At 41.5% G+C, this 144,179-nt stretch overlaps 1 protein-coding gene and 1 non-coding gene across 3 annotated transcripts; both read right to left on the reverse strand.

Moving 5' to 3' along the window:
• Positions 1–431: 431 nt before the first annotated feature.
• Positions 432–73,738, reverse strand: EP300 (E1A binding protein p300). 2 transcript variants are annotated; one of them, XM_063074705.1, is made up of 31 exons: positions 72,534–73,738; positions 56,839–57,476; positions 47,848–48,024; positions 45,369–45,630; positions 44,654–44,767; positions 43,379–43,624; positions 36,766–36,859; positions 35,729–35,866; positions 33,922–34,039; positions 33,060–33,234; positions 29,063–29,140; positions 28,184–28,293; positions 25,991–26,128; positions 24,156–24,593; positions 22,893–23,072; positions 22,523–22,667; positions 20,409–20,527; positions 19,166–19,405; positions 18,532–18,620; positions 16,553–16,633; positions 14,240–14,296; positions 13,478–13,555; positions 11,354–11,421; positions 10,363–10,513; positions 10,092–10,238; positions 9,281–9,394; positions 8,334–8,499; positions 7,675–7,839; positions 6,402–6,563; positions 3,976–4,257; positions 432–3,767 (listed from the first exon to the last, which is right to left on the reverse strand). In XM_063074705.1, the coding sequence occupies exons 1-31, from the start codon at positions 72,625–72,627 to the stop codon at positions 1,569–1,571; spliced, it is 7,263 nt and encodes a 2,420-aa protein (XP_062930775.1). In that variant the 5' UTR covers positions 72,628–73,738; the 3' UTR covers positions 432–1,568. The 2 variants fall into 2 exon arrangements, with proteins under 2 accessions (XP_062930775.1, XP_062930776.1); XM_063074706.1 differs by lacking the exon at positions 25,991–26,128.
• On the reverse strand, positions 10,659–10,761 carry LOC134361376 (U6 spliceosomal RNA). Its single transcript, XR_010021406.1, has one exon. It is a non-coding gene; the product is annotated as a U6 spliceosomal RNA (small nuclear RNA).
• Positions 73,739–144,179: the final 70,441 nt, after the last annotated feature.

Consider the following 144,179-nt stretch of genomic DNA (forward strand, 5'->3'; position numbering starts at 1 on the left):
GGGTGGTATTATTCTAATCCCTACTAAACAGATGAGGAAAGTGAGGCACAGAGACTTAGAAACATAATTAGAGGGCCCACACTCATGCAAATAATGGCCAGTGTGGGTAATAGGAAAATTCATTGCTGCTCCTTTTCATAACACCCTTTTGCAAAGTGATGAAATCGCTTAATGATGCATTTCTCAGAACCCATCCCCATCATGAAGCGTGACGCATGACGCATGACACTTCACGTGTCAGCACCTGGAATACTGCTAGCCCCCACACCTAGCTGGACACTTGTGGCTCCTTTGATCTCTTCCCAACTTTTCACTGTGAACATTTAAAAATACACAGGAACGCTGAAATCACCTTGTATTCCTTAATCTGGATTAAGCTGGTGTGTTCTAAAACAAAGATGACATCAAGAAGTGGAACAAAGTCAGGGTGTCTGTCTCACACAGTTTATTTAACAATAGGTAATAAGAAATCAAATTTAACAGTCTATACAGTGATCCAAAGTTCATATTTATAAGTAATCAACTTTAATTGCATGATTTACAACTGTTGAGGGTTTTTGCTTTCTATTTTCAAGTTTTACAGAAAGTGTATGTGTGTATGTGTGTGTGTGTGTGTATGTGTGAATGTGTGTGTGGGCAGGATAAGGAGGAAGAAAGCAAGCAAAGAAACCCCAGGGACACTTTGTGTGTTAAAATCATCCCACCGGAATCGTTTCTTACCCTCTTTTTAATTTTTTCCTGTGTTAGATGTAAAAATAACGAAAAAAATTCTTTCAAGAAACAGAAACCACAATATATAATACATCAATTTGGCAGCTGCCCCTGTATATTTTGAAAAAGTCATTTTTCTCTCTACATGTACAAATTATTTTAATACTTGAAGTTTTACGCTCAGACTTACGGAATAGAAAATTTTCTGGAGCACAAAAGTTGACTTGAGGGGAGGAAAGTTTTTTTTTTTTTTTTTTTTAAACATTTTTAAAAGAATGAACATCTTCGCACCCAGAGAAAAAAAATTGGTATTTTAATATATATTTATATATATTTATATATATATATATATATATATAGAATGTAATTTTAAAGTAACATTAACCCCTTTTATCCTCTGGTTTTAGAAATTTTTTTTTTTTTTAACTCTTCCATAAAGTGAGGAAAATAGGGAAAAATGTCAACCATCTGCACCAGTAAATAATAACTATTAATATTACATATTTTCATTAATTTAAAAAAAATAATAAAACCTATTGGAGGTGCAAGGCAGGAGCATATGGTTGGCTTCACAGACCTCAGCCTCCTCCCAGTGCACACTTGAACCACACACACAAGGGGGAAAAAAAAGGCTGGTGGTAACCAGCCATAACAAAAATATATTCTTTGTATTCTATCATCCCTCAGGTTCATCTTGCATGTTTGCTTGAAACCACAAACGGCTACTGCACAGTTCTTATGTGTTCCAAGGAAAATTGTCTTTTAGGCTAAGAAAGATTCAAAAAAATTGTTTTCAGTACAAAAAGTCTTGTTAAGAGAAAATAATTTTTTTGCTCCCAAAATACTACAAGGTGTCTCTAGTGTATGTCTAGTGTACTCTGTGAGAGGTTCGAATTCAAGTCTGAGTTGTCGGTGCTGAGTCCCAGGTCCGTGGCGCTTGCACCATGGAGGTTTGCCATGCCTGGATTGCTAGCAAGCTGAGAAAGCATTGAATTCTGGTCCGGGCTGGCAAAATGCCCTTGTTCCATGGGGTTGGCCTGGGCAGCTACCAGTCCAGGATGTGGGGAACTGGTCTGTGGGGAAACGTGGTGTGGAGAAGGCTGAGGTTGCATCCTTGGGGAAGGGCTGGAGTGGGGAGGCTGGGACTGTGGCCGTGGAGAAGGGACAGGCTGGGGCGAGCGCACTTGATTGGAGAGAGAATTCGGGATCTGCTGGCCTTGTAGGTGTGGGGACTGGGCCTGACTTGGAAGCATATGCTGTTGGGGGCTCATAGGGTTGGGCTGAGCAGGGGACCCCATCTGTTGCTGAAGGAGTCGCTGCTGATAGGCCTGCAGACTGGCTCCTGCCTCTGCTCCTAAGGCCTGGGGGAGTTGGCCCATCTGTCCCATATTCCCTTGCATCTGTTGCATGTGATGCTGCATCCGCTGTTGCTGCTGCTGCTGCTGCTGTTGGGGGTAGCCAACTCCTTGGGGTTGCTGGAACTGGTTATGGTTGGCCATTCCAGGACCTATTCCTGGTCCTGCTCCCTGCTGCTGCTGCTGCTGCATCATCTGCTGTCGTCTCAAGATGTCTCGGAACTGTGAAGGCATGGTGTTGTGATTCATGTTCATCTGCTGAGCTTGGGGGCTCATCCCTCCCATTGGTGGCTGGAGCTGCTGCTGTGGTTGCTGCTGGGGCAGGCCAGCCCTCTGGACACCTGCCTGCATGGGATTCATGTTCTGCATGGCTGGATTGGAGTGGACCCCTTGCTGACCTGGCATGGTAGGTGGCTGCAGCCCTGGCTGCCCCTGGGGCATGCCGGACTGCCCTGGGAGGGATTGTGGATTAGAGTTGGCATACTTGGCAGCCCGCTGCTTGATGAATGCAGCCAACAGCTGGGGGTTGGCGTGAAGGATACTGAGCACCTGTTGCTGCTGTAGGGGAGAGCTGGGAGACCTGAGAGTCCGCAGAAGGTTTTGTAAGGCTTGTTGAGACACAGTGCCTGGTTTGAGTGGGCTCACACCTACCTGGCCCAATCCTGGTTGTGGAGCCATGTTCAAGGGCTGACCATGCTGGGCCACTGACATCATGGCTGGCCTTGGCATCCCAGACTGTAGTTGTTGGGGCTGAGGCAATCCTCCTTGTGCCCAGGGTGGCTGTTGCTGCATCCCTGTGGGCCCCATTCCTGGTTCCAAATGCCCACTGGGACCTCTGGCCATGGGAGGTGGGTTCAGACCCATGGGGGCCATGGGAGTCATCTGGGGCATCTGGTGCTGGATTGGCCTTTGAAAAATTTGCACATGGGCCATCTGGCGTTGTGTCTCGGCTGCCCTCTGAATCTGCATTGCCATTTCCACTGCAGCAGGTGGGGGCCCTGGAAGGGGTGGCTGAACAGTCTGAGGGGGAGTTGGAGGGGTCACCTGACCTGCTGCCTTACCCTGGGACACAGGGCCAGCAGCTTGAGTCCTAGGCAAGTAGGGTGGCATGCTGTTGGGAGGGGTGGGCTGGGGCTGAGAGGTGGGCTGGGGTTGGGGCGTTTGTGGGGTGGTTGGCTGTTGGCCAGTTGGCGTGGTTGGAGTGGCAGGAGTTGGGGAGGGCAGGCCCTGCTGCTGCCCCACCACACCAGTTCGCTGCATGCTGGCCATTCTCCTGCGGAGCATCTGGGCCTGCTGTAGCCGGTGTTGCAGCTGCTGTTGCCGGAGCTTTTGCTTGATGTTTAGGCAGAATGGCACAGGGCACTTGTTCTCCTGGCAGTGCTTGGCATGGTAGCAGCAGAGGGCAATGAGCTGCTTGCAGATGGGGCATCCACCATTAGTTTTCCGTTTGCAACCCTTGGTATGCTGCACAACCCGCTTCATCTTCTGGCAAGAGGGCAGGGAGCAATTGGCATTCCGGCACTGGCAGGCGTGGACCAGAGACTGGATACAGCGCTGGATGCTCAGGCGGCGAGAGTCTCCTGGGCTCTGGGTGGCTGCAGCCTGCTGGTTGTTGCTCTCGTCATCCAAGCCGAGACCTAGTTTCTCCATTTTGTGGTCATGGTTTTTAGTGTTATAACAGGTGATACATAAGTCATAATCCTGGGGGGAAAAAACAGGAGGTGCAGGTAAACTCTCCAAGATTTAAGTCATTCAAAAATATTTTATATTTTCTGCTTAGGTTAGAAAGGCCCCTTTTTGTAGCTTCTTCAGCTCTGCCATTCAAACATGAGGCCAGGCCCCTTCTGCTCCTCTGACAATGGGAACCCTGCAGAGCCCACTCCTCCTTCCCCCTTCCCCTGGTGCCTACCTCACAGACAGTGCAGTGCCAGCGTGTCTCCACGTGGTGCTTGCACTCATTGCAGGTATAGACAAAGCGGTCCTGGCTCTGCGTGTGCAGCTCCACCAGCATGCACATGGTGGACCACTGGGCCCTTCGGAGTGAAGAGAACTCCAGGTGCTTGTCCCTTGCAAGGGTGAGAAACGCATCCCGACCATCCATTAGATCACAGGGAATGAGAGGGTCAGGATCAACGATGGGAGGCAGAGAGTTGGCAGCAGGGCCAGCAATGAGGCGGATCACAAAGAAAACCTGCAAATAAACAATTTTATTGTGACTCTGGAACTAGGGCACCACCTTAGCAGACAGGTGAGTCAGGCTGGACACCAGCAAGACTATGAATGCTGAGTTAAGTTTCACAACCATGTCCCTTCTCCTGCTTCACATATCTCTGGTCTCTTCTTTGAGACTGACTTTGATGAAACTAAAATTCATATCCTGTTATCTTTTCTACCCCACTCAACAATTCTTTCAAAATAAGAATGGTCTAGTTTAGGTACAAAAAACATGTACAGTGGACATTTTGCTTTAAGACGACTGTCTACTTTAAGGTGTAATCCATGGTTTCACCTGAATCCAATTACAAGAAACCAAATCCAAATACACATTCTGCAAGGAAACTGGCCTGGGCTTGTCAACAAAATGCCCTTATCATGAAAGAAAATGAGGCTGGGGACTGTTCAAAATGGAAGACGACTAAGGAGACTCAGCAACTCAACATGACCCATAATCTATGATTGGAATATAAGGACCAGACATTAGATGGTGGCACTGGGTTAAGTTTCCTGAGTACAAAACCGTAGTGTGGTTACACAGAGGATGTCTTCTTTCTTAGAAGGTACTTGCTAAAATGTAGTAAGTGGTGGTACTGGTGTTTCTGTGCAGCTTTCCTGTAGGTTTGAAATTTTAAAATAAAAAGATAGCAGGGTGGCAGGGATAAAAGCAAAACTCTCCTTAGTCCTTGTTGAAGAAGCAGAAAGATTTTTATCACTCATAACCACCATCAATTCCCACAACTATTAGTATAAAGGCTGCAGCAAGAAGCTGGTATTATAAATGTATATGAAATGAATTAGAATTATAAACTTTATTAAACTGAAGAAAATACATTTGAGGTCTACTTGGGCAGCAATGCTTGCTGCTTTTGTCACATTAGAACTAAGCCAATATGTGAATTTATAACCCAAATCAACCTCAGATTCTAACTCCTAATAGGTAACTACTACCTCTCTCTTTTTCAGATTAAACAAAGTCATGGAGTGTGTCCACAGTATATTCTTATATACTTACAATATATTCTAAGGGCCTTTCCCAATTGCTCTATTATGCTAGAATTTAGTGGCATTAAATATTGCTTGAAATACCTAATAATTATTACCTAAGTGAGATACCCACTAGAATTCAGAAATCCTTCCACTTCACAAACATGGCTGAGGTAATGGTATTAGGCCTATTATTACTTTAAAGCTGTCATGTTGACCTTATTAGGTCCTCAAGCCAAAACAAAAAAAGGGGTGAGAAGGGTAGGGAAGTGGAATATGGGCAAAGATGCTCTGAAGCACCATTATAATCAACACCTCTCTAAAAAGGGATTCTCTGTATTTCTTAAAGACACTGCTTAACCAATCTGGTTGAAATTCCACGCCTAAAATCAAGGCTTCAGTTCCTTCTCCCATGTAATTGCCACTTCCTATATGAAGAACTTGCTAATGACATATTTGAGAACAAAGAGTCAGACTGACATGAATGACTCTTTGAGTCTCCTGGCTTTCCTTATTTCACTGATTATAATGTTGAAGGTAAAAAAAACTCACACCCAAACTACTTACAACAGATAAACAATGTAAGCAACAAGATAACTCAAAATTTTCATTGAGAAGGGGTTTTAAGTACAAACACGAAAGTTTAACTTTTCTCTAGTTGTACTTCTTAATTCACTTTCAGAAAAGCTAACAATCAACATTTTTCTTTCTTTTTCCAAAGTGCCATTACAGACAAATTGGAATGGCCAATGGAATTCTAAGTAGCTTGGTTAAACAATAAAAACAATAAAAATATTCAATAAGCTATCCTGAAAAAAATGGACAAATGTTACAAACCTAAGAAGATTACAAACGATAGGGTTAGAAATTAGAAAAACTATGATTATACCTTTCTAAGTAACACACAATCCAAACCATTCAGATTTAAACACAGCTGCACAGCTGAAGAAAACTGAACATTTCCTACTTTACCATCTATTCTAACCACCCTCTTTTCTTCCTAATTATCCCTCAAATGATTTCTTCTTTCTGAATTTTGAATGGTCTGGTGCTCACATCATAAATGCCAATTGGGGTGGGCAGTTTAGAAACCTTGCCCTGTTTTTCCTTCAACTCGTGGTGGCTGCATCTTACCTCTTTGTGCTTCTCCATGGTGGCATACAGTTTCTGTGAAAGATCATTGGATACATTGGGCATGCCAGGCTTCTTCTTGTTGCCCCTACTTAGGCTGCTCTTGTTTTTGCTGGTTTTCTTGTTATTCTTCTTTTTAGCATTTTTGCTGTCTCCCTTTGTCACCTATAGGGTAGCACAAAAGAGAAAAGAAAGTTTTAAGTTTTTGTTAAAAGTGGCTTAGAGGTAACACTGAGGGTAAAAACACTCCTCCTTCTTTGAAACTAGAGATCATATTTCACTAGTTGCACTCTGCACTTCTCTCTCCTTTTTAAGCTGTAGTTTATAGTAAACTAATGTTTACTAATATATTTGCCCTAATTTTCTCCTGGTGAAGAAGATCCCTCGTTAATGACAGCCTTAGCTTTTCGCCTAGAAGAGCCCCAGAGTTTGTAGACCCCACTGATGGAAAATATTCCAGACGTGGTGAAAGGGAACAAGGAGTGAGTGGCAGTGTGGGGTAGTGAAGGGAGGGGAGTCAGAGACCTTGGTTTCATCTCCTTCCACTCATATTTTAGAATTTTATGAGCCTACCAAAAAAAAAAAAACAACAACCAAACAAACAAAAAAACCCCAGAACAAAAACAGAACCACCCTAAAAACCATTCAATCAATAAGTTTAGATGAGGGTATAAAGAGTTCTTTAACAGATTATTTAGGGGAGACTTCTAGATATGCTATGAGGAAATAACTGACCAGGTTTTATATGTCCTATATGGGTGACAGGAAAACTGTGGCCCAGGCTTGCTTTGTATAGCTAAGAATGATTTTTTTTAAATTTAAAAGCGTTTTTTTTTTTTTTTTTTTTTTTTGGAGGCTGGCTGGTATGGGGATCCAAACCCTTGACCCTGGTGTTACAACACAGTGCTCTAAAAGTGGTTATATTAAAAAAAAAAAAAAAAAAAAAAAAGGAATATATGCCAGAGGAGATATGTGACCCACAAGGCCTACGATATCCATAATCTTTTACCAGCTTACATTACTCAAAGTCCGAGATACCATTTTAAAAGGGGGTCGGACTGCTAAAAAGGTTGAAAATCACTGAAACAGAACCTCAGTAACCTTTCTAAGCCAACATTTCTTGCCCAATTTAAAGAGCTCCTGCACACCTGAGAGGTTTTCTTTTTCTTTTAAATGCCTGATGGCTTTTAAACCAAGTTGAAAGTTTAAGCTCTCCTCTGGATTATTAGTATCAAGGTCGAGGTTTAGATTAAAGAAGAAAACTCCTTGCCCTTACGTCTGTGCTTTCGTTGCTGGTGTTTTCTTCTCGCTTTCTCTCTTCTTCCTCCTGTTCCAGTTCCTTAATGCTCTCTTCCAGAACATTGGGCCAGAAATCACCCTCAAAGTAAGGCAATTCTTTTGCACTTGTTAGTCGATCTTCAGTAGCTTGTTTAAAAATATCCTGTAAAAATACCCATGTACAAATTTGTTTTTTTCCAAGGCAAATGATCCTGCTAAGATCAACTGTACTTAACCATTTACCACTCCTGCACTCATTCTTGGAATTTCAGCTGCTTTAAGTGAGAGCTATGTTCAAAAACCCCAAACTACAAATAGTGAAAACTATTTGCTGTAGAATGATTTGCTGGGCTGCGTGGGAAAATATCCAGTTGATGTTTTCAATTGAGTAGTTCAAGTTCATATCATGAGATAATCTATATTCATGAATACTTAAAATAAGTTATTAAGAATACATTTTTAATTCGTCACATATTTAAAACAGGGATTTCTTAATCTACAACTCATTTCAAATATACGAAATAAAAATACTTTACAAATTACACGGAAGAGGTAGAGAACAAACAGAAGACTTTTGTTATAAAATGACAGAATAAAGGCAGCAAGATTAGTACATTTCCAGATCTATCATTTCTTTCCCACCAAGCTCCAACTGACCTTGTAGTCATGGACAATACGCTCTGACACAGCCTTGTCAAGCATCTTTTTGTACCATTCCTGCAGTCGCTTGGGCTTGGGTATCTTTTGGTCAGGAGGATGGCAATGAAAGATATAGTCATCTCCCTCACTTGGTGGACATGCCCAAATATGCCCTGTTGTGTACCTAACATAAAGAGAAGGAACATTCAACAGAAAAGATCATCCATTCTAGATAGAATGCTATGTTTTAAATCACAAGATAGAGTCAATACAGAAACCAGTGATTTCTCCCAAGATAACATAAAAGCGTACAAGCCAGCATCAGATCAAAATTCTTAGGCCAGAACTAGGCATAACGCACAGCACTAATAATGGATCTCACATTGCCTACTTCTTTTTGGAAGCCATAGAGGAGTTGTGAATTTCACTTGTAGAGGGGATGGCTTGGCCCTGGATTTAAAAATCCCAAACTTACATTTTAAGACCAAATAAAGATTACAATGTAAAGGAAAATTGACCCATTTTAACAAGAGAGCTAAATGAAAAACAAATTGTTGGGTAATGACTTGCAAGATGGAGTATTTTCAGAGACATATCTGCTTAAAGGTAAGGAGTATCTCCAGATCTTTGTTTCTGGTCTTGACACCCAGGTACAAAACGATCATATAGAGTTTAACATTCTACCCGCAGCTGAGTAACAAGCCAACCTTCAAACCAAATTGTACCCAACAGCTTAACTAAACAAAATAAAACTAATGTGGGATGGGTTGAATAGAGCCAAAATATTCATTTCTTTCCTACGGACAACAATGACTTCAAAGGGGTTCCAACAAAGTTGGGATTATATTTCTGCTAGATGAGAACCAGGATGAGAAAAATAAAAAGGCAAAAAGATATATATGTTCCCTGTCTTACCACAATACTGCACTATTTTAAAAAATAATATTCATTTTCAATATGCTTACCCTAATTTCTTGACATATTCCAAATATCCAATTAGAATTTCATGATAGACTGCAGTCCTCAAGCATTTAGGACGAAAGAAATGAACACTATCAAGGTAAGATATGTATACTCTCCTATACCAAATGGGGAGAAAAAAACAAGTCACATAATGAGTTCTTACTTGGTGCTTTCTGGGTGGGGGTCAGGGGTGGGGGGTGGTCTGAACCCTTGACCTTGGTGTTATAACATGACACACTAACCCACTGAACTAACTGGCCAGCCTGAGTTCTTACTTCATGTGGCTAAAAACACCTCTCATCTCTCCTATGCTCTTTGCTTGTACTGTCATTTGTAACGCTCACACAGTTAGGTAAATGACTAGACTGTAAACCTTTAGGGAAGTTTAGTGAGCCTATGGATTCATTATATTTTTAGTTCCTAGCAAGCAGTGCCTGGCACATACTAAATCAGTATTTGTTGATCCCAGTATATTCTGGTAGCATTATTTATCCTAGCTTTTATACTACTTTTGGACACCAGAAATTCTAAACCCATTTGTATGATAGTCTTTCACATAACACTCAGAGAGATATTTAACCATCTAGATTTAAGCCTGTCTACCCATTCATATCCTTTTCCTTCATACTACTACCAAAGAAGAGCAGTAATGAGCAGTTATTTTCTGTTTGGGTTGTTTGTAAAACTGTTTCACTTTAATACTAACTGGACACTTGAGATTTTTGCATTTCCAAACCAAGCACGCCAAACACTTTCTTGCCCCTTATGGTTTCCCACCTAAATTAGAAGCTAGGTATAGTGAGTGAGTCATACCTCTGGTTGGGTGGAGGGCAGTCAGAGCCATACTCTTGAACATGCATACCAAAGAAGCACAAGTCAACACCATCAATCTCTTCAAAGGCAAAGAGGGCTTTGGTTCGATATGGAAAGGATTCTGCCATCTCTCCACTATCTACAAACCTACAAAATTCAGATTGAGGATCAAAACCGCAACATATGTCATTCAGATTGGAATCACCAAAAGTAAACCACATATGAACAACACAGGATCTATAAGGGAAGAAAAGGGAAAATTACTAGATACCTTGCTTTCATGCCTGGTTTGACTTCCACAGTTTTGTCAGAAGCATGAACTACCCTAACAGTGACCTCTCCTGACTCAGGGTGACTTTGTCGCCTCAAAAATTCATTCACACGATTCTCCAGAAAAGTGCCAAGCCTGGTAGATGGCAACCCTAGGAATGTAAGAGTTAAAAGTTATCACAGTGCAAATTTATTACTGTCTTAAGGTTCAATTTTAAATCTCATTTGTGTTTTTCAATACAAATAGGGTAACTTGCTGGATTTTTAAAAACTCAGCAAGGCAGTCAATACTTTTTTAAAAATATGGAACATTTTTCAAATTTACGTACCATAATAGTACAGGGGCCATGCTAATCTTCTCTGTATTGTGCCAATTTTAGTGTATGTGCTGATAAAGCAAGCATGGTACGCGATAATTTCTAAATATATTTCCCCCAGTTTTATATTTTGAAAATTTTCCAATTTCGGAAGAGTTAAAAATATAGAATAAACATACATACATAAGTACCTTGCCTTAATTGCAATATTTAAAAATAACAATGGTTGAACACTTTGAGAAACATTAAGTCTGTAGGTCAACAAAACACTACAAAACTCACTTACGGGATGGCAATTCTGGCCAATCATTTCCACATCTGCCCCCCACTGTGAAATGCCCCAAATACAAAGAAATATAGGAACAAGAGCAACACATATCTTGTACATTTTACAAATCTTTTTTCTTAGATATTTTTCTTTTTCTTACATCTAATGAATGTCACACCAAAAGTATATTATAGTTCACCTTCACATAGATTACAGAATTATTTTATTTTTACTCTAATTAAATAATTTTAAATAAGGTTAAAACACATTAACTTATTTTGGATGGTTTCTTCCTAATTAGGCTTCAGAAGATTTGCCAAAAAAAAGAAAAAAAAAAAGAAAAGTTTTGCCAAGATTTACCTGTAAGAATAAGTTTTTTTTAGCATAGCTGTAAAAATGAAACTTACTTTTAGCAGAAAACTTATTTTCTTTCCTAGTTCGTGCAGTTTTCTTTAAACAGCCATCACAGACAAATCTAAAATTTAAACCAAGACGTTGCTTACACAACTTATGAGAAGCATTTAAAGTAGTGTACATAACAAAATCTATTGTCTGAATAAAAAGTTAAAATTCGAAACACAACCTGGTAGAGATATTTATAAATATATAACAAAGAGTTAATATAATAATGAATATACAAAGAGCTTTCAGAAATCAATTAAAAAAAAAAGGATAAATAACCTAACCGACAAACAGGCAATAGGCATGAAGAAATGAAAAGGGCATATAAGTTGGTTTACGTATGAAAAGATGAAGAAGGTTTTGGGGGCCGGACCGTGGCTCACTCAGGAAAGTGTGGTGCTGATAACACCAAGGCCACGGGTTTGGATCCCATATAGGGTTGGCCGGTTGCTCACTGGGTGAGCGTGGTGCTGACAACACCAAGTCAAGGGTTAAGATCCGCTTACTGGTCATCTTTTTTTAAAAAAAAAAGAGAGAGAAGATGACAAAGGTTTACAAATTAAGACAGGAATTTTTTATTTTTGGCCAATCACTTGGCAAAAGTTAAGTGCTGACACTCCCTGTATGCTACTGGTGGGAATGTACAATGTACATTTGACAGGAGAACTAATAGACTTAAAACAAATTCTTTGCTCCTGCAATTGCATGGGATGTGTGCACATATGTACAGTTTTTCTTATTAAAACTTAAGACAATGTAAATATTCATCAACAAAGTAAATAAATGGATTATTAGTACATTATACAATACTATGCATCCATTAAAAATGCAGCAGACATAACCTAAAACAAGATGGAAAAATTAAAAATAATATATATAAATCAATAAAATGTATGTTTATTCATAGAAACAGGTGTGGAAAAAATCCTTCTAAACTGATGGCTACGGTTATTCCTGTGGTGAGGAACTTGGGTGGGAGGGGAGAAAGTGAAACTTGCTTTTTACCTTATCAACTTTCATACGATTCAAATTTTATAATAAAAAAATTATATCCGATTAGGAAAAAGCAAACTTAATATAGTGATAACAGAGATTTTCTCCACCCAGCTGACTAGTGGTAAATTGCAAGAGTCATAAGTCTCAATCATTTTTATGAAGTCTGTGATTAAGCACTAAAAAGGCACACTTAAAGCCAAGTCACACTGAAGATAAAAAGGTAGCCACTTAACATTACCTATTTCAATTTTTCTGAGTTTTATTTTCTGGATATATATATATATATATTTTTTGAGGGGGACGGGGGGTTGCTGGCCAGTAAGGGAATCCGAACCCATATCCTTTGTGTTACAAGGCTGCACTCTAGCTAACTGGCCAGCCCCTGGATATTTGTTAATTAGCCTCCCCTTTCCTGTAACCTCCAAACCAGCATCAACAATCAGTCTAAGAACAGTGTGGAGATCCCATCATCCTAATGAGAGGCACTTGATATCACAGATCTCCTCCTCCTCTGGAACAGAGCTGGGATCAGCCCCATTCTTAGAGTGACAGGTGGCCTCCCTGCCTCTGATTGGACAATTATACTTTGACTACAGATATGTACCTTATTGTCCCTACACTGACAAAAAGATGTTTAAATCAAACCCTGACCAGGTTTACTGATTAGTATACCATTAACAGCATGATGTTTTCAAGGTAGACATAGAAGTGCTCCCTTGCCTCCCTCCATAGATCTATTTTCTGATTTTTCTACTGCAGTATAACATCTAAAATCTGCCAAATTTATTACATCTAACATTTGCTTGCTAGTTTCCAGGTGCCTTATCAACAGGGTTCACTTTTGATGTGTAATAACTACAATACAATTTTAATAAAAAACCCAGCAGAATAAAATATATGTATATGGGTTAAAATAAAAAAATGCATGCAAATAAGAGAAAGATGTATTTTTATTTTTGGATCCCAGGTTATTTAACGTTTTGAATCTGGATTGTAATTATTCCGAATCCAAAGAAAGAGACTTTGAAGACAGTAACTTTGAAGACATAATATAGTCACTGGAAAGAAGGAAAAAACTTGTTAATATTTATGATGAAGAAAAATTCCAGAGAAAATATTGATATAAGCCTTACCCAGCTGGCCAGATGATCTCATGATGAAGGACACAGATCTGATGCATTTTCCTGCCACACTCTGTACATTCAACAAACCTGAAAATGCAAAGCCAATTCCAAGATTAATTCCCAAACTTTATTCCATTATTTCCCATGATTTCTGACAATTCAAAAGATAGTCAAGGTAATATACAAAGAATTAGAAAAAGTTTTAACAACATTTTTTATTTTTTAAAAGCTTTTTAGTTATAGGTAGAGCGAATTTCAAAAACAAGTAAGTTCAGTTATTAAATGTGAAAATTTTAAATGTGACTGTGGAAAGATGAAAAAAAAGAGAAAGATCACTGCTGTTGAAACTTCCAAATTGTCTGACACCATTTTGCCTATTTTGAACACCTAGAAAATGTACACTTCAACGCCTGATGCTATGAAAGGCCTCTCTACAAACCTGGGGATTATGAGTTATGCATTAAAAATGCGGAGGACAATAGGGATGGAATACATAGCATCGAGCAAAGGTAACTTGGTGCCTCACCTGGGCCTATAAAACACCAAAACATTGGGTTGATTTAGTGAAATGTAAATGAATATTAACTGTACTGTAGACTAATAGCCTTCATACTTGAATGTTTTCCACATTTCTATTACCTATGTTAGATGATTGTTACATAGATTTAGCCCAAGAATACAGAATCATCTGATTGGCCATGCAAATCAAGAGAATGAAAAGAAGTCATTGTGTACTGACTATTCAAGAGAATTTCAAGGGGAATTACTTACAGTTCAGGATCCAGTGTGTCATTTTTTCTCTTGGAAAATTGTTCTTTATTTATTGTACTAAGGAGAGAAGAGTGACACAATGAGAAAAATCAATAAAGACAAACAACTGATGTTCTAGTTCTAATCAAAGGGAACAAATCTCACACTATAAATGATTTAGATTCTCTAAGAATGTACATTTAATAGGTGCATTCTTGGTTCACACAAAACGCACATTTCAGTAAAGGAACATTCTATAGGACTTTATAGTAAATACATTTCCCCTAATGAGAAACAGAGAACTAGAAGCCCGGGAAGACCTAGAAACATTAGTTCTGTCTTCTTCTCAACTTTTAAAATCTTGCCTACTACTCTTAGTGTTAGGTATTTATACCTTTTTATAGTTTAATGCTCCTAGACTGAGTTACAAAAGATGTTATGTATAGTGCAAAATAATTCACTATTTAAGAACAGTCTTTTTTAGGAGAGTCTTGTCAAATAACTTTTTATATCAACAGAAAATGTCAATCAACATTAAGGATACATGTTTCAGATTCTTATTCTTCAAAATAAGGGTAATTGTGAAGGACAGAAATCCAGTATTCATTGTATTTATTAAAAAAATTTCAGGGGCCGGCCCCTGGCTCACTTGGGAAAGCGTGGTGCTGACAATACCAAGTCAAGGGTTAAGATCCCCTTACCGGTCATCTTAAAAAAAAAAAAATTCACACGGCTTCCCAGCCCGAAATCTATCATACTGCAATGCTCAGCGCCTCACTACATACAGAAGCTAATAGTCTTACCAATCTCTATCTAGAATCAACTTTAGGGGACCCAACTTTGACTACTGTGATTGCTCCTAACAAAAATGAGAGCAACATATTTAAAACTGTTTCCTACACCAGGTATATCCTACAGATTCATTCATCTCTGTTAATGACATTTTCCTGAATGGCTAAGGCCTTGCCACTCAAAGTACACTATGAAGACCAGCAGCACCAGAAGGACCTGGGAGCCCACTGCAGACCTGCAGAATTGGGAGGGGGTTTCTATATTCTTCACTGTTAGAGATGTACTGCCCTAAGATTTTGAACACTTGGTAGGCCATTCTAGAGTTCAAAACGGTAAGGCTGATGTCCCTTCCTGCATCAGGGAAACCTACACTAGAGCTAACCTCCCTGAATGTTGCCCTAAGGGTCAAGGGTTCCCAGTATGTATCTGTTCTAGACCAGCTCTAACATCCTACTATATTGGATTTTAATAGCGAGTGAATGCTAAAAAAGTGCAACTTTACGACCCAATTTGGGAAAATTAATGAGGTTTTCTCAGAAGTCCCGTTTTCATTAGTAATGAGTTCCATATTTTTGTGGAATATTCTGAACAGTTTCTGTTTACTATAGGTAAATATGAACCTGCAAGAATACTACAATCATGGGCCGGCCTGTGGCTCACTCGGGAGAGTGCGGTGCTGATAACACCAAGGCCATGGGTTCGGATCCTATATAGGATGGCCGGTTGGCTCACTGGCTGAGCGTGGTGCTGACAACATCAAGCCAAGGGTTAAGATCCCCTTACCGGTCATCTTAAAAAAATAAAATAAAATACTACGATCACAACGAATAGTTCTTCCATTTTAATTAAGAAGTCCAAGTTTGAAATATACCATTCAAGTTTGAAACACAGCATCTAACTAAATCTTAGAGATCTACTATTAGGCAGTTTAGGCTTTGTGTTTGAAAATTTTTCTTGGCATTTACCCCAAATGATAAGAGCTTGTGGGACTACAAAGCCCAACCGAGTCTCTTAAACCTTACATGTTGTTAAATTCTGTTCACTATTATACTGACTTAGGTATCCTGTTAACTTACATGAGAAGGGTATAAGGTGGTTACTAGTTCAATCCCCCTCAAACTCAAAACAGTTAAGAATGATGTTCTCTTTCACTAATATTTCAGTTTTTAGAAGAGAAACTGATTTTCTCCTTACAGAAGAAATACTTTTACTACATCTAAGATGACTAGCCACTGCTGATATATTCCCTAGATCAGTGCTAATAGAACTTCCTGTGATGGATATGTTACCTATCTGTGCTAACCAATAATGGTAGCCACTAGCACAGGCAGCTTGGCTGCTGAGCACATGAAAAGTGGGTATAGTAAAACTGAGAAATAATTTTTTAACTTTATTTACTTTTAATTAATTTGTATTTAAATAGCCATCTGATGGCTACCATACTGGACAGCACAGGACCCCTTAGAAAGAAATCTGAGAATAATCACCTGACAACAAACTAAGACATAAGATAGCACTTTTCAAAATAACGCAGTTACTTACGTTTGGGGTTGGGAAGGGTCATCCCCCAAAGAAACGCTCTCCCCTTGGATTTCATTGAAACACTTCTCACAGAAATGATACCTGTCGGCAAGAAGGCCATACTGGGGTGAACTGTTCCGTTCACACAACACAGCCCAAGCCAAGCAACGAAGCCACCAATCACAGCAGGCCAAGGAGGGGGACGGGAGCAGAGAGCAGGTCATCAACGGCGACAAGGACATTCAATGATGCAGATTTATGGGCCCCACAGTTTGGTTTTTTTTTTTTTTTTTTTTTGTATTTTTGTATTTTGCAATCAAAGCCAAGTGCAGACAACGAAAAGCATGAGGGAGAAAAAAAAAAACAAACGAAGAAATGAGGGATTGCAGGACAACAAAAAACATAAAAGCAAGACAGGACAACACAAAGCAGAAAGCCAAGGCAAAGCACATATTAGCATTGAATATCTCAAATGGGATCACAAGTAGCAAATGATTACAGCAAATAAAAACAAAAAAGTTTCACTTACACAGACCCATACCCTTTCATTTCAGTAATTAATGCTACTTGATATAAATAATCAAAAGGAGGAAGAAGGATAAATATACCAGGGAAAGAACTGCTACTCTGACCATTTCCTAAACATAGTAATCACACACTTTCTCCCACTTCCAAAAGAAGAACAAAAACCCCACTATGGGATACAGTGTAGAAGGAAATAATCATCTGGGGATTGAAAAACACAAAATCTCTTTTTGATTCCAAGGAAGCCATAATAAAAAAAAAATTGTTTTTCAATGCAATGTCTGCACAAGCAGTAAAATATTGATTACAGCCATCCAGGGACACACTCCAAAAGGCAAAAATGCAGTGGTGTGTGCAGGTACATGATTAAACGTGCCTTGTTACAAAGATGAACAAACACTGCACATAGCTGTTAAAAACCCAAAAATGGTATAAACATCAAGAATGTAACATGAGAAAAGTTTCATGCCAGTTGTTACTTGCTTTTTTGAACATAAAGTGCTTATAACAACTTGAGCCTCACTTTTCCTAGGTTTCAATGGGTAAAAAACTGGATTCTAATGCCTACAAAGCATGAGGAGTGCTCTTAACTTTTTGTAAATAAAACAAAAAGTTTAAGTGACTTTTCAAAGCTAGAAATGCATCTGTAGCACACAAGTTCAGCAAAAACCAACACAATGGGCTTGGTAGTATTAACCAAGGTATTAACTGCCAGCCTTGCTATTATTTTATCAGAGCCCCAAATAAGCACCCTATGCCATCTATATTATGGGCTGATAACTGAAAATAGGAGCCAAATCATGGTTAAGATAGATTAGTAAATGCAATTTATGTGATGACAGCCATTCATTGGGCAGGAGAAATAAGGCAGAAGGTGCCTAGTTTACTAGAATCCCATCATCCTCTGCCACATGAAAGCCTCCTTTGTAGGGAAAAATCAGGTACAGAATTTTTTTGGAGGTTTTCCTTTTAATTTACTTAATAGAGGCAAAACAAATACTCTGGAATCCTGTTTTCATACATTCCTAGAACTACTTAGGGATAGGCCACACATAAAAACGAAACATTTCCAAAAAGCTGTCTAACAACAAAGTTTAGTTAAAAGTTTTCTGGGGAGTTTGAAAATCTGTTTTGCCTCAGGGTGTGGTGATCAATAAAAGCACAGCAGAAAGAGAAGTGGGGGGGCCTGGGACATAGCCCCATCTATGCCACAAATCACAAAACTGCTTAACTTCCCAAGGCCTTGGGTTCCTTCTTTATCAAAATAAGGGCCCAAACAACTAATGCAAGGCTATGTTTTGCTAGAAAATTTTATAATTTTTCAAAAAGCTGAAAGCAGAGAACAGAACTTGTGCTATACAGCTGTTTTCAAGCAAGTTACACATGAGTCATGACTGTATGTGTGCTGATCCATCCACATGCACTCCCTAGACATTCGGACACATGGATCATGGTCCACACATGGTTGAGCTTACCTGTTCTGGTAACTGTAGTAAGTGGCATCGCGAGGGATTGTGCATAACTGTTTGCCATAGCAACACAGTGTCTGTGGAGAGAACTCCAACTGCAAAAGGAACGATTTGTTAAGAGTACAGGAGCCTGAAGGACAAGCTAAAACAGTTACAATGGCAAATTGGAAACAAAAGCCAGTGACATCTTAGTTCTCATTAATGTTAATCATAATGGCCTATTTCAGTTTTTTAAAATTTTACTTCAGTTTCCAAAAACCATTCTAAACTTACTATTTCACCACTCAGAGGTAGGCTTAGCAATCATTGCCTTCCACTTTGCCACTTGCAGCTCAATGTGACTTGGTATGCACAGGAAAACCAGTACACTGTGCAATGTGAACCCACAGGTGAACATGATAAAGCCCTACCCCAGATGAGCTTACAGTCTGATGATTCAATATCATACGAGTCACATCTGTACAAAGACTGTCTTTACAGAAAGCCCATTCTATATAAACATGTACAAGTAAATATAAACAATGCATTAAGAGAAAGGCCCTATCAAAGCCAGTAGAAGCAAGATATCTCTTATCCCAGTCATCACTATATTCTAGGTATCCTGGAAAAGTTAAAGGCAGATCTGAAAGCCATTTCTTACCTTTCTGCCACAACAATATCCAAGGCTCTGCATGACTGGGTCAATTTCTTGTTCAAAGACCTCAGACAACTTGGAGCAGTACTTGTATACCCGGGATGTTTTCCGGTTATATAACCAGGCATTGTTGAACATAAGCCAAATGTCATCCACATATTGCCAGGGTTCCTGATACTGTCCTGTGTCTAACTTCCTCTTGATGGTAGAAAGATCCATGGGGCTCTTTACAATATCAAAGTAATCCTAGAAAGACAAGTGACACCAAACAACATTACCCAAGAGTCTCAGCATATTTAGGGCAGATGGAATATCTTCCTATTATCATCATTAATTTTCCAGGTAATGTTGAGTCTATATTCCCCAAAAGTTGGGTGATGCCCATTATTTCTTTAAATTATTAGTTTTCACAGATATGAAGCTGCTTAGAAGGCAGAGAAAATAAGAGGTATTTTGGACTTTCCAGACAGCAGGCTGATGATCTACAGAAACAACTCCAGATGCATCCCTAATCCAAAAATCAGAAATCCAAAATGCTACAAAATCTGAAACTTTTTGAGTGCCAACATGACACTCAAAGGAAATGCTCATTCGAGCATTTTGGGTTTTCAGATTAGGAATGCTCAACTGGTATATATTCTACAAATATTCCAAAATTAGAAAAAATCTGAAATCCGAAACACTTTGGTCCCAAAAACTATGAATAAGGAATATTCAACTTGTACACAAATGTTCATAGCAGCACTATCCTCAATAGCACAAAAGTGTAAACAACCCAAATGTCTATCAACTAATGAACATGTAAAGAAAATGTAGTACAGACATATAGTGGAATATAACTGGGCCATAAAAAGGAATGAAGTCCTGATTTGTGCTACAACATGGATGAATTTCAAAAACATGTTAAGTGAAAGAAGCCAGTCACAAAAAACCATGTATTGTTTCCATTTAATGAAATGTCTAAAACATACAAATCGAGAGACAAAAGGTAGACTGGTGTCTGCCTAGGTTTGGGGGGTGGGGTACTGGGGGAGGAAATGAAGAGTGACCATTAATGGATATGGGGTTTCTTTTGTGGGATGATAAAAATAAAACTGTGGTGATGGTTGTACAACTCTTATGAATATACTAAAAACCACTGAATTACACATTTTAAATAGGTGACTTGTATGGTATATGAATTATATCTCAACAAAGCCGTTACCAGATTTAAAAAAAAAAAAAATCAGAAGTACCACCACATACTTACAGGGATTCCTAGAAGCTGAGGGTCCACAGGTTGACGAAAGGGAAGGGATTCCGGATCCTGACGGTAAAGTGCCTCTAGTGTTGGCATCAGTGCCTGTCGTAATTCTTCTGGCTTGAAAACTTTAAGAAGAGTACATTTGAAATTAGTTATCCATTAAGCAAAAGAATTTAAATAAAGTTCAAATTGAAGCTGCAAAATCATCTCAAGAATCACAAAACACAAAATCGACTACATTGTGCATGAAGCTGTAACTAAGGCCTCACTTCCTCATTCTAACTCCTTTCTGTTCTGCTTCAGGCAACACCTACGAAACAGCATGTCTTGTCGTCTTTAAACTCTTTCAAGGCTCAGCTAATTTTCCAGTGACAAATTCAGTTAAAATGGAGTTTTGGCCAAGTAGAAACAGAACCCAAAGCCTTCTAAAAATTTACGAAGAGCCTTCTCAATATGACAATTAAAAAGATACTGGCAGTAAGAGGGTGGTGGTATCAAGTAATACAGTCTTCCTTCATGACATCAGTATTTAACAAGTCAAATTAGAACTGGTATGACTGTCTTAGCACTAAAGGAGTCAGAAGCATTCAAGGGGAGAAAATCTCAATAAAATGATATTTTAGAGTTGAGGAAGAACAGATGTTTACTATTTTAATGGCAAATGTTAGGGTTAAGTCTCAAAAAAAGAGTAAACTAAATTACTGCTAGAACAGTGGACTGAGTTGATCAAATTAAGTTCAAATGTGTTCTCATTAATGTTTTCCAAAAGTCAAGAAATATTTGCTGAAATGTCCCAAATGGAATTAAACTATTGCTGAAGCAGCTAGTGACTAACCAGACAGCCCAAGGGTCCAATTTTGAGCTTTTAAAGTCTGAGCAAGGGTCTTATTATTTTTTGATTTGCAAATTAATTTAACTTGAGGGCCGGCCCGTGGCTCACTTGGGAGTGTGTGGTGCTGACAACACCAAGCCAAGGGTTAAGATCCCCTTATTGGTCATCTTTAAAAAAAAAAAAAAAAGTAATAATTTAACTTTAGGAAGGTATATCTTTTTATCTGTTTAGATACTTTTCACCTCAAGGTGGGGAGGTGCTATGAAAAAAATCAGACTACACAGGAATGGGTTGTCTCTCATACCTGGATATGTGCAAAACAGAACTTGAGTAAACTTGTGATTAGATGTTTTAAAGAGTGATTCCTTAAGACTGTGTTTATTTCAGCCTATATTAAAATAACACCTCAATATATACAAACCCTATTTTTAAATGAAAATAATTTTTTAAACCCAACATTTTTATAGCATGTTGTATTAATGGAACATTTCTAATCATCTCCAAGAGCAGCAGACTCACCCTTGCAATAAGTCCACCTAAGCCAACTGCAGCATCACTAGAGCCACAAGTTCTAGTCCTAAATTAAATTAATTTCTGTGGGAATTGTTTGAGTCCAATACATCAGTGCTGCTTGCCCAATTTGACCCATTCATTTTCAGCAGAGACTGCCTCAGCCTGACTGGGTTTGCATCCTGGCCCAGGAACTGACCAGCTGAGTAACCTGGGGTAAGTTACTTAATCTTGTTAAGCCCCAGCTTTCCTGCCTGTAGAAGCAGGTATCAATAACCTCACAGAGTTGTTGTGAAGTTATTAAATGAGACAATGCAGGTGCCTGGTATACAGGATGTGAAAGATGTTGCTATTATTACTGCTGTCCTTTCCTGCATTTTTGTCAAGAATATTATTTTACAATTTCTTTTCTTTTTTTTTTTTTTGACAGCTGTCTGGCATGCAGATCCAAACCCTTGACCTTGGTGTTATAAAACTACACTCTAACCGACAGAGCTAACCAGTCAGCCTATTTAACAATTTCTTGCTTCTGAAAAAGAGGTTATTTTTAGAGAGTGCTAACCACGTACCATGCCCTGAAAAATGAGGAATATGACTGACCCAATGGTTATACCAAGTGAATATACCTAAAGGAAAGAAAAATTCTTTTCCAATATTAGTAACAACAAAGAGACTAGGCCCAGGGAGTCACACTTGATGAAATCACATTAACGTCAATTTCTGACACCAGTGTACCCTGGGTCTTTGCCCCCAGGAACAGACAGCCTAAGAGACTTACTCTTTTTCTTTGACTGTCCTGGAGCTGGAGATGACTGGGTAGCTGAAGTACTTGGCTGGTCTTCCTCCTCTTTTATTTCAGTTTTTAATTCGGTGCCTCTCTCTTCCGTTTCTGTAGGCTCCACCTTACAGTTTTCTGCTTTAGTCTAAAAGACAAGGTAGGAATTTTTAGTATTGCAAACATATCCAATTGGGAAGCAATACGATCATTATCATTACATTTACTCTTCCCCTGAATACTCTTTCTCACATGAAAATCAACCCAATAAGACCTAATTATCAGATTACTTTCCTGCAACACTGAGTTTTAAAAATTGGGTTCCTAGACTAAGGTCTTGACCAAATCATAGCAGTAACTGCCCTACTCTCACCTCTGGAATATCCTCTGGCTGAGTATCTGCCGGTTCTGGATGATCCACTTCCATTTTTGCCTCCATTTTCACTTCCTGTGAGGGCTGCTTCTCAGGAATGGTCTGAGAATTCACTTCTGTGCTACTAGTAGATGGAGGATTTGATACCTGTCCTTCAATGCTTACAGCTGGCTGGGAAAGCTGGGCAGAGAGAGGGGGAAAAACAAAAAAAATGTGCCAATCACACAATCAGAACTTAAGCTACACAACAGGATCGTAGGATTAACCACATATTTTTTGTCTAGGATCACTATATCCATTTACGGTGCTTTCACTTAAGTGCCCATCTCACCACCTTCAATTAAGCTAAAGAACAAAAGTTTGAGGACTTGAAAATACTAGTTTGCTGGATGTACATAAAACAGGCAGCAACTGTCATTCTCTGGCAGTGTGTGATTGGTGGAGGTTTCAAAGATGACTGCTTCCCTAAGTCTTCCAGTAAAAAAAAACCACCTCATAATGAGAAGTTATTATTTTCTAGAACTATCCCATAAAAAATAAAATCAAACAGATGCACACATTCCTTTCTGCATCCTGCCCTTCCTGCCTGTCAAAGTCCACGATGAAACAGTTATTGATGAACAGTATTTTATGAAGTGGAGGTGGCTTGTGGGACTTCTCAGTTCATCAACATGACTGAAAAATAAAATATATCAACAATCAAGGCAGAAAGTTCTAAGCCTTATCACACAGAATTCTATTAGTAAGGATTTAACTGTTAGACAAAAATTTAGGTTTTTGCTACATACATAACCAACCTCTCACAAGTAAGCTATAGGTTGTTCTGGGTTCATAATTCTCTCATCTTAGACCATGATTTTTAAATTTTGGTTAGGGCCAAAGGGACTCATAAATCTATAATTTTTTCATTTGATCTCTGAGTACTATAGTTCAAACCATTTGAAAACAAATCTTTAAATATATGTAAAATTCATGTGGTGCACTAAAAGATATACTAAATAAGTAGGAGAGGGACTACATGTCTTCAGGCCTCAGAACACAACATGAAACATAATGGTCAAAGTCAGACCTAAAGTCAGTACCTCCCTATGCTAGGTACTATGAGAGGAAGAAAAAACAAGAAAAGTCAGTCCCTAATGAAAAAGAGATCCATTCTGTCTGTGGAGACAATAAGAGATGAAACACAAGAAAACAGAGATGGCACAGAAGTAATGTAATAATACAGTGCAACTGAAATGATTCCACCTAATTTCAAATGCTTACCGGAGTTGCAGGCTGTGGAGGTAGCAGCGGTGCTGTTGGGGTAGGAACAGAGGCTGCTGTACTCTGTTGTGAGCGAGGCTGCTGCTGGGGCTGGTCAGCTGAAGGAACAGCAGGAAGTGAAGGCTGCACTTGAGGAGGAAGTTGTGTTGTTGGTGGTGTAGGTGTCTGCCTTGTAGGCAGATGGAGAGCCTGGGACTGTGGCCCAGGTGGCATGGCAGGAGGTGTAGGAACAGGGGCTGGAATTGCTGTTGCTGGTGGTTGCTGAGCCCCTATGCTTGGGGGAGTGTGGTGAGGTGTGGGGGTACGACTAGGAACAGGAGAGGGTGAATTCTGATGCAGAGCTGTTTGAGGCAGAGGCGGACAGTGAATGTGGCTCCCTTGAGACCCTGGAGGCATTATAGGAGAGTTCACTGGGCAGGAAGAACTAGACATTTGTGCCTGTTAAAATGAAACACATAACAAGATGGCAGTTCAGAATATAATAAAAGAAATAATCACACAGTTAAGTTATATGCATTTAAGACACGAACTGATTAAACAAAAGCAACAATGCCTCTATTTCAAAAAATGTAAAAAATCCTATTACTTTGGATAACAAAATCAATAGAGAACTTGATTAAAGAGACAAAACCATTTAGCGGAATGGCCCCAGCCCCAGCAGGAGCATGGGAGTAGTGAGTGCACAGTGCTCTGGGGCCTCCCTATGCTCTCTTCAGCCAGAGTTCCTCCTCCTACATGGTAGTTCTCACTATGACTTTATTATTTAAAGTGTTTACTACTCAAAAAAAATTGAAAAAAGAAAAGTTAAAACCATCAATTTAAATTATTTCCAGTTCAGGAGTCCGATCAAGATGGTGGAGTAGACAGTACCCAGCATCACCCTCACTCACAATCATCCAATTTACAACTATTAAAAAGCAATGACAGCCAAGCTGAGGCTGCCAGAACTCAGTGGAAGAGGAGAGACCTAAGGAGTTCATGAAGGCAGGAGAAGCCATGATGAGAGGAAGAAAGGACCACTTTGACTATTTTGAGCCTCAACCACTTCTAGCCTGGTCCTGGTGAACACATGGAGCAAGAGCTGGCAAAAGCCACAGCTGTGCCCTTCACATGAAGTTTCATGGTGGCTGCAGGGGAGAAGAGGGCCTTGGTGGCACCCAGGCCAGCAAGACCACTAACAGGGTTCCTGTGGACAAACATAGAAGTGAAGGGCAACTGAAAAAAGGAGCTACTCAGAGGCCGGTGAGTCATCACAATGGACCGGCACATGGGAAGTGTTTGGAATATGGGGGGGTGGCCCATTGGAGGAATATTGGGGCACATCATGGACAGCTGGCAGAAGTGCCCCGGGGTTCTGAGTGGGGTGGTGGTGGGGCCGAGGACCTCAACCATGTCCCCGGACATCCACATGCCCCCTGGGCTCCACTGCCAGAATGAGGGGGGTGCCACAGGCCTTGATCGCACCCCTCTCTCCCACCTCCCCTTTAACCTTTCCCCCAGCCCCCAAACTGCTTTGCAACATCTTAGAATGTAAATAAATAAATAAATTTTAAAATAAATAAAAAAGTACGTAAATTATTTCCAGTTTGGACCCCCATACTGGCCAGCTGCCAAAAAATAAAAATAAAATATAATTTTCTAGTTTGTAACAATTAGCACCATTGCTCTGTCAAAGAATAATCTCTTCATGTTCAGAATACTGTAAGTGGAAAATTGTTTTTAGAAAGTCATCTGTCTTTACCCACTATTTGCTGCCGCCCTTCCCTGTAAAAACCTAGATCAAGAGAAGTTTCAAGAATCACAAAAATGAGAAAAAAATTCACCGTGAGACATACTTGAGACACTGGTGCTTGACCACTGGATGGAGCCAAAGGCATATTTGTTACATTCATTCCCTGTGATGAGAACTGAGTCTGGGGAAGGAACTGGCTCTGGCTGGAAGGCTGCTGCATGCGAGGCCCATAGCCCATAGGCTGCAAAAAAACCACAGAGCGCCAAACTGTTTTATTACAGTTATTCTACCACAACTGGAATCATCAACTGCTTCAGGCCTGCTGTCAGCCTTACTGAGTAGAGGAGAGGAAAAGGCAGGAAAACAGGTGAAGGTGAAACGGGGGGAGGGAGGAGAAAAGAAGAAAACTGCTAAGGTAAGGGGGAATAGCCTCCAGCTTATCTAACCCTACTTTCAAGAAATAAGAAGTATGGACAAATGCACATTCTCTTGGTGCACAAATACATGCAGAACTCTGACAAGGAAAAGAGCTTAAGTGTTTCTTTGCATATTCTGTTAAGTGAGGAGAGTGAATCACAATTTCATGAGCTTTTTGCTCATGTCACTAGTCTTCTAACAGCACAAACTCCATAATGGGTAAAAACAAGTAAATCTTACAAGTTGTGGCTGAATCTGGTAGCAATCATGGTCCACAAATGCTCTAGGATTGTTACATATATTTTTAAAAATTACCCTACACAAATACAGGCCTTTAATAAAGGAAAGAAATCTGGAATACCAAAGGCCCAAAACTTCATAAGCTAAGAAAAGCATTTGGTTTATGGATTAAAATGAAGAACAGGCTCCTTGCTACACATGGCATATTTGTGAATAGTAGTAGTAACGGTAGAGAATTCCAAAAAGGTTCAAGAATTGGAAGCACCAGCTAATAGGATGAGGGTCGGAGCCAATGCAGAGGGCTGGATGGCTGGTTAAGAGTTTGCATAAAGTGCAGCAAGGTGCTCAGTCTCTCTTGCCCAGCCTCTAGAACCAAGCAATTGCTCCTCCATCACCATTGCATAGGACAGAAATTTCCCTGCATGGAGTGGGAAGACAGGCATTAGGGAATAGATATAACTGAAAAAATATGCAGGGTACTAAATATTGTGACCCCAGGGACAGGGAACTGGCTTATCAGCTTTCTAGTACTATGATTTTCTAAATTATGAACAGTACAGGTTAGGTATCCCTTATTTGAAATGCTTGGGACCAGAAGTGTTTTGGATTTCAGATTTTTTTTGGATTATGTAACATTTGCATTATACATACCAGTTGAGCATGGCTTACCAAAAATCTGAAATCTGAAATGTTCTAATGAGCATTTCCGTTGAGTATGACCTTTGAGCATCACATAGGCATTCAAAAAGTTCTGGATTTTGGAGAATTCTGAATTTCAAATATTTGGAACAGGAATGCTCAACCTGTACTTGCTTGGATGTAAATCTTTTAGTACTTGCTTGGATGAAAATCTTTTAGTGTTTATTTCATATAGATTAATAAATATATTAAATGTTTATAATCAAAAGTGTTCAAATTATATTGGATCATATAACATATATATACTTTAAAAGCGTTCTTTTTCCATTTAGTTATAAACAACTTTTATGCCATTATCCAAGTTTTGAAATTATTGCTTACACAGCATTTCAATTTACAGATTTATCTTAATTCAATCATAAGAAATTTCTTTTTTTTTTTTGTCCTTTTTCGTGACCGCGCTCAGCCAGTGAGCGAACCGGCCATCCCTATATAGGATCCAAACCCGCGGTTGGAGCGCTGCTGCGCTCCCAGCGCTGCACTCTCCTGAGTGAGCCACGGGGTCGGCCCATAACAAATTTCTTAACGTAATTTTATAATACAGCATTTTTCAAAACAGAACACATAATACAACATCCTTAACATAAATTTTCTTCAAATTATATTATTGTAGTGCCTTATAGTAATTATTTCTGTAGGATAAATTTCTAAAAACTATCTCTAGGTAGAAGAGATAAGCAAAAATTAAGGATTTTCATATTCACTGTCTAATTGTGGTATATAATTTAGTTTTTGCCACTCCACTTTCTAAAGTAACTATTTATTCTCATCTCTTTGAAACACGTGGGGCTAAATACAACAGAATTGCAATATAAGAACAAGGTCTTCTGGTTTGTTTAAACAAGAGTGAGAATTTTTCCTTATGAGGTATAAACAAAGGAAAGGATTTTTAACGTATCATGTAAAGGCCAAACACATTACTCAAAGGAGTCAAACTAACCGGGTTGAGAGCTCCAGGCTGAGCCAACTGTCCGTGGTGCTGAAGAGGAGAAGTTTGCCGGGGTCCAATAGGGGGCTGGGGCATATTTATCTGGCCGAATTGATTCAAACCTGTGAATATATGCAAAATATTAGATCTGAACATCTCTATGGAACTGGAGAATGAATGAGTTCTTCTGCACGAGACAAGCTGGCAGGGAGCATCTGGTGGCTCCTACATGAACGTGAATGTGCACAAAGGAAATAACCTTCCACTGGCACTCAGTGCCTTCAGAGCCAGGTCAGTGGACTCAAGACAGTCTACAGAGACCCACTGAGGAAAGTGAAGTCCAATGCCCAGCAAGTGGGTGGTAATCAGAGAGGAAAGAGAGCTAATTTGTGGAAAGGGAAGATAGAAAAGAGTCCCCTCTCCTCCCATGCAGAAAATACAAAAACAAAACAAAACAAAACAAAACAAAAAGAGAGTTCTTACAGCTGATTTTATGTCGTTTTATCAGGTCTAATAAAGGAATGTGCTTTCAACCTTTTAACTATAAATGAATCTATTTCATTCACAGCAGATGTAGATGGGCATTATTAACTAACCTATGGTTTCTGAACTAAATTTTACAATCTGCAGCAAATTCAATCTCGCCCACTTGTCTTTAAATAGATGCTTAATCTTTTAATATCATCTGCCCCTTGAGCTGCCAGCCAACCTGCTCTTCATTCCCACTTGCTCCATGGGCTCCAACTCCAAGAAGTTTTCTAATTTCCCAACCGGGTAATTATGATACTTGCTGCTGGCCTAAAGCAGGAATCAAGGTAGCAAGTAGTATAATACTGTAGTATGCCAGGGACTCTGTTAAAAATAATCACAGGGATTTCTTTCACAATTTACCAGGTTGTGGAGTTATCCGAGGCATCATCTGGTTTGGCACACTGCCACGGATCATAGTTGGGTCAGGTAGAGGACCGTCTAAATTGGAAAAGAGAAATGGTTAAAGAAGTATCTTTGCATCAGGTGCCCGTAAGCTTAAACAAAACCCCCCACAAAATATCGTTAGTAATATTTTGAAGAATTCACCCTGAATCTCAAAGAATAAAGCTCTGAACTACAGAGGAGCCTTGTATTTTTGGAATACAAGAAAATGCCTCCAAATGGTTTTGGACTTACTCCTTTATGAACCAGGGTGCTTTCAAAGTTGACAGAAAAATAATGTAAAAACTAAACAAAACAAAACAACCCCCCCCCCAAAACCCCATGAAGCTACTATAGCATTTAATATGCTATTGTTTAAGCAAGTCTGATTCTTTGCTTGGTGTGCAACAGAATATCTCCACAGATAATAACTATGAATTTTGTCCAGTGTTGACTAAATTTGATTGTGTAACCCAATAATACATGTTTTTATGTACACAAGCCTACTATGAACACTGACTTTTAAATAATATACACATTATACTGCATTATAGATAATGTAAATCCTGAACAAACACAAAATTAGAACTATGCAATGAAATTAAAATGTAAATCTATAAATTCTATAGTACAAGCTATAGTACAGCACTTCCAACATGGTACACAGGGTAAATAATATTTCTATAGTAACCCAGCTGCACCCTGGTCACCCTCTCCCAAGTGCTATGCACTCAAGCCTCAGGCACACCTGCGGGAGATCCTGCTCTAAGGAGATGCCAACCACTTAAGACAATTCTTAATTTTTAGTATATAAGCAAAAGTGACAGAGGAAATTCTGCACATTTATTCATATAACTATCTACAACTGCGCAAGATTTATAAAATTACATGTGTAATCCATGTTCATTATATAAAAATTAGAAAACATTAAAAAAAATGAAAAATGAATCATGATCCAATGACTGACTCAGAGATAAGCCTCTAAAGCCTCTACTGACAGTTTAAATCTTCCACCACACACATATACTATTCACATACAGTTTCAATAAAACAGTGTTTTCACCTAATGTATGAGTAAAATTTTTTCCTATCAATAATATGGTTAGGTGTTGCAAACTAAATGGGAGCAAGGGCCATTTAGCCCAGTAAAGAAATTGCTTTCACTGTGAAAGTGTACCGGGTACCCAAAATAATGGGGAATGTTCAGGACTGTGGTGAAGTGGAAAAAGCACAACACAAACTCTTCTAAAGAGTAAGCCGCCATACTTCAGCTAGAGACAGTGGTGTCCCTGTGGGAGGGAGGGAGCCAAATCTCTTAAGTAAGACAGAAATCTAGATTTTTATGCAAAATCTTTTGATTTTTAAGTATTTGAGACTAACAAATAAAAGTCAAAATAAAAACGTTACCCTATTGCCCACATCTGCCCCAAGCACTTTCATTTACAACTACGATGCAGACTGCATGGTATGAATGTATCATAGTATCTATTTTTGGTCCATGAGGCAGCTCTTAACTTTTTATTATCATAAGGATAATCTGACGAACGTTTGAAGGACATTTTGATAACAATTAAGATAAATATTTAGAGATAAAGAAAAAATATATATACATATATAAAATCATTATTTAAAATGTCCATCATTAATATTTAAATAAATACTCCCTTAATGTAAACTACAGGCACAGATCCAAAAATCAAAAACCCTTTAACACACAACATAAAGCTTCCAGAAATCCTACCACTCCCATAAGAAAGAAATATTAACAGATTAGTATTTATTTCTTCCAGAACATTTTTCTGGGCATATGCCATACTTCAAAACAATCAGATTGTAATGCACATACTTGCCTGTGATCAGGTTTTCCTTAAAGTTAATGTTTGTAAAAAAAAAAAAATTAAGAGCCAGCCCTTCTACCCCATTAACAATTGGATTTATCTTTTTCAGACTGCACATATATGTTACTTATATTCACTTATTACGGGCATCTTTCTAGGCCAATATGGAGACTTACCATAGCCACTCTGATTATATTATAAATGCATGCTCTTTGCCCATAGCCCCAAAAATAAAAAAATAAAACTTTACAGAAGTCTAAAGATGAGGAAGTTCAATTCTTCTATTATCCTTTATCTACCCATAATATTTTTCTTATGCAAATATAAAATAAAACCCCTAAATATGAATAAGTTCACACTGAACTTAATACATCACAGATATTTAACAATACAATACTAGGACATTTTTAGGATTTTCTGTAAAACTGTAGCACTATGTTTGGAATCAAAGTCCCAAGAACAAAATGATCAGATATAAGCGAATGAACTAACATCTACATTCTTCTCAACAGTATATTCTGGAGTCATATTCCTGCAGTCACTAACACGCATTTCAACCTTTATAGACCCCAAACATTTTCTACAGTTTTGGTTACTTGTTCCCTCATGTTCTTTTCCCATAATTATTCTCATGTTTCATCTCTCCCTGCCTTAAGTCTTATATTAAGACAATTAGTACTTTTAATATTGAAAATACTTTCTTTGGTTTGTCCATTAATTATGTTTATGGTCCCTTCTGTTGTCTTTTTTTTTCTTTAAAGCTTCTAGGTAGAGTCTAGTTTGTGGTCTTTGTCAATTCATTCTGTATTTTCTTTAATATTCTGTGTTGTACTTTTAATTTTTTAAAGTTTAAAGCCTTTTTATTCTTCTATAATTAATTTCTGTGTATGAGAAAAGGTAAAGATCTCATTCTACAAAACGTCAGATTCAGTATGAGTTAAAGGTCAACAAACACTTAGGGCTATTTAGTTCCACTATTTATTCTTGCCTCCAACACTATCATACTGTTTTTACTCTGACAGACTACAATTTAATATCTCAGACTTTAGAGCTGGCTCAAATTTCACCCAGAATGCGAATAAATTCTACCACATCCAAGTATCTCAAATATGTCTACTTGTCTCCATATCCCTAGTTATGATCTTAGTTCAAATCATGTACTGAAGCAGTTTCCCCAACTCTAATCTTGACTTTCTCATTCCTGAATATTTGCTCTTCTACCTACTCAAAAAGTATACGTGTTTTCTTTCCCATGATACTGGGCCTCCACAGATACTATTCCCTCTGCCAGAAATGTTGCTCTTCCCAATTCTGTTCATATCATGGCCCAATAAATAGGTACCTGGCACACTGCAGTTAGCAAATGATGCTTCTAAAGTCCAGTGGCAACCAATGGTTCTCCACTTTACTACTATAAGGACTGAGGGCGATGAATTTCTCAGCTCACCTGTAACCCAGTAATGGCATAAGAGTTGTTTAAAACTGAACAACAACAACAACAAAGAGTTGCTACCTGTGGCTCAGCTAGTACTTCCTATAAGTAGTAACCTTTCTCACAGTATTTAAACAGCTTGTGTTCTTCCTCACTACTGTGTGCCCACTCCACATTTCACTGCTTGGAATCTAGTAATAAGTCAATGAATGAATAAGGCAATCTATAACAATCCTGGCTATATGGTTAATTCATCAGGTTGAGGATGATGCTATAACCAGAAAGTGAAGCTATCAAGGAGAAAATGTGACAATGTGAGATGGTAGTATATGTGTTTAGGAAGTATGTAAGTCTCTGTGGGGCCTTGAAGCTGGTTGGCTGCCTATTACATCCAAGTCAGTGAGTGCTGGAGAAAACCAGTGAAAATTCATGGACTGTCATTTTCTAGGTATCACTCTTAGATAAGGCTTTCCTAGGCTCTAAAAATGATGCCAGATTATCAAGATATGTTAAGTATCATGCCAAGAAATCTTAAATATACAGTTCAACTACTGTTTTTGCTAGTGGATGAATTATTTTCTTTGCAAAGGCAAAAGGCCATTTGAAAACTAGAATAGTTACACAAGCTTATATAAATTAATGGCTTTAGTTAGAAACCATGTGTTATCAATTTCCCCCCAACATAAATATAACAAAAAGCACTTACTAGAAGTCATTCCTGGTTGTGGCTGTCCCATGTTAGGCCCTGGATTCATGGAAACTGGTACCATGCCTGCAGCATTTGGTAGCATATTCTGTTTCTGCAGTCTAGTCCTTCGTTTTTCTTCTAGTTCTTTCTGGATCTTATAGATCTTCTCGGCTAGAAGGTGGTAGTATTCCGCCTTTTTGAATTTTTGAAGTAAAATAAGAGAGATGAGGAAAAAAGAGGAACTACCACTGGGTAACACCACAAAGAACTAAGAGATATATGCTTCAATAAAAGAGTAGGCAGATACTAAAAAAGGGGGGAGAATCTAATCACTCCAAATGTGAGCTCACATTTGGAATGAATGTGTGACCAGCAGTTTTTATTATTAACCTACAGAGTAAAAATGTGACCTTTCTCAAAGGAGTTTATGAAATATGTGCTGGCAACATACAGGACATGGAAAAAATATGCTACATTTGAAGAAGTGCCAACCTAGAAAAGAAAGTTCAACTGATGTAGAGAAACTGAACTACTACTTGAGTTGAAAATGCCAAGCAGCTGATCCAATATATTCTAGCGAAAACAGAACAGAGCTGGTAACAGCTCAGCCACTTTTTCAGTTGACAGAAGGACAACCCAAATAAAGTGTCACATGAGTGCACTGTATTATGTGGAGAAACGTAAAATTCCTGATGACACACACTTAAGAAAGTGCTTTATCTTGACTATGCTCAGTGAACAGTAAGACGGGATAGTTGAAACGGTGTCCTGGGAAGCACAGTATTGCTTATATATGTTATAGAAGAGTAAATAAAATAAACGAGAATAGGTTCATTCCTGACATTTTCTTTTCTATTGAAAACAAAAAACAGATGCTCACTCGATTATTTGCAGATTCATACATGTCCCCTTCGACTTTCCGGGCATATGCAACTAAGTTTTCCATTCGTCTGTCTTTTAAAGCGGCAGGATCCGGAGTAGGAAATATGGCTTGAACACTAGGAACAGAAAATCCTGCCACTGTAATATCATGCCAGCTTTTCATTCATGTCATGGTTATATATGATACTTTAAATTTTTTCCTGATTATTATTTTCCCATTTTTATACACTGTACACACACTGCATAAAAGAAAAAACAATGGGTGGGTGAGATGTGTTCAAATATTAAAAAAATACTGAAATGAAATTGTCTTTTTGTGATAAAGGCTTTTCCTGATCATAATAAGAAATGACTCCATAAAAATACTCTCCAGTCCCTGTCACTCTAAATGTAGAGCAAAAAATTTTACCGTGCTACATAAAGTGAGGAGACCTGACCGTTGTCGTAAGATCAAGTAGCAACAGCCTTCAGATTCTTCTACTCTCCAAAATCTATTCAGCTTATTAAAATAATACCTAACAACCACGCCAAAACCTTAAAAGATCAAAAACTTGAAGTGGAAGGAGAAAAAACACATAATGATTCTCCTACATTCAAAGTTTTTCACTCTCTAGCAATTCCCTACAAAATGTTTGGCAGTGGTATTTCATAAAATAGACAAATGTGATTTTTAGACATTAATTTTATTATTTGGACCCCTCACGTTCAGTTGTATAGTACCCGAAGAAACAAGATTAAGAAATAAATAGAAGTTTAAAAGAATACTTGAGTTGGCAGAAAACCAGCAAGCATATAATATAAATTTTAATGTCAAGTTAGATGATCAATCCCAAATAATCTATCATCTCCATCCATGCAATAAAATTTCCTAAACATTTTATTACAAAATAACAATCTGGGTATTCTTTATTAATTAATCACATTAAAATTGTGGAGCTCTCTCCTTGTCAAACTGCATTTCTAGCACTATCATTTTAGAATTCCTAAATGAAACTCAGGTGTAAATGGAGGACTAACGTAACATAAAAATAAATCAAGAGAGTATAAGACAGATCATGTTTCAAAGTCAACCAAAAAAATATGGATGGAACAGAGGGGACCATACTATTAGGTGGAGTTGAAACAAGAATGCTTTCTCCAAGGAAGAATACTCCATTTTGTTTGAAGGGTAAACTCTCTCATAAGCAAGGTTCAAGCCCTACGTTTATGATCTTGGGCACATTACATTTTATCACTCTATATGTCTCCTCCTCCTTTATCTAACAAGAATTCTTTTAGATTAACTAGAAGTTTGTGAGGGGGAGTACCTGGCATATATCAACTTCACAACAAATAGTGCAGAAGGAATTTCACAAACTGCTATCTATACATTTGATGGACCAGAAAAACACACACAGACCACCCTAGCAGATTCAACCTGTCAATATAATAAAAGCTTTGCCAAGAATAACAGAAAAAGATGTTGCCACTGCCACATTTTAATGAGCTAAGGTCTAGTTTTTCTTATGAAATATGAGTTTTGCAAAGGCAATGACACTAAAATAAATGATTTTTAATATATTAATTACTGGCACTAGGCAGAATAGTGCACACAATGTTAAAGCTGAAAGATTCCTACAAATGAAGGTGAGAAGAAAGGAAGTAAGAAGCAGCAGCAAGAATGCCACAGAGCAGAAGTATCAACATTAACAGCTAGGCTACAGAAAAATCAATAATATTCCTCTGGTAGTTATATGTCCAGTAGATTGGAAGCACATTGACATGACAACTCTTTATGAGTAAGACACACCCACAACTTGGCTTACAGTTTGTGGACAAGATGATTTCGAAGATCCTGAGTAATATCTTCATGCCACTGTTTCCGAATTCCAGTACTGGATGGTTGAGCTGCTGTTGGCATAGGACCCAGAGAGGCCACACTGGCATTTTCACTCATCATTGGGCTTTAAAAAGGAGTCATAAAATAGTTTTAGTGAGGAACGGTAAGAGAAAGAAGACTTCATTCAATTAGAGCTGACAGTGATTAATGCAATGGGCCCAATATGCTGACAGGTCTATTTGCATAAAGGTGTGTGGGGTTTGGGGAAGAAGCATATGACCAAATCTCTTTCTAAATTTGTATGTTTGTACCTGTGTGAGGGAAAAGAGTTACATTTCTTTGTATAGAGAGGAGGATAAAATCTGGTGTTTAGAAGTCTTGCGTAAGGCCAACCCGTGGCTCACTCGGGAGACTGTGATGCTGATAACACCAAGGCCATGGGTTCAGATCCTATATAGGGATGGCTGGTTTGGTCACTGGCTGAGTGTGGTGCTGACGATACCAAGCCAAGGGTTAAGATCCCCTTACTGGTCATCTTTATTAAAAAAAAAAAAAAAAAAGTCTCATGTTCTCCGGGCTGGCAGGTTAGTTTAGTTGGTTAGAGCGTGGTGTTGTAATACCAAAGTAAAGGGTTTGGATCCCCATACCAGACAACCACCGGAAAAAAAAAAAAAAAAAAAAAAAAGCCTTGTGATATTACAATAAGCTGTCATTTTGACACAGCCAGCTTATCTCATGGAACCCCATGGGTAATGGAATAATTCTTAACACTGGAATACAGCAAATTCATTTTTTATACCTACAACTTCCTACTGTATTTGGGAAGGTGTAAGTCACCCCACATAATTGACAGCATTTCAGACAAGGTTATAGAAAGATGAAGGAATGGACTTCAAATATCCTGTTTGTCTTCACTGATCAGAGGTATCTTTGAATAAAGGAAACTAAATTAAAAACTCAAATAAGGAATTCTTAGCAAGTATATGAAATGTGATGCAGGCCACAAACCAAGAAAAAACTTACTTTTGAGAACTTATGGCTGAATGCAACATCGAGTCAGAAAGAAGATTCGGAGTTTGAACCCCTACACCGCCATTTACTCCCATAGGACTAGCACCTAAGTCAAAACAAAACAATGAAAGACAGAAATAAATAAAATAGCCAATAGCCATCATACAATAAATACCATAAGCAAAGAGACCAATGACAAATAAAAAAATAAGCAGCACATACAATAAGTAATTATTAGCAATATAATTAGTAAGACACACACAAAGGCTAATACATTAAGTATCCTTACAAACCAGTAAATAAGACAAATATAATAGGAAAGAAACAGGTAACTCACAGAAAAAGTAATACATCTTTAAAAAAAAAAAAAAAAAAAAAAAGCAAATATACTCAACTATACTTAAAGTAATAATTAAAACAATGTATTTTTCATGTATGAAATTGTCAAAACTTTAAAAAGTTGGAATTCTAAAACCAAGTGTTGAGAAGGGTTTGGGAAAAGAAACATTTTCAACCAAAATGCATAGATGTGCAAACTGACAAACTCTTGGCAGGGCTGTTTCAGCAAATGCTAACACATAAAAACATTCATGCACATATTCTTTGACTTAGAATTTCCACTTCTGATAATTTGTTTTACAGTTACATATGTACACGTGTACAATTATGTTAACATGAGCAAGAAACTAGAATTAGGGAATTAAATTATATATGCACATGCTTTCATAAGTACAGAAAATTTATGTAAGGATTCGGGAGCCTAAGTATGGTGACCTCTAAGGAGAGGTGGTGGTGTGAAGCAGTGTTTGGGTTAAAGGAAATCATTTTTTATTGGATATTCCTTCAAAATGTCTTGAATAGTTCTATGTGCATATATCACTTCTCCAATTAACAATCTTAATGAATATTTTATGTCTTTGAAAACTAAAAACAACCAACAGCAACACACACTAAAACAGACTGTCATGTGGTTAAAAACAACAACAACAACAACAACAACTACTTTGGGCTGGCCAGTTAGCTCAGTTGGTTGTTAGAGCACAGCCTTATAACACCAAGGTCACGGGTTTGGATCCCTGTACTGGCCAGCTGCCAAAAACAAAAAAACCCTTCTTTGGTACACAGTTCTATTAATATGCCCCCACAAGTTATTTTAGTTAACAAACAAACAAAAATCCCCACTAAAACACAAATAATTGGCTAGATTTGTAAATAATGTTTAATGAAGAAAAATTCTGTTGCCTTCTTTCACCTTGCTCCCTAAATGCTTAGGCAGAACTTTCCTTCGGTTCTCATCAGGCTGGCTTCCTGAAATGTAGATGCTGGAAGTCTTTTTGAAACAAATTGTGTTGACCACAATTTTATATTTGTCACTGTAAATACTCCATGTGTCAATAATACCTTTATAGAAAAATTATGTACACTTAGTATAGATTTTATTGATGGCAAAAACAACAGCACCATCAAGTAAAGGAAAAGTGTGTATTATACCATGTATGAATTTGCTTATCTTACTGCCTTCTGACGGCACATGACAGCACAGCAAAACATTCTCTTCAAAGTCTCCAGGTCCATTTAATTCTGGTTTTAAGTAATGGCTCAACAAACATAACTTGAAAAGAAAGTCCCTTACACATCAGCTAGTATTTAAGCCCCTGAAAGTAAGCACTCACTTGAGAATACAAGAATGTAGGCAGTGAGACATTACTGGCACTGCCAGAGAATCAGAAAAAAAAAAAAAAAAAAGATGAAAAAAAGAATTTATGGCACCTGAAAATCAGTGTGAATATATTTTTGTTTTCTAAGCTCTAAGAAGGATTCCCATCCCAATAAAAACTTTATAGAGTAACTGAATTCAATAGCAATTAGAAGATTAAGAATGTGGTACAATATGGCCACTATGGGCTTATAGTAAAAAATTCTAATTTTGTAACTAAAATATATCTAAAAAAAAAAATTCCAGGCTCTCTTCCCCTCCTTGCTACATGATCTCTATAACCTGACCTATATGAGAAATCCTGTAGTTCTGTCTACTTAATCATTAGCCTGCCCCTCAGACTAGAGATGTTTCAAAGTAGTGACCATGCCCCTTTAGTATGTTTTCCCCCCATCATATGGAACACCTGAATTAATGCTGCTTATCATTTGTTCTACTGCCCTTGTCCATTACAGGTATGTAAAATTTATAACTCTGAGAATATTCCAGCACTATAGCCAGTTATGCCACAGTGTGAGACAAAGCTGTTATCCTAAGCTGGAATTGTGAACAAATTTTCCATATGAAAGCATTTACATGTTTGCTCAGGCTCTACATTCTACCCAGTACTATATACTTCAGGTAAAGACAGTATAACATAGACCTATACTACTATTTTTTTTTTCAGAGATCTCACAGTCTTGGGAACATAAATGAGAGATAATAACTACCAAAATCTTTGAAAAAGAATAAAACACAAAACTGAGAAGCAAATTTTTGGTAACCAATTCCAGATATGGTTAACCCATAATTGAAAGGTTCGCAATAAAATGAGAGAGCAGGGATGTTATAAGGAAAAACTAGTTGACGGCAAATGCGAGTCCCAAGAAATGTTTATAATGACATTTTAAAAATTTGATCAGATACACATCACTATGACATATTCATCCCAAAAATGTTTAGCCTGGATCCAATTATAAGGAAACAGAAATATCCATATTGTCAAAGAATTTATAGGACTCACTGAAAGTCAATGTGTGATGAACAAAGAAAGAAAGGTGAGATGACTTCTAGATTAAAAGAGAAAAGGCAGATAGATGATAACAAAATGTAAAAACCTTAATTGAGCTTGGGAGACAAGTGGAGAAATTTAAATATAGACTGTACATTAAATGACATTATTATTACTATTATTATTACTTTCTTTTTTTGGTGGCTCGCTGGTACAGAGATTGAACCCTAGACCTTGGTGTTATCAGGACCACACTCTAGCCAACTGAGCTAACCGGTCAGCCCCAGATAACATTCTTGAACAAATATTAGATTTATTACGTGATTAACAGTACTGTATTTACGGAGAAAAACATCCTTGTTAGCAGGAGATATATGGTGAAATAGTGGTTAAGAGTCAAGATATCTTAAGTCTAAAAACAAAGCAAATGTGAAAAATTAGTGAATCTAGGTTAAAGGTATATATATATATATATATAGTCTTTGCTAGACTACTTCAAAATTTAGGTAGGTTTGAAAAACCCAAATTAAAATACAGGAGAAAAAATTTATTCATATATAAGAAACATGAGGAAAGAACTTACCAAAACACAGATTCAAGGTAAAGATAGTGTTTATTACAGATCTAAAAGATTTTAAATTATTGACAGGTAGATACACACACATTTTTCAAGGCCTCAATTTTAAGAGAAAGTTTTTTTCTAGATTTCTAATTACATAAATACTTCAGGGTTAAAATGACAAGAGAGAGACCTGACAGTACTAACATTTGGGATCCAATCTTGGAAAAACATCAAAGACAAACATTTTAGGTTGCTGAGTAAATGGAAATATACTCAAGTAAACTGCTTCTGTTTATAAATGGGGTAAATATCTTACCACAACAGGGTCCCTTTCATGAATTTAGCCTAGTAGATCAGGCCTGAACATGAAGTACCATCTTAAAATAAAGATTGTTGGTGCAAGACAACAGAAGTGATAAAAGCTCAGTATAGCATCTCAAAATTATAAAAGATGGCAAAAGGGTTTAAAAAAAAAAAAAGATTTACCAATGAAGAAAATAATTTATTAATTCTTTACTCTTTTTGATAATATGCTAAAGCAAAGTTGCAACTCCTGGGTCATGTTTCTGACCATCATCAACTAAAATAGTACAAAATTATTCTATTACTAGTAAAATCCATCATAAAATTAAAGAATCACTTTAAGCACCTAAAAAAGCCACTTAGAGTCTAAAACCCCTGGTCCAAACAGCAGCCAAAGTATAAAGTTCTGCTTAAAATTAATAAATTACCTAAGATTTTGGTGTGAAATGAAAAAATCTATCAGTCACTTATTCATAATATGAAATAAATACTTTCTTAAAACCCCCATAAAGGCTGTTGGAAAATTATATGGAGTCATGGTGACACCATTTTGATATTCATTTCCTTTATTCATTATACAGGCTTTAGCGAACTCATAAAATAAAAATACAATGGATGCCCTCCATATAACATAAATACATAGGATTAATTATTTTAAAAAGAGTTTGGTATAAAAGGAAACATACTTCATAAGCAGGCCTTGCTTATTTGGGTTGTGTCTGATGAACAGCAACAAAGAGGATGTTATAGGCTAAAAAGCAGAGAGTACAGTTTCATTTTAGATTTCGAAACTGGACATCAAGATGGGATCTAATATAACAAAAGAAATAAATGAGGTATTCTAGCTGTTTTGGCTCACAATAATTATTACTATAGAGGCACCATTAACTGAAGAACAACTAGAAACCTGATTAATCTCAAATCTCATCCTAAAATAAAGACACAGAGAAATGTGAAAAAAGAAATCCCAAGAAACTAACATTTAAATAACTTTGTGGCTATACACAAAAGTACATACACAGATGATATAAGGAAAGAAAAAGAGCTGTATTAGGAGCTACACACAGAAATTTGAAAAATGAATGGGAAGTACCCAATTACAAACATGAAATTCCAGGCCAGGGGCAGATAAACTCATTGGGTCAACATCCTAAAACTCAAGGAGAGAGGCAAGGTGTACTCCACCTAACATGGAACAGGAGAGAATTAATTAATTAAAGCAATGTTAATTCCAAAACAAAACAGAAGAGGAAGAGGGGGAAATAGTCCGAATTTCCAGGTCCATCTTCCTATTACTAATCCTTTTTCATGTACTTTCAATAGAAGATATGAAAACAAGCCTGAAAAGGCAGGATCGCTCCTCATCCTGATTCCCGGTTCAATTTTAAAACAAAACAAAAACTGGTCACTCAATAATTATCTAATCTACTTATATGCCATGAGTTAGCACTGCTTGTCATGAAATAGTGAAAAATATAGACAAGCTGATTTATAGCTATCCAAAAGAGATTTATCTAAGTCTCTGATTAGGTAAATCAAGAAAAAATTCTTTTTTTTTTTTGGCAGCTGGCCAGTCCAGAGATCCAAACCCTTGACACCTTGGTGTTAACAACATCGTGATCTAATCACCTGAGCTAACCGGCTAACCCTAAAGTATATTAAAGTAGAAATGTTCTGGTATTGAGCATTATCACTACTATCTAAAATAGTCATAGCAAGTGACTGCAAAATCTGACTTTCAAACCTGAATGCATGAATAAGAAGCTCCATGTCACTACCCAGCATTTTAGATCTCAAATTATTAAACATCAAAATCAAAATTGATGGGACTCAAAATTATTGCATTTCACTCTTACAACTTTCACTTTCAGAGAACAAAGTTGTTAAACACTGCTTATGAAAAGAGTATTAGGAAAAAAAATAGTTATTAAAAATTTACAGCACTGTGGCTCAGGATATGCTTAAAAATAAGTCATTGGCTTTAAAATAATTTTATCAGTAAACAAAAAAGGAGGAGGAGGAGAATGTCTTGAAGATCAATTCAAGTAAAAATGGGAGCAACAGAACATACCAGTGAAAAAGAGTAGGAAGACAGTAAAAAAGTAAAATAGCAATACTAAAAAAAAACCCTTAATACCTAAGGCCTGCAAGTATTAATACACAAAAATGAATTTCATAGGGAAAAACATGGTAGATTATTCAGAATCAGACTGCTTTCTGGCTATAGAAGACCTTCATCACCAAGAACAATTTCAGAATAAAAGGCGAGGTATTAAAAGCCATGGACTTTTATAGAACTATTTAAAAAAAATGGCTTAGATGATTAGCTGCCTGACAGCAAAGCGACAGTCAAAGGGCAAAGCTACTTTATCATATACAATTAGAGAAACAAATATACCCAAAATTAGGATATCAGAACACCTCTTATTCTTCCACTTTCCTCTCAGTCATATCATAATAAGAGGTTAGACAAACAACTGCATTCAAAAAACAATTTCAGGAGGCACACTATTCCTACCAGACATATGGAAATCTACATTAACAATAACCACACTTATTTCCATACATTTCAAACCAAAATAATACCCTCAAGCCAAAACACAATAATTTCTGTTGTGTGGTTTAAATCAGCAAAATAACTAGAAACCTAAATATCCATCTGTAAGAGACTGTTATATATAATGAAATACTATACAACCACTTAAAAGGATACATTGGATACTGAATATTAAAGATGTCCATACAATGTTAAAGAAAGTTTGCTATGGAATAATACACAGAATCCTATTTCTCCAAACTTAAACTCACACATGCAAAACACGATCAATATTGATATAAACCAGTGGCAGTTACCTCTGGTAAAGGGGTTATAAGGGGCCTTTTTCCACTATAGTTTTAAAAATTACTTAAAAAAATCAATCGTGTAGCAAACAAACAAACAAACAAACAAACAAAAAAAACGTAGAACAAGTTAAGGAGATAACCCTGCATTTAGAGACATCATTTACACATGCAATTAATATCACCTGTTACTAGAAGGACACAAACTTACTCATGTTGCTCATGGGCCGCAAGCCTTGGGGAGACTGCCCAGACTGCTGATTCTGCGGGTTCTTTGCTTGTACCTGGGGTTGTGTCGGCATCTGATTTACTTGATAGGGTAGTCCAAGAGCTGCATAGGCTCTTTCTATAGAACTGGGATCAATCTGACTAACAGTGCTTAGGCTGGGAGTAGACTGTTGACCCACCCCTAAAGAGCTAGGATTTCCAAGTCCAACGGGTGCTCCAGTCAAAATTGCTAGAGAAGACAAAAGATATGGTATGTCAATATTTATGTTAGTGAGAAAAAAAAGACTAATGTTTGAGTGAATTTAAAAGCACATGAAATTACTGTTGATTATGAAGCATCTCAGTGTATCTTTCCTACCACTATTTCCTTGAAAAATTTCTAAATGCAGAACTGACTGGTCAAAGGGGATTAGTGGTAAGAAAGGCTTTTGATCCAGAATACCAAACAGCCTTGCCACACAAGCTGTATCAATGTTCCCACCAACAGTGCTACAAACACCCTAGACCCATACAATTGTCAACTCCGGGCAGCGTTGTTTCTGCTAATGTAGCTGGACAGAAACAGTACCTTATTACATTCTAAATAGTAAACTTTGTTGGGTTTACCCCCCTCTATAGTGAATTATCTATTTTCTATTCCCAATTTTCTTCTGAGTTATTATTTCTTCATTAATTTATGGAATTTAATTCCATTTTCACATGCCTCACATGTACTTCCAAAGTTGTCTTTCAACCCTAAATGCTTAATGTTTTGTTCCTAGAGAGGAAATGTGGTAGCCAAACTTTTAAAATGTAATCTTTTTACTTATGACTTGTCTTTTCTCTAAGAAAAGCTATTCTCCATCACCAGATTGTAAAAATAATTTCAAAAAAATTTTTGTTTAAATAATTTCAAATTATCTGAATATTTAGATCACAGGTGTAAGAGATGCCAAAGCAATTATTTTTAATTTTTTGTGTTTAAAATGGAGCATAAATTCACCTATTGCTGTTTTTATAAAGAATGAATATTGAGAGTTCCTGGATTTTATTTTTAGCTATTTAGCAGTTCAGTTCTAAGCACTAATAGGAGGTTAATGGGAAGCAGAAAAAGTAAAAGGTAAAAAAAAAAAAAAGCATTTCTTTAACACAGTATGACAGCACCAGATACTCACAGGAACATCACATAATCAAGAAGTACTTTTAATCCTATCAAACTGCACTTGTGAGATTCTAAGAATATTTTTGATATAAGTCTTCAAAAGACTTCATCACTTACACTGTTGATTTCTCTTATCTCCAGCATTTTTGAGGGGGAGACACACAGGACAATCATGCCTCGTACAATTCTTCCAGTGTGAAATGATTTGTCGAGAAGATGCACAGTGTGCCACTAAAGAGAAGAAAGCATTTTTTTCAAGAGCAGGGTATATTTTTACATTAATTATAGCTAACTTAGTGATCACTTAACAAGCGATCCATGTATACTTTAAAGTATGCTACGCCGGGGCAAATCAAAGTCAATGAGGATCACCACAAAAGGGAAGACCTTTAAAACTTCCTCTTCTACCATATCCATAGATACTTGCTCACAAAAATGATACTGAATTTTTATCACTTCCTAATATAGAGTAAGACACTACGGTAAAGGAGTCTCAAAATAGATTTTGTTTATACAGCTGTATTCATAATTGTCAAAACCTAGATGCAGACAGATGTCCATCACCAGGTAAATGGACAAACTGTGGTACATCCAGACAATGGGGTACTTTTTAAAAGGTTTATTGAAGTATAAATGATATATAAAAAAACTGCATACATTTAATGTATATATTTTGATAAGTTTGGACATAGGTGTATACCCATAATACCATTACTGTAACCAAGATACTAAACATATTCATCCCCTCAAAGTAGATTTAATCACATTTTCTCTCTTGTCCCTGGTTGTAAATATTAATTGCCAAGCCCAGTAACCCTGTGGGCTCACTCACCTTGACAGGACTTGCCTGACTGGCAGTGTGTCATGTGGTTTAGGACATTCTTCATCGTGCGACAGTGGGGAAGGTTGCATTGCCTTACTTCCCCATTAGCCTGCTCCCGCCGCTGGCACTTGTGAGCATGCAAAAGGAGAACTAGCTGCTGCTGGATGAGCTTGCGCTTCTCTGGGTCAGCCGTGTGTGCTCCAGAACCCATCCCTTGGGCAACCGGAGTCACCAGGCCTGGCTGCTGGACCTGTGGGGCTGGTTGTTGGCCCTGGGGATATAACAATAAACGTATGTTTAATGGCAGGTGTCATAGTGTGCTACCTTGTAATAAACAGGAACCTGGACATTTTCAATTAAAATACGGCTGGTCTACTATATGTCATACTCCATTTTTTTTTTTTTTTTTTGTCTTTTTTTTTTGTGACCGGCCGCACCGCGCTCAGCCAGTGAGCACACTGGCCATCCCTATATAGGATCCGAACCCGCGGCGGGAGCGCCGCTGCGCTCCCAGCGCCGCATTCTCCCGAGTGCGCCAAGGGGTCGGCCCATACTCCATTTTTTTTGACACAGGGGATTCAAATATAAATAAATAATGCTCTTACCATCAAGAAGCTCAATTTACTAAGAAAACAAATTATAACATTATCAAGTAATATAACCAAAGTATATATAATATACAGAAAGCAAAAGCAAAGGACATAGTAAACTCCAGTGGGAGAGGAAAACAAGGGGGAATCTGTTGCAAAGAACATGTCCAAGTTACGTTTTAAAGAACAATGAGGAGGGCCGGCCCGTGGCTCACTCGGGAGAGTGTGGTGCTGATAACACCAAGACCACAGGTTCGGATCCCATATAGGGATGGCCGGTTGCTCACTGGCTGAGCGTGGTGCTGACAACACCAAGTCAAGGGTTAAGATCCCCTTACCGGTCATCTTTAAAAAAAAAAAAAAAAAAAAGAACAATGAGGAGCTTCTTCATAGACAAAGTAAAGGTCTTTCAGGTGGGTGAATAATTAGTTTTTATAAATTCTGAAATATAGTTTTTCCAATAAAAAAGTAACCATTTCTGAGGACAGAGACTCAAAGTTTTATTCACCCTTTTTATTTATTTATTTATTTATCTTTTTTTTTTTTTTTTTTTTTTAAATTTTATTTTGTCGATATACATTGTGGCTGATTATTGCTCCCCATCACCAAAACCTCCCTCCCTTCTCCCTCCCGCCCCCCCCAACAATGTCCTTTCTGTTTGCTTGTCGTATCAACTTCAAGTAATTGTGGTTGTTATATCTTTGTGGTTGTTATATCTTCTTCCCCCTCCCCCGGTTTTTGTGTGTGTGTGTGTGTGTGTGTGTGAATTTATATATTTTTAGCTACCACCAATAAGTGAGAACATGTGGTATTTCTCTTTCTGTGCCTGACTTGTTTCACTTAATATAATTCTCTCAAGGTCCATCCATGTTGTTGCAAATGGCAGTATTTCATTCGTTTTTATAGCTGAGTAGTATTCCATTGTGTAGATGTACCACATTTTCCGTATCCACTCATCTGATGATGGACATTTGGGCTGGTTCCAACTCTTGGCTATTGTAAAGAGTGCTGCGATGAACATTGGGGAACAGGTTTTTTTATTTATTTTTGAAAGATGACTGGTAAGGGTATCTTAACCCTTGACTTGGTGTTATCAGCACCATGCTGCTCTCACAAGTGAGCTAACTGGCCATCCCTATATAGGGATCTGAACCCGTGGCCTTGGTGTTATCAGCACCACACTTTCCCGAGTGAGCCACGGGCCGGCCCCTTTTATTCACCTTTTTATCTCTAGCATTTAGCAAAGTACCTGAAATGAAACGCAGGCATTCATTGAATATATGACACAAAGTTAAAAACATCTAAAAGAACAGGACAAGGGCTGGCTGGTTAGCTCAGCTGGTTAGAGTGAGGTGTTGATAAAAGAATAGGACAATTTTTTCCAAAGTTAAATGTGACCACTCAACACATTTATAACTAGAAATTAGTTTTACTTTAGAAAAATACCAACGTTATATGCTTCTGAAAATTTTCTATAATAAAAATTACTGTTTAAAACAAAATCTAAGTTTTGAGAAGGAAGTTACTTTTGTGTAGCAGTATCAAATAAAATCAGTACACGTGGTCATTGACAGTTGGGACCTTTTGCCAGAGTCCTTCTCCCAAGAGGAGAAAGGTTTCACTTTCCTATCCTACAGAAATGCTCAAAGACCAAAGCTGCAGAACGACAGGCCCCTAAAACATCTTTGCAGCAGCCTATCTGCTCCTGTTATAATCACAAGGAATAAAATACCATGTGAAATGGAAAGAAGGCACAAGCCTCCTTGTTCACAGGGGTCATTCATTACACATCTATTTAGGCTCTTAGTGCGAACATATCCTAGTGTGTATAGTAAAAGGTATGAAAGTTTCACACAGTTCTTTTGTTAAAATGCCAGTTTGAAGCAATTAGTACTCACCATGTTGGGCATTCCCCCACCAGGAACTGCCTTTTTGTCCATTGAAAATGGAGATAAGCTATTTGGGAGTACAGTCTTTGTCTGAATCTGGAGACCAAGGCCACTGGCTCCAATCTGCTGTCCAGAATTCTGAGTATATGGCGAACCATAAGGATTGGGGTTGCTCATCATTCCCATCTAAGAGTAAGGAACAAAAGAAAAATTAAATTTTCTTCTCTATTAGGACATAACTATTCCCTCTTCTGTTTTACTTCCTAATTTACAAAGGCAATTTTAAAGAAAACTCTGTTTATATTAGAAAACACACTTTAAAAAGTACATTTATAAAACACTTTTTTTTTTTTTTTTAAAGATGACCGGTAAGGGGATCTCAACCCTTGACTTGGTGTTGTCAGCACCACGCTCAGCCAGTGAGCAAATCGGCCATCCCTATATAGGATCCGAACCCGTGGCCTTGGTGTTATCAGCACCGCACTCTCCCAAGTGAGCCACAGGCCGGCCCTTATAAAACACATTTTCAAGATTAAGCTCAAGATTAAGATTTTGGGGTGTCAGGTACAGTAAATTTACAGAGCTATTTTCTGTAAATATTTGAGATAAAAAAAAGATAAAGTACCCTGGCTGGTTAGCTCAACTGGCTAGAGCATGGTGCTAATAACACCAAGGTCCTGGGTTCAATCCCTGTACCTCGCCAGCTGCCAATCAATCAATTTATCTTTGAGATAAAGGTGTTAGAAATATCTATAAAGGTTGGGATCCCTGTACCAGCCAGCTGCCAAAAAACAAAATACAAAAAAACCACAAAACATTTATAAGCATCTCCATTTAACTCTATCTACTATACAAAGTTTGCCCTTCATCTCTATTAAAAAAATCACATGACACTATGTTTATGCACTTTCATTTAAGGGTACAAACTATGGCTGATTCATTCAACTTAATAACCCATCTAATCCCCAAATATATTTTAGAGTTTAACATGTCAAAGCATTTGAATGCTTATTGTAGGATTTTCTTTATATAAAATAGATAGGAAACTGGTGGTTTGGGGTATGTGTCTTTTTTTTATTTAGCAACACTGATAATTGTGTTTTAAAAAGCTTTTGATTCTGAATCCTTCAGATAGAGCATTTAAAACTCCAGACTTTATACCAATCGATGCTATCTTAACTCTAGCTGCTCTATTAAGTTATCTGCTTCTCCCTTAGAGTAATTTGATTTTGCAATCCTTCTGTACTTTAAAAACTAGATTCTTTTCTTTGCAAGGGGACTTTAAAAAGTTCGTGGATGAGGACATCAAGGTCAAGGGGTGGATCCCCTTACCAGCCAGCCACAAAACAAAAACAAAAAGATTGTGAATAAACAGAACTAAATAAAAGGTAATACAAATCTTTCCATGAACTTTTTGATGTACTCCAGTATTTATGTTAAGTTTATCTGGAGTCATCATTCTATATGATTAAAACAACAGGGTATTAACTACTCAAAAGCCAGAAGTTTTACTAATTATGATGATGAAACTTTTTGGTTATAAAAATGAATTTTCAGGCAGGCCCATGGCTCACTTGGGAGTGTGTGGTGCTGATCACACCAAGTCAAAAGTTAAGATCCCCTTACCGATCCCAATTCTGTTCTTCCACATAGGATCCCAATCATCACCTACTAGAATCCTACAGCAAGCATTCAGAATGGGTAACTCTGGATGTTATACTTACTGCCCAGTCAAAAAGGAGTCATACCAGATTTCTATCCATCTGCCATATCCAATACTATCTATCCTTCAATTCAACCTCTAAACATACACACTAAAATCCTTCCTCATCCACTGTCACTGTCTTAATTCAAACCCTCATAACTGCTTGTGTACTTGTATAGACTGTGCCCAATAGGTTTGTTTGCCTTCTGTCTTCACTTTCTCTATTAAGAAAAAGGGAGGGAAAACCCATGGTATATCAAGGCCTTCAAGAGGCCTACCTAACTCTCCATGGTATCTTACTGTTTCCCATTCCCATTACTTGTAAATCTGAAAGCATCAGGCTTCTTGAGCCTCCAGCATTTGCCTTAAGCTTTTCTTTTTCCCTACAACTGAGCAGTAGCACACCTCCTGTCCTATTTGACTCCTTGTCCTTGATGCTAACCTGTAAAGGAAATAAATATTAAGTTAACAAAGAAACAAATTTAATTTTCATTTACTGTCACTTACTTAGGTTGTTAATGATAAAGAAGAACCTGCAGATCCCACTTTAATTTTAAAGGTTACTACCTCTGTGAAACATCTATTCTCTTAGACAGTTATAGAGCTCTTTCTCTACCCTGCTTCATTGTTCGCTCGTTTATTCATACTACAACATAGGTAATAAAATAATCTGTTAAATTGTATGCTGCTTCTATCCGCAGACAATGCACAAAAGGAAAAAAACCTCAGTTCATTTATCTTTTTAGCCCTAAAAAGATACCTAGATACCCTTAACCTATCAACATCACAGCTTGTTAATTTAGGAAAACAAATTATAAAAGCCGTAAAATAAATTATATGAACCTCTGTAAATAAAATTCAATTCTTTAAATCATATATAGTATCTATATTCTGCAAATCTATATGAATACGACATCCTTATCAGTTCAAAGTTTGGTAAGTGGTGGAAAGGCAAAAAAAAAGTTAATGAACATTTACCATTTTCCAGATGAGTTTGGAGGTAAGTAACTTGCCTGATGCTCTAATGATGACGGGGGAATGAGAATGAGAGAAGTGGCATAGTTTGGATGAAAGCATAAAAGAATGGGGAGGCCTGAATGGGAAGTAAAAACTTATAGATTTAGTCTCCTATAATTGGAATTTTTAAAGTAAATCTGGTAGGCTGGCCAGTTAGCTCAGCTGGTTAGAGCATGGTATTATAACACAAAGGTGGAGGGTTCAGGTCCCTGTTACCGGCCAGCTGGCAAAAAAGAAAAGAATCCATTATTTGAGTAAACAAAAAGCTGGTATTTGTAGGCTGCCTTGATATTTCTTGTTAATAAGCATAATCTCTTTATTCAAGTATATACCAATACAATCTGGTTATTCACGATTATTTGCAGGAACATTGCCTGGCCGGCCTAGACCAACTGAATTTCAACCAGTTCCTGACATTACTTGTTAGCTCAATCATGCTGCATTACCTAGGAACTCCAAGTTCACTCTATAGCAGACTATGGTATCAAATATACAGACTGTACTGACTGTTGATCAGCCAGCAGTAATTTATTCCTGACACTTTTGGTCAATCTGACCAACAAAGAATCTCCAACTTTTGTTTCTCTGTCTTACCCTGCTGGAGTTAGAAAATAAAATACAAGGGGTTATTTCAAAAAGTTCATGGAAAGATTCACATTATCTTTTAATGCTATTTCTCCATGAATTTTTTGAAGTGCTCTTGTATAGCCAACCTCCCCATCACTACCCCACTTCAGCTCCTAAACCCCTTTTCTCTACCCCCCCCCACCAAATATAACAGGAAGGGAATATACTGTACTTCATTTCTACTACACTGTAGTTATTTGATCTTGTTTCCTTCTCTATAGCTAATGTGCTCCAGATATCCAACTATCCACCACCATACAGATATCCACCGAAGCTGAAAAAGCAGAAGACAAGGAAGCCACGATAGTTCTAGGCAGCTAAAAGAAAAAGGGTTCAGAGAGGAGTATTTTTTCCTTCTTTTTAAAATAAAATCTGACTCTACAGGTTGCTTCCAAGTGTCCAATGTTTGAAAGCAAAAAGTTAAGAACATAGGAATACAAAAAAAACCCCCCACATAATAGGGACAAACATTGACAAATAAATTGGAAAAATAAAAAATAGAGCCCAAAACATAAAGAATGTAACAGTTTAGAAACATTTAAGACAGGGACAAAAATTCTTACAGGTCTTAATAAGACCTGCAGGTACCACAGTAACACAAGTCAATAATGTATGTGTGACTTAAGATTGAACAAATAATAAACACAAAATTAAACTACATTCGGATATTTCCTCCTACCCACTGGATTCAACCAATGCCCATGTTATGTATCCATATTCATGTTATACACCAGGCACTGTGTTAAAGCACTGGGTAATGGATGGTAAATAAAAAAGACCAGGGATCCCTTGAACCAACACCAAATCCTAAACTTTTTTTTTTTTTTTTCAGACTCATTCCCATTACTCCTTTACCCTTGTCTTAGTTTAGGGCCTTATCACCTTATTAAGGCCCATTTCTCTTAAATCGATTCTCCACACCTAAAACCACATCTATCTCGATTGTAAATTTGAGCACGAGACCCTCCTACTTAAAATCCATTCAAATATGGCATATAGGACCTCTCTCCCTCTACACATGGATTCTTCCCTCTTGTCTTACACCTAATGGCCCCCAACTGATCTTTCCTACCTGCTTCGCTCCAAGGCCACCCGAGTTCTAAAACAGAGATGCAAGAGATCATAGTTCTTATTTTAAAACTTTACATGTGAAACACTCTTTAACATTGCATGGCAAAGGCCATCAAAAACTGTTAATTTTAAGAGAAGAGCTCTAAAACTGACAACATTAAAACTCCTATAAGAGAGAGACAGTACCAGAGAAAAGAAAAAAGGGAATTACTCCTAAGGCCAACGCTCATTTGAATGAATAAAGCTTAGAATAAGTAAAAAAAAAAAAAAAAAAAAAATTTAATCAATCATAAAGTGCATAAAATTTGGATAGATACTGTCTGGATACCAGGTAACATATGCATGGAAAGGGGGGGTTAGGATTTCTTTTTCCCCAAATCTAGGACTACAGAGTAAGAAGAACTGAAAAGTAACACACAAAGGTGCTTCAGAATTGTGTCTGTGAAAGGGCCAGGGATCACTAAGACAGGATTATGGAAAGGATGACAGAAAACTGGCATGGCTCCTGTTCTTACAGGTGTCACTCTAATAACAATCATTCCTATATAGAGTTAGAAGTAAGTCAGGAGGTGAATTCTGCTGCAGCAAACATGAAAACCTTGTGTTTTTTGGGGGTCTTTTTATGGTGGCTGGCTGGTATGGGGATCTGAACCCTTCACTTCGGTGTTACAAGGCAACACTCTAACCAAAAAACCTTTTTTTTTTTTTTGGGTGACTGGTAAGGGGATCGTAACCCTTGGCTTGGTGTCGCCGGCACCGCGCTCAGCCAGTGAGCGCACCGGCCATCCCTATATAGGATCCGAACCTGCAGCCTCGGCGCTACCAGCGGCGCTGTGCACCCAGCACCACACTTACCCGAGTGAGCCACGGGGTTGGCCCCCCAAAAAACCCTGTGTTTTTAGCTGTGTATGTTTTATAATATATGAATTGTAACAATAGAGTGGTATTAAACTGTAGTGATTAACATGAACTTTTAATTCACAAGGACAAGAATACTCTGTAGCCCCCTGAGACTGTTTCCTCACCTGTATAAGAGGAGTAAAACTATTCATAGGGTTTTTAAGATTAGTGGCCCTGACACATATTAAATAGCTATTAATATGCAGGCACTTCTTAGCATTTAGAACTTAACACTAACTTAGGTACAATTATACTGTCTGCTACTGTTTCTAATAATATTCTGAATCTTGTCTCCTTAATCATAACAAGTTCTCATTGAATAGATTTAAAAATTTTTTCTTATAAAAAACATATTTATAAAAAAGTGTTCATAAATATCCAGAATAAATAATGAACGCTTCTTGTATAAAAAAATCCTTAGTTCCAAAGAAGGTAAAACCTTCCATCGAATTTATACAACACTAATCCAAGTGAAGTCTCTACTAGCAGCATCCCCGTATCCTACAGCCAACTGCTGTTCATATGGTTATGTTTTGATCTCCTCCCAATACAGCTGACAGCTATGCCTCTAGAAGATTCCAGCTTAACTACATCATGTAGGTTTGTCTCCCTCTTCTCCTATAAAAATATTTTAAAGTCATCACAAAATGGGAACTATAATGGTACTAAGCATCTGATACTACTACTACTCTTACAAGTGCTTACTACATGCCACCCACTAAGAGCTTATGTGTACTAACTCATAAACAAGCCTATGAAGTTAGGTTACAACACTCTTGCTATTCCCATTCTATAGATGGGAAAACTGAGGTACAGCAAGCAACTTGGCAAGTGTTAACATAGCTACTACTTAAGTGAGTCCATACTGAACAAAGACAGTATAGCTCCATAGCCCATACTATTAACTATGATGTTTTTATTATCTAATTTCATACCTTCACAAAGAAGGCAATTAAGAGAAAGGGATTTTCAAAAATTTTCTACTTCTTTTGTCACCAACATTTTTTAGGGGGCAAGCATACTGCCTTGTGAAGTTATCTGAGAGTGAAATGATTTACTAAGAAATTTTACAATATGCAGCTAAAGAGAGGGAAGACTGGTACAGTCTTCTAGATACAACTCAGGGAGTATGGTTCAAAAACTGGGCACTATTCTGCTTTTCATAGCATCCTCCTGAGATAATCAGTCAGAAGAAACTTTAAGGCATAAAACATTTTTGTCTTTGATTATTTTATGCTGATGCTAAAACTAATGATTAGGTTTAAGGCAGCATGATACAAGTTTCTCCCTATAAACAACCATTAGACTTTAAGAAGACTGTTAAAGTGCTAATGTAACAACCTGCCAGCACCATAGATTCGTCCATAAAAAGAATTTTATATAAAAGCTGATGTCATTTGCCAATAGGGTTCAAGTTATCAAATCTCACTGGAAATTTCCTTATCTTAATGCCTGATTTTTAAATAAAACCAGAACTCTTAAAAGGAGTTCTGGAAGGAATGTAACAAATATAATTCTACAACATAATTTTAGGACCTGGTACAGTGGAAAGGCAACCATGGGTATCATCTCATCCTAAACCCCTATGACTTAAAAACTTTTTTTATTTATTAAACATTTAGATCTCTGGGGCTGGCCTGTGGCTCACTCGGGAGAGTGCGGTGCTGATAACACCAAGGCCCCGGGTTCGGATCCCATATAGGGATGGCTGGTTTGCCCACTGGGTGAGCGTGGTGCTGACAACACCAAGTCAAGGGTTAAGATCCCCTTACCGGTCATCTTTAAAAAAAAAAATAAATAAATAAACATTTAGATCTCTTCTTATGTTATCAGGCACTACTGTAAATACTTTCCAAGTATCAACATAGGTGGGGCTCATTTACAATAAGAAAATATCACTTAATAATAAAATTTTTATATTTGAATTTCCCCGTCCCATCGAAATATAAGCTCCACAAGGACAGAGATTTTTGTTTGCCTTGTTCACTGCTAAATACTGAAGTCCCTGAAACAATGTCGGTACAAAAAATTTGTGATTTAGATTATAACTAGAACCATGTCCCACCCCCAACCTAGGCATTCTCCCAGTGAGCCTTTCCTTACGTTATTTTCCTTCATAGCACTTACCTGGCATACTATAAATTTATATTTCATGTGTGCAATAGAAAATAAGTTCATTCACTACTCTATCTGCAGCACCAAAGCTAGGACTCAGTAAATATTTTATCAGTCACTGAAGGTTTATTGTCTGTCATCCCTTTACTCCCCACTAGAATATAAAAATTGGAGGGCAAGGACTTTATATCTTCACAGCTATGTTCTCAGAGCCTAAAACAGGTACATAATAAATAAATATTTTACCTTGTTACTGGTTCTCACTTCAAATATTCTAAGTAAACCACACTGACACAACGAAATAAAGTGACAGAAAGAGATAATCTACAGCACAGGGAGGCTAAATAGAATCCTTTCCTAAACTGAGCTGTCAATATTCTTTACTATGTAGCAAAAAAATATTTAAGGGCTTTCCTATAGCTACATGTGACCTTAGTCGCCCCACTCAATTTGTCCCTATGTCTTAAATATATACTTGCAAGAACACAGAAGTCCTAATACCTGGCCAAATTATCCCTCTTACAGAGAAAGCTTGCTCCTGGGGCCGGCCCATGGCTCACTCGAGAGTATGTGGTGCTGATAACACCAAGGCCATGGGTTCGGATCCCTATATAGGGATGGCCGGTTGGCTCACTGGGTGAGTGTGGTGCTGACAACACCAAGTCAAGGGTTAAGATCCCCTTACCAGTCATCTTAAAAAAAAAAAAAGCTTGCTCCTGACTCTGAAAATTTTACCCATCTCCAATATCATCTTACAAGTGAAACCATCTCTCATTCAACAAGTAATTAAATGCCAGGCACAGGCAACTACAGTGTCATCCCTTTATAAGAAAAAGGGGATAAAATATGCTAAGGAAAACATGGAAGAATAAGCACCAAAGAATGTGTGCTTATAATGTATTAATCATGTATACAGAGTACACATTTAAAAGGTTTTAAAAAATACATTTAACATTCTCTACTTGATAAAGCTAAGAAAGTGGGCTTTTTAAAAAGGAAAAGCCTTTCAAACAATGGCCAAAATCTGGCTAACTGAAACACGTGGAATGTTAGTTTAGGTTTCACAGTACCTTAATTTCCATCACCTAATAAAGAAAAATAACATGTGATAAACTTCTTAGAATAGATAAATTTATCCCTTAAAAATCAGGGACATTCCGAGCAGTGGAAACAAAGTCTCTAACTGAAGACAGTGTAATGCTGGCTATCTCAAAATTATATATAAGGTGGCTACAAGGCTAAACTGGGCTTGGAAACGAGATGAAAATATTCCAATACTTGTGCCAGAAAGAACAGTAATTAGCTGGCAGTCATTTGGAACAAACTATGAAGGTATAGAATACCAGTCAGTTGTAAAATAAATGTTTTACTTAAATTTAAGAGGTTCTTACAATTTGTGAAAACACAGTAGATCCTTGGCATATAACACACAGGAAATGCTATACAATATAAGATGATTAAACAAAAACAGTAAAGAATAAATGAATAACTGACCTCAAGCCCTCCCTCCATCACTCCAATACTCAAACGTACAGATTGTGCACAAAACCCAAAACTGCACTTACCTTAAGAGGCTGGGGGCCTCTCAATCCTGTTTGTCCTCCCATCTGAGGAGAGCCCTGCTGCAGTGGTTCAGTCAGTAAGTTGCCTGCGTTTCCCATGCCTGGGTTTGGATACTGCATATTTGGTCGCCCCCGGCCTGCTCCAATTGAACCGTTCATGACTTGATTAGGCATTATCCCCTGTCCATTTCCTGCAGCCAACATTCCAGGATTCATGCCCGCATTCATCCCTGTGTTCATTCCCATGGCAGGCTGATTTACTGGACTGTTCATCATGCCTGTTGTGGACTGTGTGGGACCTTGATTTGGCCCACTAGTGCCCATCCCCATGTTGGGAGAAGTCAAGCCTGCTTGTGCCATTGGGCTTTTGACCATGCTATTTATCAAACCTAATCCAGGACTGTTCTGTTGGGCCTGGCTGGCCATGACTTGGCCTGGGCCACCAACTCCCATATTGAGGTTCGGGGAACTACCAGACCGTAGCAACTCTGACAGCTGTTTATGTTTAGAAGCTGCATCTTGTACTATGCCAAGACTTGTCTGAAGCTGACTAATATCACCACCATTGGTTAGTCCTAATTCTGTAGAGTTGATTAATTCATCTGGTAAGTCGTGCTCCAAGTCAAATAGAGAGCCAAAATCTAAAAGCAAAGAGGAAAGATAAAGGTTAAAGTCTGACAGAACCAAAATCAGAAACTGTTCTATATTTTGTTCTTGATAAGCATTAAATATCACTTCCAAAGCCCACTCCATGGACTACTACCTGTTATTTGTACTGCAGTTTTTCATGTTACACTAAAAAAAAAATATATGTATATTATACGTAAAAAAAAAATTGGGGGGATATTTGGTTATACCAACAGGTTTAAACACTTAAGAACTGGACCTAAAATAAGACCAAGGAAAAAAGGGTTAAGTGTTAATACAACACACATTACGTGAGTTGCTTAAAGTTATACTGACAGTCATGAAAAAAAGATATGCAATGAAGTTGTACTGATATTCCAGAATTTCTTAGAAGTTAAAATAACTTATCTATATACCAAATGAATTCAGGATGAAAACAAAGATTTAAAATATTATAATACATAAAGAAAGACAACTATTAAAAAAGATCTGCCATTTGTAGAACATCCACTCACTGTGCGCTCCAGATAACAGGGGCTGTCCACTATACTCTACCAAGTTCCTATCACAGTGTCTGCCACAAAGTAGGTCCTTAATTGGCTGAGTGAATTTGCTTTCACATAGTTTTCCTTAACCAAAATCTAGCTATAATAGGGTACAAAACCATGCCTTTGGCTCCTTCAACACAAAAACCATCCCCACCCCACCCTTGCCAAAAAGGGGGTGGAAATTACAGATTAATACAGAGTTTCTTAACCTTGTCACTTAACATTTTAGGCTGGATAATTCTTTGTTGTGGGGGAAGAGGATTGTCCTGTGTGTTGTAAGATACTCAGCTGATTTCTGACTTCTCCACTTTATGCCAATAGCACCTGTATCCCAAGTGTGACAATCAAAAATGTCTCCAGACATCACCAAAGGTACCCTAGAGGGGCAAAATTGCTCCTGGTTGACCTGTCGACAGTATTAACCTATTATATAAACTGAGCTTTCTTTCCTTTTAATTCTCCAAGTAATTTTCACATTTAGAAGGCATTACTGGGTATTTAATAATTATACATAGATGAATCTATAGCTGATTATTCTATCAAAAAATAGTCCATCCCTTGAAGAAAAGATATCGCTTTAATGATCTGCTTGATCCAATTCACCTTGGTTCCTAAACAATAACTCTTCCTCTGTGTGTCCTTCCTATTCTTATAGCATTCTATCCTGTCACTGACATTATCTGTGTCTGCCTCCCTCTCCTTAAAGGTTTATGTTAGAAAATAAGGCTAACAATGAGTTAAGCATCCATGTTATTATATTAGAAAGAGAATAGTGAAAGAAAATGATCACAGATAAAAACAATTATAAATGAAAGAGAAAATGGAGATACAACCAAGAGGGTATAACAAAGCTAGAAGCTGGTTCTTTGAAAAGAGTAATAAAAAATAAACTTCTGGGAAGGTTAAGAAAAAAAGAAAGATAAAGCAATACTATTAATCAACTTTATGAAAAAAATGGCAACAGACAAAAATGGATAAATTCCTGAGAAAATAAACCTTAATCAAAAAGAAATTATACAAATATAGGATGTCCCAGTTTCTTCAACAAATTAATGCTATAAAAGGGAGGAAAAAAGGAGAATGGGAGTGACGGTTATAAAAATTTTTTTAAAAAAGATTCAACTTTTTTTTTAAAAATAGATGACCGGTAAAAGGGGATCTTATCCCTCGACTTGGTGTTGTCAGCACCACGCTCACCCAGTGAGCGAACCGGCCATCCCTATATGGGATCCGAACCCGTGGCCTTGGTGTTATCAGCACCACACACTCCCGAGTGAGCCACGGGCTGGCTCTGAGATTCAACTCTTTTTTGAACTCAATTTAAAGAGATTTGATCATACACATGTACTGTATAGACCATTTGGATGCTGATTAAACAAACCAACTTTTGTAAAAAACACATTTTGAAATGAGAATCAGGAAACATATACATCAACTGAGTAGTGGGTGATATTAAATTAATTCAGTTGAGTGTGATAATGACATAGTAACAATTTTAAAATAAATCCTTTTTACTGAGAGATACATACTGAAGTATTTCTGGTGAAATGATATGGCCAGGATTTGCTTTAAAATATCCTAGGCTGGCTGGTTAGCTCTCACTTGGTTAAAGCATGGTGTTGATAACACCAAGGTCAAGGGTTTGGATTCCTGTACAGCCAGCTGCATAAAAACAAAAAGAAAACCAAAAAAACTCCAGCAGAAAAAGAGGGGTTCCCTCTACAATGTGCACTGTAATAAAAAAGGGGGTGGGGTGGTAGTAGTGCAAAATACTAGTAACTTGGAGCTAGGAAATAGGAACATGGGAGTTCTTTATACTATTCTATTAAACTGAAATTTCCCATTTACAAAGGTTTAAAAAGAGACATAAAAAGCCTGACTAATCCTATTACTATTAGAGAAAATGAATTCTTGGTTAATCTTTCCATAAAGAAAGCACCATATTTCAGATCCCCATACAGGCCAGCCACGGGAGCGGTGGGGGGGGGGGGGGGGGGAGCACCATATCTAAATTGCTTTACAGGCATATCCTACACCAAACTTTTGAGGAAAGGCAATTCAACCTTACACACAAACTCTTCTAGAAAACAAAGAATATTCTAAAAATTACACATGGCCAATACAAGGAAAAAAAAAAAACCACAGGCCAATCTTCATGAACACAAAAGAAGGAATCCTTAAAAGAACAAACCAAATTCATAAGTCTCTTAAAAAATGTAATATTATAATCAAAGGGATAATTCTAGGAACCCAGGGGACATTAGAACATCTATAAATGTCATTCCCCATAAAATCAAAGGATAAAGAAAATATAAGATTCATCTCAGTGACCGCAAGAAAAGCATTGGCTAAAATTCAGTACCCAATGACAATATAAAAACAAAACACTACGGCAATCCAGAAACCGGAGATTTTTTTTTCTTTTTTGAAATTTTATTTTCTAAGCCAACATTGGGAATTTCTTCATATGATAAAAAGTTTCTTCCAAAACCAAAAAACTGACAGAAAATACTCATAATGGACCAACATCAAAATTAGTCTCTTCAGTATCAGAACAAGACAGACTCTCACAACCACTTCTGTTCAACAATGTACTGGAGTTTCTAGCCAGAGTAATAATACAAAAAAAATAATACAAGTTAAAAAATGGAAAAGAAGAAACAAAACTTACTCTTTTCAGATGATATACCTGTTGACATAGAAAACCCAAAGCAAATATAACAAAACATCATATTGGGGCTGGCTGGTTAGCTCAGTTGGTTAGAGTGCCATTTTACAACACCAAGGTCAAGGGTTCAGATCCCTGTACCAGCCAGCCACCAAAAAAATAAAAATTAAAGACAAACAATAACAAAAAATCACACTGAATCCCATAAATATATACAATTATTATTTGCCCCCCAAAACGAAAGCAAATTAGAAATAATGAGAGGTTAACAAGGTGACTGGATATACAACATAAACAAATCAAACTACATTTCTGTACACGAGAAACAAATGGTTAGAATGATTTTTAAATACGTTTATAGCAACATAGGGAAAAATTTAGGAAAATACCCGACAATGTATAAAATATGTGTAAATTACAAAAAAAAAAAAAAAAAAAAAAAAAGACTGCCTAAATAAATAGAATGATATCCCCCCTCCCAAAAAGAAAGATATCCCAAACACCTGGATAGAAATCCTCTGTATTAAAGACATCAATTCTTCCCCAATAGTGATCTATAGAATCAATGCATTGTCAATCAAAATCCTAACAGTTTTTTTTTTAGGGGCTGACCTGTGGCTCACTCGGGAGAGTGTGGTGCTGATAACACCAAGGCCACGGGTTCGGATCCCATATAGGGATGGCCGGTTAGCTTACTTGGGAGAGCGTGGTGCTGACAACACCAAGTCAAGGGTTAAGATCCCCTTACGAGTCATCTTTAAAAAAAAAAAAAAAATCCTAACAGTTTTCAGAGAACCACACAAGATGATTCTAAAATACACACAATATAGGGCTGGCTGGTTAGCTCACTTGGGAGAGCATGATGCTGGTAACACCAAGGAAACGGGTTTGGATCCCTATACTGGCCAGCTGCAAAAAATAAAATAAAAAATAAAAAATAATAATAATAATAATTAAATAAATAACATACAATATAACCTAGTTTCTATCTCTGAATAACAGAACCTATTTCATAGGCTATTTGTGAGGATTAGATGAGTTAATATATGTAAAGTGCTTGGAACAGTGCCTGGTACATACTAAACACTATAAACATGTTACTATTATTATTACTATTCAACAGACTCATTACCCTATCATGAGAAAGGCTGCCTAATAAAAATGAGAGCAAACATTTATCAGGCACTTTTAATGTGTCAGGCATTGTTCTTTGGACCCCACATGCATTATCCTCATTAATCTTTTCAACAATCTCAGAAGTAAATAGTAGACATATGCACAAGTTCATGGAGGAGTAATCAGCTTCGTTATACAAATCTTACTTAAGGCCATACAGTGAGGATTTTTTTTTGGTCTTTTTCGTGACCGGCACTCAGCCAGTGAGTGCACCGGCCATTCCTATATAGGATCCGAACCCGCTGGGGGAGCATCGCTGCACTCTCCTGAGTGCGCCACGGGCTCGGCCCTACAGTGAGGATTTTAATTTAACCTGTACTACAGCCAGATCTACTGTACTTGGTTGTTCTCGTGTTTATGCAAACACTTCACATTATGTCATAGAGTTAGGCTCTACTCTGAAGCAAAGGACGGTTTACAGTGGTAGGCCTTAGGGTGGTTCTTTTTTCTTTAACGGCAATCCTGAGCTGAATTTCAATAGACCTAACAGGAGATACCATTGCAAGGGATCCACACTCAGGTTTCAACTCAAAGATTTATCCCAATACTCCTGTTTTCCAAGATGGCTCACACTTTGTTACAACCTCAACTATGCACATCGTATCTTTTTTTTTTTTTTTAATATGTGGGTTTGTCTCTTTATAACTCTAAAAACTTTCATTTTCAACTATTATGTACATTAAATTTGGAAAACTATAAAAAATATATACTTTGAACCGTGATCAAACAGACCCTATTATTTCATCTGATATCGCTGACTATCAAGTTAGAGTCCTACTTTTATTACTCCTAAGCTATTCTGATTGTGCCTCAAAGTTCTGGACATTAATGATTCCCAAATGTCCTCAGCAATATCTAACTTGGCAATCAATGCTCATGGAGTCTACAGACCTGAATTCAAAACCAACTCTATATCGACTAAAACAAAAAACTCCCAAATCCCAAAAAACCCAATTCTACAAGCTGTGTTGACCTCACTGTAAATGCCACTTTCCAACTGTGAGCTTAAGTTACCTCTTCAATCATAAGTTACTAAAACTTATTCTACTTCCCTCAGAGTTGTTTTAAGAACCAATGAGATGGTTCTTAAAGATTCTAAAGCAATATATACGTGTAAATTTATTATTAACTCTCTTTTTAAAAGTTATATACCATACGGGGCAAAGCAAAGTCTTCTTAAGGATCATCCAGTACCATTTGTTTCCATGTTTACTTGAAGGCACAGACATAACAAAAAGCATAACACGGCTGGTTGAAGAAGAACTGGGGGAATGGGGATACATCCTACTCAGGCCTCTTACAACTCTGCCTCTCCTACAGAGTACTTAAGTTTGAAAACTACCAATTCCCTTATTTTATAGATACAGTAGCTGATGCAAAAACTCTGGCTTCCCTAAAATAATACTAATTTGTTACTGATTATGGAATTTATTAAAATCCCCTGGATCCCAGTCCAATATTCTTATATTCTTATAGGAAGGGAGTTAATAGAAAATAAAAAGACAAGGATGACTCCTAACTTTCTGATTGGACAAGCAAAGAGTATACAGTAGTGGTAAGTTATCCAGCTAGGCAATCAGAGAATACATGGCTATGTGAGAGAAGAATGTGGAACTTAAGTCACTGCTTAATACTTCTGTAGAGTACTTATATAGGGATGTCCAGTAAGCACCTAATTAATAGCCCTACAACATCAAGAGGTCTGTATGAAGGAGTCATGGGCCCTAGATAGAGTAAGGTTTATCAAACAGCATTTATGAGGCGAAAAGGAAAGGGCCACCAAGGAGACCATCAGCAACACTAGTATTTATGGGTCAATAACCTACAATGATGTTAACCAACAAAGGATGCTAAAATCTAATATTCCTCAGCCCATTCTACCAGGAATACTATCCTGCAAACTGAGTTCCAAGGAGAAAATGGTAGTGGTGTGTCATGCTCCAAAGAGAACTCACTGAATGTAGATAACAGGAGATAACTTGTAATCTAGGTAAAAGCAGTTTCAGTTGAGTTGTTAGAGCAAAAGCCAGACCGCAGTGATTTGAGAAGTAGGAAGTAAGAAAGTAAAAGACAGCAAGTTTTTTTCTCTAGATAATAAGGTGAGCTCTTAGATATCTAATCTGTTTAATTTTGCCCCTTTTCTGTTTGATTAGAAATTTATAAATCTGAAATTTATTCCATTACTTTTAACAACTCTATAGCAAATATTACAAAACAATATCACAAATGACTGTTGAAATGAATGAACTCACTATCTCCAGTAAGACATTTCCTGTTTACTAAAGTATCAGCCAATCAACATGAGCAGGCTACTTCTACCAAATGGTTTGTTGACAAGTTCCCTTACCCTTTTAATGATGCTCAAATACTAAATGACTTTGAGTAAAATGTTTCTTCATCTGAGCATACATTCAGCTCAAACAGTGATGTAAAATGTGACCAAAAGGATGGATTTATATCTGGTTCAAAAAGTCGAGAGTAATACATGGTTTACCCAACAGACCATGTATTAGAAATGTGACAATTTGGGCCGGCCCATGGCTCACTCGGGAGAGTGTGGTGCTGAGAACACCAAGGCCCCGGGTTCGGATCCCATATACGGATGGCCGGTTCGCTCACTGGCTGAGCGTGGTGCTCACAACACCAAGTCAAGGGTTAAGATCCCCTTACCGGTCATCTTTAAAAAAAAAAAAAAAAAAAAAAAAAAAGAAATGTGACAATTTAAATGAAAACGAGTTTGGATTAAACACGAGGGAAACTAGTGTTGAGTCAAAATATCCTTTCATTATTACATACTGATTCTGTAGGTCACCCTTGGTGTCTTCTATGTTGTTTGTGGTCCTCACAAATTTAACAATATAATCCTTCGTAAAATAAACTCAGCTCACTTAGCTTTTACAAAAATCAAAAGATCAAGACAATTCCATAATATATGAGAAATTAGACAAAATATTACCTACCGTGAAATACACAAATAACGAAGCACAACCTTCAAAATTAGGATTAGCAATATGATCCCAAACACTGCACTACCTGAGCATAAATCAGAAAATGTTTTAGGATGGGGGCCATCTCGTGGCTCATTTGGGAGAGTGTGGTGCTGATAACACCAAGGCCACGGGTTTGGATCCCTATATAGGGATGGCCGGTTGGCTCAATTTGGAGAGCGTGGTGCTGACAACACCAAGTCAAGGGTTAAGATTCCCTTACCGGTCATCTTTAAAAAAAAAAAAAAAAAAGAAAGAAAATGTTTTAGGATGCAAAATCTAACTTAAAATTGAAATAGTTCTTCTACATTAGTACTTCTTCCACTTACACATTTTTTCCACTTAGAAAGCTCATACATTATTTGTTGAATAAACATGCTTATTTTGAACTTTAGGTGAGCTGAAGTCAAATCAACTCAATTCTGCTCTTAAACTGTTCATTAGCAAAATACCCATATTAATAATACTAGAACTAGTCAATTCTCAAGTACTTAGAAGAGAGAATCTATCCATTGCCTCTCCTTCCCTCAGCTAGTTTTCTCTGTGGCATTAAAAAGCTTTTTAAAAGAATGGACATTCCAGATCTCAAAACCTTTATTTCTTTCATCTAACCTAGTGGTGAGGTCAAAAGATGAGCAGGAGATAGAAGAAGAATGGAAAGAGAACAAGATTAGGGGGTGAAGCACTCAGCCAGTTCAGCAACTGAAAGAAAAAGTAGGGAGAGCAAAGTGAGTGATGAGGTGGGCAGAGATCAGTACATTCAGAGCTCCTAGTCCAGGTTAGGGATTTGGGATTTCAAAACAAAACAAGAATAGGGCTGAAAGTCAAATCTACATATTGGTGTTAATTCTGATAACAACTTGGCTAAACATTGAAACTACCAATTTCACAAAGATCTCTTGTTCTTATTGGCTTGGGGCTCTCCTGCTCTTACAGTGGATGCTTAAAAAGCATGAAACTTTAAAACACTGTAACACAAATGAGGCAATTCTGCAAACTTCACAAAGCTGTCAGGCTAAAATAACTTTTCTAACCTCCATTTCATTGTTTTATTTAAAAAATAGTATACTGGGGCCAGTTCGTGGCTCACTCGGGAGAATGTGGTGCGGATAACACCAAGGCCAGAGGTTCAGATTCCTATATAGGGATGGCCGGTTAGCTTACTTGGGAGAGCGTGGTGCTGACAACACCAAGTCAAGGGTTAAAATCCCCTTACCGGTCATCTTAAAAATAAAAAATAAAAAATAAACAAATAAAACAATAGTATATTAATCTAATGTAAACAATCCACCTGTCAAGGAAGGAAGGACGTACAAACACTTCAAACTACGTAATTTGAAGGAACACTATGAAAATTAAAATGAGATATTCATGCTGGAAAGACAAGTTAAGACTTCTAAAACAATTAGAAAAACCTGTGAGTTTATACAAATTTGGATCGAAGGTAATAATCAATTATAAAGGATCACATAGCTAGCTATTCATGCTGGCAGCTGATGAATTCTGAAATCCAATAGAGTCAAAAGGTGAAAGTGCAAGCAAATTTCAAAACATGCACTCTTAGCATTGTCCTGCAGCCATGACATCAAAAGATGTGCCTACGTTTTGGGAAGTGATTAATCTGAAGTTTAGTCTTAAACCCTGACACATTTAAGTCTCAAAATTTAAAGAGATGGAGTGCTATTATAACTAACTGATCAAGGTCAACTATCTGCCTGGCTGTTTACTAATTTATCAATATAGTGACACTTCTTGCTGTGAAAATAACTACAAAATGAAGACACTATTATTTATTAAAATCGCAACAATAATCAACTCAATGACATGTTTATAATAAACCTAAACTGCATGCTAACTTAACTATCACTAAATATTTCTTGATTTTGAGCAAACCTTGAGGTTTGCTCCTAGGGAATGCCTACAGGGGATCCTAGACAGAGAAGCTATCATTTCCACCAATACTCCAAATCCACCCTTGTCAGTAATAATCCCTATCCTCTACCTTCATCCAAAACATTTAAAAAATTTATCTGAGCATAACTTATGGGAAAATTGTGTGTACATGTATACCAACCCCACAAGATCCCTAAAGGCTTTGAGAACAGAAACCACCTTAATTCATCTTTACATTCCAAATGCCTAACAGTTGGTAGGTATTCAAAATCTGTTGGCTAAAATGAGATATAGGCACACCAAGTTAAAACTTTTCTTTTTCCTCCTTCATAAGAAAATCTTCTTTAAAGACCCAGGTAAGCAAATGAAAAACAGTGCTTTATCACACAATCCTTCAGCAAAAAGCCATTCTTATTCTTGAGCATTTCCAGTGAGAACAATCTGCTTCTCAATTTCTCATTATGCCCTAAATATTGCTGGATTTTCATATGAATTACTTATATAAACAAGACATTCTGGGCTGTCAGGTTAGCTCAGCTGGTTAGAGCATGGTGTTAGAACACCAATGTCAAGGATTCAGATCCCTGTACTGGCCAGCTTGGCGCCCCCCACCCCCCAAAACCCTAAGACATTCTGTGTGATAGCATATAGGGTACTTTTTATTCTTATTTTAATCTTCGCTCCCATATTCTTATACTCCTAAAAAAAAAATCACTGGGTGGATGATGTATAAACTAACTGCGCCATAAAGATTACTTAAGACTATTCTCCGAACTCTATGAATTCTACTATATATCTGTTAAAACAAAACAAAAAACCCTACAAAACTGCTTTCCTTTTGGTATATTTAGCAGTAAAGTTAAAAAGTTAACAATGAGCACATACTATGTAGCAGCAAGCACTGTCCTCAGCATTTCATAAATTATCATTTATTCTTCACCACAACCCTATAAGGTAGGTACTACAGGTGAGGAAGCTGAGACACAGGTTAAGTAACTGGCTCACAGTTAATAAATGCAAGTTGGGGATCTGTACCTTAGTAGTCTGACTCCAAAATCCATTTTCTTAATCAGTTTTTTTTTTTTTTTTTTCAGTAGTGTTACTATCTCTCTCTCACTCAACAAAATTACTCCTAACTGCCCTTTGGGGCACTTATAAAAAAGAAGCTAAGTCTAAAACCAAATTACATCCAAATTGCTCAGAAGAGTCTTTAACACCTCAATCAGTATTTATATTCAAACGTTTTTAATCCCATTAAAATTTCAGGACACTACTATACTTCATGTGAAAAAAATTACCTGCGAAATTCAATGTTAAATTCAACTTCAGAAATCCTCAAAGGAGGAAACCCTAAAAAATTTGGACACATGCAAAAAAAGCATGTCTTACTTTTCCATTAATTATTGGTTGTATGAATTGGCAGAATAACTCCTGAACTGTTTTCATAAATATAGCAGGAAGAAATATTTTACACTCCCACTTGTTTCTGCAACATTCTTCCTACTCTTTTTCCCTTTCCTATTTTACCACTTAATGTGCCTACAAACACCACTATGCACTAATTTTCAATTGTTTCAATTTTTTCCTTTTTATGAATGCTGGACATACCCATACATTTCCTACCTCTGCAACGGAATGTGAACTCCTGCTGGAAAAGGGCACCTATACTGTAACACACAATATTTGCAACTTAACAAAAAAAAGTTACTGTATCTCACTATCAAGCACAGACAACCTTCTTTAAGTCCTAAAAAATGAATTTACAAGGCCCTGAGAATAAGTAATTGCCAGAGAGGTTTAAAGCACTTGATAAAATATTTTGCAACTTAACACCTCACTAGACCAAGGAGCTGCATCTGAAGGACTGAAAAAGCAGAACTCTAAGGTAAACATTCACACTTAAAAAATAAAATTAACTGGGCCGGCCCGTGGCTCACTCGGGAGAGTGCAGTGCTCAGAACACCAAGGCCTCGGGTTCGGATCCCATATACGGATGGCCGGTTCGCTCACTGGCTGAGCGTGGTGCTGACAACACCAAGTCAAAGGTTAAGATCCCCTTACCGGTCATCTTAAAAAAAAATAAATAAATAAATAAAAATAAAATTAACACATAATATCATACGTTTAAGAGCTGAAAAAGGAATGACCTCCATGAAAATGTTGTGGTTAGGATGACAAATCACTAACATACACAATGATATTTTAAGAAAGTAAAGGTGACATTTAAAAAATCCTTACCACTTCTCTACCGTGTACGTTAATTTAGTGGTCAAAATGCAGGTATACTTTATACACTATCTCTCTGTGTCTCTGAAAAACCAACAAAAAAAGGCATAAAACCCAAGCCAATCCTGACACACACTGACCCTACTGGGTCACAAAACTGTACCAAGACCAGAAGGATCTTTACCCTACTTAATTATGCCAGATCCTAAACCTGCCACCACCCATCTTTCCAGAGTCTGTTCTTTAAGTGCATATAGCATTAAGTGTTTACAAAGCAATGACAGACCATGTTCACTGAGAGATGAAGGCAACATATCATCCTTATTTCCATCTCTCAGATAATCAAAAACAGGTTCAAGAAATATTTTCAGGACTTAACCTGTTATGAACTTTTCTGGTCTCCTGGTCAACAATTTTACCAATACATTTTTACTAATGGCTTTTATGATCTTTTTTGGAGGGAGAAGCGGTAAGACAAAAAGTCATTTCATTTGTCAAATGTTGTTTTGAGGGGCAGGACCATGGCGCACTTGGGAGAGTGTGGTGCCGATAACACCAAAGCCACGGGTTCGGATCCCTATATAGGAATGGCCGGTTCGCTCACTTGGGAGAGTGTGGTGCTGACTACACCAAGGCAAGGGATAAGATCCCCTTACTGGTCATCTTTAAAGAAAAACAAACAAAAAAACCCAATGTTGTTCTGCCCTAACCATACCAAACTATGTAAAATTTTCAATGGCTCAAATGCAAATATTGAAAAAAGAACATAAAGGTGCAAAGGCAAAAAATATATCGTTTCCTCCCTCATTCCAACACATAAAAAGAACTTAATTCAAGTGATTTGAATCAACCTGGAAATTTTTAAGAAGAATATCTGAGTATTAAATAAATGAGCCATTTTTACTCTGCATCAGAGCCTAACCTTAGAAATTCAGAAGCTGGGGATGGCTGGAGCATGGTGCTGAAAACACCAAGATCCAGGGTTCGATCCCTGTACCGGCCAGCTGCCAAAAAAAAAAAAAAAAAAAGATTAAAAAAAATTTTTTTTCAGAAGTTGGGATTTAAATACTCGTTTGTTTTGTAATGCTTTAGCATGTCAACCCACTGGATTACAGTTTTCTTTCATACAAAGCTGACACACTCAAACACTCTTGGGACACATACTTACAAAGTCTGCAAGCCTAAATCACTTAAAAGTTTCGGGGGTCTAAAATGTTTGGCTCATTTTGACCAGTTCTAGATAAAAATCATAAACAAATACAAAGGAATAACTTGTACATTTGCAAAATATCCAAGTGACAACTCTAAATCAAGCTGTAGAAGTTAAGTGACTCCATTAAAAGTTGCCTGTAAACTTAATATTAAAGTGTAATGGTGCCTAAATGGAAGTAAGTTCAGAGGGACAGTATTTTCTTTATACTCACTTCTCCCCCCACAAAGTGCAAACTTGTTACAACTAAAAACTGTATACCAGAAAATTCCTAGAGTAGAATCTTGATGAGATATTGGGGCGGGGGAGGGGGAGAATCAACCCTCACAACAAAATTTAGAGAAAAATAACCAAGATAAACTCTACTTCTATAAATTAATGAATTAATCTCAATGTTGAGGATTTTTTAATTATAAAAACCCTCCTGATACATTTAGGATTCATAGTTATTCAAAGATATCTCAAGCAGCAAAACAGTTTTCATGTATTAAACAGTTGAGATACTAGTAAAATAAGTTAGCCAAAGTTACATAAGTTAGTCAAGTACACAGATCAGATACAGAAAATGCAGTAGTGCACCTGAACAGAAGTGTTTGAACAACAGAGCTCCAAGATTAAGGTGCTCAAATCAGGACTCATCAAGATAAAGTATATAAAAAAAGTTTTCCCTACAATATTCCAAGTCACTGGCTAACTCAAATGTAAATCCATTACCACAATATACAAAAACTTAAAAAAAGCTCAAAAATCTACAGGGGAATATGAGTCTAAAGATGATCTAAAAAATCCTTTTGAATGACACTTTAGTAATGCAAAGGAATACAATAACGTGTGTGCATGTGCATGAATTTTGAAGAAAAAGCTAAAATAAATCTCTGAAGACTACAGAAACTTCAAGGAATAGGAACAGTTCAAAGTTCAGGCACAGCCAATGTTACAAGTCTTTGGTAGAGTAACTGCAAGATTCCTACTTAATTTTTGCAGGTTAATCGAAACTCATGATACATCTTTTTTATAACAGCAAAGAACTCAAAGCATTACTATATCCTCCCATCTTCACCCTCTGAAATGAGGCCTACTTAGAAACATGCTGTAGAAGTTCTCTACAAACTCAAATGGTACATTTAACTCCATTATTCACTCTCACTGGCAGATGGAGGGATGACGTTGAGCTTGCTCTCAGGGAGTTAAAGAGATGCTCCTTAGGAAGGGGAAACATCTTGTGGACTGTCAGATGGCCAGCCATTCTTCCTCTTCATTATCCTGGAATCTCAAACAACTAAGACAGCAGAAGAGAAGGTCGGTGGCCATCAGGGTAACACCAATTAACTAACTGTACGAAGGGAAAGAAAAGAATGGAGAAGTCCCCCTGAATTTCTCCTGACAAAGGGGCTAGTCCACAAGTGCGTGAAGTAAAAGAATTCGTAGAGCTTTTAAACTGAAATCTTGATCTCCTAATACGTTTAAAGTGTAAAAAGACAAACACACACACAAACACAAAACATAATGTACATTTTAAACTTCTGTACAATTGGTTTGCGTTTGCAGTCCATGACTGGGACTCTTTCAACTTCTCACCTTGATTTCCAGGTACATAACTCCACAAAATCGTTTATCTTTTTTCTTTCCCCCAGATGAGAAAGTGACTACAAACTGCAAAGAAAATGCCTCTGCTCTTCCAACCTGAAAACTCAGAGTTTCAGACATTTTGGTCTCACACCAAACTAGGAGATGTAAAATGAACTGCGCTCCATATTGATTCTTAAAGCAAATAAAGGAAAAAAAAAGCTAAGAACGGTAGGTAAGTTAAAATAATGTGGTTAAACTTCACGTGAAACCTGAAACCCGGGATCTCACACATACAAATAAAACCAAGATTTTTTACACTCTATTCATCAACAGAAAATCTTGTGCAAGGGAGAGTAAACCTTGAAAAGGAAGAGTGAAAAGTAGAGGAAACAAAATAAGTGCAATTAAGAGAAAAGATTCGCAATTCCCCATTTACCAAAGCAACAAAAAATTGAAACTAAAATTGCATAAAAGCCCTTACACAAAAATGCATTGGCATTTCCAAAATTAAACTGCATGGGAACAATAATAAAGGCCATTTCTATACAGCACCCACTTACAAGCTATAATTCCAGAACACACATTGATGTGACAGTGTTGCAACAAATGTTATCAGAAGGCAAAGAAAATGGTTGGGCTATTGGACGTCTTCGATCAGCTCATTCAAACACCTTTAAATTTAATTAAGGAGCAGGGAGCTAGGAAGAGAAAAGAAAAAAATATGGAAGAATAAAGGTGCACCGAGCAGGAAAGATTAAGGGGAACGTGGAAGGCCGGGGGCTCCGGAGACTAACCTGTGCCATCGCTGGCCGACGCCGAGAGGGCCGGAGATGAGAGTTTAGGCCGCTTGGCTGAAGGCGGCCCCGGTTCCACCACATTCTCGGCCATTTTTAATTCTTTCGGAGATACAGGCGAAGAAAACGAGAATCCGCAGAATATTTCTTCTTCGGCCCGGGGTCCCCGCCCCGCTCCCGGAGGTGGGCTTGGGGGCTCCGCCGGCCCCCGAGGGGGTGGGGGAAGTTCCTTTTTCTCTTGGCCGGGCCGCTGTGGCTGGAGAGGGATGCGGACTCGATAGGAAAGGTAGGGGCAAGTGCGAGGGGCCGGGCCTGGGCCCAGGAGCACGAACCCGCCGAGCGCGTCCGCTGCGGCGAATTCCCGAGAACTCGCGGCTCTAGAGGCGCCGTCCCCGGCCCGCCACGGCCGGCCCCTTCCCAGCCGAGGTCTTTCGAAGCTCCGCCGCCATCAGCCTCTTCCTCCTCGGCGCTGTCCTCCTCCTTCTCATCGCCACAAGGAGGCGGGGGCGAAAATGGGGGAGAGGAGGAGGCGACGAGAGACACTCACCTCCTCCCGGTGCCCCCTCCCGGGCCTGCGCCCCCACCCTCCGAACCCTCCTCCTGCCGCCGCGCTCCGCGCTGCCGCCGCCGAACCGGCCCCTAATGGCCGCGGAGAGCTCACCCGAGCCGAGAGCCAGGCTGCCGCCGCCGCCTCACATCGCACGGCGGCCGGCCCCGAGGGCCGAGGGGGCCGGGCCGAACAGCACCGCCCGCCCGCGCCGACGCCGAGCCCACCGACGAGGCCCCGCTCCGACGGCGGCGCAGGCGGCCTCCTCTCGCGCCGCGATCTCCTCCTTCGCCCTCCTCTCCCGCAGAAAATAAATAAATACAGCCGCCGCTACGGCCCCCACCCCCGGCGGCCAGGTGCCGGCAGCGCCCGCCCCCCGGGGCTCCGCTCGGGGCCGCCCTCGGCGGCGGGCGAAGGCGTCGCGGGGCGCGGGGTTATGTAATGGTCCCCCCCAGGCGTCGACGCCGGCTCGGCTCCCGGGCCGCGGTGGGGGTGTGTGCGGGCAGGAGGGGGCTAGGGGTCGCCTTAGCCCGTGCGCCCCGGGCCCCCTGCCACTGTCTCGGCCCTGCCGCCTCTCTCCGGCCCGACTCCCTTCCGCACTCTCCCGCTCCCGCAGTTCGCACTCAGCCCGGCGTCCCGCTCGCCCACTCGCGCCCGCTCCCTCTCGCCCTCTCTCCCCCCCAGCCTAGCACACAAACAAGATGGCGGCTGTTGTTTCTTCCCTCTGCCGAATCCTCCTTACAGGCTAGCGGTAGCAGCGGCAGCCGGAAATGAGCCAAGGGGGGGTGAAAGGGGGCGGGGCTAGGCCTCCGGAGGGAGGGGACGAGGGGCGGGGCCTAGGCCCAGGCCGCTCACACAATGGGGGAAGAAGAGCCGGGGGCGGGGCCGGGTCCAATCACGGGAGCCGCCCAGGGCCCCAACGCGTTTGGCGCTTCCGCAAACTCCCCCGGAGTCCCCCGGTGGCTCCCTTTAAAGGGGAGGATTTTAAGGGGGGTCGGGGGCGGATTCGGAATCTATTTTCAGTCGGTGGACAGTTTCGGGGAAGGTGCCTGGGTTGGGTCTTTGCGTAGCGGACGGATGGGAACCAGGTTGACGGAACCGGGGAGCTGCATCGGGGAAGGCTCCAAGTCACGGCTCTGGTGGCCGGATAGGAGCGTCGGTGGGGACGGCCTCGCGTCCCGGGTCCTTGAGCAGCACCTATTCAACCCTGGTTGAATTCAACCCGAACCCTGGTTGAATCCACCTGACAGGGGGTACGCACCGCCCTGTATTCCTGCCCGGAGACCCAGTGCGTCCTCAGCTCTCCCCCCTCGCCTTCCTACAGAGAGCGGTTCACGTCCCAAAATCACACTGATCACGAGTTGTTTCCATTTTCTCTGAATTGTTCGATTTTTTTTTTTTTTTTTTTTGACAACGAGCGTGTATTACTTTGATAACCAGAAAACAAAAATCACGGTAGTGGAAGGGTGTTTTAGGACCAGACCCAAATTCATTTCTTGCCCACCACGTGTCCACACGCCCCTACCAGATCTCACTGTCACTGTGTAGAGCCTTGAACTATTCTTATGAACACGTCTGGAACGTGAAGACATTTTAAGATGTTTCTTTCCATCCATCCCAAATAGACCGGCTTAATAAAAGATCACATTTAGGCAGTGCCTTGAAGGTAATGTAATTAAGAACAAGGCAAAAGTTTAACCATTGGGGGAAGTGCTTGAATGTAAAGTTTGATGTGTGGGACAATACAGTTTTGTAAGTCAAGGCTGGGAGCACACTTTCACATTCCTACTCGTTAAAGGACTCCCATGTGTTTGGCCTTGGGTGAACTGGAACTGGAGGAGGTGGCAAGGTTGTAACTAACTCCGAACGGCATCTCGAAACCAGTATCTATCAAGAGGGTTAAAAGCTTTTTCCTATATTTCATACCTCACGCTCCTTAGTTGGTGTTTGCATATTGTTGGGCTTACTTTGGGTTTTGTTATTGTTTGTTTTCTAAATGAGTGACGGGGAGAATTAATAACTTAAGAGCCTAGGATTGAAGATCCTGATGAAGCAATACAAATTGCCAACAATGATGAATTTTTTTTTTTTTTTTTTTTTTTTTTTTTTTTTTTTAAAAGATGACCGGTAAGGGGATCTTAACCCTTGACTTGGTGTTGTGAGCACCACGCTCAGCCAGTGAGCGAACCGGCCATCCGTATATGGGATCCGAACCCGGGGCCTTGGTGTTATCAGCACCGCACTCTCCCGAGTGAGCCACGGGCCGGCCCTACAATGATGAATTTTGTCATGCGATGTTCAGTCCAAGTTCATCCAAACTGTAGTAGAAAAGCAGGCAAATTGAAAAGGACAGTACCTCTTTATCTTAAAGTTGTTACAGGATGGATTCAACTTGTAGGGATAAAGTCAAGATTGGCCTTCAGGGAGGATTCAGTTTTTTTTTTTTAAATAGTTTATACCCATATTTACAGTGAGGAGGACAAAGGAAAGAAATGTGGATGACACCTGGAAACTTGGCCTGTAATTTCCTTGAGGAAGGTTGCTTGCCCAGTCTTTTTAAAAGGTTCTGACTTTAAGGGGCCGGCCTGTGGCTCCCTTTGGCTGAGCGTGGTGCTGACAACACCAAGCCAAGGGTTAAGATCCCCTTACCAGTCATCTTAAGAAAAAAAGTTTCTGACTTTAGGAAAAAGATTTGCTTAGTTTTGCAGAGGATTCAGCTTGAGTCTAAGCAGTATTCAAACATACCCTGCCCACCTGGCCAAAAATACTGTGGGACTGGGTATAAGAAGTGGATCAGAGGAGATCTGAGGAACATCCCATGAGAGAATTCTGCGAAGATGAGTCAGAGACCATGAACCTGCCCAAGAGAAAAGGCTATGCTGTCAATAGGGAACTCAGATGCTTGGTACTTTTTGCTGGGATTTGCTCCTCTGGCTCTTCACCCAGGACCCTGGCCTGAAGTCAGCCAGGTTGGAAGTGGCTGGGGAAATAGGGATTACACAAATGCAATCAAGGTGAGACTGACAGTGGTTTAAAAAAAAACAAGATTTTGAATCACCAACCTGGATTACATCTAACCCAGTCAAATGAAAAATTAATCAACTATGGGGTGCTACGTGCAGATTAAGAATATATTCATGAAGAAGTTGTCTACCGGTGGCTAGGGGACAGGAGACTGCAGAGACTGGCAGATAAGAGCACAGTGCTAAAGTCAGTCAGGATTGGGTTTGGGCTGGCTGATTAGCTCAATTGGTTAGAGCACGGTGTTATAACACCTGGGTCAAGGGTTTGGATCCCCTTACCAGCAAGCTGCCAAAAAAAAAAAAAAAGACAGGACTGGGTTTAAATTCTTGGCTCTATCATTTAGTAGCTATGGCACTCAGGCAGGGTCATCATCTGTAAAATGGGTTTCATGATTAGACCTGCTATATTGTTGTAAAAACTATAAACAGGATAATTTAAGTGGATAATGCTTATCACAGTGCCTGGCACATAGTGAGCTTAGAAAACTAGCTGTTTAGAACCATTTGTTCTACAATGGAAAGGATCACGTGTAACTCAGAGCTACTAGAATGAAAATGCATGTAAGGAGTTTAGCAGTGCTGGGTAGTTGCTCATGGGCTACCATACTGGCTTGTCACAGTCAGAAGAAAGTGTCTCACAGGATCACTTAACTCCCTTTAAGATATTCTCTGTTCACCTCCCAACCTTCTGACAACTACTCCAGCTTCCCAGGTGCCCTGATTTCCAGAGGGGAGAATCCTAGATAGTGGGCACAAGAATAGGAGGAGAAAGGCATTAACCTAGTGTGAATCCATCAATTGCAACTGGTCAAGACGCTACATGTATGATCCACAGGCACCATCGCCATAGTTTATTTCTATCTCTTCCCCCCAGGATCTACACCTTTTGTTTTGTGTTCCTCATTCCTGTGAATAATTCCACTGTCCCTCTACTTGTCCAGCTGGAAACCTGGGAGCCATCTATGTATCCACGTAGTCTTCCTTTTTCCTCCTCCCTCATATGGAATCAAGTCCTATCGATTCTGTTTCCTAAATTATCTTCCAAATCAAATGGATTTTGAACTATGTAGAAGTATTACCTACCTATTCACAAAAATTAAACTTAAAAGGATGGGTATAAGTGTGGCCTCAACAATGTTTTTGCCAAAGCACTTGTCGTCAAGGGAAGGATGGGTTGTGCACTTGGGTTGCTCCTGCAAATGTGAATGTGGACAGGGTTGGAAGTGGCAGCACATCATTACAAGGAATTATTACTTTATGTCCTCTTCCAGAATGTTGTCAGTGTTTGCAAGAACACTTTTATTTATATCATGTTTAAGAAAATGTGTTCTTAAAAAAATTTAATAGCCAATACTGCCAAAGACGTGAAGAATTGGGGCTTTTATACACTGTTAATGAGAATGGAGCCTGGTACAAACTTTTAGGCTCATACCAAACAGTTATAGCCTCTGAAAATCCCAGAATCTCTAGAACACATTTTATAAGTGTATAGAGATTTATATGAGAATGTTCCCTGCAGCTTTGTGATAGCCTTCCCCCCACCAAAACAAGGAGAAACTAACAGCCCATCTGTATGTGAGTGGTTAAAAAATAAGCAAGCAGGGCCGGCCCGTGACTCACTCGGGAGAGTGTGGTGCTGATAACACCAAGGCCCCAGGTTCGGATCCGATATACGGAGGGCTGGTTAGCTCACTGGGTGAGTGTGGTGCTGACAACACCAAGTCAGGGGTTAAGATCCCCTTACCGGTCATCTTTAAAAATATATATAATAATAATAAGCAAGCAAACAAACAAAAACCATGAATATGATTCTGCTTATATGAGTAGTATAATACTGATACTGTTTCCTGCAGTAGTCAGATTCATAGAGAAAGAAAGTAGAATGGTGGTTGCCAGGGGCTGGGGAAGAGAAATGGTGAGTTATTGTTTAATGGGTACAGAGCTTCAGTTTGAGAAGATGAGAAAGTTCTGGGGATGGATAGGGATGGTGGTTGCACAACAGTGTTAATGTACTTAATGCCACCACTGAACTGCACACTTAAAAATGGTTAAGATGGTAAATTTTATGTTATGTGTATTTTACCACAATGTATAAAACAATTATTTTATTTACTTTTTGGTGGCTGGCCAGGGATACAAACCCTATCTTGGTGTTGTAACAACTGGCTCTAACCAACTTAGCTAACTGGCTAGCCCATATAAAACAATGTTAAGTGGTTAAAATGGTAAATTTTATGTTATACATATTACCACAATACAAAATAAACTATGGGACAGCCTTACAATGATGAGGTATTGTGCAGTCATTTAAAAAATGAGTAGACACTGGGCCGGCCCGTGGCTCACTTGGGAGAGTGTGGTGCTGATAAAAATGAGTAGACAGGGGGCCGGCTTGTGGCTCACTCGGGAGAGTGCGGTGCTGATAACACCAAGGCCACGGGTTCGGATCCCATGTAGGGGTGGCCGGTTTGCTCACTGGGTGAGCGTGGTGCTGACAACACCAAGTCAAGGGTTAAGATCCCCTTACTGGTCATCTTTTAAAAAAAAAAAAAAAAAAAAATGAGTAGACAGATATTTACTGCTGCTGTGGGCCAAATGCGTCACCCAGAATTTCATGTATTGGAAACTAGACCTCCACTGTAACAGTGTTAAGAGGGTGGGAAATCCAATCATTGTATTTGAAAGGTGAGGCCTTTGAGAGGCGATTGGATCCTGAGGTACGTGCCCTCCTGAATAGATTAATCCATTCATGAAGTAATGAGTTATCATGGGTGTGGTTCTGTTGGCTTTATGAGAAGAGTAAGACAGAAGGTTAGCTCCTTGCTCATGCCAGTTCTAGCCATGTGATACTTACAGGACCCTACAGGGAGTTCCCAGGCCCTGACCTGATGCATCCCCAGGACTATGGACTTCCCAGCCTTTGAATTGTAAGAAATAAATTTCATTTCTTTATAAATTACCCACTTTCAGGTATTCTGTTGTCAGTGACAGTAAACAGAGTAATACAACTACCATAGAAAGATATCCATATATTGCTAAGGGCAAAAAGTAAATTGTCGGGGAGGGGATTAGGGAGAAATTGGTTAATGGACACAAAGAATGAATTCGTTTTGTAATGACGAATATGCCAACTATTCTGATTTGATCATCACATATTGTACACAAATACTGACAGTCAACTCTGTACCCCACAAATATGTATAATCAGTTATCTTTCAATTAAAAGTAAATTGCAGGTATAGAATGGCTCTACTTTTATAAATGTAATTATTAATAGTAATGGGTTAGAAACCAAGGGAATATGCACCAAACTGTTAAGGATGTTGGGGTAAGAGAAGTGTTATGGGGAGCTTTCATCTCATACATTATAAATTTTCATGATTTATTCATTTAGTTTTTTTTTTTTTTTTGGCAACTGGACGAACTGGGAACTGAACCCTTGACTTTGGTGTCACAAGGCTGCGCTGTAACCGACTGAGCTACCTGGCCAGCCAGGCTCTTGTGATGTTTGAAATCGGAATCAAAAAGGATTTTTTAAAAACCTTCAGTGGTTCCTCTTTGCTGTTAGGATAAAGTTTCATGTGCAGGAATTGGCCCTGCCTGCCTACCTCATTTCTCTCACCTTCCCTCCTTGCAGCCAAGTGGAATTATTTCTATTCTGTTTGTGCCACACTTTGTCCTTGGGACATTCACATACATATTCCTTCTGTTGGAAACACTCACCACTCCCATCCCTTTTCCTGTCCAATTCCTGATCACCCTTCAAGTCTCAGTTTACACCTTCCTTTTCTTTTTCTTTTCTTTTTTTGGTGGCTAGCTGGTACAGGATCCGAACCCATGACCTTCATGTTACCAGCACCACACTCTCACCAAGTGAGCTAAACAGCCAGCCCTACACCTTCCTTTTTCTATAAAGCCCTCCCTGATCTCCCTGAGTCCTGGTTACCAACTCCTCCTATGAGATCCCCTGGCAGGCACACTGTACTTTCTGAATCACCCCACATTGTACACTGTTGTTGTAGTTCCTGGGTCCTTGTCAGACTTTCCTTGTGACAGCAGAGAAGGTGACCATGTTGTCCATCTCTCTCTCCCCAGCTCCTAATTCATGACCTGATGCATCATAGGGACTCAACTCAAACTTCTTGAACAAGTGAATGTATACCATTGATTTGTAAATCTGGTCTGGGTTGGTGGGTCCCCCTGTCCTGACCTCATCTATTTTACTACAGCAACAAGGACTTTGTGGCTCTGAAAAGGACATGGTCTCTCTTACCTATCCATCAGAGTGCAAGTCAACCTTTCTCTCTTCTGGGATCTCAGAAATCTTGACTTGGATTCTTTGTAATTACACCAGAAGAAGCATTTGTACTTGTGAATGATCTGGGAAATTGGAGCTTTAAAGCAAGTGAAACATCCTTTATGAGACTCCTAACTGAGGCAAAAGGAAAGCTTGAACTCAGTTCTTCCAACATTATATCCAAGTGTCTTTCTACTGCATTCTTAACTACTTCCTTAGGGCAGGTCGTAGGCTTCCTCAAGACTCTGGCATCTAGTATAGGAACTGGCACAGAATTCATAGCCAACGAGTGTTTGTTGAATAAATGAATGAATAAAGGAAGACAAAAGTTCTATACATAAACACACACTTGTAAACACATACACATGCACATACAATATATTTTCTATAAAATTAAAACACAGTGCCACACCCACAAAAGCAGCCACAGAACTTGTAGGTGTGTTAGGCATGGTGCCCCACCATCAGGACTGAATGGGGCCAGCAGAACTTAAAGTAACCAGGAACTTCACTCTTTATACCCTGAGCAACCCTTATTACACATCTTCTTTGGGTCCAGCACTGTGCTGGGCACTATGGTTTCAAAGACGGAGGAGACACTGTTGCTGTCCTCTTGGCTCACAATCTAGTTGGAGAGAAACTCGCAGAGATAAGTAGTTATGGCCAGAATGATTGAGGCTTCCTCTAGGCAAAGGAGGATGGATAATTCATGAGCAGAAGCCTGTCACATTGGTGCCTGAATGCTGTTCCCCAAGGCTGGAGCACTGGCTGTGAGAGTGCCCAGGCAGGACAGGACACTGAAAAAGTGGGCCCAGCCACACCACAAAGGACCATGTGTGCCTGTTAGGAAGTTTGGGCTGAGACAGGTTCTGCTTTTTGTCTGGAATATGAGGTATCTTATCTATAAATTAGCACATCTGAACAGTAATATTCAGTGGAACATTAAAATATGTTAACAGTATCGTAAATAAAAATCTGATTGACTTCAGAATAAGAAAAAAGATGACCTAAAATTTGGTGCTTTGTATTCTAAAAGGGTGCTCCAAAAGATGACAAAAGAGACAGATATGCAAATAAGATGTTTTTTCCATGCCTTGTACCCCCTAAGCTGATGCCGTGCATGGTAACTATAGCCACAATGTGTGGACCTATCAGACTGTGACACTACCTAAAGGATCTCAAAATAGCTCTTCTCTGCTCTCTGCGGCAGGCAAGCGCCTGCTCTATTCGGCAGTAGCTCATTCTTTACTATTGTTGCTATGTGACAAACTATTGGCTCTCAGTGTTAACCCAAGCCTGCCAGAGAAGGAGGGTGGGCAGAGATCTTTGGGAGAAGCATCCTTCCTAGAATCTGATGTAACAAACATGTCCTGAGCATTTCTTTTTCTTTTCTTTTTTTTTTTTTATTATTATTTTTTAAATGATGACCAGTAAGGGGATCTTAACCCTTGACTCGGTGTTGTCAGCACCACATTCTCTCAAGTGAGCCACGGGCCAGCCCTGTCCTGAGCATTTCTTAGGTACCTCCTTGGTACCTGACCCTGAAGATACAAATATCCAGTTCAGTTCAATGAATATTTATTGTGTAACTCCTAGGTGGCAGGCACTGTGCTGGCCTCCAGGGATACCAAGATAAAGAAAAATTCACATGGTTTCTGCCTTCAGTTGCTCACTTATCTAGTGGGACAGACAGACCCATAAATAGGAAACTACAATCTAATGTAGGAGATGCAATGATAGAGGCTTGGATGTTATACTGACACTCAGAGGCGGAGCCTCAGATGAGTTCAGCTTTGGACATGGTGATGTGCTTGTGGGACACTCATATGGAGATCACTAATGGACAGCTGGACATACAGGTCTTTAGGGAAATCAGACTTGGTCTGTGTCCTTGAGGAAAGACCTCTAGTGAAAGAGACAGAAGTCTAATACAATCAATTACAATATTCTGTAGTGAGTGCTAACACATAGGTTTGCACAAAAATAATGGTACAACTACCTTGGTCTAGAAATTTTGACGTTTCTTCTAGGAGATAGCCTAGGAGCTGAGTCTTGAATGATTCAAAATGGTTGTCCTGGCAAAAAGAAGCCTACATGAAGTAATTGGACAACTCCTTGGCTCTGCAATTCAGGCACAGGAGCGTGCCCAGGATGGGTGCAGCAATCACCACAAATCCCAGCACCTGGACAATGGGCACCAGTGATGTGGCTTACCGGGGAGCTGAATGTGTGGCATCATCTAGTGACATAAGGTGTTTTGGGGTGCTGAGGTCACTAGAGGCATACAAGACAGCGGACCTCACTGTTTCACTCTCTTCCAACCTGACAAACATCTCTTTCCACATGGGCTGCCAAGACCACAGAACTTCAGGTGCCATCTCCATGAGACGCAGGAGGAGTACCTGCCTTGTTCTCCTACACGCAGCCTAATGGCAGGGGGATCCTTTGCACTACTTCTTTGACTCATTTTGGCATAAATCAAAGTAAGAACCATTTCAAATCAAGTCTGAATTAATATTCTCACCCATTCTTGAACATCAGTTAAATTCTGTGTTCAAAACCCAGCTTAGCTTTCCAGGTAGGGGAAACAGACCCTGAAAGGCCAGCTGAAGTCACTGCTGCTGCAGCTGAGTGTGTAGAAAAACTGGTAGGAGATTCATGAAGTCACTTATTCAGTTACCAAAAATGTATTGAACTGACATTTCATGTGGCAAACAAAGGGTGAATTTACTTACTCTCTAGAACTCTTACAAATGGATAAGGAAAAAAATGGGTACCCTTTCCCAAAACAATGTCGTTGTGGCCAACAAACCCTAAGGGGAGCCCCAATAATTCCCACCTGCTGCTGTCTACACCTTTGTGTAATCCGCTCCCCTTGGGTGTGAGCAGAACCTGTGACCCATTTCTTTCTTTATTTTTTTTTAAAGATGACCGGTAAGGGGATCCCAACCCTTGAGTTGGTGTTGTCAGCACCACGCTCTCCCAAGCAAGCAAACTGGCCATCCCTATATAGGGATCCAAACCTGTGGCCTTGGTGTCATCAGCACCACACTCTCCCAAGTGACCCACAGTCCGGCCCTCTGTGACCCATTTCTAACCGACCTAGTATCACAGAGGAGATGAGTTGTCACTTCCAGGTTATACCGTACTGTATAAGACCCCATTTTAGCAGATTGAATCAAGAAGATTCTCCTGCTGGCTTGACGGAGTAACCAGCATGTTGAAGAACCCTACATAGCAGGGAATTCCAGGTGGCCTCTAGGATCTGCCAGAGGTCTCCAGCCAACAACAACAAAAAGCCAGGGCCCTCAGACACACAGCCACAAGGATAGGAATTCTGCCAACGGTCTGAATGAGCATGGAGGCAGAGTCTTCCTCATTTGAGCCTCCAGATGAAAAATGCAGCCCAGCCAACACCTTGATTGCAGTCTTGGGAAACCCTGAGCAGAGGACCAGCTAAGTTATGCCTGAACTCTTTACCCACCGAAATTGTGAGATAATACATGTATGAATTGTTTTAAGCCAGTAAATTTGTGGTAATTTGTTATGCAGCAATAGAAAATGAATAAAACAGTTCAGGAAAGGAAATAAAAACAAGTCCTCTTTTTAAAAATGCATATCTGCTTATTAACATGGTTTAACACTTGAAAAGGTATATTTTTCTTCCTCCTTCTGTCCCCCAATTCCCCAGTTCCCCATACCAGCAACAGCCTTTGTTACCAGTTTCTGGCATATGCTTCCAGAGCAAATCCTTGCATAAATAAGTAGCCAAATTTATATTTCTTTGTATTTTCTTTAACTTTTTATTCATTTATTTTTTAAAATTAATTGCTCTTTTTTTTTTTGATAGCTGGCCAGTACAGGGATCAAATCCTGGACCTTGTTTGTTATCAGCACCACACTCTAAATAACTGAGCTAACTGACCAGCTCTTTATCCTTTTACTTAAATGGTGTTTTATATATATACACATTTAATCTTAAAATGGTGTTATATATTATATATGCTGTTCTGAACCTTTTAATTATTATTTTTAAATTGTAAAATACATCATTTTCTTTCTTTTTTTTTTTTCTAAAGATGACCGGTAAGGGGATCTTAACCCTTGACTTGGTGTGGTCAGCACCACGCTCACCCAGTGAGCGAACCGGCCATCCGTATATGGGATCCGAACCCGGGGCCTTGGTGTTATTAGCACCGCACTCTCCCGAGTGAGCCACGGGCCGGCCCCATACATCATTTTCTTAGTCCATTCCTGCTTCTATAACAAAATTCCTTAGACTGGGTAATTTACACACAATAGAAATTTATTTCTCAGAGTTCTGGGGGCTGAGAGGCACCAGTACTCGCTGTCTGATGAAGACCTTCCTGCTGGGTCCTTACCCCGTAGAAGAGAAAGAAGAGACGAACACCTCCCATGAACCTCTTTTGTAAGGTCATTAATTTCTTGTGTATCAGGAATTATTAGTGTTCAGAGCAGGAGTAAATTAGTGTGCAGAGCAAAACTATTCCTAACAGAACAAAAATGGACAGACAACCTTAAAAGTCCATCTGTAGTAAAATGGAAAAATAAATTGTGGTTTATGAACACAGTGGAAACCACACAGCAATGAGATGAACAAATCACAGCTTCATACATCAACATGGCTGGACTGCAGAAAAATAATCTTGAGCTCAATCAATAAGTCACGAAAGAAGAGTCCTTTCACACAATGGTCAAAAGCATGAAAGTCAACTACTTTACAGTGTCTAAGGATGTGTGCATAGGTGGAAAAGCTATATTTAAAAGGTAACAAGGGGCTGGCCCTTTAGCTCAGTTGTTTATTTTTTATTTTATTTTTTTAAATAGATGACCGGTAAGGGGATCTTAACCCTTGGCTTGGTGTTGTCAGCACCAAGGTCAGCCAGCAAGCTAACCGGCCATCCGTATATGGGATCCGAACCCGGGGCCTTGGTATTCTCAACACCGCACTCTCCCGAGTGAGCCACAGGCCGGCCCTCAGTTGTTTATTTAAAAAAAATTTTTTTAAAAGATGACCAGTAAGGGGATTTCAACCCTTGGCTTGGGGTTGTGAGCACCATGCTCAGCCAGTGAGCCACAGGCCATCCCTATGTAGGATCTGAACCCGTGGCCTTGGTGTTATCAGCACCGCACTCTCCCGAGTAAGCCATGGGCCGGCCCTAGCTCAGTTGTTTAGAGTACAGTGCTGTTAACACCAACAGAGGTTCAGATCCTTCACCAACTGGCCAGCCACCTAAAAAAAAAAAAAAAAAAAAAAAAAAAAATGCAAGAGGCTCTGTCCTCATGACCTAATAACTTCTCAGAGGCCCTACCTCCTAATGCTATCACCTTGGTGATAAGATTTCAACATAGAATTCTGAAGTGACATATACATTCAAACCATGACAATCATACACACAGAGGAGTGTATGAAAAGTATAAAAACAATTTAAAGACAAAGCCAACATTTGTGGAATCATCATTTAGGCCATGAAATAAAATATAGCCAGTATTTTAGCAGCTCTGCCCCAGCTGTGTGGCTTCTCCTACCACACACCCCTTGCTTTTCTGAAGATGTAAACACTACACTGACTCCTGTCATTATTATCACTTTGCCTTTTTCAAATAGCTTTTCCTCCTATGCACACGTTCTCAGACACTGTACAGTAGTTTAGTTTCACCTGTTTTTAATCGTTATACAAAGGGAATCATTCTCTTCTTTTGTGACTTACTGATTGAGCTCAAGATTATTTTTATGCAGTCCAACCATGCTGAGGCTGTGATTTGTTCATCTTATTGCTGTGTGGTTGCCTCTGTATTCATAAGCCACAATTTATTTTTCCATTTTAGTTCTATTAGAAATAGCTCTGCTCTGAACACTCATTTACGTAACTCCTGGTACCCATGGGCAAGGCTTCCTCATGGCCTATTAACCCTAGAAGTAGAATTGCTGGGATATAGGGTGTGCACATCTTCAGTTTTTCTAGATAATGCCAAACTTTTTCTGGGCTGTTTACCAGTTTACACTCCTGCCAGCAGTTTCTGTTTCTGTTGCTCCATTTCATCGACAGCATCTGGTATCGTCAGACTTCTTAATGTTAGCCACCCTGATGCACATGCAGTGGTGTCTTACTGCGATTCAGATTGTTAATTTGTAGTTCCCTTATTGCCCATTTGGATTTCTTGTTCTTTTTCTTTTTCTTTTTTAGGCCATTGGCCATTTTGGAGATCCAACCCATGACCTTGGTGTTACAAGGCTGCGTTCTAACCACCTGAGCTCACCAGCCAGCCCCGGATTTCTTCTTTTGTGAAGTTCCAGTTCAAGTTTTTGTTCAGTTTTCTGTTGGTTTGTTTGTCTTTGTCTGATTGATATAATCTGTAATTTCCCATGTTGTCATTTGCCCATGAACTCTGCAGATGGATCTGAAGTATATGATAAGATGCGCAGCTTCAACTATAAAAGAGATATGAAAAAACTACAATGGCATTCTTTTTGTCATTATTAAATTGGCCAGAGACCAAGGGTTAGGTAATACTGTGTTGGCAACCATGTGAAGAATGTATGGCAGAACGTTGTGGAAGGGAGTGTAACTTGGTGAACGTCTGTGGAGATCAGCTTGGCGTCTCTAACACACTATGAGATGCGTGTGCAGTTTGACTCAGCCATTTTACTTCTTGAGATTTATCCTGTGGATATACTCTCTTATGTGTGAAAGAACGGGTTTAACGATATTCAGGGTAACATGGTTAATAATAGTAAAAGATTGAAAATGACTTAAATGCCCAGCGATTGAGGACTGGTTAAACAAGTTATGATATATCTTTAAAAAGGAACAGTATACAGAGTTTTTGTTTGTTTGTTTGTTTTTAAATCCAAGCTAAGTTGTTAAGTGAGAAAATAGCCAGGTGCTGAATACTGTGTAAACTGTGCTACCGTATCCATAGTATATACATGTATGCTCATATTTGCATAGAATATCTTGGAAGGATCCTCAAGAAAATAGGTATAGAGGTAGAGTGAGTGGGTAGTTGGGGAATCAGGATGCAGAGAGACTTTTTTTTTTTTACTGCATATCCCTTTGCACCTTTTGGATTTTCTCCTATGGACATGAATAACCTATTAGAAGTAAATTAAATAATTAATTTTTAAATGTATTGCACTCTTATTATGGGTCAGGCTTGTACTAAATTCTAGAGGTACATTAGTAAACAAAACAGAGACCTTGCCTTAGGGAGCACTGGGTCTACTGATGGTAGACACTCATGGAATCTGCATTGCAGTGACGTGGCACTGACAAGGCACACTGAGGCACTCTGGAGGAAAGTGACACATAGCAGAGACATCCAATAGTTTTGGGGGTGGGCAGGCAGCCTGACGCTTACATGGGAGCAGAAAGAAGAGGAAGCCAGTCCGTGGAGCTGGCTTAAGGACGGGAGGCCCCAGCAGAGGAGACAGCACTTGTGGAGGGGGCAGAGCTCTGTCCATTTGAGGAACTGAAAGAAGTTCAGCTCAGCCGGAAGCTGACACGAGTCAAGTTGGTTTTCATTAAAAGCCACGCTAGAAATGTGGAGAAAGGATTGAAAGGCGTAAGAGTGGAGTCAACAAAATCGGTTAGGAAGCTTCTGCAGTCATCAGAAAAGAGGGGACAGGAGCAGAAGGATGGATTAAGAGAGTGGCAGAGGCAACAGATACAAGAGATCCTGAGAACATAGAAGCTACAGACTTAGTGATTAGGTGACAGGGTGAAGGAGAGGATCATTATAATAATAAAAGCTAGTATTTTGTAAGGATTTACTATGTGGCAGCACCGGTCCAGCACTTGGCATGATTTGTCATTCAGTCTGCTCAGCGATCCAGGAAGGTGGGCACTGCCATGACAAGAGTCTACAGATTTAAAGTCTAAGGAGGTTAAGGAACTTGTTTGAGGTCCCTTACTACAAGATGTGGCTGGAGGTAAGCCTGGACCAACAAGTAATGACAGTGAGATGAGGAAGGGGCAGAGCACTGGAGGCAGAGGGGGCAGTGTGGGTGAAGGTGCACTTAGCTGAAAATTTGGTAACTGCAGAAGGTCAGTGAATTTGGGGCTCTTGGTGCCTGCATGGGGAAGGAAAATAGATAAGGCTGGAGATGTGGATAAGATCCTGAAAAGCTCATTGTATTTAAATGAGGAGTTTGAAGTTTATCCTGAAAATAGTGGTGAGACTTTGGCAGTAAGCAGGGAAGTTATATGATCAGATTTGCCCTTCAGGAAGATCTCCATGGCTGCAATGTGGAGGATGGGCAGGAGGGGCCAGATAACAAGAGGACAGCCAGGAGGGGGTTGCAGTGATCGAGGCAGAAACAATGAGGACTGGACTGCAGTATGGGCTCCTACTTAGTGTTCTCTAAGTTATGCAGCATAACAAGTAACTTTAAAATCTTGTGGCATATAGCAACAAATTCTTATGTTTTGCTCATGTTACATGTAAGTTGCAGGCTAGCTATTGTTCTGCTAGACCCAGCTTGACTCAACTGCCTGTATCTTTTCATTCTGGAAGCCATGCTGAAGCAATAGCCACCATCTGGGACAGGTTGTCCTCAGTGGTGGGCTAAAGTGAAAGTACCCTGGCCAAGCCATACAATTGCATTTCAGGCTCTGCTCAGATGTGACAAAGATCACATTCACTCACATCCCGTTGCCCAAAACATGTCATATGGCCAGTTCCAAAGTCAATAGTTCGCGGAAACATGTAAAGGTTTGGAGGGAATGAATGGTTACCGAGAACATAAAAGATTGTCTATAGCAACCTGTCATGGGGGATGGAGAGGAGAGAAAATAGATTAGGATCTTGGGGTTTGGTGGTTGATTGGATGAGGGGGATGTGACAAGGATCACCTTCAGTGATTAAATTGAAGGTTGAAACATTAAACAAGAAAAGGGATGTAGGAGGTGGAACACTGCAATAGACACCTGTTGATACCCAGCATCAAATCTGCCTTCTTGTGAATATGGTACCCTGGGTTTGCTTTTGGGGAACCATTCTTTCCCCATTCTCAGGCCTTATGCTTTAAGTGAAACTTCTTCCACCCTCTACATCAGGGTTGGAGCATGTGACTTAGACCTCAGCCAATGAAAACATTCTGTACTCCTGAACACAGTGATTGGTCTAATGTGGGGTTCATGACACAAATCTGGCTAATCAGAGCCAGTGAGGCTCAGTTTTAGGTCTTTAACTTACTGACTTGAATGAGAAAGGCTAGAGTTTTGGCAGCATGAGGGGAACGGAATCTAGGAATTTTGGAATGGAGTCAGCACAGAGGAAGCAGAGCCCAGGGAAGAGAGTGAGACTGGTTGCTGGCGACTTAACCTGAACTTTGATTGAGCCATATGTAGAGCAATCCCAGGAGATATTAATTCAAAGCATCAATAACCCAGAGGAAAAATACTGAAAAAGAGTGGGTCATGGAGGTGAGACTAGTCCAAGCAAGAGATGATGAGGGATTGGCTGGCCAGTTAGCTCAGCTGGTTAGAGCACAGTGTTATAACACTGAGGTCAAGGGTTTGGATCCCTATACCAACCAGCCACCAAAAAAAAAAAAAAAAAGAGAGAGAGAGAGAGAGTGAGGGATTGAAATAAATCAGTGCCTATAGAAATGGATAGAAATGCTGAATGAGAAACATATTTGAAGACCATGAAATTTGTTCTTTCACAGCATATGGAGGATAATGGAGAGGCAGGTGAAGATGATGTCATGTCAGGATATAGTTAGGAATATTTGGGGAGATGGTAAAAGCACAGAGCTCAAGAGTACAGAAAGTGGGACATATTTGAGGGTCAATAAATAGGTTCCATTTTGGAAATGTTCAATTTGAGGTGCCTGTTTTTTAAAAAATTTAATTAATTAATTTTTTAACTGACATAATTGTGTATATTTATGGTGATTGACATGATGTTTTGATATATGTATACATTGTGGAATGGCTAAATCAAGCTAATTAACATATCCATTAAGGGACGGCCCGTGGCTCACTCGGGAGAGTGCAGTGCTGATAACACCAAGGCCCCAGGTTCGGATCCCATATACGGATGGCCGGTTCGCTCACTGGCTGAGCGTGGTGCGCTCACAACACCAAGTCAAGGGTTAAGATCCCCTTACCGGTCATCTTTAAAAAAAAAATAAAATAAAATAACATATCCATTAACTCACAGACATCATTTGTTTGTGGTAAGAACATTTAAAATCTATCTCTCTGAATTTTCAAGTATACAATACATTGTTATTAACTGTAGTCACTATGTATTACAATGGATCACCTGAACTTATTCCTCCTAACTATATCCTTGAATCAAAATCTCCCCAATCCCTCTGCTCTTGAGGTGGCTATTAGATATCCAGATAAATATATCCACTAAGCAGGTAGAAATACTGATATGGAACATGATAAATTGGTCAAAAAATGGAGATTCAACTTGGAAAATATGAGCATATAATTGACTTAAAGGTAAGGGGTGAGTGAGCTTTCCCAGGGAGAGCCAAACAAATTGGAATGGAAGAGGGTCCTGGGCCTCAGAGAACTACATTTAAGGAGCTGGCAGTGAAACGTGGAGCAATGAAAAGACTGAGAAGCCATGGTCATGGAAGAGGAAAAAGTGAGGCACTGCAGAGGCCAAGGGTCTAGGGAGTCTCCAAAGGTAGGGGGTCTTTCTTAACACCCCCCTCTCCCATACACTGCACATCCAACCCATCAGCAAATATTATCAATTGTAGTTTTATAATACATCTCAAATCCATCTTCTTATCTTTTTTATTATTTTTAAAGATGACCGGTAAGGGGATCTTAACCCTTGACTTGGTGTTGTCAGCACCACGCTCTCCCGAGTGAGCCACGGGCCGGCCCCTCTATCTCCTTATCTTTCTCCCCCCACACCGTGTGGTCTAATCCTCTATTCCACCTGCATCATGACAAGCTGCTGTCACTGGCCTTCCTCCTTTCTACTCTCGCCCCCTTTCAAATCCATTCTCCACACAAAAAGCCAGAGTGATCTTTTAAAAATGTAACTGGGAACATGTCAGTCCAATGCTCACAATCCTCCAAGAGTTCCCCATTGCACTTAGAATGAAGCCCATAGGTTATAGGAAACCGCTGGAGGGCTTTAAGTAGAGGAGTGACACAATCCAATTTTTGACAATTTGGAAATCATTTTGAAAAGTTACTCTAATAGCTGGGTAGTGAGAAGACAGTGAGGAATCTCTCACAAAGTGAAAGAAAATGAGAGGATGGATTTGAGGTGTATTTTTTTGGCAGCTGACTGGTATGACAGGGTTTGAACCCTGGATGAGGCCGTTGACTCTTTAAGGTTGGAGGCTGACTGGATGGATGTGGGGTTGAAGTTTCTAATAAGGGGACAATGGTGCTATTAACCAGTGAAGGGGACAAAGAGAGGAGACAGTGATGCGTCCAGGCAGCTGACACTGCAGAGGTAGACTACCAGGGCATGAAATTCACGGTCCCCCATCTCACTGGTCCTTAACAACGCTGAGAACGTTACTGAGCATCTCCAGTGCCTCTCTCTCTGCTCTCTCAGCCTTCCTGTTGCTGAAGTCTACACTCCCTTGCCTTCCTCTCATGCTCCGTGGATGGCCCCACTTCTTACCTTGCAGAGCAAAGATAAGGCATCAGAACACAACCCACTCATGTCCTGCTACCAGAACCACACACTCGTTTGCCTGTGGTGCCTATTCCTTCCTCTGGCTTTAGTAGTCAGGCAGAATGAACCAAACTCTCCCCAGATTAGAGGAAAATATGGGGATCAGAGAAGATCCAGTTCAGAAGAGTGCCACACTTCTCTGTAGCTCAGATGGAGGCATTTAATGGTTCTCTTTTAGGGCTGGCCAGTGGCTCACTTGGTTAGAGCATGGTGCTGATAACACCAAGGTCCAGACCTGTATTGGATTTTCATTTAATCATTTTAATGAAAAAATGCCCAGGAGGAAAGCAAATGAATTGTTGGGACAAAAAGGCCATGGAATCTACCATTTCTCAGGGAACAGGGCAAAATCATATTAATAGGAAGAAGTTATGTTTTTGTATGACTTCATGCATGACTTTCATATGAAATTATGTTCTTTGTGTGAGGAAGGAAGTAAATGAATTCTTGGCTGGCTGGTGGCTCACTTGGGTGAACATGGTGCTGATAACACCAGGGTCAAGGGTTCGGATCCCCTTACCGGCCAGCCACCAAAAAGAGAAAGAAAGAAAAATGGATTCTATGGTGACAATGTGAATTTGACCTTTGGTGACTGAGGAGCAAAGGAGCAAAACACCTACAGCTACTGATGATAGAGAGATCAAGCTGAAGAGGGACTGTCTTCTAAGGCTTCATAGCCCCACGGGAAGGCCAGAGCTCCCTCCCTCCCACAATTTTCCTTGGAAACCAAGTAGGTGCCCAAGCAGAGGAAGGCTCCAGTGACATCCAGCTGGAAAGTGACACCACAGGAGAAATGGGCTGGGACTGCTGTCACACCAGAAGCGATGGAGAGTCTCAGGGGACAGAGGGGGGACTCAAAGTGAGGAAGGGTTTGCAGAGGAGGCTGACAGAAGAACAGAGGAGGTGCGAGAGGGAGGAGAATGAAGGAAGATGCTGGAAAGGGGGCCTTTGCTCCTCCTCAGTCTCATTTTCTGAGGCTTCCTCCTCTGCCTTTAAAATGCCTAGCACTGTCACTGGCCCTTTAATACCATGCTCTATCCCTGGACAGGCTCACCCACCAACATGGCATTAAGTGCCATCTCTACAGATGTTCAGTAAACATTTGCTGAGTGACTCAGTGAATAAATGAAGGTGAAAGTTTCGGGAAAAAGATGATGTTATGGGCTGAACTGTGTTCCCCTCAAATCCATATTTTGAAGTCCCGACCCCCAGTACCTTGGAATGTAACCATATTTGGAGAGAAGGATTTTAAAGAGCTGAGTAAGTTAAAATTGGGGCCCTAACCCAATATGTTCTTTTTTTTTTTAAAAAAAAAAAAAAAAAAGATGACCGGAAAGGGGATCTTAACCCTTGACTTGGTGTTGTCAGCACCACACTCTCCCAAGTGAGCTAACCGGCCGTCCCTATATAGGATCCGAACCTGTGGCCTTGGTGTTATCAGCACCACACTCTCCCAAGGGAGCCACACAGGCCATCCCCTAACCCAATATGGTCTAATAGGAAGAGGAAGGGTAGGGCTGGCCGGTTAGCTCAGTTGGTTAGAGCATAGCCTTCTAACATCAAGATCGTGGGTTTGGATCCCTGCATTGGTGAGCCGCCAAAAAAAAAAAAAAAAAAGGAAGAGTAGGATGAACAAGTCTAGAGATCTCATCCTCAACATGAGGACTGAAGTTAACAGAATTGTATTATACCAGGGATTTTTATTAAATAAGTGGATTTTTGCTGCTCTCCTCACACACATACACACAAGTAACTATGTGATATGGATACGTCCATCTGTTTCACTATAGTAACCATTTTACTATCTATATGTATCCCATAACATCATGTTGTAAAGCTCAAAAATATACACAATAACATTTATTTTTAAAAAAAGAAGAGAAAGAGACAACAGAATGCGCATGCACAGAAAAAAGGCCACCTGAGGACGGAGTGAGATGACAGCCATCTGCAAGCCAAGGAGAGAGGCTTCAGGAGAAACTAAACCTGCCCACACCTTGATCTTGCACTTCTCGCCTCCTGAACTGTGAGAAAATAAAGTTCTGCTGTTTAAGCCACACAGCCCGTGGTATTTTGCTACGGCAGCCCTAGCAAATTAACACAGATGCTAAAGCCCTTGGGATGGATGGACCTGGGGAAAGGCCAGGCCCCAGTGGAAGCAGCAGCTGGAAATGTGCGTCTCAACCTCGGGTGTGGTCTAGGCTGGATAAAACGATTCTGGAGTTGCTGGGTGAAGTGTGATATCAGATTCTGTTGTCACTGTCTCCTGTGGGGACAGTGGAAGGTGAGAAGCAAACCAAGCATCACCCCCTTACATTCAGTCTGCAGAGGACACTGTTGGTTGACTGCCAAGCATTCATGTCCCCCTCCCTTCTTCCTACCAGAACCTCAGTTTTCTTCGGGTGTTTGCCCCTTACCCATGCAACCTGTGAGAATCTTGGGACTCTGACTCCACTCCTAGTTCCAGGATTTGATTCTTTTTAGTTTGAGCCAACAGGGAAATCTCATTCCTCTTGCCAGCCATTGGTTACAGAACTTAGGTGTAAGTCAATCATCTCAGGCCATTCCTCTGGTCACTGTCACTGGTCTAGAGGTTGGCAGAGACTTAGGTTGCACCTAGTATATGCCTTCCCTCCTTAGCAGCCTCAATTTCTAGCTAGGCATTTGCCTCCCTCCACGTAAAGACTATATTTTCCAGCACCAATTGCAATAAGGTGTGACCTTGGAGTATGTTTTGACCATCAGATATGGATATGATTGTTGAAAGCCAATTCTGGGAAATAACCTTCAATGGGACTGTTTTAATTATTTGCATAAAAATTACCCCAAAAGGGCCAGCCCGTGGCTTACTCGGGAGAGTTCGGTGCTTATAACACCAAGGCCATGGGTTCGGATCCTATATAGGGATGGCCGGTTTGCTCACTGGCTGAGTGTGGTGCTGACGACACCAAGCCATGGGTTAAGATCCCCTTACCGGTCATCTTTTTTTATTTTATTTTATTTTATTTTATTTTTAAAGATGACCGGTAAGGCGATCTTAACCCTTGACTTTGTATTGTCAGTACCACGCTCACCCAGTGAGTGAACCGGCCATCCCTATATGGGATCCAAACCCGTGGCCTTGGTGTTATCAGCACCACACTCTCCCAAGTGAGCCACTGGGCCGGCCCTGGTCATCTTTTTTTACAAGAAAAAAAAAATTACCCCAAAGCTAAGTGACTGGAAACAACAAACATGTTTCTCATGGTTTCTGTAGATTAGGAATACAGGGGCAGTTTAGCTAGTTGGTTCTTTCTTGGAAGGCTGCAATCATCTCAAGGCTCCACCAGGGGAAGATTTGCTTCTGAACTCACTCATGTGGCTATTGGCAGGCCTCAGAATATTCACTCCCAAATTCACTCACATGGGGCTCTGCACAGGACTGCCTCACAACACGGCGGCTGGATTGCCCTAGAGAGGGTGATCCAAGAGAAAGTGAGAGAAAGTACTCAAGACAAAAGCCACTATCTTTTTATGAACTAATCCTGTGGGTAACATCCTATCACTTCTCCTGCATTCCATGCCTTAGAAGTAAGTCCAGCCCACGCTCAGGGAGAGGGCATTACACAAAGATGCAAATACCAGGAGGCAGGGATCACGGGGTGCCATCACAGAGGCTGCCTACCACAGGGGAAAGGGGCCCGCCTCTTTACCATTTTCTTCTGCCAGCTGGATGGGAAACAGGTGGTGCCTGGAACTCAAGCAGCCGTCCTGTACCGTGATGTCATCTTGGAAATGGAGCGTGTAAATGGCACAGCAAAAGGACCAAATTGGTCAGAGTCCTTGATATTGTGGAGAGCTATTCCCTCCATGGGCTGTGTGTATCCCAGCTTTTATCTAGAGAAAGAAGAACTACATTGTATAAGCCATTGCTATTTTGGATTTCCCATTTCTGCCATCCAATCCTAAACCTAAGTGATCTGGGTACTCTTAGTGTGGCCCTGGGAACTACTCCAATTGGTAAAAGAGCTGGTTTCTTATTATTTTAGGGTTTTAGATATAATAATTGTAAGGACTTGCTCTTGGTGTATGTTCATTGAAATCAATTCCTAGGGCCGGCCCATGGCTCACTTGGGAGAGCGTGGTGCTGACAACACCAAGTCAAGGGTTAAGATCCCCTTACTGGTCAAAAAAAAGAAAGAAAGAAATCAATTCCTGTCTCCTGCCCTCTCCTAAGTTCAGCCCCAAATGCTGTTCTTGGCCCTTGACTCCTCTTCTCTCCCCTTTCAGCTATTTTCCCATTAAGGGGCCCATTCATTTACCTATTGTCTATGGTCACTTCCTTGCTATCAGGGAAGAAAGGTCATCAAAGCCTAAAATATTTGCTATCTTGCCCTTTTCAGAAAAAGAGTGCCGACTCCTGCCCTAGAGGAGGCAGGAGGGGAGGGATTGGGGGCACAGAAGGAGTCAGAGATGCTGGTGTGCCTGATGAGATAATAAATAGTTGAAAAGAGCAATCGTGGGGCCCAAGCCTAGTAGGAAAAATAGCATGATTAAAGTAAGGCAGAAGGGCTGGCTGGTCGGCTCAGATGGTTAGAGCATAGTGCTGATAACACCAAGGTCTAGGTTTTGATCCTTGCACCGGCCAGCCACCAAAAAAAAAAAAAAAATCAATCAATAAAAAAGAGTTAAAGTAAAGCAGAGAACGATAAGTGCTGGAGAGGCTGCGGATAAAAAGGACCTCTCAAACACTGTTGGTGGGGCTGCAAAATGGTGCAGGCTTTATGGAAAATGGTATGGAGGTTCCTCAAACAATTGCAGATAGATCTACCATATGACCCAGCTATCCCACTGCTGGAAATATACCCAGAGGAATGGAAATCATCATGCCAAGGGGATACCTGTACTCCCATGTTTATTGCAGCTCTATATACAATAGCCAAGAGTTGGAACCAGCCCAAATGTCCATCATCTGATGAGTGGATAAGGAAACTGTGGTATATCACACAATGGAATACTACTCAGCTATAAAAAAGAATGAAATACTGCCATTCACAACAACATGGATGGACTTAGAGAAAATTACGTTAAGTGAAATAAGTCAGGCACAGAAAGAGAAATACCACATGTTCTCACTTGTTTGTGGGAGCTAAAAATAAATAAGTAAATAAATAAAGTCACAAACAAATCAAAGGGGGTGGGGGGCGGGAAGAGTACAGAATAACCACAGAAATTCCTTGAACTATTTAAGTCAAGTGAACAGCTATGATAGGGGGTGGGGGGTGGAGAGGAATGGGTAAATGGACATGAATATCAACTACAATGTATATTGAAAAGTAAAATTTTTAAAAATAAAATAAAAAATAAATAAATAAAGTGAAACAGAGAGAAAGGGAGGAAGATTCAGGGAGAAAGAAAGGGGAGGCTAAATGCTTCTGCAAGGCCAAGGGAATGGGGGAGTGGGAAACATAGAGAAGACATTAGAGATTAAGATTTTGGAGGTGCTGAGATGCCCAGGCTAGCGGTGGGAGTTTACACTGGACTCCGTGGCCAGTCACTAACACCATCAGTGCTCTGGTCCTTCGCCTTCCACTGCCTGTCCTGCCTGAAGCCCAGATGCCTAAGTTCTTTTTTTTTTTTTTTTTTTCTTTTCTAAGTTCTTGATGAGTGTGATGGAGTGGCACGAGGCACAGAGGATGGGCCTCAGGAGACTGAAGGGGTCGTGGTGGAGAACTAGCAGGGAGAGGCTACAGAGTTAGAGCCCAAGGATCCAGGAGCCTCTGCTCCTGTGGCTGTTGGAAGACAGCCAGGTTCAGCCAGGTTCCGTGAAAATGAGCTGGTGGAGGGAGTAGATTTTGAGTGTTGGTGCTGAGAGGCTTCATTTGCCATGGAATGGGGGTGCAAAAGGCTAAGGAGGAAAAGGAAGGAGGAGGTGTGAAGGGTGAGGAACTCAAAATAGTCTAGGGTTGAACAAAGCAAAGAAGGTCAGAGTTGCCTTGAACTTCCACAAACTTACTCTAAGGTCAGTAACACTTAAGCATTAAAATAATCAATGACTAGCTACTAAGAATACCTGTAAGATTAGAAAATCCCAAACAAACACGAAACAAGAAATTATTTCTTTCTCAAGTAAAGACCCAGAGATAGGTGGTTCAGGGCTGGTACCAGAGACACAAGCTCCTCCCACCCCCTTCTCTGCCTTGTGCAACTTCCTTTCCCAAGTTATATCATGCTCCAAGCTCCAGCAGTCATCACATTTTCATTCCAGCCAGGGGAAGCAGGAGATGGGAGAAGGAGGCACGCCCCTCGCTGTAAGGATGCTCCCCAGAAGCTGCACCTGCCATTACATATCCCATTGGCCAGAACTTAGTTACTTGTCTACAAGTTGCTGCAAGGCAGCCTGAGAAATATGGATTTCATTCCGAGTGGCCATGTGCACACCCAAATTTTGCAGAACAAGTACAAAAAGTAAATTGGGAAACAAATAATTTTCTCTGCCACATTCCACTCAAATATCTATGTATAGGAGAGATAGCCATACATCCCAATTTGCCTGGGATAGTCCTGGTTTCCACTGTTATCCCACATAATTATGAACAGTATTCTTTTTCATCCAAAAGTGAAAAAAGAGGCTGGCCAGTTAGTTCAATTGGTTAGAGCATGGTGCTAATCATATCAATGTCCAGGTTCCCCGTACTGACCAGCCACCAAAAAAAAAAAAAAAAAAAAAAAAGAATAGAAAACAGTTTGGTGGTTCCTCAAAAAGTTAAACAAAGAATTATCATATGATCCAGCATTCCTGAAAGCGGGATGGGTCAACAGCAGCTCTACTGAGGCCACCCATGAAAATTCGGTCAAGGTTCTTGCTCTTGCTGCATCTGCTCAAGATGCTAAGGTCTGATCAAAACACAGCCTCGGTATGTGCCACCAGTGTTTCCATCAGTAGGTGACGGATATAGGCTTCAAGTTGGACTGAGTGATCTTCCTTGAATGGATTATCCAAGACATCCACCCAATGAAAGAAACCATGCTAGCTCTTTGTATATAAAATAAAATTTAAAAAGAGAAAAGAAAAGATACTATGGGGAAAAAAAAAGAATTACCATATGATCCAGCAATTCCACTCCTAGATATATATCCAAAAGATCTGAAGGCAGGACTCAAATGGGTACCTGTGCACCCATGTTTATAGCAGCATTACTCATAATAGCTAAAAGGTGGAAACAACTTAAGTGTCCATCAATGGATTAATAGATAAACAAAATGTAGAGTATACATACAATAAAATATTAGTCAACCATTGATACATGCTACAACATGAATGAGCCTTGAAAACGTTGTGCTAAGTGAAAGAAGCCAGACACAAAAGGACAAATATTGTATGATTTCACTTATATGAGGTACCTAGAATAGGCAAATTCACAGAGACAGAAAGTAGAATAGTTACCAGGGGCTGGGGAAGGAAGGAATGAGGAGTTATTTACAATATTCATATATTTAAATATTCCTGTATTGTATATAAATTATATGTATTATAAAATTATATATAAATTTATATAAAATTTAAATAATGTTCTAGAAAATGCAAACTGATGTTTAGTGACAAGGTTAGATCAGTGGTTGTTTGGAGAGGTGGGTACAGAGAGGGACAGGAGAGAGGGATTAAAGGAAGTTGGGGGAGGGTGATAGATATGTTCATTATCTTGATTGTTGTGGTGGTTTCATGGGTGTATACACATATGTCAAAACTTTTCAGTTTGTACACTTCAAATGCAAGAAGTTTACTGTATGTCAATTATACCTAAATAATGCTATTAAAATAAATATGCATGCATAGTTACACTAACAATGAATAAGCAGTGTTAAAAATAGATTTCTTAAAAAGTGTCGTGGCTTGGGTGACAAATTACATGGTCACTATCCTATATAGTATCTTTCTTGCCACATGTAAAGCACTTACCTGCTCCCCAACAGAAAAACCCCCAAATTCCACTGTGTCCAACTCAAAGCCCGTAATCCCAAAGTCTATAATTATCCATCAGGTCTACATGTAGGTGCCACCTATAAACTGAAACACTAACTACCTTTCAACATGCAATGGTAGAATAGGAACAAGATAACTGCAATAAAAATGGCCACTCTGAAGATGAGAGGCTATGAGACACTGCAGATGCTGATCTCCTGTAATCGATAATGTCCTTTGGGCAGCAACAGGGAAGATTCCCTTCTATGGGAGTAGAATTTGTTCTTGAGTGCACCTGTCTGATAGCCCCTAGCTCTGCCCTCTGATACTTTCTTTTGTTTTATTCCCCATGGACACGGGAGAGGTGGGCATTGGAGAGATGGCCCATTGGTGGCTGTCCAGTTTTCAGAGCCTGCATCCTGCTGGTGCAGGTTTTGCTATTCTTTTTTATTGATTGATTGGTGCAGATTTTGGAGACTGAGGATGACTTCAGGGGTTGAGCAGTCACAGATTTTGCAGGCCAGCTAGTGGTCCCTCTGGTAATGTAATTCCTTCAAACATTTAGCAGGCTTCTGGCATGACTACAGCCAAAGGTCTCATCTAAACATACCTTTCAAGCCCAGATATTTTGGTCTACTACAAATGAGCCTCTGTGCTGAGACCACCTACAGTCCTTCTGAAACAAGAATAGGAAGGCAACATCTTTAATCCCGTCTTTGCCTCTGAGGGAAGTCAGTCTTATCTCTTGCTAAGGCAGGCTACTACTCCCAAGCCACTCCTTATAATTGCTTAGATTTGAAATACCAAAGCAGATGGCTTTTTTCAGCCCTGAACATTCATATTGTAAAACTCTTGGGCAATTCCAATTGAAGACTACTAGCAGGGTATATTCTTTCCTATCTCTGATGCAGACTAGAACACTTCAGCCCGAGTCCCCTTTCTTCTGTAGGACTTTTTTTTTTTTTTGGCGTTTGGCCGGTATGCAGATCTGAACCCGTGACCTTGTTGTAATAAAGCTGCACTCAAACCAACTGAGCTAACCAGCCAGCTCTCTACTGTAGGACTCTTGAAAGCAACAAAAACTACCAGTTCTCCAGTACTCCTGCCTTGTTTGGAACTTGCCTACCAGGGGCCCACTGGTGGCTGTTTTCAAACTCACTTATGACCCATTAGTGTATTGTGAAGTCAAGTGGGTCATAGCCAACAATTTTTGGAATGGATAGAAAGTATCAGATGTATGCAGGCCAGGGAAGGAATAGAATCTCCACTAAAGTCTCTGCTCGGGATGCTTCCAGCTCCCTGGTCCACCCTCCATTGTTAATGGATAGCTTTCATCCTCAAGCTCTAAGACAGTATCTCAGTCTAGGCAGAAGTTTGGGGGAAGAGATGAAGAAGCAGGTAACAGTTACACCAACGGTCTCTTATTTTCTGTTCCTGGAAGCTGCCATAAAACATTTCTACTTACATCACACCAGCAAGAGCTTAGACACATGGTCACATCTTGTGCAAGAGAGGGTGAGAAATGTTACTTTTACTCTAAGTAACCACGTGACCATCTAAAAGTCATGTTAGGATGGAAAAAAAAGAGAGAGGATGTTAATTATGAGGCAAATAACAGGACACATGTATGTTTGCGTGTATGTAAGATTTTTGTAAATCTTAAGTTCAAGGAATCATGGGTGCTAACCAATATTTTTTCTGGACTCTCATAGCTATTCTCACCTCGGAAGAAGTAGACACTGTGTTCTCGGTCTGCCTCTGACCCACTCTCACCTGAAGTGTCTCCAGACTCCCGCCTCTTCAACTATCAGACATATTGCTTAAATTTAATAGTGGAGTCAGGACACCTAAGCTCAAATCCAGACTACACTACTTATGAGCTGTGTGACTTTGGTTGTCAAGTTTTTTAAACTTAGCCTCAGTTTCCTTGGCTGTAAAATGATAGATACTGATATCACCTTTAGCAGAGTATTTTTATGATAATGAGATATGGATTTGTATGTATGGAAATAGAGGTGCCTTTACAGGCACCTGAAAAGCTCTTAATAAATAGTTCTAATTTATTATTTGGTAGTTCCTTGCTGCCCCACAGCTAAACTTCTCAGCATGTAAGAATCTTCCAGAATGCATCTAAGGTGCCCCTAGCCAACCCCATTCCCCATTACATGGTCTCTTGTTTATTTATTTTTTAATAAAATTTTTTATTCAGTTAAAAAGGAATACAACCTAACAATTCCACCTCTAGGAATCTATCCTAAAGAGACACTCGCATGAACACACAAAGATACACCTGATGGCATTATTTGTAAGAGTAACAAATTGGAAAACCATCAATAAAAGAATATTTAAAAATCACGGGACTGGGTTTGGATCCCCATACTGGCCAGCCGCCAAAAAATTAAAAATAAAAATAAAAATTATGGAACAGCCAGACTCTAGAATCCTATGAAGCCATTTAAAAGATCAAGACTGATTTCCTCTTATACCACTCGCCCTTTGTCCCTGTCTTCAGCCACACCAGTCCTCCACCCCACACATCCTTCTACTTTATTTCTCAATGTAAGATTTTCTCCTAATTTATTTATTTACTTGTTTATCTATCATCTGTATCTCCCAACTGGAATGTAAATGCAGAAGAGTAGTGCCCTAGCCTTGTTTATAATTCTGTCCCCACTGATGAAAACTGAGCCTGCTACTTAGAGGAAATTCAATAAATATTCGTTGAATAAGTAATAAGATACACTTATTGAGTGTCTTCCATTTGCTGGGCATTGTTCTACCTCCATTATGTATGTTAATATATAGAGAATGCTTACAACAAATCCATGAAGTATTTACTATTATTATCATATCCATTTTACAGATGAGGCATAGAAGTTGTCATTTGCCTAAGGCCAAGCACCTAATAAGTAGCAGAGCTGAATTTCAACCCAGAGAGTGAGAGTTCCAGAGTCTGTGACCTTACTCCCTACAGAATATTGCCTAGGGCTGGCCAGTTAGCTCAGTTGGCTAGAGTACAGCCTTATAACACCAAAGTCATGGGTTTGCATCCCCCTATCAGCCACCTGCCCCCCCCAAAAAACCAAAATGTACAGAATGTAGCTAAAGCAGTGCTCAGAGGGAAATTTATAACTGTAAATGCCTAAATTAAAAAAGATGAAAGATCTCAAATCAATCACCTAAACTCGCACTTCACAAAACTAAGGAAAAAAGAGGGCTGGCCAGTTAGCTCAGTTGGTTAGAGTGTGGTGTTATAACACCAGGGTCGAGGACTTGATTTCTATACTGGCCAGCCTCAAAAAAAGAAAAAAGAAAGGAAAAAAAAACACAAAAAACAGTTGGAAACTATGGGGAAAAAAAAAAAAAAAGAACAAACTAAACACAAAGCAAGAGGAAGGAAGGAAATAATAAAGACTAGAACATAATAAGTGAACCAGAGAATAGAAAAACGATAGAGAAAATCAAGAAAATGAAAATTTGGTTCTTTGAAAAGATCAACAAAAGTAATAAATGTTTAGTTAGACTGACCAAGAAAAAAGCAGAGAAGATTCAAATCACTGAAATCAGAAATAAAAGAGGGGGGCCGGCCTGTGGCTCACTCGGGAGAGCGTGGTGCTGACAACACCAAGTCAAGGGTTAAGATCCCCTTACCGGTCACCTTAAAAAAAAAAAAAAGAAATAAAAGAGGGGACATAACTACCAAACTTACAGAAAAAAAAATATTATAAGGAAATACTAGAATACTATGAACTCGAACAAATTATATGACTTAGATAAAATGGACAAATTCTAGAAAAACACAAATTACCAAAACCAACTCAAGAAAATGTTGAACATCTGAATAGGCCTATAACAAGGAAAGACATTGAATTAATGATTTAAAACTTCCCACAAAGAAAAGTCTAGGCCCAGATAACTTTACTGGTGAATTCTACGCAACATTCAAAAGAAGAATTAATACCAATTTTGGTGTGCTAACAATGGCTCCCCAAAGATATCCACGTTCTCATCTGCAGAACCTATGAGCATTCATGCGTATAGCAAAAGGGATTTTGCAAATGCGATTAAGTTAAGAGTCTCCAAATGAGGAGATTATTCTGGATTATGCGGGTGGGCCTGATGTAATTACAAGGGTCCTTAAAAGAGGAATGAAGTAAGAGTCAGAGTTACAGGCCATATGAAGAAGGAAGCAGAAGGAAGCAGAGTCTAAGAGAGAAGCTGGCTTTGAGGGTGCAGGAAAGAGCCATGAGCAGCCTCTAGAAACCGGAAGAGGCAAGGAATGGATTCTTCCCCGGAGCCTCCAGAAGGAACCAGGCCTGCTGACACCTTTTTCTAGCTCTGTAACACCCATTTTGGACTTTCAATATCCAGAATTATAATAGATTTGTGTTATGTTAAGCCACTAAGTTTGTGATAATTTGTTACAGCAGTAATAGAAAAATAATACATCAATCTTTCACAAACTTTTCCAAAAAATAGAAGAGGAGGGAACACTTTCTGATCATAGTATGAGGTTGGTATTACTCTAATACCGAAACCAGACAACAACATCACAAGAAAAGAAAATTACACATCATTATCCCTTTGTAGTGGATTGAATTATGTCCCCCTCAAACTCACTGGAACTTGAATTGTGTCCCCCAAGTCTTACGTATTAGAAACTTAGCCCCCACTGTGACTGTTAAGAGGGTGGGAAATCCTATTACGGTAATTGAAAGGTGGGGCCTTGAAGAGGTCTTTGGATTGTAGGACCCTGCAGTAGTGAATGGATTAAAGATAGTGGTCAGGGGCGTGGTTCTGAGGGCTATATTTTATTTATTTATTTATTTTTTAAAGATGACCGGTAAGGGGATCTTAACCCTTGACTTGGTGTTGTCAGCACCACGCTCACCCAGTGAGATAAGCAGCCATCCCTATATGGGATCCAAACCCGTGGCCTTAGTGTTATCAGCGCCACACTCTCCCGAGTGAGCCACGGGCTGGCCCTGCTTACACCATCTTGCAATATGAGACCACTGGGTCATTGTTGCCACTATCAGATAGACTTTGGACTTCCCAGCCTCAGAAATTGTGAGCAATAAATATATTTTCATTTTTTAAATAAATTACCCAGTTCCATGTATTTTGTTATAAGCAAAAAAAATGGACTAATACAGAAAATTAGTACCAGAGAGGTAGGGTGTTGCTTATAACAAATATTTGAAAATGTGGAGGCAGCTTTGGAACTGGGTGTTAGGAAAAGGTTGGAAGAGTTTGGAGGAATCAGAAGAAGATAAAGAGACATAGGAAAGTTTAGAATGTCTAAGAGACTAGTTACATGGTGGCGAGCAGAATGCTGATAGAAATATGGACTGTAAAGATCCTTCTAAGGAGGTCTCAGATAGAAATTGTAAGAACCCAAATGCCCCAAGAGATCACACCGAGGAATGTAAGAACCCAAATGCCCCAAGGGATCACACCCTGATCCTTCTCGGCCACACCCACCCAAGCCCCATGTGGTATGCTAAGTAGGGATTGTATTTTAAGCCAATCAGCTTTCCCCTTAAAGCCCTATATATATGTGTGTGTGTGCCGCCTAATAAACGAGCTCTCTCCGGTGGATCGTCAACTGGTGTAGACTCGTCCTTTCATTTGGTGCCAAATCCCGGGATGGAGCTTCCCTCGAGCAGCGACACTTTTCGGATCGCAGCGGCAACACCTTCCAAGCCGCCCCTCAGGGCTCCCTCGAGCTGTAACACTTTTCAGATCACAGCGGCAGCACCTCTCGAGTCTCCCCTCGGGAACTCCGTCCCGCCAGGACCGGCCTCCCTTCCACCGCTCACCATCGATGGTCCACCCTCGTCCATTCTTTTCGGCGCTGGCTCCTTCCACTCACCACCGGCTCATCATTAGGTAAGCCCCCTTTCCTAAAGGGCACCAGCCCTTTTTCAGGCTACCACAGGGAGTCTAGATCGTCCAGTAGCCCCTAACACCCATACCCACCCCACCACGGTCTTCACGACCACCATAAATTCCCAAACTATAACAGCTTCCAAAACCCCGGTAAACTTTTACTTTCATTTTTGGAGGTTTAAAGCCCCATTCTGTTCTCTCCTTCTCTCTTTCACCCTCCTGTCCACCACTCTCTTCTCTCCACTTCCTGGGTCCAGGACCGACCAGAAAATCCTGGCGCTAGGTTCCTTCAGGCACCGGGCTTTTGCCCTAGAGAAGTGGAGGTCTGAGTGACGACCCACACCTCCCTTCTCTCCTCCTGGTTCGTACCTGAACCTGCCGGGACTGACGTGACCTACTGGGGACGCCCTCTAGGATCCCACCTTTCCCAACCGGCCGAAGGATCTGTCTTATCACTAATCTCTGTCCGATTTCTGTCTAAATTCCCATTAAGAGACCAGAATGGGCGCTTCCTCCTCCTCCAGATATTGAGCCCAAACTCCTCACCAAACTCTGCACACAAGATTGGCCTTATTATCCTTTAGATAATCAAAACACATGGCCCCCTGAGGGCACACTATATCCTAACATTCTACGAGACCTCTTTAACTATTGCCAGCACCTAAAAAAATGGAAGGAGATCCCCTAAATCGAGGCTTTTCGCCTTTTGGCTCAGAACCCCACCCTCTGCTCCTCCTGTGCTCCCTCTCAAGTCCTTTTAGCCTGTAAACCCTCTTCACAGTCACCCCTCGATTCTTCCACCTTCGACCCTGCTGATGAACCCCCACCCTACCGACCTCCTCCTCCCCCAGTGCCTCCAGCATCCGCTCCTCCTCCCCCGTCATCCGCGTCACCTTCTGCACCTCCTGCGCCATCCACTCCCCCGTCTTTACCCTCCCCTACTCCTGACCCACTAAGCCCCCCTTTCACCCGTTCCCAAGGACCTCCCCCCACCCCTTTAACAATCGCCCCACTATGTGAGGTAGCTGGGGCTGAAGGAGTAGTTAGGGTCCATGTTCCCTTTTCCCTAGCTGACCTTACAGAATTAGAAAAAAGACTAGGCTCTTTCTCTACCGACCCCACCACCTACATTAAAGAATTCCAATGGCTCCTGCAGGCCTACAGCCTCACACATCATGACATCTTCATGCTCCTAGCCAATACCCTCCTCCCTGAGGAACGCCGCAGGGTCTGGGATACAGCCCAAACCCATGCCACTGACACGCATCGTACCAATCCAGATCACCCGCCAGGCCCCCAAGCAGTCCCAGAACAGGAACCTAATTGGGATTATAACACAGCCCAGGGAATCCAGGCTCGAGATGTTTTGCCTCTTGCTTAATAATTGGCCTAAAAAAATCGGCTCGCAAGGTCGTCAATTTCCAAAAAATTCAAGAACTTAGACACCAACTCAGAAGACGGCCGGCATGTCCTTATGACCTATTTCCTGGCCCAATCCTACCCCGACATTAAAACTAAACTTAAAAAATTAGAGCAGGGTCCTGCAACCCCTCAGACCGAAATCCTGTCAGTGGCCTTCAAGGTTTTTCATAATCGGGAGGAGGAAAAGGAACGTCGAAAACAAAAGGCCGACCATGCCAACTTCCAGATGTTGGCCCAGCTTATCAAACCCCCTGGGCGCCCTCCCACAGCCTCCACCTCTAAGCCTCCACCTGGAGCCTGCTTTAAATGTGGAAAGAAGGGCATTGGGCAAAGGCTTGCCCCACCCCCAGGCCACCCACCACTCCTTGTCCAAAATGCAAAAAGAAGGGACATTGGGGATCTGATTGCCCCCTCGCCCGAAGTGGTGAGGGACCAACTGCCCCACAGTCCCCCGAACCGTGGACACCACCTATGGTGGGCCTCGCTGAGGAAGACTGACGGAGCCTTGGGCCCTTCCCAACCATCTCTATAATAAAGCAAGAGCCCAGGGTATCCATGGTTGTGGACGGCCACCCAATATCTTTCCTCCTGGACACTGGAGCCACCTTTTCGGTCTTAAGGGAATATAAAGGCCCACCACCTCTAGCAGCTCTCCTATAGTCGGGGTAGGAGGTAAACAAATCTTTCCCCAAAAAACCCCTCTTTTAACCTGCTGCCTTCAAGGCACTCAATCCATTTTCTCCCATTCCTTTCTAGTCATGCCACAATGCCCCGTCCCCTTGTTGGGTCGGGACATTCTATCACGGCTTCAAGTCTCCATTACTTTGCCCCTGTCCTCTTCCTCTTCCCCCGTTTCCTTCCTCCTAGCGCTAGTTCAAGCCCAAGATCCTACTAATTCCACCCCTCCAAAGAAGTCCTTACCCATCCTGACGCACCCTGTTAACCCCACAGTTTGGGACACTGCCAGCCCCGCTCTGGCCCAGTGTTCCCCTGTACACATAAAACTAAAAGACCCCTCCAAATATATTTGTCAGGCTCAGTACCTATTAAAAAAGGGGTATCTCCGTCCCACTCGCTCCCCTTTCAATACTCCCATACTCGCTGTAAAAAAACCTAATGGCGCCTTTCGTCTCGTCCAAGATCTCCGCCTTGTTAATGCCGCTGTCATTCCCATTCACCCCCTTGTACCTATCAAAACAGTTGGACCCCACTGTACGAGGCTGGGCACCCTGTCTAAGAGCCCTAGCAGCGGGGCAGTTACTGCATAAGGAGGCATCCAAATTAACATTTGGGGCACCTCTCACCATTCTCTCACCACATCACCTCAAAGACCTCCTTACCTATAAGGCTCTGCAATCCCTACCACCTTCCAGAATCCTAACCCTCCTATCCTCGTTTCTGGAAAATCCTGCCCTATCCTTCACTACCTGCCCACCCCTAAATCCGGCCACCCTACTGCCTATACCAGATTCCCCCAACACCCCTTTGCACGGCAGCGTAGAAAGCCTTCAAAATTTTATACCTTACCGCTCTTCCATCACTGAGGGGCCCCTATCTCATGCTGATCTCGCATGGTTCAAGGATGGATCCTCATTCAAGGAAGGAAACACTCATTACGCAGGGTATGCCATAGTCTCCCTTGATTCGGTTATAGAGGCCCAACCTTTACCCAAGGGTACTACCAACCAGCAGGCTGAACTTATCGCTGCCACGCGAGCCTGCGTTCTAGCTGAAGGAAGAACTCTTAACTTATACACGGACTCCAAATATGTCTTTCATATACTTCTCTCTCATGCCGCCATATGGAAAGAACGCGGTCTGCTTAACACCAAGGGTAACACAATCACCAACTCAGCTTTAATCTCCACATTAATCGAGGCATCCCATTTACCTTGTAAATTAGGAGCCATTCATTGCAGAGCCCACCAGAGGGACGATTCCCCAATCACTCGCGGGAATTGTAAGGCTGACCTCGCCGCACGCACTGCGGCAATGCACCCACAGACACAAAACCAACTTTCCATTCTTCCTTATGGCCCCCAGGGTTCACAGACACCCTCTCAGCCTCAACCGCCTAATGATGATAAGTCTTCTCTCTTTCGCTTGTTCCATGACCTGTTTCACTCTAGCCCCCAAGCTTTATCCCAGTTTTTACAAGCCTTCTTCTCAATCACCCCATCTGACAAAGCCCTCTTACAAAAAATTTCCTCCTCACGCACAATCTGCCAGCATACCAATCCTAACACCCCTCTCAAACCTGGGCCATACCCCTCCCACCAGGCCAGAGGTCTCACACCCGCGGCCGACTGGCAAGTTGATTTTACACACATGCCTTCTGTCCGGCGCCTCAAATACCTCTTGGTGTTTGTCGATACCTTTTCAGGATGGGTAGAGGCGTTCCCAACATCCAATAAAAGGCCTCCACCATAGCCCAGACTCTCCTCTCCCAAATCATCCCACGATTTGGGATGCCCACTTCCATTCAATCTGACAATGGACCTGAATTTACCACCCAGATAATACAAAAACTCTCCCAGTCACTCTCTCTCCCCTGGCACCTACATTGCCCTTACCGACCTCAGGCAATACTAACTAAATTGTCTCTGGAATTACACCTTGATTGGGTCTGTCTTCTACCTCTCGCTCTACTCAAGACCAGAGCTCTCCCAAAAAAGCCCTCCAATCTTTCCCCTTTTGAAGTCATGTATGGTAGGCCCCTCCTACCCCCGGGGATCACAGCAACTGAAGGACCCATACCACCCACCATGGCCTTACCCTTGCTCTCCCACCTTCGCCATCACTTTCCAAAAATAACCTTTCACTCAGCCCAGGCCAATTAGTATTCTACACTTCCCCGGAACCCAAAACCCCCCTAACCCCTAAGTGGGAAGGCCCATGTCCTGTCATCCTTTGCACTCCGACTGCCGCTAAACTTGCCCTGCCAGGTAATCATGTTACTATTCTCCTGTTCTTTTCATTTCACCCAGGGAGCTTTCAGGCCCCTCTGCTAGCTCCCCAGGGTCACCCATTTACACCTGGCAACAGATCATTTCTGAAACACTCATCTTTATCTCTCTCTCCCGGAAATTGTTTTCTCTCATGCGACCGCTCCTGGCGGCCGTCCCCTTAAACGTTTCCCTTCCTCAACCATTTATAACCGCACCGTCGCCCCACCAGGCTCTTTCTTCTTGTGCAATGGAACACTCTCTACCTCCATCCTGCCTAATCTTACTGCCCCATGCCTTCTTGTCACCATCGTCCCTCAACTCACTCTGTATACCAGGTCAGAACTGTTCCATCTTCTTCATCCCCCCTCAAGGCAAAAAAGGGCCACCTTCCTCCCGATCATGGTTGGTATTTCCCTAACAACATCAGCGGTCGGAGCCGGCCTGTTGAGAGGAGCCTTAAGACACAGTTTATGGGCAGTCAAAGACATCAGTGCTAAACTTGAAGGGGTTCTAACCTCTACTGCCGAATCTCTTTCCTCTCTACAGAGACAAATCACCTCTTTAGCTCAGGTCACCCTCCAAAACCATAGAGCACTAGACCTCCTCACCGCAGAAAAAGGAGGTACTTGCATCTTCCTTGGGGAAGAATGCTGTTATTATATCAATGAATCCGGTCTAGTAGAAACAAACATCATCAAACTCACCGACTTAGCTTCCAGCCTACAAACCACATCCAGTTCTAACCCCTTTTCTTCTTTTATCTTAAACCCTATCCTAACTTGGATTTGGCCCATTTTGGGACCTCTAATCATTATCCTCATAACCTGCCTTTTCTTGCCCTGCATCATTAGGTTTCTTCAAAACCAAGTGGGAAAAATCTCTAATAAGGCCTTTAACCAGCTTTTGCTTAGAAACTACCAGCTTCTGGGTACTGATGAACCCCCCGCCTCATCTCGTGAGCGCCTCAGCCAATGCTGAAGAGACACCACCTTACAGAGGAAACGCATCCTACACGCCCTCGCCACCGACGCCTGGCTGCTCCCTCCAGTCTCCAACTACGAACAATGGAACCGGTGCATGTGCAACTTGTGGCTTCAAGGAACGTTTATGGACTTCTCCCCTTTTGAAATTACTTGTTTCTCCACCCTCCTTTGGAGTTTCATAATGGGTATTTATGTACCTTCCTTCCTTTGCCCCCCCCCACAACGCCCCAGTTCAGCAGGAAGTAGCTCGATGACTTCAACTCAACGTCCCCTTTCCTAAAACAAGAAAAAGGGAGGAATGTAAGAACCCAAATGCCCCAAGGGATCACACCCTGATCCTTCTGGGGGGGGCCCCCCCAGCCCCATGCGGTATGCTAAGTAGGGATTGTATTTTAAGCCAATCAGCCTTCCCTTAAAGCCCTATATATATGTGTGTGTGTGCTGCCTAATAAACGAGCTCTCTCCGGTGGATCGTCAACTGGTGTCGACTAGTCCTTTCAGAAATAAGGAGTTTATTGGAAACTGGGGCAAAGATCACCCTTGCTGTGAACTGGCAAGGAACTGGGCTCCATTGTGTCCAGGCCCTAGGACTTTGTGGAAGCTGGAACTTAAGAGTTGTGAGCCAGAGTATCTGGTGGAAGAAATTTCTAAGCAGCAAAGCATTAAGGAAGCAGCACAGCTACTTGCAACAGCCTCCTTAGAGTTATGGCGGCAAAGGCATGACATAAAGCCAGAATTTAAAAGGGAAGCAGAGTATACAAATTTATAAAATTTGCAGCATGGCCATGTGGTAGAGAAGCAGAGAGCATGAAATGGTACAGCCCAGCAACCATTAGCTAAGAAGACTAGTGCAAAAGAGAAGGATTACCAAGAAAAGGAGAACAAGGCCCTGAAGGCATTGCAGAATCCTCTGGGGCCAGCTCTTCCATTTCAGGCTCAAGGACCTAGGGAGACAGAATGGACTTGGGGAACAGGCTTGAGGAGCCCTCCACTGGCTCACTGCTCAGGACCACCTCGGGAAGCTGCTTCCAGCACCAACACCCCAGCTGTTTTGGCTGCTCCAGCTGTCGGTAAATTGGCCCCAGGTGTGGCTGGATGTGTGGCTTTAGAAAATATAAGCTGGAAGCCTTGGTGGCATCCATGTGGTGTTAGGTCTGCAGACTCCCACAATGCCAGAGCTGTGAAGGCTTGGGAGCCTCCACCCCAATTTCAGACAATGTACGGAAAAGTCTGGAAGCCTAGGAAGAGATACATCACAGGGGTGGAGTCACCACAGACAACCTTCACTAGAGCAATGCCGAGTGGAAACATGGGGTCAGAATTGCATTAGATAAACCCCATCAGCACTATGCCTAGTGGAGCCGTGAGAGCAGGACCACCATGGAAACCCCAGCTCTGTGGAGCTACCAGTGTGCAACACCACCCTGGGAAAGCTTAAGTTTAGCTTACAACTAGGAAAGCCATAGAAGCAGAGCTGCCCAAGGACTTGGGGACCCAACCAGGGTATGGAGGACATCGAACACAGAGTCAAGGTTTATGATTCTCCAGCTTTGAGATTTAATGCCTGCCCTGCTGGATTTCAGACTTGTTTGGGACCTGTTACACCTTTCTTTTGGCCTATTTCTCCCTTTTGGAATGAGAATATGTACCCTGTCCCAGCATTGTATCTTGGAAGCAGATAACTTGTTTTTGATTTTACAGATGGGACCTTGAACTTTGAACTTTTGAGTTCAAACAAGTCGAGACTTTGGGGATGAAATGAATGTATTTTCACTGGAACTTGAATTGTGTCCCGTAAGTTTTATGTATTAGAAACTTAGCTCCCACTGTGACTATTAAGAGGGTGGGAAATCCTATTATGATAATTGAAAGGTGGAGCCTTGAGGAAGTGATTGGATTGTAGGACCCTGCAGTAGTGAATGGATTAAAAATGGTGGTCAAGGGCATGGTTCTGAGGGCTTTTTTTTTTTTTTTTTTTTTTTAAAGGTGACCAGTAAGGGGATCTTAACCCTTGGCTTGGTGTTGTCAGCACCACACTCAGCCAGTGAGCGAACCGGCCATCCCTATATAGGATCTGAACCTGCGGCCTTGGTGTTATCAGCACCACACTCTCCCGAGTGAGCCATGGGCCAGCCCCTGAGGGCTTTAAAAGAAGAGGAGAGCCTGTCTCTCTTGCTCTCTCTGCTTCCACCATATTGCAATATGAGACCTCTGGGTAACTGTCGCCAACACCAGTTGGACTTTGGACTTCCCAGCCTCAGAAACTGTAAGCAATAAATTTAATTTTCCTGGGGCTAACCTGTGGCTCTCTCAGGAGAGTGCAGTGCTAATATCACCAAGCCAAGGGTTAAGATCCCCTTACCGGTCATCTTTAAAAAAATAATAATAATAAAATAAAATAAATAAATAAATAAATAAATTTTCTTTATAAATTACCTAGTTCCATGTATTTTGCCATTATACACCCTTACTAATATAGACGCAGAGATCTTGAAGAAAATACTAAAAAATAAATCCAACAATGTATAAAAAGGATTACACACCATGATCAAGTGGGATTTATCCCAGCAATGCAAAGTTGGTTTAACATCTTGTGCAGAAAAGAGTTAACATGATTGGCTTGAGACTGCTATCCTTAGAAATGCCTATTTTCAAGGTTGACCCTTGGCTGGCACCTGGGAAGATAGATTTCAGGATAGGTAAGAGTGGCTCACTGTGCCTAAACTGTGCAAATGATGTGGTTTATGCGAAGTACCTGTTTTCCTCCTGGGAGTCTGAAATTCTGGTATGTGCTAGGCAGAGGTTGCCTGTATGACAAGCCCAAATTAAAAAACTTGGGGGCTGGCCAGTTTTCTCAGTTGGTTAGATAACAGCCTTATAACCCCAACATCATGGGTTTGGATCCCTGTACTGGCCAGCCACCAATAAATAAATAAATAAATAAATAAATAAATAAATAAATAAATAACTTAGGTACTGAATCTCAAGTGAACTTCTCTGGTAGAAAAAAGTTTACACATATTGTCACAGCTTTTTGCTGGAGGAATTAGGTGTGTCATAAGTTGACTCTACTGGGAGAGCACCCTGGAAGCTTGTGCCTAGTTTTCTCTAGACTTTGCCTTATGCTCTGTTTCTCTTTGCTTTCTTTCCTTTTACTATAATAAATCTTAATTGTGAATATGACTACATTCTGAGTTCTCCTAGTCCTTGTGAATTTTCAATCCTGAGGGTGGTCCTGGGGACTCCTGACATAGATTTGAAAATCAATTAGTGTAGGCCGGCCCGTGGCTCACTCGGTAGAGTGCAGTGCTGATAACACCAAGGCCACAGGTTCGGATCCTATATAGGTGATGGCCAGTTTGCTCACTGGCTGAGCGTGGTGCTGACAACACCAAGCCAAGGGTTGAGATCCCCTTACCAGTCATCTTTAAAAAAAAAAAAAAAGAAAAAGAAAAAAGAAAATCAATTAGTGTAATACATCACATCAACAGAATAAAATACAAAAGCCATACGATCATCTCAATAGATGCAGAAAAGAGCACATGACAAAATCCAACACCCTTTCATGATAAAAATACTCAACAAACTAAGAATAGAAGGGAACCACCACAACCTGATCACAGGAATCTATGAAAAACCCATAGGTAACATTATACTTAATGGTGAAAAAGTACATGATGTCCTCCTAAGATCAAGAAGAAGACAAAGATGTCCACTGTCATCATGTCTATTTAACATTGTTTTGGAGGTTCTGGCTAGGGTAATCATGCAAGAAAAAGAAATAAAAGGCATCCAGATTAGAATGGAAGAAGTAAAACTATCTCTGTTTACAGATAAAATGCTCTTGTCTGTATATCATCCTAAGGAACCCACTAAAAAATTATTAGAACTAAAAAATGAGTTCAGCAAGGTTGCAGGATACAAGATTAAAACATAAAAATCAACTGTATTTCTATATGCCAGTAATGAACATTCCAAAATGAAATTAAGAAAACATTCCAGTAACAGTAGCAACAAAAAGAAATACTTAGCTATAGATTTAACAAAAGATGTGTAAGACTTGTACACTGAAAACTACATAACATTGCTGAAAGAAGTTAAAGATGTAAATAATGGGAAGACATCCTATGTTCATGGATCAGAAGTTGCTATGGTTTGAATGTTTGTTCCCTTCAAAACTCATGTTGAAATGTAATTGCTATTGCAACAATATTAAGAGGTAGGACCTTTAAGAAACGATTAGGTCATGAGGGCTGTGCCCTCATGGGTGGGATTAATGCCCTTTAAAAAGGGTCTTTTTGTCTCTTGGCCTTTCTGTCTTTTGCCTTGTGAGGCTCCAGCACTTTTCTCCTTCAGCACCTCACTCTACCGAGTGAGCCACGGGCCGGCCCCAGCACTTTTCTCCTTCAGAGGATGCAGTGTGCAAGGTGGCATCTTGGAAGAAGAGAATGGCCTTACCACTGAGCCTACCCAGGATAAATTGGACTTCATCAAAAATTAAAAACTTTTCTTTTTTTTAAAAAAATGTTTTGGCGGCTGGCTGGCTGGTACAGGGATTGAACCCTGGACCTTGGTGTTATGTCAATACCACACTCTAACCAACTGAGCCAACTGGCCAAGCCAAAAAGTTCGTGTTTCAAAGGACACTATCAAGAAAGCAAAGCAAATCATGTACCAGCAAGTTTATGGAAGGGCCCACCTGTGGCTCACTTGGGAGAGTGCGGTGCTGATAACACCAACGCCACGGGTTCAGATCCCTATTCAGAGATGGCTGGTTAGCTCACTTGGGTGAGCGTGGTGCTGACAACACTAAGTCAGGGGTTAAGATCTCCTTACCGGTCATCTTAAAAAAAAAAAAAAAGTTTATGGAAAAAATGGAATTAGAAGATAATACATAAAAGGGCTGGCCGGTTAGCTCAGTTGGTTAGAGCATGGTGCTGATAACACCAAGGTCCAGGATTTGATCCCTGTACCAGCAGCTGCCAAAAAAAAAAAAAAGAAAGAAAGAAAAGATAATGCGTATCTTTCCATGTGCTTTTTGAAGATCCCCTGTATATAAAAAACATTTATAATTCAATATAGAAAGACAACTCAATTTTTCAATTAGCAAAGGATTTGAAAAGATGTTTCTCTAAAGAAGATGGATGAATGGACAGTAAGCACATGAGAACGTTCTCAACATCATTAGCCATCAGGGAAATAAAAACCAAAACCACAATGAGACATTGCTTTATACAGATTAGGATGGCTGTAATCAAAGACAGACAATAACAAGTGTTGATGAAGATGGGGAGAAATTGGAACCCTCACACATTGATGGCCGGAATGAACAAGGGTGCGGAAAAGAGTCTGGCGGTTCCTCAAAAAGTTAAACAGAGTTACCATATGACCCAGCAATTCCACTCCTAAGTTTAAATCCAAGAAAAATGAAAACATAAGTCCACAAAAATTTTCACATATTGCTGAATATTCATAGCAACATTATTGATAATGGCTAAAAAGTGGAAACAACATGAATGTCCATCAATAAACGATTGGGAATACAACGGAATATTATTTGGCTATTAAAAGACATGAAATACCGATACATGCTACAACATAGATGAACCATGAAAACATGTTCAGTGAAAGAAGCCAGTCATAAAAGGTCCATATTATATGATCCCATTTGTATGAAATGTCCAGATAGGCAAATCCATATAGACAGAAAGCAGATTAGTGGTTGCCAAGGCCTATGGGAGCTGGGGAGAAATAGGGAGTGACTGCTAATGGGGACAGTGTTTCTTTTCGGGGTAATGAAAATGTTTTAAAGTTGACTGTGGTGATGGTTGCACAACTCTGTGGATATAATGAAACTGGTCAACAATTCACTAAGGGGGTGAATTGTATGGTATGTGAATTAAATCTCAATAAAGTTGTTTAAAAATGTGAAGAGAAATATCAAAAAACAAACAAGATAAAAATATCAAGAGGACAGTTGTCCCCTTTGGAGGAGAGGCTGGAGCAGGAGACAAGCTGGAGATTGTCAGGCCACAGATGGGGATGGGTGAGCTCTCACTGGAGAGACCCGTGGTAAGTGGGTTCAGGATCAAGTCCTGCGGCCCTTCCACATTGGAGGGAGAGAAAGGACAGGGATTCAGGAAAAGAGGCTGAATAGCAGCAGCCGGTGCGTAAGAGAAACCCACGAAAATGTGGACCAGTTGAGGCCGAGAGAGTGTTTTAGGTAGGAGAGGCCAAGTGTGTGGGCAGGAGGGTACAGGTGGGAAGCAGGGCCAACCCCAGGCTGTCCTGCACATTTAGCAAAAAGTGAACGGTGGAGTCCACTGAAGTCTCCCCCAGCAGCAAAGGGTGTGGTTAGGCTCAAGGAGCAAGAAAAAGAGCACACAGAGGGTTTGGTGTTGAACACACGAGGGATCATCTCAGTTCTGCCACTCATTGCTTGGGTGACTATAGGAAAGGCACTAAGCCTTCTTCCTCAGTTCTCAAATGGGGATAGTCCTGCTGGCCTTTTGGGGTTGATGAGGAGATTGGATGCAGTAGCCTATGCAAATGGCCTGGTGCAATTTAGCGCGTAGTTGTCTTTGTTTTGTTTTTTTGTTGTTGTTGTTTTTGGTGGATGGCCGGCCGGTACAGGCATCGAACCCTGGACCTTGGGGGGCGCACTTTAGTTGTTAAAAGCTCTGGCTCCAAATGGATTAAGGATTTAAATATACACCCTGAAACAATAAAACTTCTTAAAGAAAACATAGGAGAAACACTTCAGGAAATAGGACTGGACACAGACTTCATGAACACGACCCCAAAAGCACGGGCAACCAAAGGAAAAATAAACAAATGGGATTATATCAAACTAAAAAGCTTCTGCACAGCAAAAGAAACAATTAACAGAGTTAAAAGACAACCAACAGAGTGGGAGAAAATATTTGCAAAATATACATCTGACAAAGGATTAATATCCAGAATATACAAGGAACTCAAACAACTTTACAAGAAGAAAACAAGCAACCCAATTAAAAAATGGGCAAAAGAGCTAAGCAGGCATTTCTCTAAAGAAGATATACAAATGGCCAACAGACATATGAAAAAATGCTCAACATCACTCAGCATCTGGGAAATGCAAATTAAAACCACACTGAGATACCACCTAACCCCAGTTAGGATGGCTAAAATCCAAAAGACTCTGAACGATAAATGCTGGCGAGGTTGCGGAGAAAAAGGAACTCTCATACATTGTTGGTGGGACTGCAAAATGGTGCAGCCTCTATGGAAAATGGTATGGAGGTTCCTCAAACAACTGCAGATAGATCTACCATACGACCCAGCTATCCCACTGTTGGGAATATACCCAGAGGAATGGAAATCATCAAGTCGAAGGTATACCTGTTCCCCAATGTTCATCGCAGCACTCTTTACAATAGCCAAGAGCTGGAACCAGCCCAAATGTCCATCATTGGATGAGTGGATACGGAAAATGTGGTACATCTACACAATGGAATACTACTCAGCTATAAAAAAGAATGAAATACTGCCATTTGCAACAACATGGATGGACCTTGAGAGAATTATATTAAGTGAAACAAGTCAGGCACAGAAAGAGAAATACCACATGTTCTCACTTATTGGTGGGAGCTAAAAATTAATATATAAATTCACACACACACACACACACACACACACACAAAAAAAAACCGGGGGAGGGGGAAGAAGATATAACAACCACAATTACTTGAAGTTGATAGACAAGCAAACAGAAAGGACATTGTTGGGGGGGAAGGGGGGAGGGAGAAGGGAGGGAGGTTTTGGTGATGGGGAGCAATAATCAGCCACAATGTATATCGAGAAAATAAAATTTAAAAAAAAAAAAAAAAAGAAAGCTCTGGCTCCGGAGACAGGCAGCTAGGTGTGAGACCTTGGTCAGTTTCCCTAACCTCTCCGAACCACCATATTCAGGAGGTTCAGGGGAGTTTTGGTAAAATCTACCCCACTTGGCTTGTTGCAAGAGTTAGACGAGAAAATGCAAGTAAAGCCACCCAAGAGACTGAGACTGGGACTGAGAGCACAGCTTTGGGCCGCAGCTGGAGGGGGGGGCTTTGTGCATGTTGCTGGGGGGGAGGGGGGACTCCATTCCCTCCTTAGCTCGTACTGGCTCCTAGACTGGCAACTTGACCCCGAGAGGGAACAACTGCACTGGGGTCATCCCACGACTTGCACCCCTCACAAGGGGCCCGCTCAACCTTGAGCAGCTGCCGCGTGCATGGCCAACAGCTGGTCCCCGCTGGGCCATAAATCACTGACGGCCCCAGACGGGTCAGCGGCCGCTCCTGACAGAGACCGTGGGGTGGGGGAGCAGGCAGGGGCTCAGGACCGCCTCCCCCACCCCTCCACCAACCGCACCCGCTGCAGTCACCCCGGCGGTGGCTTTGCATTTGGACCCACGCTGGGGAGCTCGCGGGGACCAGCCGGCCCGCCGCCCCGCACCCGCTTCTCCCCATCCATCCTGCCTCTGCCGTCGCTACGAAACCCGAAAACCGGCGAGAACAGGAAACCGACTCATCCCACCGATGCTCGGGACGCGACGCGTGCTCCGAGCCGGCCCGCCCCCTGGCCGGCCACACCCCGCGGTCTCCCCGCCACCCGGGAACGTAGAGCCGGGAGGGCGAGCAAACACGCCGCGGGGACCGGGAGGCTGCGGGCTGTCGCCCTGTCTGGTGAGTGAACCCCAGGCCGTTCATCCACGAGTTCACTTTGCTCCTGTGTGACTCCCCTAGAAACGTCTGGAATGGCATTTTCCCTTTAAGATTGTAAAGCACCGAGGAAAGGAGAACAGCGCGATGTTTACTGATGAACAGAATGATTTTTCTTTCTTTCTTTCTTTCTTTTTTTTTTTGCCATTAGATTCATGAAGGCCAAAAAATTGGCAGGGCCGGAAACAAACGTGTATGTCAACTACATGCTCACAGCAGCCGACACGTGCTGACACCTTGAAAAGACTGGAAAGAAAAGTGCAGACGTGAACACAGCTGTTTGGGGTGCTGGGATATGGTTTGTTTCTAATTGTCCTGGGCCCGACTAATTTACAGGGTCAGGACAGTGGTGGCCCTGGGGGTGGCACTGACTGGAAGGGTTTCTGGGGACGGGGATCCAGATGTGGGTTACGTGGGTGTGTTAGTTTTGTTCACCAAGCTGTACACCTAGGATTTGGGTGCTTTTCTGTGTGTTATACTGCAATAAAACGTTTACTTTTAAAAATGTTTGTGAATACTATCTTTTTTGTAATCAGTTTAAGATATTTTCAAAGGAACTCATAGGGTGAGAGGGACTTTAAGATTACCTAATCTAATTCCACCGCTGGAGGGGTGAAGAAAGGAAGAGTCAGAAACCATTAACTGTACCGTGTATTTAAAAATTGCTGGGCCGGCCCGTGGCTCACTCGGGAGAGTGCGGTGCTGATAACACCAAGGCCGTGGGTTTGGATCCCATATAGGGATGGCCGGTTCGCTCACTGGGTGAGCGTGGTGCTGACAACACCAAGTCAAGGGTTAAGATCCCCTTACTGGTCATCTTTAAAACAAAAACAAAAACAAAAAACAATGGTTATTACATTCTTGCATCTCTTTAAATAAAAAAGAGGTTATTTTATTCAATTAGATTTTAAATCGGTAATGTGCAAAAGCTACAAAATTCAAAAGGTATTAAAAAGGTATACAAGAGAAATCCCCTTCCCATTGCTCCTCAGTAACTCTTTGTCCCGTTGGCCCAGGTGCCACTGTAGGGACTTCTATGCATCCTTTCAGAGATAGTCCATGCATGATACACATGTTCTTTTCTCATTCACACAAAGGGGAACGTACTGTACACACCGTGCTGCGCCTGACACAATGAAGACTGTTCATTTTGATACACTTAGCTCTTGTCCCCACCCTTTCTAAAGGCTACAGAATGTTCCTTTTTGTGGACTATTGAAACAAATCCCCTATTAGGGGACATTTAGATAATATCCAATCATTTGATATTACATCAATCCTGCAATATATAGATTTTTTTCATGGTATTTTGCATACATTTAAGTAGATCATAGGATAAATTCCCACAAGTGTAATCAGTGGCTTAACGGCATGTCCATTTTAAATTTAATAAGTATTGCCAAATTGCTAGGCACAAATAGTACCATTTTACGGTCTCAGAAGCAAGGCGTGAGAGCTCCTGTCTCCCTACACTCTTGCAGCACAGTATTATCAAACTCTTTGGACCTTACCAATCTGATAGATTTTAAAGGATCTGCAGGCTAATCATAATTTACTTTTCCCTTATGAGGAGAAAGAACATTTTTCATTTGACTCATTTGTATTTACACTCACAAGAGCTGTCTGTTCATACACTTTGTCTATTTTTCTATTCTGTTTTCATATTGGGCTGTTGGTTTTGCATTATTATTAAATTTTTAAATAAAATTTAAAATGTAAATTTTTAATATTTATTTTTAAAATAGAATTTATTGAGTGTTTGTACAACTACTTAATAATAGTCTCTACCATTTTCTGAGTACTTACTGGGTGCTGTGCATTGTGCTAAATAATCTTTTTTTTTCTTTTTTTGGCAGCTGACTGGTATGAGGATCTGAACCCATGACCTTGGGGTTATAAGGCTGCATAAATAATCTTTTTTTTTTTTTTTTAAAGATGACCAGTAAGGGGATCTTAACCCTCGACTTGGTGTTGTCAGCATCATGCTGCTCTCACAAGTGAGCTAACCAGCCATCCCTATATAGGATCCGAACCCGTGGCCTTGGTGTTATCAGCACCTCACTCTACCGAGTGAGCCACGGGCGGGCCTAAGAAACATGAAATTTCTAGTTGTGTTTTTTCACATAACATAACAGGAATGGTTTTTAATATTGTGACATTGTCTTTATGTTCCTCATTTGTAATGGCTGCTTAGCATTCTGTTGAGATAGTGTGTATAGTATCATGTAATTAGCTGTCCTCTGATTGTTAGCTTTCAGTTGCTTCTGTTGCCTTATAATTTCTGATTAACAAATCCTTCAAATCAATTTTAAAAATTAAATTCTTACATTGACATAAATTGCATCTTACTTTAATGTCAAATAAATATCCTTAAAATATTTATAAATATTCAATCATTGTGATTAAAATCTTTGCCTTTTGAAATGGGGAGAATGGAATGGCAAATGTAAATAGTGGCTGTAAAGGGTGTACATATAAATACACACACACATATACATATACCTTTTCTAAAGGATATATAAGATATATATGGGTATATATATATAGTGCTTATAAAGGGTATATACATATATGTTGTGTATATATACATAGACACACACATTGTACATACACTACCTACCAAAGCTTCCTTTCCATTTGGTGGAATCTTCCCCCATGATTTAAAATTATAGATGGAGGAGAAAGGGAGGGAGAAGAAGGAAGAATTGGTAAAGGGACACAAAAATCAACTATATTGTATATTGATAAATAAAAATAAATAAATAAAAATAATAAAATAATGGATGGAAAATTATATCACCCTATTTGCTGCGAATAGGTTTTATTGAATACAAACTTTATTTGTAAGCACTTTTAAAACTAAACCAAGACACACTTTTTAGTATGACTAAACATCAATATAAAAATGCAAGTGCACTTTCAATTCACATAGCATAAACTGGAATAAAAGAATGATTTTTGCTGTATATGACCTGAAAACATATAGTGGTGAAATTGAAGAGACCACCATTATATATGTTTACGTACATAAAAGTTTGTTTTATAAAAATGCTTATTATTATTCACTCCTCTAAGTAAAAATGCTTTTATAAATGTGAGGCAAAAAAAAAAAAGAAATCTAAAATTACCCACACAATATGACTGCAATCATATTGACTTCCTTTTTTTTTTTTTTTGGTGGCTGGCCAGGGCAATCATATTAAAAAACTATAGGGCTGGCTGGTTAACTCACTTGGTTAGAGCATGGTGCTAATAACACCTAAGTCAAGGGTTCAGATCCCTGGACCAGCCAGCTGCCAAACAAACAAACAAACAAAAATAATAATAATAATAATAAAATATAACTTATAAATGAAGAAAAAGACTAAAATGAAATACACAAAGCCGGGCTTGTTAGCTCACTTGGGAGAGTGTGGTGCTGATAATATCAAGGAAAGTGTTGGATCCCCTTACCAGCCAGCTGCCAAAGAAAAAAGGAAATTTCACAAAAATGTTCTTTTATGGGGGCGGAGGGCAGCTGGCCAATATGGGAATCCAAACCCTTGACCTTGGTGTTATAACACCGTACTCTAACTAACTGAGCAAGCCCTACACCAAAATTAACAGTTCTTTGTTTACCAAATTTTCTATCATGTCGTACTAGTTTTACAAAGAAAAATTAAACTAAGAAATAACATACTAGTTTTTAAGGAAAGAAATCATAACAGCTACTGCATACTACGCGTATTTTGGGGCCAGAACATTTAGGAAAGACTTTCCGGAGTCCACTGTGTATACAAACTACCTCTCTTTTGGAACGGTCAGCGGGGCTGTAATCGATTGCCTTCACGCATATACAGCCAACCCAGCCCCGCACGGCGGAGAAACTGTTGCACAAACTGGTTGGGATTATAGGTGATTCCCCATTCCCGTGTTGTAGAGTCTTTTTTCATTTAAAAAGTAGGCAGGTGAGGAAAGCTGTAGGGGAGCTGTAGAGTGTGAAACAGAGGAGAGAAGAATTCTGAGGAAGAAACAGGAAAAACAGAAGAGTGAGGGTTCTGGTCATTGTGACACACAGCAAGCCCACAAGGACGTATGACTTGACTTTAGCGTAGCAAGGCTCCTGCTCTTGTGGATGTGTTCAACAAACACAGACAAAACCCTCTAGGTCTCCAACACCCTTGAGCTGCCTTGCCCCTCCGAGCAGGAGCCCTGCCGGTCACGTGGGATTATTTCTTTGCAGCACTGGCAACTGGGTGCTCAGCACCCCTGGGTCCTCCTACTGAAGGAAATCATCTAGCTCCTTCCCGAGAGCCCCTTCTCAAACACCCGGGACATGGCTTACTAGACACACCTGTGAACAGGTTGCAGGTTGCAGCTTTCTCCCTGTTATCACTATCAAATTAGGTTGCCAAGGCAACCATACAGCAGTTTAGTTTCCCAACACACTTCCACCTAGGCTGGTTTCAGTGGCAGGAGTTTGTAGTTGTATTTGGTGTTTTGTAAATTCTTGAATTTTTGGTGTTTTGTAAAGTCCTTGAATCCCTTTACCCCCCCAAAAGCACATAGAAATGGCCACTGAGTGGCTGTTGACACTCAGGCTTTCTCCTCCGTCCAATGCTCGCTTTCTCTCTCCTTCCTCCCTGCCTCCCAGACAAATGCAGAGAGACCATCAGAGGAAAGGAGCAGAGTGGGAGGAAGGAGGGTAGAGTGTGTCCATGGAAAGGGCCAGCAAGGAGCAGTGCCTTGGAGTGACCTTGCATAGCTTGCTGTGCACAGCCCTCCCCTGCTGACGCCCTCGGCCAGAGATCACACAGCTTGGGTGGCAGACCTAGACACAAGTTCCTGAGTCTGGAAGGAACAGGCAGGCCGCCCAACCTCTCACTCAGTACAGCATCTTCGGTGGCTGGTCAGCTCACCTTTCTTCAGATACCTCTAGGGATGGTGAGCTCATTAATTCCCTCTAGGCCCCCATCTCATGTTAGAAATGCCTCCTTCTGATAAATCAACCCCTGACCGTAGGGTCCTAGCTCTGCCCTCCACACCCTGCCTAATCTGTCTGCCAAATCCACAAGACTGTCTTTCATCTACCTGAGGCCTGTGTTCCCCCAGAGGCTTCATCGCGAACATTTATTGTTCTTTTACGGGCCAAATGCAGAGAGATAAACAACACTATTACTGTCTTTAAGATGCTCACAGACTAGAGGGGGATCCAAGTATCACATATGGACACAGAAACTGGCAAATCAATGAGGGAAGAAGAGAGGTGAGGGATGCACTGTGGCTGCAGGGGCACGGGGGGCGCTGGCAAGAGGAGAGACTTCCTCCCACAGCTGGGTGCCTGGCGCTGTGTTTGCTGCTGGGAACGCATCACGGGGGAAGGTGTTCTCTGGGCGAGGGCTTGTAGGGAGAAGCAGTATTGGACCAGAGGGAGACCAGAGCCTGACAACTCCTGGCTTTGTAAAACTTTGATTTATTTTTCAACATTGAAAAATTGGGAGATTTTCCATTAAAACCTGGACTTGTGGCCTCTACTCACATTGGAAGATCTTGCAACATTAGGCCCACCTCTGGGAGACCTTTTTGTGCTGAGTAGCAGCGGCTCCCTCGAGACAGGAGCCACTTTCTCCACCAACCAGCTTCTCTCACTTACGTTTTTGTGCCTGGCCCTTGCAGGCACCTGTGTAGACTCTTATGTTGAACCCATCTCTTCAGTAATCTCATGACTCTTATTTATAAAGCTTTTTGTTTTTTTTTTAAAGATGACCGGTAAGGGGATCTTAACCCTTGACTTGGTGTTATCAGCACCACGCTCTCCCAAGTGAACCATGGGCTGGCCCGTTATTTACAAAGCTTTTAATTCAGTGATTCTCAACTTGAAAGATGATAGAAAGATATTCTCTTAGGGATTTTTCAAACTACTCTTCTGTACTGGAAAGATTCTAACACAACTCCCTCCTACTGTCCTTTCCCACCACCCTTTCCCCACGCACAATGAAAATCACTGTCAGAAGCCCAAACCTCACTCCTGCCACACTGTCAATACTGAAGAGTGGAACTCCCACCCACAAAGCTTCCCTGATCCTGCAGGAAAGTGTGTAGACACGTACTACCATCTAACACAACAGCAGTCACACCCCCTCCTCTCTAATCATCACCAGTTTGTAACCTAGCAACAAAGCATCTGTCAGGGTAGCAAACTCTCGCCAATTCATTCATCTCTTCAACAGACGTTGACTGAGCTGCTCCCACGCCTGGGCTAGGCAAGCACTCAGAAAAGATTTGTTGAATGAATGAATGAATGAAGATACAGGGATGAATGAGTCCCCAAAGGAGGTCCTACTCTGGGTGGGGGAAAAACAGACTTAAAAAAAAAAAAAAAAGAGTTATAATAGAGCCCATAATAGATATATGTATGCACATGTAAATTCCAAACAGAAAGCCACTGTCCTGTTTAGGGAAGTCAGGAAAGGAGAGGGAATGGGTCAGTTAACTCTTTTTTTTTTTTTTTTTTTTGCTTGCTTTGAAGGTGCACAGCTTGGTCTTAAGAAAGGAAGAGTTTTTTATGATAGGAAAAAGGAACAGGAGGAACAATGTTCCAGGACAAAGGAATATCACAGGCAAAGGCCCTGAGGTGTGGAACTTCAGAATACATCTGTGGTCACAGGGAAGTTCAGTATTAATAGAACAGAAGGTATACCGGGACTCCTAAAATCTATACCCACAAAGGTTCAAGCCAGACCCAAAGTTGATTTATTTATTTATTTATTTATTTATTACTATTTTTTAAAGATGATTGGTAAGGGGATTTCAACCCTTGGTGTTGTCAGCACCACGCTCTCCCAAGTGAGCTAACTGGCCATCCCTATATAGGATCCGAACCCATGGCCTTTGTGTTATCAGCACCACACTCTCCCAAGTGAGCCACGGGCCAGCCCCACAGACCTAAAGTTTAGACAGCAAGATCAGAGTTCTCGAGACAGAGAGAATGCACCCATCCCTGCATGGCCCACCCTAGCACAGGGACTTAGCTGCTCTGGCCAGTAGAGTGTTTGCTGAATTAAGTTGTGGTTGGAGCAGAGACAGAGGGAAAGGAAACCAGCGTTAACAGAAGCAGTCTACATGCCAGGCACGGCCAAGATGCAGGAAGCAGCTACCACCCCTAGGGCTGGGAGAACAAAGGAAAGGGGCTGGGGGTATAGAACCTAGAAGCCTGGGGGAGTGGGACCTAGACTTCTGAGGAAGCTGTGTGTGACAGACACTGTGTCACCCCTCTCATGTCCTTGCAGCACTCACAGTTCCCATGCAACCCAAGGCTTCCTACTGCACACACCCCTAAGACTCTTGGCCTGAAGCACTTTCTCTGGCCACAGGGCCATGCTTAACCTGAATGCAGGCAGTAAGAAATGCCAGGAAGTTGGGCCGGCCCATGGCTCACTCGGTAGAGTGCAGTGCTGATAACACCAAGGCCCCGGGTTCGGATCCCATATACGGATCGCCGGTTCACTCACTGGCTGAGTGTGGTGCTGACAACACCAAATCAAGGGTTAAGATCCCCTTACCGGTCATCTTTAAAAAAAAAAAAAAAAAAAAAAAAAAAAGAAATGCCAGGAAGTTAACGGCCCCAGGAGCAGCCCTGGAATGATGACAGGTGGGATTAGTGGAAAATGCCAAGCTTCCTCACTCCTAGAATAGAACCCTGAGGAGTGCTCTGCACAGCCTCATAAACTTAAGCTAAGATGATGTCCTAACTGCCCAAGGAGGTAACCGCTCATCAGTGGACCCTGTACATCATCGACACCTTGTACATCATCTTCCTTGACTATCCTATCTCACTTTCCCATTACTCCACTGGTGCTTCCTGGCATCATTATGCTCTCAAACCCATGCTTAGAGATCTTCATTTGATGGAACCTAAGACAGGATATTACCAGAAAGGGTTCTAGGAAGCAAGCTATCAGGATGAGGTTTTGGAGTTGGATCATTTGCCAGCCAGATGGCAAGAAGGATGCTGTTTGTGATGTTCTGTGGTGTGGAGACAACCCCCAGCATGCCCAGTTCCCAAGCCCCTCACTTATGGTAGATTAGAGTGGGGTGCAGGGGGAAGAAGATGCACTGGGCCAGGCAACAACTCTATCACTTGAAGCATATATGGGTAATAATTATCACAAGGATTGTGGAGCTGGTTTGCTGTTTTAACTGCCAAAAGAGCCCAGAAGGAAGAAAGTAATAGGCTTGAGTCAGCCAACTATGATCTCAGAGCATGCTATGAAAGCCAGAATGTCTCAATAGAGATATTTAAAGAGCCTCTCGTCTCTGGTAGCCAGAGGACAGACATTGCTGAAAATCAGGCTCAAGAGTTTATTTTAAGAGTAGAAGAGTTACAAAGGAGGCTGAATTCACAGCCTCAGCAAGTGTCTGTTAGGGACTGGAGAGGGAAGGAGTTGGTCTCTGAGACCTGGACGTAACATATGAGTAGATGAAGCTGATAACCTTAAATACCCAGATTCGCCTTAACCATATGGGACAGCAGGACTGGCCCCCTCCCTCTACAAGGTGAAGGCACTCTCCCATTACCTGGAGACCATGCAGAGTCCTCATGAGAGGCAGATGTCTTGCACAATGATACCTGTCCTCCTTGAGATCTTCCCTTTTCTGCCCTCAAGCCTTCTAGATCAAAAACTAGGGTCAGGTCTCTGCAAAAGAGCTTCAGAACTTGGGTGATACGTTCCAGCAGGAACAAGAGAACATGCCTGGGAATGAGTCTTGAGAGTGATGGACCAGGGAGGGTGATTATAAAGCTGGAATGGGAGTGTTTGTTGATACGGGGAAACCCTCTCACGATTCAGGATGTATTATCCTGTCAAGGACTCCTAAAGTCAGTTCTAATACTCTCTAGAATAGCCCCTTAAAGCTTGGAAACAGTAACATCTTAAAATAGGCAGCCGTGCTGGACTTGCCTTGGCAGAGTATGGAGGAAGAGGTCAAAAAGCTGAGAGTAGCACATAAGAATGGATTTATTACGTAAAACCAGAGAACCTGCCAGCTGACCACCACATCTAGAAGACACCGTCGTCACTAAAGCAATACAGAATGCACCAGTGAAGGGTCAACACTGTTGAGAAACTCAATGGTAGCTGTCCTTTGTGGGCCAGGGTTTACATAAAAGATGCAGCCATGAACTTGAGCTCCCTAATGCTAATATGGACGATAGGATTCCTAAATAGCAGAGGCCAGGTGGTAGCACTCCATCATCAGGGGCAAGGCAGAAACAATGATCGTAATGGGTAACAAAATTGGGATGGAAATCAGGTGGCCTTTAACCCATAGATGTGTGGTGATGGTCTTGGCAGATGGTTAATGTCAGTCATTAAACTGGAAAATTGCAATCTCTCATCTACTTGGCAGACGTGAGCTGCTTCTTACACCCAGAACCCATCAAATGAGGGGGAGGCCAGGTGCCCTCGAGGAAGTAGTATCTTGACTATTACAGAGCAACGCAGCCTCTGTCTCCTGGTACGCTGCCACTGATCTGGCAAGTGCATCCTTTTCTTTTCTTTCTTTTTTTTTTTTTAAAGATGACCAGTAAGGGGATCTCAACCCTTGGCTTGGTGTTATCAACACCGCACTCTCCCGAGTGAGCCACGGGCCGGCCCAAGTGCATCCTTTTCTAAGGAAGGAGGCGTAAAGTAGACTATATTCACCTGTGATGGACAGCAGGCCACATTCACAGTCTTACCCCAGGAGTAACTCCTGCTTTCTATCACAATTTAGTCCTAAAGAACCTTGATCAACTCAGTCAACCCTATAGCACATCACTTTGAAGCTGCTGGTCTCATAGAATGTTAGAATTATCTCTAAAAGGCACAGTTGCTGCTACTGTCCTCTGTATCAGGTATGTCACTGTTCACAAGGCCGTGGTTAGTATTTACAAATTCCTTCTTCCACTGCCCACTCTTCTGCTTCTTTTGCCCTCTGCCAGGGCTTCATCAGGTTAGGGTTCTTTACCTGTTAGAGTGACTCAAATCTTCATTTCTAAAGGATCTGAATTCTCAGTGGTCCTGTTTTGTTGGAGTTGTTTTAATTTCCCATTAACTTTTCTCCCTCATTAACTTTTACTAGTGGACATGGAAGTACTAACAGGTGCCACAAAGGATCCTCTGGTTTTCAGACATAGTTTTGCTGTCCCCACTGTATAGCAACAATTCCATTTGGTAATAGAGATGAATCATCTCAGCCAGTAGAGTAACCTCTTTCTTCATCAGTTGAGAAGTACAAAATGTCAAGACTCTAATTCAATGAAACCACAGTTGTGTCCCATAATATTAGCAAATATTCCTCCCATGGAAACTAAGGCCTCTCTCTCATCAGAGCTCAATTGTGAGAGCAGGAATTAAAAATAGGTGTAATAGTAACAGAAGCTACCCCTATCTCCAGACCTTCAAGCAACATTATACATTGATCACTGGTTCAAAGCATATATCACATGTGTAAGACAGATCCCATTTTTTCCAGGGTGTTTTTCTCAACTGGCACCAGAACAGAATCTTCAGTAGGCCATTCCACCATTCTTTCAGGCCAGCTGCTTCTGGATGATGGTGTACATGATAATATTAGTGAATTATATGCACACATGCTCACTGCTGCAATTCTTTTGCTAGGACATTATTTCTTTGATCAGAAGCATTGTGTGGATTACCATGAAAGTGCATAAGGCATTCCGAAAGTCTATGGATGGTGACACAGGGCAGGCAGATCCTATCCAGAATGTATATTGTAAAGCTGCACAACTACGCCAGTTGTCGAGTAAGGCAAATCATAACTAAAGCCAAAACGTTTCATTATTTTAGTTATACTAAGTTTCCATTTGTATTGCAGGGCTAGGGCTCAGACCTTTCAAACCCATTGTACAGACTAGGTCACCAGACCCCTCACATGCTAGGCTGGATCACCAGACCCCTCACACGCAAGTCCATGCTAGGTAATTGGGAAAGATCCTGGGAGCCGTTGGCAGATGACACAAGCTCAGTCCTCAGCAATGGCAGCAGCAGCTTACAGGTCCACCAGCGTACAGGTCCGGTGGCAGCAGCAGCAGCCTCTCAGGGCATCCCAGGGACAGTGGCAGTAACAGCTTACAGCAACAGCCTCCAGTAGCAGTAGGAGTGGGCGGGGGGCGGGGGGCGCCATGGATCAGAGCCACTTATCCTTTATACTTAAGTCATAACCCAGGACACCTGGGTGCACATGCACAATTACATTAGACAATAACCAAGGAACACCTGGGCACACGTGCCTATTTACATCAAATGCTCGGCAAGATTCTGAACATCTGAGGGGCCCTGACCATTTTACTATATTTTTCCAACATATATTTATTCCAGCAAGGAAAAATTGCTGCTCTCTCCATAATGGAAGGGATCCAATATAACCAGCCTACAAACAGGCGGCTGGCTGGTTCCCCTGAGGTGTGGTGGCATATTGGGAGTGGGAGAGTCAGTCTTAGTCTCTGCTGTTGGAAAGTTAAACACTCAGGAATGGCAGTAGCCAGGTCAGTCTTGAAGAGGAGATGGTCTTGTGTTGCCTGGTCCATGCATAGCCTCCATCCCTGCCACATATAGAGCCACCAAACGAGCACCAGCGTGGCTGACTGGCACCCACAGAATGTGTCATTTTGTCCATTTGATTATTGAGAGCCTCCTCTGCAATAAATGTCTTTTGGAGAGCATTCACAGGGGACACAGTTATGTTCTCCACTCTGAGAGTTCCATCCACATACCTCTTCCCCAGATTTCCTGTTACCCATCTCCCAGTCCCATTCTTTCAAGTGTCTGTTAGCCACTGCCCATAAACTCAATATTAGGCCATCTCTAAGTCTAGACCATGTGGACAATTAAATATTCTGCTCCAAGTTCTGCACCCTGGGAGGATTTGTCTTCACTATTGTGTTTCAAGAATACTTTTTTTTTTTCCCCCACGGGGGTTCTACTACTGACGGGGTGACAGGCGAAACGCCGATGGGAAACTTACAATGGAAGGATCAGGAAGACAGCTCCTAAAGCCATTAATCGGTCACATAGAGAGACAACCAGTCTTATGGGATGCAATAGGATGTTCACAGCATTGTCACAAGGATGTCATCAGCAAAACCCAGAATGTGGGTGCCAGCCCGTGGCTCACTCGGGAGAGTGCGGTGCTGATAACACCAAGGCCACGGGTTCGGATCCTATATAGGGATGGCCGATTAGCTCACTTGGGTGAGCGTGGTGCTGACAACACCAAGTCAAGGGTTGAGATCCCCTTACCAGTCATCTTAAAAAAAAAAAAAAAAAAAAAAACAAAAAACCCAGAATGTGGGATCTTTTAAAGGACAAATGATCTGGTTTCGTAAAAAAATTTTTTAAAGAAGGAAGAGGAAATGTTATGAATTAAAAGGAGTTTAAGAGACTCATGAGCCAAATGCAATACATGGACCTGTTTGGATGGTGATTCTAACAAACCAGTTATAAAACAAAATTATCTGTGGGACAGTCAGGAAAATGTGAACACTGGTGACTGGATATTAGATCATATTAAGGAACTACAGTTAATTATTTTTAGGTGTGGTAATTGTGATATAGATATGTTAAAAAAAAAAAGTCCTTGATTGTTAAAGATTCAATCCTAATCTCTTACAGATACACAGTGAAGTCTATTTATGATTGAAATACAATGAATTCTGAGATTTGCTTCAAAATAACCAGGCAGGGCCGACCCCGTGGCGCACTCGGGAGAGTGCGGCGCTGGGAGCGCAGCAGTGCTCCCACCGCGGGTTCGGATCCTATATAAGGATGGCCGGTGCGCTCACTGGCTGAGCGCGGTAAGGCCAGTCACAAAAAGACAAAACAAAACAAAACAAAAAAACAACAAAATAACCAGGCAGGCAAAACTGTAACAAGAGTGGCGGTATGTTGATAATCGCTGGAGCTGGACGATGGGGATGGCTTCCTTATATTATTCTCTCCACTTCTGTGTGAGCTTTAATTATTTTGCATTAAAATGTTGTTTTTTTTTTTTTTATTTTTTATTTTTAAATGTGCCTTGACCTCATGCCCTCTTCAGCCTCATTTCTCTAGTTTCTCTTCACATCCAAATTTCTTCAGAGATCAGCCTCCCACCCCCTCACCCCCTCTCCCCTCTGCGATCGCTGGCTTGGCTTTCAGCTGTGTAACTCCTTGTAACTGCTCTTGCCAAGGTCACCAGGGGTGTCCATGTTACTAAATCCAATGGCCACTTTTTAGTCCTCCTCTTCCTTGACCTCTCAGTGGCATTTCACACTGCTGGTCCCTGTTTCTTTCCTGGAACACTTCTTCCCCTTGGCTTCTGGGAAACCGCATTCTCCTGGTTTCCCTCCAACTTCATTGGCCGCTATCTCTACCAACTCCAGTCCCACGATTTTGTTTTTATTTTTTATTTTTATTTTTTTGGCAGCTGTCTTGTACCAGTCCCATGATTTTGAATACCCTACATGCTCTCGACTTCCAGATTTATCTCTCTAGCCTTGGTCTCTTCTCTAAGAATTTTACTTAATCACCTACCTCCATGACATCTCCACTTGGATATCTAAAAGACACCTCGGATGTAACACGGCCACGCTCTGTATTCTCTCCTATCTGCTCCTTCCCCATCAGAGTTAACAGCACAGACATCACCCAGCTTGTCACCCTTGAAACCCTCTTACCTTCTCTCCAGCCCCCAGCCCAGGCCATCAGCAAATCTGGTCACTCCACCTCTCCCCTGCTCCTGGGCCTCTCCCCTGCTCCTGGGCCTCTCCCCTGCTCCTGTGCCTCCACCCTGCTCCTGGGCCTCTCCCCTGCTCCTGGGCCTCCATCCTGCTCCTGGGCCTCTCCCCTGCTCCTGGGCCTCCCCCCTGCTCCTGGGCCTCTCCCCTGCTCCTGGGCCTCCCCCCTGCTCCTGGGCCTCCCCCCTGCTCCTGGGCCTCTCCCCTGCTCCTGGGCCTCTCCCCTGCTCCTGTGCCTCCACCCTGCTCCTGGGCCTCCCCCCTGCTCCTGGGCCTCTCCCCTGCTCCTGGGCCTCTCCCCTGCTCCTGGGCCTCCACCCTGCTCCTGGGCCTCTCCCCTGCTCCTGGGCCTCCACCCTGCTCCTGGGCCTCTCCCCTGCTCCTGGGCCTCCACCCTGCTCCTGGGCCTCTCCCCTGCTCCTGGGCCTCTCCCCTGCTCCTGGGCCTCTCCCCTGCTCCTGGGCCTCCCCCCTGCTCCTGGGCCTCCCCCCTGCTCCTGGGCCTCCCCCCTGCTCCTGGGCCTCTCCCCTGCTCCTGGGCCTCCACCCTGCTCCTGGGCCTCTCCCCTGCTCCTGGGCCTCCCCCCTGCTCCTGGGCCTCTCACCCCGGCCACCTGCAGCCCCAGCAGGCATTGCCGGGGCTCACAGAGCCCACTTCGGTCTTTGCACTCCAGTCCTATCCACATCCTTATCTCCAGTCTTTAACATTCTTATCTACAGGCTTTTTAAAAAAAAGTTTCCTAAACGGTGCGCCGCCTTTCATCAAAGCCCAGCGATTGTCTCAGGGGGCATCTGCTGAAATGCGACAAGGCAGGAGGGATTTGCTTCACATGAACAGGGAGGGGCCGTGGTGGATGGGGGGGTAGACAAACCCTGATTGTCAGAGTTGATCCTTCTGTCTGCATGGTGCGCACCCGGGGGCTCCTTCACCATCAGGACTGTCCTTTATGGTCAAAATTCTCCACAGTAAGAGTCAACAGAAAACCTGAGATCCCCAGCTCCTGGAGAGCCGGCTGCATGGACAGGAACTCTTTCATGGGCTCTTAAGGTCAGGCCTAGCTGCTGCGGTTGGCGACAGCGACAATTCGGCGAGGGCTCACTGTTGTTAACTGTTAGCGCGGCCCTGACAGCTCGTGATCGCCGCGCTCCAGCAAGGCAGGGCCGGCGGAGTCCCGGCTGCGCTCGCGCCCGCACTCGCGCCCAGCCCCGGCGGCAGGAGGCGCGGCCGCCGCCGCCACAGCCCGCCCCGCCCCCACCGCGGGCACGTGACCCGGGGGCCCCGGACAGCGCGGGGGACCGCGAGGGCTCAGGGTCGCCTCCAGGCTGAGCGCTCGGGGCGAGGGTGGGCGGGCCCTGGGGCAGAGGCGCCCTCGGGCTTAGGCCTCAACAAAGGCTGGAAAAGTCAGGAGCCCGGACGAGGCGGCCCACCCTGCCCCCCGGGCCGGAGGGTGGGTCCGGGCCCCGGGCATGGCGAGCGCGGCGGGGCCGGGAGAGGCGGCGCCCAGGTGCCTGGGTGTGGCGGGCCCCGATTGTCCTCCTGTGCGGAAGTCGCCCGCGCGCGCGACTGCGGAGTCCCCGAGCCCGGAGCCCCGCGCCTCGGCCGCCCCGCGCGCCGTTTCCTTTGTGTCTCTCGGCCTGGGGGGAACGAAACGTTCTGGGGCTTGATCTGCCCTTCGAGCTCCTTCCACGTCCGGGGCCCTCCCCCGCCCCAGCCGCGCGCGCCCCCGGGCGGCTGCCCCCTCCGGTCCCGGCACCGAAAAGACTTTCTTTTCGGAACCAGCGCGTCCCGCGCCGGGCTGCGGGAGCGTCCCCTTCGCGCGCCGCCTCCGGAAATGGCGCCGGTGTCCCAACTCCGGCCAGGAGACAGGTGTGACCGTAGGGGCCCCAAGGCAGAGCAAAGGGGGCAGGGTGGGTGCCGGGCTGAGGGGCGGGGGAAGCATTGCGGAGCTGGGTGCTGGAAGTCACCGGCGAGGGCTGGGGGCGCAGGCAGAGGCGCGGGGTGTGCGGGGCGCTGCTGCGGCGACATCTCGCCAAGCCGGAGGCCGGGTGCTGGAGACCCGGGTGGGGCCTGGTGCGGTTGAGTCATTCGTTGCTTTCCACCCCCGACTGATGAGTCTCCCCCCATTATACTGGGCACGGGGGTCGAAGGGACGGGGACGGAGTATACAGGACACTGCTCGAGGGGCGGACAGCGCTTCCACACAGGATCTGTGTGACCTCAGCATGTCTCCTTCCTGAGCCTCAGTTCCCAGGCCCCTGTGGTGCTCAGCAAAAGAAGACCCACGTACGTGCGCCTCCTTGCTCCTGAGGGAAGTGCACGCGCAAACCTAGCAAATGTGCCATAATACACCTCAGTAAGGGACAAACCCAATCCCTCCTTTCTCCCATCAGATATTCCGAGGCTTCTGGCACCACGCCTGTGCCGGGCGGAGGCTGCAGAGATGAAGGCAGCAGGCTTGGCCCCGAGAAGCCAATAAAAGAGCCGACTCCTTCCCTGGGGCCAGGTGTCACCTCCGAAGCAGGCCCTGGAAGATGCCAGAGCCAGCTTGCCCAGAGCCCTGTCCTGCCCTGGGCCCTTCTGTGTGCCAGGGCCCAGGATCTCTGCTACTGCCCTGCACTTGGAGTATTTGCTCCAGAACATGTTTTATAAAAGGCCAGTGGCCTAATAACTCTTGGAGCTCCTCCTGTAATGCTAGTGAGATTCACAGTGGGGACGGTGAGAAGCCAGACCTTGATCCTTCAGAAGATCCTTTCTTCTTGACACTTAGGAATTATAAAGAGTTCCGAAGGGAACCCCATTTCCCCCCAATTTTCTTAAGTCCTGTGGTGCTTAGTGCCAGATGCCTTCATCTCCCCTCAGTCAATTTCACCACTAGGTATGGCTTACTTAGTCCTGGCTAAGGCTTGGCCCCGGGCTGTGGGGAGAGAACAAGGTGGTAAGTGAATAGTGAATGAATGAAGTTTTCTTTTGTCTCTCGAGTGCTCCCCACAGAGCCATAAGGAGTCAATAATATTAGCTACCACTTACTGAGTGTCTGTGCTGTACCAGGTACTATGCCAGGTGCTAAATTCATACTGTTATAATAAAGAGGGGCAGAGACAGTTCACTCAGGAAGTTAAGCCAAGCCCAAGCTGGACCCTGGCATTGGATGGACTCCACAGGCAGCAGGCTTTCCACCCTGCCCTGCTGGGCACGCACAATCTCAGTGGTGGCCAAGAGGCCTGGTATTCCCAGTATTTTCCACATATGGAGCCAGGGTCACTATAGGCCCCTAGGCTGTCATTCTGGAAGCTTGAAGGACCATCAGCTTAGCCAGGGTCCAGTTCTGGACTGATTCTACCCCTAAGTATCTATCACATTCCTCCAGGTCTCACCATTTATCCCCAAATCACCACAAAGAGCCCCTTGCCAACTGCCAACTCTCTTTTTAACCCATCCTTACCTTGAATCCTCCTAAAAAAAAAAAAAGAAAGAAAAATTCCATCCTTAAAAACCCTGGTGGGCATGCCCTTTGCCCTGAATAAAACCCACACTCCTTCAGGATGCTTGCACTCTGGGTCACATTTTTAGCTTTTTGTCCATCCACTCCACCACAGGCTTAAGGTGCAGCAAAACATGCTGGCCGGTTAGCTCACTCCATTAGAGCGGTTAGGGCATGGTGCTCATTACACCAAGGTCAAGGGTTCAGATTCCCATACCAGCCAGCCGCCAAAAGAAAAAAAAAAAAAAAAAAAGATGCAGCAAAACCTAATGGTTCTCATTTTCTCACCTTGCCACAGTTGTGCCACCCACCTGGAGTGCCCACTGCCTCCCAGGCCGAGCTGCGTGGCCTGAATGCTGCCAGATCATAGTTGCCTTTTCTCTCTTCTAGTTCCTCTGCAAGGACTGTGAGCTCCTTGATTACAGGACTGTCTTAAGCTGCTTGGACTCCCTAAGGTACAGCACAGTGTATGTTGATTAAGTAAATAAATGAATGAAAGAATAAATGAATGAAGGGGCTACAGATTTGGACCGGCTTGTCCCTGAGGGCCACGGTTAGTTTCCAAGACATATCTCAAACAAATAATCATACGGTTGCATGTCCACCCAACATCAGCAGTGACCAGCGGTGGGTGGGAGCTGTGCTGGCCACATAAGGGTCCAGGAAGCCCCTGGCCTTGCCAGAGGGAGCTGCTGAAACTGTGTTAGAAGCTCCATCTCCCCTCCCTCGTCTCAGGCTGGCTGTGTTGACTGTCCCAGAAAACTGTCCTGCATCTCTGAGTCGCTGCTGTGTGAGGGCACCTCTGGGATTCCGGTCAGACTTTTCTGCAGAAGACAGAACGCTGAGGTGATTCAGTATTGGCTGACATTTCACATGCCAGGCATGTGCTAGGGCCTTTCATGTATAACCTCATTTAATCCTCACATTCCTATTTTACAGTTGAGGAAAATGAGGCACAGAGAAGTTCAGTAACTCCTGAAGCCAATGTCAGGAAGTGTCAGAGCTGGGATTTGAACTGAGTGGAGGTTGTCTCACTCCACTGTGATTTGAATTTAGGATAAGCAGGCAGGTCTTTTCTCCACTCACTGGCTGGCCTTCTCTTCCAGCGTGGTTTAGAAGAGAGGCCGAGGGAGCCTGCAGGAGCGGCCTCGTTACCATGGCAACATCGATTTTGCTACCCACACTCACATGGGCCTGAGAGGTTTGGGCATCACCAACATGGCCACACCTGCCGTGGGTCCAAGGAGGTGAGTGGGGCGGGCCCAGGAGTGAGGGGTCTTCCAGACTCACCCCACTCCCCACCAGACTGAGGCCCCTATTACCTTCAGGCTGAGGCAACTTCCAAAATACAAAGCATGCAGAACAATGCCCATCATGGAGCGACTGCTTTTCTACTCAGAAGGCTTCAGTGGCTCCACATAATCTGCCATACTGGTAAGTGACCCCTTTGAGCCACACAGAATGTGGACAGGACATAATGTGTTTTTTCCCCATCAAAAATGAAGGCCTAGGGCTGGCCGGTTAGCTCAGTTGGTTAGAGAGCACAACCTTGTAATACCAAGGTCACGGGTTCAGATCCCCTGAACCGGCCAGCTGCTGGGCGGGGGGATGTTAAACACCTAAATTCAACCTCTGTAAATCCTCTCCCGTCTGGGCTCGTTTCTCTCCTCTACTCACCACCACCACCACCCCGACCCAGCCCAGACCTACTTTAATTTTCAGCTTGACCACTGTAATAACTTCCTCACTGTCCTCCCACTACAAGCATTCCTTTGCTCATCAAGTATAAAGATGTGGGGAGTTCAGGGGTCCCTGAAATGCCAAGAAGGGCGAAGGTGAGCTAGAGGAGGGAACAGGTGGGGCACAGGGCAACGAGAGAAGAGGTCTGAGGGCCGGGCACTTAGCCTGGGGCCAGTGAGTGCAGGGCCCGCGAGGACAACAGACATAAAAAGTTCATTCAAGGTCAAGCCTGGCTATGTCACTATGGAGTGACCATGAAAACCCTATGACCCCACAGCAGGCTCCAGCCTTGGTCTCCTTTGTAAAAATGGAGGCCTGAGTGAGAAAGTCTTTTTTTTTTTTTAAATATATAGTTTAATAAACTAACTTTATTATACTTTTTGCTTTTAAATTTCTTTGCTAAATATCTTCACTGTCCCAATGACTTCTAGTTCTTATTTTCTTGATGCACACAATGTCCTTATCCTTCTTTGGATTTTCTGCACATGAGATAGTCTTAAGCTTTTCAATAATTTTAAGGCCTAGAGAAAGGTCATATTTGCCACCAGGAAGGTTTTCTCAGACTGGAGAGAGGCCAGCTCAGGCCTCCCTCACTTCCTCTCGCCAATCCATCCCAGGGTACCTGAAGTTACATTAAAGGCCCCCCACCCCTTATTCATTAACTTGGAAAGTTAGACTTTTTTTTTTTTTTTTTAAAGATGACCGGTAAGGGGATCTTAACCCTTGACTTGGTGTTGTTAGCACCACGCTCAGCCAGTGAGCTAACCGGCCATCCCTATATAGGATCCTAACTCGGGTCCTTGGTGTTATCAGCACCGCACTCTCCCGAGTGAGCCACCGGCTGGCTCTGAAAGTCAGACTTTTTTTGTTTTGGCCAAGTAAATTGGAAGATTAGTATATAATAGAACAGAGCTTTAAAATGTCAAGTCACTAAAACAAACAAGGATAATTTAATAAAAGTCAGAGAGCTGAAAAAAAACTGGCTTTACATTGAAATGTTACAACCACAGTGAAAATGGCTGAACTACATCTGTGTAGACCAACCAGAAGCAATCTTAAAACATGATTGAATAGAAGAAGGTTTCAGGATGGCCTGTGGAACACCACGCTCTAACAAACTGAGCTAACCTGCCAGACCTGGAATATGATCTCATACATTAAAGTTCTCAAGCTTTTTTATCTGTAAAATGAGTATAAAAATAGTACAACCTCACAAGGTAGTTTGGAGGATTAAATGATCTTTAAGGATTAAATTAAACTCATTAAGTTGTTTGGAACAATGTCCATCACATAGTAATTGCTCAATAAGTGTTAGGCATTAGTACAGTTCTTGATGTCAAATTATTTTGGAAATGGATAGAAGTATGTACTCCACACTCTTAGGGATGTTTGGTGACCCACACATTACAAATAAGTAAACACTCACAAGAATATATCTTTGTTTTGGCAGCTGGCTGGCATGGGGAAGTACATATCATTATAAGTTATGATAAATGCAAAGAAGAAAAAAAGGACCTGACGCCCACATGGGTCACACAAGGTTGGGTGTCAGGAAGCAAAGGGGAGGTTTGGTTTTTTTTTTTTAAAGATGGCCGGTAAGGGGATCTTAATCCTTGACTCGGTGTTGTCAGCACCACGCTCTCCCAAGTGAGCCACAGGCCAGCCCTAAAGGGGAGGTTTTGAGCTTTGGGGGCCTCCTACCCATTCTATGCTCATTCAATAATCAGGAAATAGGGAAAATGTGACTTAAACTGAAGTTTAAGGGTTATGCTAAAGCAAAAGGGTTACTAAAAAGAAACAGAACTAGAGGCTGGCCCATGGCTCACTTGGGAGAGCGTGGTGCTGACGACACCAAGTCAAGGGTTAAGATCCCCTTACCGGTCATGTTTAAAAAAATAAATAAATAAATACAATAAAATAAACAGAACTAGATATTGTTGGGTGGAGTCTCAGCTTCTTCAGTAACCCCCAAATGCGAATCCTATCTTGTCATTTCTAAACTTAACACCTTTCAGTGGCTCCTGGTCCTGGTGATAAAGAACAAATCCAATGTTCTCCAACAAAATCTGGCCCCACGTCCCTCCTCCGTCTCTGAAGGCTGGCCCGTGGTGCCTGGCTTTTCCATCTGAGGGCTGGTACAGGAATATTCCCTTGACCCAGGCAGCTTGTCTTCAGGCCCTGCCTTCTCCTTTCTCCTGCCACGTACCTGAAAGCTGACTTCTCTTGGAGCATCCTTCTCTGCTCCCTCCTAGCACTTATCCCCTGTGGAATTAGACATTCACTTGTTTTACTTATTCAGTGTCTCCCTGGTGACGGCAAGGCTGGTCCGTTTTGCTTGTCCCCCCGTCCCCCGCTCCAGGGCTGGAGGTACTGGTTGAAGGGATCCGCATCCACAATCCCCCTTGAGTGACCTGGTCTTCCTCTCACCTGTTTGCTAAAACCTTTACCTTGCCCTGCTCTGGCCTCCAGTTCACCTGACTAACACCTAAATAAGCTGGGTCTGTAGGCTCCCTTTCCTGAGAAGCCGTCTCTGACACCCTTCACTGTAATTGTCCCCCTCCATGTGTCACACCGTAATATCCCTGCTTCTCCTGGGGCTTAGATTCCAGTGGAAGAAACCAGAAAATGAAAAATCAAATAGAAAAAAAATATATATAGTGCTATGGAGGGAAGGGAGTAGTCTGTGTGGGAGGAGAGGTGACAGTTTTGGGTGACATTTAAGATCCGAAAGGAGAGGGACCAAGGAGCCATGAGGATATCTAGGGAAAGAGCCATCCAGGTCAGTGCTACGACTCTGCCTTGATGGAGGTTTATGAGCAGTGTCAGAGAGACGAGTCAGGGAGGGAAGAGGGGGCCTCAGAGTGTGCAGGTCCAGAAGTCACTGCAAGGTCTTCGGATTTTACTTTGAGTGTGATCGGGAGACTTTGCCAGGTTTTAGGCTTGGGATGGACATAATCTGACTTAAAGGAACCAACCGCATTCAGTGGACCTGCCCTGCCAGGCTGAGTCCTGAGGACCCAGAGATGTCAATCGGACTCTGAGATAGCCCCTGGGGGCTTCCAGGGCAGTGGGGTGCCCCCCAGCCAAATAAGATCTGCATTGTAGAAAGGTCACTCCCACCAGCACATGGATGGACAGGAACACTTTACCTGACCTATATAGTGTGTTCTGATAAAGATTTATTAAATATAAATGAATAAAAGGACGAGTTACACTTCTAATTTTTTCTTTCTCCATCCCTGCTTGCTTTCCTTTCTTTCAGAAATATTTTTTTAAAGCCTGTTATAGTAGCAGCAGTACTAGATGATAACCCATAAAATAAAATATCCACAAATCCATATATGAGTGAATAATTGAGTAAATCAATAAATGGTGTATTAGCCCATTTTATGTTGCTATAACAGAAATACCTGAGGCTGGGTAATTTATAAAGAACAGAGGCTTATTTGGCTTATGATTCTGGGACAGCTGCATCTGGCACGGGCCTCAGGCTGCTTCTACTCATGGCAGAAAGCAGCAGGCAGCCGGTGGGTACAGGCAGATCACATGGCGAGAGGAAGCAAGAGAGAGAGAGAGGAGGTGCCAGGGTCGTATAAACAAGCAGCTCTTGTGGGAACTAATAGAGCGAGAACTCACTTTTTACTCCCCCACCCAGGGAGAGCATTAATCCATTCATAAGGGATCCGCCCCCATGACTCAAACAGCTTCCAGCACTGCCACACTGGGGATGAGATTTCCACGAGTTCTGGAGGGGACAACGCGTCCAAACTCCATCAAATGGGGAGGGGAAGGGAGGGATAGCTCTTTCTTATGGAGCAATTCCAATTAATAAATGCAGAAGGAGTGAGGGAAATAGAAACCATTAGGGCTGGCCGGTTGCTCAGTTGGTTAGAGCGCTGTGCTGGTAACACCAAGGTCAAGAGTTTGGATCCCCATACTGGCCAGCTGCCAAAAAAAAAAAAGAAGCAGCTCACCATTAAAATTAAGACACCACAATAATTGTTGCAGGCAAGATCCACTGATGGATGCTAAAATTAGTGGGCAAAAGTTTGAGGAGAAAGAATATTTGCACAGTCTAAAAATATGTCCCCCTAAAAAAAGAAATAAAAATATGTCCCCCAAGATATAGTATTTATTCATCACAAGGGAGAGATAATAATTGGACAACGGAGGAGCTGGCTGGTTAGTTCAGTCGGCTAGAGTGTACTGTTGATAACACTAGGGTCCAGGGTTCAATCCCTGTACCAGCCAGCTGCCAAAAAAAAAAAAATGGACGATGGAGAAACCCAGCAGACACCATCTTAACCAAATGATGATGCTTCACATCACCAGCAATAAGACACATCAACATCTTGCACCCCTGTTGTGCTGAGAGGGTCGCCCTCAGGTGTTTTTCTTTCCTAAAAGGCATAACTTTGATCTAATTATAAGAAAACAGAAAACCAGCCAGCTGCCAAAAATAAAAAATAAATAAAATTAATTTTTAAAAAATAAAAAAAAAAAAAAGAAGAAAAAAAAACCAGGAGACAAACCCAAAGTGAAGGACATTGAACAAAATACCTGACCAGTATTCTTCAAAAATGTCAAGGTCATGAAAGGTAAGAAAAGACTGAGAAACTGTTACAGATTCAAGGAGACGAAAGAGACATGATGACAACCAACTACAATGTGGGATCCTGGATTGAAACCTAGAACAGAAAATAGAGGAAGGGGACATGAATGGATAAATTGGTGGAATCAGAAGAAAGTCTGCAGTTTAGTTAGTAATATTGTGCCAGTGTTAATGTCTTGGTTTGATAACTGTACTACGGTTATGTAAGATGTTAACCTTAGAGGAAGCTGGGTAAGAGGATGTACGGGAACTCTCTATGCTATTTTTGCAACTTTTTTGTAAGTCTAAAATTGTTTCAAAAGAAAAAGTGAAAAAGAAAAAAAAAAAATTAAAGCCGATTATACCCCTGGTACCCAGCTTGTGCTCTCTAAATATCATTTCTTCTTAAAAGGAACCAGGGCTCCTTAGAGAAAGGCTTATTCCAGGTCTGGGGCAGAATACAAGAAAAGTTCAGAACGTCTAGAAAAATCAGCTAGCAAAAAAGCTGTCAAATACTCATAGGGTGTGTCCAGAGGACTCAGGAGCCAGGGTGAAGAGATTTCCACCGACCAAAGGGGATAATTTGAAA

This window comes from Cynocephalus volans, chromosome 12, assembly GCF_027409185.1.
Source record: "Cynocephalus volans isolate mCynVol1 chromosome 12, mCynVol1.pri, whole genome shotgun sequence".
NCBI classification, from domain to species: domain Eukaryota; kingdom Metazoa; phylum Chordata; class Mammalia; order Dermoptera; family Cynocephalidae; genus Cynocephalus; species Cynocephalus volans.

What these genes read in the sequence shown, in the direction of transcription:
- EP300 (XM_063074705.1), bottom strand. Translation starts at nt 72,627, where the DNA reads ATGGCCGAGAATGTGGTGGAACCGGGGCCGCCTTCAGCCAAGCGGCCT. An exon ending in AATCATCTTGTCCACAAACT is followed by an intron (nt 34,040 to 35,728) that starts GTAAGCCAAGTT and finishes TTCTGTTCCTAG; the next exon opens with TGTTCAAGCCATATTTCCTA. An exon ending in AGGACAGTCAAAGAAAAAGA is followed by an intron (nt 20,528 to 22,522) that starts GTAAGTCTCTTA and finishes CTCTTCTTAAAG; the next exon opens with TTTTCAAGCCAGAAGAATTA.